Source organism: Rattus rattus, chromosome 5 (assembly GCF_011064425.1).
Source record: "Rattus rattus isolate New Zealand chromosome 5, Rrattus_CSIRO_v1, whole genome shotgun sequence".
Lineage (NCBI taxonomy): Eukaryota > Metazoa > Chordata > Mammalia > Rodentia > Muridae > Rattus > Rattus rattus.
The window spans coordinates 12,717,455-12,852,454 of NC_046158.1; the positions used below are offsets into that span (position 1 = coordinate 12,717,455).

The 135,000-nt window shown below is 47.3% G+C and overlaps 2 protein-coding genes and 2 long non-coding RNA genes across 4 annotated transcripts; 1 reads left to right on the forward strand and 3 right to left on the reverse strand.

Annotated features, from left to right (window-relative positions):
• Window positions 1-19,522: 19,522 nt before the first annotated feature.
• Pax8 (paired box 8) lies at window positions 19,523-75,256 on the forward strand. The gene is made up of 12 exons (XM_032903166.1): window positions 19,523-19,602; window positions 19,939-20,048; window positions 51,740-51,905; window positions 53,331-53,528; window positions 54,431-54,519; window positions 54,900-55,025; window positions 55,289-55,464; window positions 59,474-59,594; window positions 60,077-60,283; window positions 66,994-67,095; window positions 72,805-72,891; window positions 74,235-75,256. The coding sequence occupies exons 2-12, from the start codon at window positions 20,024-20,026 to the stop codon at window positions 74,309-74,311; spliced, it is 1,374 nt and encodes a 457-aa protein (XP_032759057.1). The 5' UTR covers window positions 19,523-19,602; window positions 19,939-20,023; the 3' UTR covers window positions 74,312-75,256.
• LOC116901337 lies at window positions 72,077-72,612 on the reverse strand. The gene is made up of 2 exons (XR_004387978.1): window positions 72,578-72,612; window positions 72,077-72,172 (listed from the first exon to the last, which is right to left on the reverse strand). It is a non-coding gene; the product is annotated as an uncharacterized LOC116901337 (long non-coding RNA).
• Window positions 75,257-82,529: 7,273 nt separating the features above from the next.
• Window positions 82,530-86,068, reverse strand: LOC116900105. The gene is made up of 2 exons (XR_004387918.1): window positions 86,012-86,068; window positions 82,530-82,781 (listed from the first exon to the last, which is right to left on the reverse strand). It is a non-coding gene; the product is annotated as an uncharacterized LOC116900105 (long non-coding RNA).
• Window positions 86,069-92,974: 6,906 nt separating this feature from the next.
• Psd4 (pleckstrin and Sec7 domain containing 4) lies at window positions 92,975-127,934 on the reverse strand. Its single transcript, XM_032903167.1, has 17 exons — window positions 127,716-127,934; window positions 105,158-106,183; window positions 103,683-103,811; window positions 103,353-103,455; window positions 102,585-102,945; window positions 99,696-99,863; window positions 99,181-99,261; window positions 98,943-99,055; window positions 98,696-98,754; window positions 98,458-98,547; window positions 97,368-97,411; window positions 96,940-97,100; window positions 95,844-95,914; window positions 95,451-95,614; window positions 94,904-95,048; window positions 94,533-94,676; window positions 92,975-93,326 (listed from the first exon to the last, which is right to left on the reverse strand). The coding sequence occupies exons 2-17, from the start codon at window positions 106,070-106,072 to the stop codon at window positions 93,069-93,071; spliced, it is 3,006 nt and encodes a 1,001-aa protein (XP_032759058.1). The 5' UTR covers window positions 106,073-106,183; window positions 127,716-127,934; the 3' UTR covers window positions 92,975-93,068.
• Window positions 127,935-135,000: the final 7,066 nt, after the last annotated feature.

The window sequence follows — 135,000 nt, forward strand, 5'->3', positions numbered from 1 at the left end:
GTTAGTTTGGTTTGTTGCAGTAAGATCTCACTCTTACTCCATAGTTCAGACCAGCCAGAGATTTGCAGGTATCATGCCTCAGCGTCAGGCCTAGCCCCCCACATATGTAATAGGTGACCAGCTTGGTCTTTATGCAGAGCCTCCCAACACCTGGAGCAGGGACTGTCCCTATATCTGTTGACTGCCTTTGGATTCCCTTCCTCTAACTGGGCTGCCTTGTCTGGCCTCAGTGGAAGAGGATGTGTCCAGCCTTGCAGAGAGTTGAGTGCCAGGGTAGGGGATACCTGGGGGGGATCTGTCCTCTCAGAGGAGAATGGGATTAGGGTATTGGGGGGACTGGGAGGAGGAAAGCAGTGATCAGGATGCAAAGTGAGTAATCAATAAATTAATGGGGAAAAATGTCCCAAGTGCTGGAATTATAATTGTAATAATATCAATTATTATAATCTTAACTGAAGAAACAAAGAGGGGCTGAGTTTCAGCTCAATGGTAGAAACATTATTTAACATACCATGACTCATTCCATACTTAGCGCCAGAAAGCATTTTAAAAATAAGAATTTTGTTTTGTTGTGGCAGTTCTCGTTCTAATTTCCTCTGCACTCCAGTTTCCACTAGAACGAAGCCCTCCCAGCCTCTGCTCTACAACAAAGTCTCTGTCCAATCTCCAATACACATGTGTTCTGATTAGTTTTGGGGGGAGTCATTGTGACTTGTTCGCTGAAACACTCACCATATCTGAGTACAGTAGCCCATACACAGGGGATCAGAAAACACCTGCTTTCTTGCCTTTAGACACCCAGTGCTGACCTTTAAGGACTGACATGATTGGGCTGGAGAGATGGCTCAGCGGTTAAGAGCACTGACTGCTCTTCCAGAGGTCCTGAGTTCAATTCCCAGCAACCACATGGTGGCTCACAACCATCTCTAATGGGGTCTGATGCCCTCTTCTGGCGTGTCTGAGGACATCATATACATATACATATTCATATGCATAAAATAAATAAATAAATCTTAAAAAAAAAAAGGACTGACATGATCATATGCTTCCCAGAGGGAAGCCAAGCACGTTCTTCAGGTAGCAGAACCGTGCTGAGCTGGAGTAGCTGGAACCCAACAGCGCCCTCCTAGCCAGTAGAGTCCCCATGGCAGCCCAGGGGCGCTGGGTGTGCTGGCTTGGCTAGGTGTCCCAGGATGTAGCAGAAAGATGTTCTATTAACCTCAGGGCTCTTTCTGATTCAGAGGCAGTAGAAAGAGAATAGTACCAGGCAAATGGAGGCCAGTGTCATGGAAGGATAAATACTTTTAATTAAAGGAAGGTGCCTAGAGACTCAGCACTGGGGAGAGAAAACTAGAGCAGGTCTACTGTATATTTGCTACTGGGCAGGAAAGAAGCCCTGTTCTTTCTGGCCTCAGTATTGTCCTCCCCTACCTTCAGGAATGTAGGAGGTAGCTTCTTGTACTAAAAAGGGATCATCATTGTCATAGGATCATATCATCACCACCATCACCACCACCACCACCAGCAGCAGCATTGAGCTTGCAGAGTGCTTACGCACAAGTCCTGTGTCATGTGCTTCATTTTCTTTAAGCCTTGCAACCCAGTACATGTCCTAAATTTTCCCCATCTCACAAGTGATGCAGGGTTGTGAGCAAGACAGACAAATAACATGATAAGGTACATTATAAATGGTGCAGCAGACTCTCCAAGACTGTCCAGCTTCAAAGTACAAGGTCATAGAACCCTTCCCATAGAGACAAATGCATCAAGAAGAGTAAAATATGCTTGGCGCAGAGCACCTTGGACAGCAGCAAACACACAGTGCTTACAGAGAGGCTGGAGAGTCCCTGTAAGAGCCTTGTGTTCCCTTGACAGTGACTCTGGATGGCAAAATCATAACAGACTAAAATCACCTGCTTGGCCCCAACCAACATCCAGGGTAATGGGCAGAGACACAGAAGCTGAAGCTCCTGTCTTGCCATTATGATGTCCCATCAATGTCCTTTTCTGTTTTCTGCAGTCTGGGTGCTGGGGCTTTAGAATAAAGTCTCTGAACTCACAGCAAATATACAGGATTCAAGCTGGCTGTAGTTGGCCTTTAAAAATCCTCAGTCCACCTATATCCCATTCCAGCACTCCCTACATACCAGTGAGGGAATAGCCTGATTTATCTGCCCAATAGAATCAACGTTGCTGTGACCAAGCTTTGTTCTATCTCACTGTGCTATCTCTGAGAGTCGTCCGCTATGGGAACAATAAGTTAAGTAGGATGGAGTTTCTTTACAGCCATTAAACAGCCCCACGGAGTGAAACAGGATGTGTAGCCCTGCAGAACCCCTTATGTCGAGGACAGAAGCAGACATGTTTTTGTGAAAGGCAACACTGTGTAATTCTCAGTCCATCTTAGCCCACCATTGGCGCCATCTACATTTTACAGAAGCTAAGGAAGGGAGGTGGCTGCCAGAGGACAAGCCTTCAAGTGCAAGAGTGAAATAAGCTTTTCCAGAAAGCCATGGTGCCTCTAAGTTTGGCCAAGGTTTCCCAGCTGTGGCTTCACATCCGTGCTTACTGTCATACAGAGGACAAGTTCCATCAAGGTAGTTTCTTTTTCAGAGCAGACGGTGACAATCAGAATGTCTCAGCTTGGTGACATCAGAGGAAAACTTTGACCTTCTAAAACTGCTGTGCCAATGTTGTTGAGAAAGGATCAATAAATGGCAAAGTGCTACCAAGATGCATAACAAATTGGTCCTGTCATTGTCCACTGCTTTCCACAGGGCCTCAAACCAGGGTGGACTTATGTCTTCCTTTTCCTGTCAATTTCCCCAGGATGGCAAAAAGTAAATGAAGAAAAGAGAGACAATATCCTCCCCAGGATCATCTGGATGACACCCACTTCTTGTCCAGGACCCTGTAAATCAGGGCTCCAAATGATCTAGTAGTACTGGAATGGGGTGTGGCTTGGCACAGGGGACCTGTGTGTTTAGCACAGTGACCTGACTGTGCAGGTTGTTCCAACCCAGCAGCGCTCCAGTGGTCACATGTCCCCTGGGCAGCAGATGCTATGACCTTTGCCCAGGGGTTTGGAGCCCTCAGTGGCTCCTAAGTGCCAAAGAGGAGGAGGGAGGTCTGGCTGTCCCCACTGTCACAGGAATACAGAGAAAGCTGTTCCCTGACTCTGCCCATGGCCCTGTGTCTTATCCTACCTGCATTCCACTCAGAAGATCCTCATCTCTAGTGAGAAAGGATATCAGAAAAGCAGGTAACATCCCCAGGTAAAAAGTGAGGGGCTTCTTAGTTTCTGCTTCTGCTACAAGTGCTGCCAAAATCCAGTGAGGTGTTGCCAGCTGGGACGCCAGCCCTGTGTTTGTCCTGCTAAATGCTGTGTAACTAGTGCCTAGCATCACAGCATCACAATGAGGTCATTGTTTCCCTGGCGGCTCACATTTGTTCCATGAAACACACACAAAGCATGTGTTTATTGAGAATTACCTCTGTCCCAGGCTCAGAAACAGACCAAACTGGCAAGAGCCTCCTGTGGTTATGAAACTGTGAGAACAGATAGAAAAATAAATAAGTAAACACATAAGTATGTGAACTCTGTGTGGATGGTGAGAAGAACGGTGACCAGGGCTAAGCATGGGGGAGCAGAGAGGTTAATGAGAGTGGGAACTAGGGAAGAATTCACAGATATAAAGGGATGAACATACTAGGCAGGGAGTGGACAACAGCACATTGATCTAAAGAGCAAGCCTGAAATGTTAGGGAAGCAGAGTCTAGGGTGTGAGAGCAGTCTTTCTTTACAGCATGTGGCAGGGAAGGGAGGAACAGGGAGGAAGACTGCGCCGTGGCAGTGACTTAGAGTGACATAGAAGCCACTCTAAAGGATGTTCCAGTTTTTCTAAGTGACCTAGGGAGCTACTGAATTGGAATGGAATAGAATAGAATCTCATGACTGCTATAGCATCCTTTACACACACAGGGAGTGTGTGGAATATATATGCACCATATGCATTACATATAGCATGACATTTTAACGTACATGCAGTAATGCTGTTATATATATACATATATATATATACATATATATATACATATATATATATATATATATGACAAATATGGCTCATTGGAGAGGCCCAATGACCTGAGTTCAGTCCTCAGAACCTACAACACTCGACAGAATGGGGGCAGAGACTAGAGAACTGGCGAGGAGCTGGCAGAGCTGGTAGCCTGGAGTACACAGTACAGTGACAGAAATGACAAGAGAGGCTTTGGGTCTCAGGTGTAAGGCCAGAGCCATTTACGAATAGTATTTGTCCTATGACTTCAAAATGTGTATGTACACACACACACACACACACACACACACACACACACACACACACGCACACACACATTCATTAACTAACCAATTATCTTACATTTTAATTGTGATCATTCGTGGATGTATGATGACACTTATTCCCCATGACATTTTGTCAGTCAAAAGCGTTGCTATAACTATGGGTTTCAAAGTTCTTTTACACCCACTTATCCATAAGAGCCAACCCAGTGGGATTAAAGATTTCCTAAGCAATTTTATTGACACTAAGAAAACAAAGTACCAGGGCACTGAGGGGTTTGTTTAAGGCACAGCTCTAGGAAAGATTCTTTTTACTTCTTTGTAAAGATGGAAACCCTAGGACTTTTTCAAGGTCCCAGAGCTCCGTGTCCAGCCTAGGCTCTTGACTCACAGGAAAGCTTTTGTAACAGTCTGTAATGGTTAACCTTGATTGTCAACTTGACGGGAATCACCTTGGAGACACACCTCTGTGACTGTGAGGCATTTCTTAGGGAGGTTTAACTGAGATAGGAAGTCGAGCTTGAATGTTGATGACCAGTATTTCATGAACTGAATAAAAAGGAAAGAGTGAGTGAAGTCCCAGCATTCCACTCTCTGCCTTCTGGCTGAAGGCACAGTATGACCAGTCACCTCCCCCTCCTATTGTCCATGCCTTCCCGTCATGATGGACTACACTTTCAAACCATGGAACAACAGAGCCTTTTACAATGGTCAGTGCTAGTTGTTAGCTTGACCAGAATCTAGAGCCACCTAGATGGGAGATGGGTTACTGGCCTGACTATGGGGGATTATCTCGGTCACATTAATTGATATAGAAGGACACACTTTTCAAGAGAGGGTCTCAATGTGTAGCCATGCTCGGCCTAGAGCTCTCTATTTGGGCCAGGCTGGCCTCGAACTCATAGAGACCTGCCTGCTTCTGCCTCCTTAATTACAAATGGTAGCATTCCCCTGGTGGGGATCATACACTATAGAATGGAGAAAATGAACTGAGCATAGCAAGCATGTTCTTCTCACTCCATGCTTCTTGATGGCAGATGTGATATGACCAGTTCCCTCAAGCTCTGCTTCTGACTCCCCCACATGATGGACGTAAACTGTGGTCACAATAAACCATAGCTTTCTCCATAGGTTGCTTTTGTCAGATATTCTGTCCCAGCAAAGCAAAAAAAAAAAAAAACTAGTACCCCACATCAAAGGCAGACACCCAGTATATGAATGCCCTGTCCCCGCTTTCTCTGTTGCTTAGGACTGGGGTGGAACCTGAACTCTAGAACCCTAACAAACTTAAGACTTGGCTCCTCTCTACCCTATCACTATCTCTATGGCCATTCGAGTTTTTGACCAGTTACCTCCCTTCTGGCTTTTCAGATCTGATGGTGTTCATGTAGAAGCCTCCCCTGAGCGTTGGAAGTTTTGGAGTAGAAAATGCTCCCCAAAGCTTTGACCCCGGTGGAGGACCTGGGAAAGCATCACAGAGCTAGCATTAACCTTTTGCCTCGTCACTGGAGGCTTGCAGCCTATTGCCATCTAGTCAATAATGAAATTTAGTTCAAATCTGACTGACTAGTCAGTGTTTCCCTCACCCCCATCTCCATCCATGATTCCTCTATCTGGGTCCTCTCTCACCCCAGGAATTTTGGGAATATGTATTTCCCCACCCACATGCAGCCTGCGTTCTCCACTCTCTCCAACACACTACCTCCAGAAAGATGTTGTTTTGGACTGAATTAGTTTATTGACATTTATACTGGGTTATTGAGATGATGGTTTCATGAATTTTTCCTTGAATATGGCATTTAGCAGGTACAAAGATGCAAATATATCTTCAGGCTTCCATTGCAAACTTGAAATGACTACTCAAGGGAAGCAAGATGGCTCCGCAGGTGAATGTGCTTACGGTTATGTCTGATGACCTGAGTTCAGCCCCCAGGACCCAGCCTGTAGTAGGGAAGGAGAAGACCATCTCTTACAAGCAAGCTGCCCTCTGGTCTTCAACCTGGAAAGGACAGCCTGCAGGAACATGTCCTAAAAATAGTTTGGTAAATTTGAGTTTTGATCCCACTTAAAAGCTTAATGTGTAGAACTGGTATTACCAGAAAACTCTGTGTTATGCCTTCAGGATCTGCATCTCTGTCTTCACATGCTCTCTCCCATGCCCCACATTTCCAGCAACAGGGAACCATGCATTCTTTTGGAATGACCAAGAAAAAATGCTGGCAGACTGCAGTTCATATGATGCCTTGAGTCCTTACTGACAAATTGGTATATGTTAGCACACATATACTCATGTAGAGATGGAAGTCATGAAGAGCATACACAGGTGTAGAGATGGAAGTCATGAAGAGCATGCACTCGTGTAGAGATGGAAGTCATGAAGAGCATACACATGTGTAGAGATGGAAGTCATGAAGAGCATACACTCGTGTGGAGATGGAAGTCATGAAGAGCATACACTTGTGTAGAGATGGAAGTCATGAAGAGCATACACATGTGTAGAGATGGAAGTCATGAAGAGCATACACTCGTGTAGAGATGGAAGTCATGAAGAGCATACACTCCTGTAGAGATGGAAGTCATGAAGAGCATGCACTCGTGTAGAGATGGAAGTCATGAAGAGCATACACAGGTGTAGAGATGGAAGTCATGAAGAGCATACACTCGTGTAGAGATGGAAGTCATGAAGAGCATACACTCGTGTGGAGATGGAAGTCATGAAGAGCATACACTCGTGTAGAGATGGAAGTCATGAAGAGCATACACTGGTGTAGAGATGGAAGTCATGAAGAGCATACACATGTGTAGAGATGGAAGTCATGAAGAGCATACACTGGTGTAGAGATGGAAGTCATGAAGAGCATACACTTGTGTAGAGATGGAAGTCATGAAGAGCATACACATGTGTAGAGATGGAAGTCATGAAGAGCATACACTCGTGTAGAGATGGAAGTCATGAAGAGCATACACTCGTGTAGAGATGGAAGTCATGAAGAGCATACACTCGTGTGGAGATGGAAGTCATGAAGAGCATACACTCGTGTAGAGATGGAAGTCATGAAGAGCATACACTTGTGTAGAGATGGAAGTCATGAAGAGCATACACAGGTGTAGAGATGGAAGTCATGAAGAGCATACACTCGTGTGGAGATGGAAGTCATGAAGAGCATACACTTGTGTAGAGATGGAAGTCATGAAGAGCATACACTTGTGTAGAGATGGAAGTCATGAAGAGTGATGGCAGTAGACACAGCATAGGTTGCAGCAACAGCCCAGTGTTAACATCTTCCCCCAGGAAGAACTTTCTAGAACCCAAATATATTTTCTCCTTTTCCTGCACTAAAATCCCTCTTCTCTTAGTACAAAGTCCAAACTCCTTAACATGCTTCCAGGGACCCATGACCTAGTTCTGTATACTTTCCAAGCATCCCCCAAATGTCACCACATATCGCATACAACCCACCATGCCATACATATTATTCATATCACACAGACACCTCATCATACCACACATGCCCTATGCATCCTCCACCACATACATACCACATACACACCCCCCTCACCCTTCACCATATTGCACACATGCCATCATTACCCCACACATGCACACATATTATTTATACTACCACATATGTTGTTGTAAAAATATAAAAATAAAAAAGTATCGGTGTCTTTTACCTCACTAGGTTCGCACCGCTGTGCCCCAAGATATCTGCTAGATATCTTGGCGGAAACACATCCCAGCCACACACTTTCCTACACTCAAACCCTCACATAAAAGAACACACAACACAATAATCTTAGATCCAATTGGTAAGATATAATTGCCCACTTAAACATACAAAGCCTGGTACCATCCATCCCTTAGGAACATTGATAACAACCTGTAAATACACAGAGCAGAATCTTAACATCACCTGCCATGGCTTCTCCCCTCTCTCCCTGTCTCTCTCTCCTTCCTCTCTTCTTTCCTCGTCTCCTCCTCTTCCTTCAAACTTCTCTCCCACCCATCCTTCCTTCTCCTCCAATGATACCCCTCCTTCTATCTTGTACCTGCCCCTCACCTGTACTTTACAAATTCAATGGCAAGGTTCTGGTGAAGTCACCTGATTCCTGAGTATGTGACTAGGAAGCTGTCTTTGGGGCAGTGGAATTAGCATCAAAATACAGATAACTTCAGGGCAAACCACAACATTTCCCCCTTTTTGTCCTGTTAAAAAGCTTTTTCACTTATATATAAATTGAGTACAATTATTACCATTCTACAATTTATAAAGCATATGATATACTCAACACCCAATCCATCACTATATCAGTTAGACAGAACATTTAGTTATTCATTCTAGCTTGAGAAAGGCTTAAAATCTATATTATATCTTGGCTAGCTTGTATACTATCTGATAACTATCCAATAAAATATGTATATTCAGAGTTATACAGCCTGATAGGCTATGAGACTATAATCAGTCTTCAACCCCATCAGAAATCTGAGAATGACCAAATATCTATACACAAAGGAAGCCTAACATGGCTTCTAGACCTGAGAGGTTGTAGAGACAAATCTCCACTATCACAGTCCCCTGTTAGCAACATGTGAGCTCAAGTCTTTAGCCTTCTGGCCCAAAATCAACTGACAGACTCTTGAAATGCAGATTTTTAAGGGCTGATCACCCTGTCTTGGCAGGGTTTATCAGTCAACTATTCTGCATAATTTGTCCTTTTCTGGACAGTATTAGTCTGCAGATAAAACAGGCCAGTGGCTGCCTAGCCACAAAGTATTGCCTCACCTGGATGTAGAGATGTTCAAATTCTTCGTTAAATCCACCAAAGGGGAACTGTTAAGAGCAAATATGTCTCAACAAAAGATAAATAACTTTAAATCTCAAATTTTGTGGATTTCTGACGTTTTTGAAAACCACCTATCTATATAAGACAATCTGGACTGTTGTCTTTATATCTTAATATCTTGAAAGTTCTCTCACAAAGTCAGTAATATGTTTGCTATTTGGCCCTTAACTCACATGTGTAATCAACTCAGAAGTTTGTAATGACAATAGAAGGACTGGCTTTAAACCTTGTACTTTTAAACTTTTAAAAAATAAATTCTGTATCAAAGCAAAGATATGATTTTAGCTTAGTTAACAAATAAGATTACGACTGTATAACTCAATCTACCTAATTCCTCCCTGTTAAATTATGACCATTTCTAAATTCCTCATAAAAACAACTTTAGAATAACCACTTTCAGCCCCCCAAAGTCCAGGGAATTTGGGCGAGGACTCCTCTATAACTTCTTCAAGCTGTACATGGGCGTTGAGATATCCTTGGGGGTAGGGGGGTAGGAAGAATGAAGCAAATGCTGTAGCCGATGTGTCCTGACTGGACCCAGCTGAAAGTCCTTGAGACCAGGATTCCAAGTAGGCACACTCTGTAAAATACAACTCTCAAGACAAAAGTTTAGAATCGAGATATCTTTGTGTTTGATTCTCCTGAATAAATTTTCAGGCAGTCCACCTCTATCAAATCTGATCAGTACAACTCTGTGAGGTTTCCAGAGCCTAATCACACTTTTTAAAAACACAAAGACAAAATCTTTCTCCCAAAATACTGTGTTCCTTAGTCTGTAAACAGAAAAGCTTGTATCTTGCACTCTCTCCCAGAGTAATAATATAACCATAATACTCAAAGTCACACCCATCATGAAGATTAAACAATTTTTAAAAAAGGAAGTAAGCTAAACAATGAGCCTGATAGGCTTTTGTACTCTGTGATATCAGGAAATGAACCCAAAATTCCTGTGGAGCCCACGTTAAGAGAATTTGAGCTTTCTGTTGTGGTAGATATCAAAAGTAACCACAAACCCTTGCTAGCCGGCATCAACGAGCCATATGGCCTTTAGCGGGGTAATTTATAAAACAAGCTAAACACCTTTTATCAATTCCAATATCAATAAGCAACACATTAAACCAGGACTTTTGCCCAAAATATCTCAATCTGTTAAGCTCTCTACCCGGAGCCACAGATTTTTATTTAACCTTAATAACTTCTATAATATATGCCTGCATTCACTCTCCCCGGTGTTACAGACATTTATCACAACTCTCTACTTGGAGTTAGTGACCAATTTTTCCCTAAGTTCCGAACCATAGATGAAAATCCCCAAATGATTCCACCATGTGATTCGGGTAATCTCTGTACTCTCCTTAAAACAAACTTAAACACCTTCTATCAATTCTAAAACCAACAAACAACTTAAAACTCAGGACTTTAGCCCAAAATATCTCAATCTGTTAAGCTCTCTACCCGGAGCCACAGATTTTTCTTTAACCTTAATAACTTCTACAATATATGTCTGCATTCACTCTCCCTTTTTTGTATGTTTAAGTAGGCAATTATATCTTACCAATTGGATCTAAGATTATTGTGTTGTGTGTTCTTTTTTGTGAGGGTTTGAGTGTAGGAAAGTGTGTGGCTGGGATGTGTTTCTGCCAAGATATCTAGCAGATATCTTGGGGCACAGCGGTGCGAACCTAGCGAGGTAAAAGACACCGATACTTTTTTATTTTTATATTTTTAAAACAACACACATACATTATTCACACCAAACATACACTCCATCATTCCACACATACCCTTCACACACCCCACTACTCACCCATTGCACATACCATACACCCATCACACATACTCCATTGTGTACACATCATATAAAGCCCCTAACCTCACCATACTACATATACATACACCATATCACATATATCTCATCTCACATACTCACAGATTACCACCACATACATACCACATATACCCCACTATATCACATGCTAACATACATACCCTACACTACATATTCCACTATACCCAACACACACTACCCCGCATACCCCACCACATGAACACACATACACATGCCCTATACCATTTGCCCAAGAACACCATTTACATATCTGTACACAAACACACAGAGAACATATACATATCACACAGATACAACACATTATGCACACTAAAGTACTTGCTTTTATTCTTTGATAGACCCATCCTGTACCACACACATCACACTAGACATACACCACATGGTATATTAGGCAGCTCTCAAACACCTGTAACCCTACCTCTTGTGGGACCCAACACTCTTCTGACCTCCACAGGCAGCTGTACAAATATCTGTGCGCGCACATGCACACGCACACACACACACACGCGCACACACTCCAAAAATCTTTTTTCCACATAACGTTTTTATTGATTCTCTGGAAGTTTCAAATCATACACCCCACTGCAATCCCTTTCCACTCTTTTCAAGTCTGTTTCCGCCTATGACCCACACCAAGAAGTGAAACATAAAAATAAGAACAAACAAACAAACAAGTCCACTTTGTGTTATCTAGATACTCTCTGGACCATGATCAAACTGTCAGTGTCCTTCTCCTTAAGACCTGAGCCCTTCCCTTTCCAAGCTCCATCAGAGCCATCAATTGTGGAGAGCTACTCTTCCGTATCTCTGTCGAACTTTTAGTTCTCTTGGTGGTTTCCTGTCTAGGCTGCTGCATTTTGGTGTGTGTGGGAGTCGGTGTGGCATGGGGTTTGGGATTGTCACTTCAGTGACATGTCCATGTCCCTCACTCTCAATTGTGCATCTGCAGTCATCGATATCACAGCAAAAGTAGCCTCCTTGTTCTTCACAGTCAGTGGGAGCATAGATCCTGGGCCTCCATATGGTTTCTGGTGACAGCACAGACCACAAGCATGGCCCCCTGCGGCTGCAATGGGATCATGGATCCAGACATGGCCCTCAGCAGCAGCATGAGCTCGGATGTCACCACGGCCTCAGGTGGCAGCACCGGCCACTCCTATCAACATAGCCCCCAGCCGCAGCAGAGCCTATGGACTTCAACATGGCTTTAGGCCGCAGGAGGCAAGCAGTCCCTGGCCTGGCTGCTGACTCTTCCATTATCCACCTAAGGCACCTCACTTTTTTTTTTTTTTCGGAGCTGGGGACTGAACCCAGGGCCTTGCACTTCCTAGGCAAGCACTCTACCACTGAGCTAAATCCCCAAACGGCACCTCACTTTTTAAAATAAAATAATAATCGTTAATTAAAAACAGAAAATAGTCTACTAGGTGCATTTGAATGAGTTCAAGTAGGTCAGTACAAAACCAAGCTGATCAAAACCAATGACTTTATGAAATTCATAGGCAAATGGATGGAACTGGAAAATATGATCCTGAGTGAGGTAACCCAATCACAGAAAAACACACATGGTATGCACTCATTGATAAGTGGCTATTAGCCCAAATGCTTGAATTACCCTAGATGCCTAGAACACATGAAACTCAAGACGGATGATCAAAATGCGAATGCTTCACTCCTTCTTTAAAAGGGGAACAAGAATACCCTTGGCAGGGAATAGGGAGGCAAAGATTAAAACAGACACAGAAGGAACACCCATTCAGAGCCTGCCCCACATGTGACCCATACATATATAGCCACCCAATTAGACAAGATGGATGAAGCAAAGAAGTGCAGACCGACAGGAACCGGATGTAGATCTCTCCTGAGAGACACACCCAGATTACAGCAAATACAGAGGCGAATGCCAGCAGCAAACCACTGAACTGAGAACGGGACCCCCGTTGAAGGAATCAGAGAAAGGACTGAAAGAGCTGAAGGGGCTTGAGACCCCATATGAACAACAATGCCAACCAACCAGAGCTTCCAGGGACTAAGCCACTACCTAAAGACTATACATGGACTGACCCTGGGCTCCAACTGCATACATAGCAATGAATAGCCTACTAAGAGCACCAGTGGAAGGGGAAGCCCTTGGTCCTGCCAAGACTGAAACCCCAGAGAACGTGATTGTTGGGGGGAGGGCAGTAATGGGGAGAGGATGGGAAGGGGAACACCCACATAGAAGGGGAGGGGGAGGGGCTAGGGGGATGTTGGCCTGGAAACCGGGAAAGGGAATAACATTCGAAATGTAAAAAAGAAATACTCAAGTTAATAAAGATGGAGAAAAAACCCAAACAAACAAAAAAACAAAAAACAACAACAAAAACAAACAAACAAACAAACAAACAAACAAAAAACCAAGCTGAAAGATTCCCCGTGGATATAAGGGTGGTACTGAGGTTAAAGAGGTACAGCATCTAGAACTGAGGAGCATTTTCTGGAAGTAAGCATTCTCCTCACTCAGCCCCAGCTGAGGAATATAACCTGGCTGCAGGCTCTACCTCCAATGTGGGCATGAGGGATGGAGATCAGAGCCCTGAGCCCTGCAGAAGCCCAGAGCATAGAGGGAAACAGCTCTCTCACACCGGGGCCATCTTTTCTCAGGGTTCTCCTCCTCCATCCCATTCTGGGCTGAGCCTGAAGAAAGTGATTTTTCTTGAAAAAGAAAGAAGGAAGGAAGGGAGGGAGGGAGGGAGGAGGAGGGAGGGAGGGAGAGAGGGAGAATGAGTTGACAAATCCGTGATGGGAATGTGACAAAGTAAACAGAAGTTACAAGGTCTGCAGGACACAGCATGAAAGCTCAGAGGAGGGGCATTTGGACCAAGAAGAGAAAATTCTCCTAAATCAGAAATGCCTAAAATCAGAAAGAGTTTCAAACGACATTTAGGAAAAGGCAGGTGGCTGACTGATTTTGAACAAATGTCTGTGATATCTCTGCTTTGTGAATGCTTCAAGTGTTCCGGTGGGAAGCAATCACAGCCCAGCCCACAACACTGGGCTCTTTCCATCCTTCCCCATGGCAGACTCTGACAGCACACAGAATATGCGCCTCATCGCCTCATCGCTAGGGGCAGAACCTCCTCCCACTGCCACTGGGTCCCTGAAACTAGCACCTACTATCTGCTTTGTTTTTTAGTTTAGCCCAAGAGCTTTCTTGGAGTCATGGCTACTATTCATGCCCTAATATTAACATGAAGTAGAGGAACCATACTGGACTGGGATTAGCTGTATCTGAGAGAGGACCAAGAACCAGCAACTGAGTGACCCAGAGCAAGGTCTATGCTCAAGGTGCTGCAGACCCTGACTTCACTGAGTATTGTAATAAATAAGTGGGGCCTCTATAGTGTGCTCAGCCGTGCTGGCATTTAGAAACACTTAGCAAGGAACAGGGGCCACAGCTGCCTTTATCAGAAGATTCCCTACTTCATTTTCTCAAGATCATGCTCCATCTACTCTAGTACAAAATCCACAAGTAGCAAGGGAAACCATCGGAAAGGAAAGAGGAAGACTAAGGTCTTACTTAACTCAGGGCAGATCCTCCAGGCACAGCGAAGGCAGTGGCTGTTGAAAAGAACCTAGGTCCACAGGGGAATAGATAGAGCAACTTAGCTTGTTCTGTTCAGAATGTGCCAGAAGTTTTTCAGAGGACAGGGTTGAGAGGTTGGGGACAAAAGTCAGGTTAGATGTCCCGAATATTCTTTATACTTTGAGCTCTTCCCACACCTCCACTCAATCCCCACCCACTAAGATTGATGGTACCGTCTCTCCTAGTAGCAGGAACCTCTGGCATTCCAGGCCCACGAGGATAGAGCCAGCCCTGAGCCTGGGTTTTTTCCTTGGCATGCCCCCAAGAGCAGCTGTCAGAAAGGTAGCCCCCTTGGTGACTTGGAATGGGTGGAAGGATTCCTGTGATCTGACTCCTGCCTTTCTAGGCTGGATCACAGGGTCCTGGCCAGGGGAGGGCATTCCTCTTTGCTGAGCTGCTTGCTCTCTCTGGCAGGGCTGTGTTCCCACCATGGGGTCTGACCTCACTCTAGCCACACCTTGGTGTCCAGAGACCTTCTTCCTAATGGGTGCTGGGAAGAGGGAGGAACCAGGCTGCAATGAGCAGGATTGCCAGCACCTAATACAAGGCCAGGGTCACTGAGCTTCTGTGGTCCTACCTGCAGGGTGCTCTTGGTCACCATAGCTTCTGTAGACTCAGTTCTCTCATTTTCAAAGCAGATTACAAAAAGTTTCTAACTCATCGTCTGTAATTTTACAACTATTGTTAGTAGAGGGCAACACGAGGTCCCTCTAGCTCTTGGATAACTCCTTTAGTCATTTCTCCTTTTCGGCTTCCAGTGAGGATTTTTCTTAGTCAGCCCCAGGAGCGTCAGGCTCCCCTCAAGCAGCTAAGGTAGATGCTGCCAAGGGGCTATAAAATGGGCAAAAGACCAGGGGATGTGTGCCAGGTCACATCTCCAACCTTCCCCAACTGGACGAATGCCACGGGTGGCTTTTTCCAAACTGCCTTTCCAGCCCGTGGTCCCTTCCTCTCACCTGCCAGGACCTGTATTTCTATTTCTGTTTTGAAAGCCTCAGGGAAGTGGACCAGAATAATTAATGATTGATTCTCAGGCACAGCCACCAGGAGGCCCCAGGGCAGGCTGCTGGCCACTTCCCCAAAGTGTGAGGACAGAGTAGAAATCCCAAGAAGTCATGGCAGGATTAGGCATGTTCCTTGGGGGAGATCCATGAGAAGATTCACATCTACTCTCTCCAGACTAAAGCCGTGAAGTCTGCAGACTGCCTCTGCTTCTGCTGGGATCTCTGCTTCCTTCTCTGTGGTGATCCCTCTCACGCCAGACCATCACCATCGACTGCTCGCACAAGTGCATGCTCACTGGCCTCTTTATCTTGAGGTTCTCACCCAGGAGGCTTTTGAAAAACCCATCATGCTTTGGGGGAAAGATTAAAGGAACCGATGTCTACTGAGAAATGCCACAGCAGTTTTAACTCTGCCCTTCTTGGGTGTATTGCCTCTGCCTTTGTTGTCTAATAATAATTAACTTTTGTACCTAGCTGGTTTTCAAAGGGCTTTCACATTTGTAAGTCTATTCATCCTCACAACAAAGTGCAAGGTAGGCCCACCCTTTCTCTCTACTTCAGTGCGTCTCACATCCCACAGAAGAGGAGAAACAGGCTCAGAGAGAAAGCATGCTCCCATTTTACACAGTCAGGTCTGGAACTCTCAGCTAACAAGAGCGGGGATCACTCTTGTTCCTAAAGAATGCATTCTGGAGCAGGAAGGCTCATTAAGTAGGAGGAGATAGGCTGTTAGCTGGGGAGCCTTGTGCCTTGCCTATTCTCCAGGAATACTGTGCAGGCAACCTTCCGAGCCTTCACATCAAAGGACCCTGAGGTTCCTGGCCTCCTCTACTGAGGTACTTGGGGCACCACTAAGAGTACGCTGGAGAAAGTACAAGGGGACATCACCTGAGCCAGCAGGCACCAGGACCCCACCCTTGTGATCAGACGCCCATACTTATGTAGTACTCAGCTGAAACCCTGGCTACTTATGAGGAAGCCCAAACCACTCAGCTCTAATCTGGTAATAAGACCAGCTCAACATGGTTTGCCAGGACAGGCCCAGTTTAGTGCTAAAAACCTCACAACCAGGAGAATTCAGAAAGTTCTTTCCATTACTATCAGAGCCATGATGCCAAAAGACCATTTTTGAAAGTTCCCCAGATCAATGTTCCATTAAAGTCCCAGAATATTATGTAAACTCAAAAAGTTACCAACTGTTGCATAGGACTGTCACGTTTACCTGGAATGAATGGATGGTTGAGCTAAGGAAATATTTATTTCAGAAAACACTGAAACATGGTGGCTGGATTTCTCAAATTTTAGAAGTCAATCAGCATTATTTAATTTTGCACTTTAATACTGGCAATAGATTAAATTTTCTTGGGAAAACAGAATATAAAACTTGTGACTGAAGAAAAATAGGGAAAAACATAGGGGGAAAAAAAAAGCCCAGTGGTAAATACGGTTAATTCCAGCACTCAGGAGGCAGAGGAAGGTGGATCTCTGAGTTCAAGGCCACCCTGGTCTACAGAGTGAGTTCCAGGACATCCAGAGATACACAGAGAAATCCTGTATCAACCCCCTCCCCCCAAAAAATAACCCAAATCAAAAACTTGTAACTGGGTTTAAACTACAGGGTGCTGTTTGATAACCTTGGGGGAAAAGCTTTATGTGCACCAAGTTGAAGAATAGGTGGGGTGTGGGTGTGGGTGGGGGTGGGGTGGAGTGTAGGTGGGGTGTAGGTGATGGTGGGGTGGGCAGTATTGGTATTTTAAAAGGAACTCTTTAATTTCTTACTGAACTGAGTCAATATGTAAATATAATTTGAAATTTTAACTAAAGTTAAGAGACGGTTGAGACTTAAAAGCTTGAAGAAGAGGTTTTAGTAAACACCTGTCTTTCAAACTTCTTTTCCAGAAGAGGAGGCTGCCCCCAGAGAGGCTGCATTTAGGTACCTGGATACTGTTTAATGACATTTCTGCTTCTGTTGCAGGAAACCAGGAAGTGCAGAGGGACCAGGGTCTGATTTCCAGTTGTAATTATAAAACAAGGCATGGTGTTCTTCCTACTGGTTGGTTCTAGAAGATCAACCCTGCTCAGTGTCCTCCTGGCTCTCTGTGTCACCTGCAGCCTGAAGCAGGGTGCCCCGGAGGCAAGCGCACCAGCTCTTCCTTGATAAGCAGCTACGTGCAGGTGCACATCACACTCGCCCACTAGAATATCGTAGCAACTTGCTGTTGGTCTAGTATCGAAGCAAGTAAGACTATCTTGTTGGTCAGTAAAAGCAAGTATTGGCCAAAATAGATTTATTAGCTTTCGTGGTTATTAGACCCTTGGCTTAGTAGAAACTTCGGAGGTTTTCCAAACTGTATAGGTAAGACATTACTTAAACAGCCTATGGGGTCTTTAGGTCCTATACCAGAAGCCGCTTCTGCCTGCCACACTTGAATCTTCTCTCCCCAGAGGATATTATGGTAGAGTTAGGGGATCTGGGCCCTGCCAAAGTACAGAGCAGTCTTAAATAACAAGCATTTAAACAATGGTACACTAGGTGCTTTCGTTTAGAGCCCTTTCATGATGTGGAGGACATTTACAGATTCTCTCTCTCTCTCTCTCTCTCTCTCTCTCTCTCTCTCTCTCTCTCTCTCTCTCTCTCTCTCTCCTCCCACAGAATGTCTACATTTCTCCTAAATTGAGATATGAGAAAGGACCGGTGGGTAGTGAAATAACTTTTTTTTTTAATTAAAAATGTTGTGAGTCTTCATACACAGGTGTGCATGCATTTCCCTGAGCAGCTCAGTGTCCTCTGCCCCTGCACTGGCTTCCGCCTCACTCCAGCTCTTTGTTCTGTCCCTCAAGGCAGAACAGTCCCTCCTGCCCAACAGGGCTGTCCTCCCAGCGGTAATCGGAAATCCAGAGAGCTAGTCTGAGGTTGCTGGTGGAGAAAGGGGGCATGCCTCACTGGCCTGCACTTCTCCAGGCCATCTGCTCCCACACACTCACAGTGTCCCCTTGTACAGTGATCTGGGATCAAAGAGGACAACTAGAAAGATAGCCGTGACAGCCATGGCCACCCTTACTACTTCCCGAAGGGTGCCTTCTACATCACAGAAGCCATTGGTTCCTGTCTCCTTGCCCCAGCTCAGCCCAAACTACCCTTTCCTAAGGCATAGGATGAGGTGAACGCTAAGCTGTAATGGCTTCCTTTAAACTCTTCTCCCGAGGTCCTCATTGCAAAGAATGAAAAAGAGAACTGAGCTGGTCAGTGCCTGTGCATGTTTGAGAAGAACCTATGGCCTTAGTAGTAGCCAACCGGTTTCCTTAACCAATTCCTGGCTAAGCCGCTATGGCCCAGAGAAAGTGGTTTAGTGTTGATCTGATCTAGAGAGGTGACATCAGCAAGTAAAGACACCTTGCTGCAGCCTCATCCGCAGACTTCTATTGAAAGACCCAGGCCCTCAGAACAAAGTTCTCACTCAGAAAAGGCCCCTTTCCCAGAAGCAGGGGAAGAGAAGGGTTGCAGGGTGTCGTAGAGTGACCTTGAGCTCACTCTGGTGGTCAGTGACCCTCAAAGTTTCCAGAGAACCACTTCCTCGGACCCAGGCTTTCATCTTCCACTCCCCCAGGATTTCCTGGCCTGCCGAGTTAGGACTCTGTGGCCGCCCTCTCTTCCCGCCTCTGGAAACAGAAGCTCCAGCGAATGTTTCTAACTCCTGAGTCCACTCAGCCATGTCCCCCTTGCAAAATCCTCCCCTTCCCTCACCCCCCTGCACCCAGCCAGCCAATCCGCGGCCTGAGAGCCTCACCAGACACATCTCCCAGGGCCTCGGCGGGATAAAACTGGCTGGCGATGCCAGGTGGATGGGAGCAAACTTCAGAAGAAGAAACGCCTGGGCCCTGGGCACCCTCGGGGGCAGACCCAGGCAGAAAGGGCCTGAGGCCAGCCGGCTAGGTATGTCGCCTACGGGCTAGAAGGGAGCTGGTTGGGAAACAGCTGGCCTGTGAGAAAGGAGATGGTCCTAAGAAGACTAGCAGCCTTTTTCTTCTCAAGTTAAGTGGTATGAGGCAGGATCTATGGTGGGACAGGGTACTTGAGATTGGGGCTTCCTCAGCACACTCCTAACCATGGATCCTGTTAACATTTGCTAGGCCAGGCTGAGGTTGACCTCACTTCACCCCAAAATCCCCTACTCTTGACACTCAGTGGGAGTCAAGAGACCTGACTTGGGGAGGGGATGCGGGTTTGGGGCCTCGATTCTCATGCCCTTTGCCCTGGGTCTATATGCAGGGCAGCGGCGTGGCAGCTGGAGCTGCCAGGACCTGCGTAAGAGAGCTGCGAGTGTTCCGCAGCTGTGAGCGACTCCCCAGCGGCGATGCCTCACAACTCGATCAGATCCGGTAAGGACAGCGGAGGGGCCAGGACCCGGGAGTCCTCTCGCCGCCGTGTGATGCTGTGCTGTGTGCGCTAGGGTGGGTAGGGTGAGAGAGCTCCCGCTGTAGGCTGGCAGGACCCACCTGTGTGGGGACATAGTTGGGGGCGCCTCGGGCCTGGCTCTCCACTAGGGACTGCCTCGCTACTCTCCTGTTCTTGGGTCCCCCTCTGTCTGACTGAGCTGTCCTTCTCTGGCCTTGGCTTCTGAGAACTACAGGAAGCAGTAAGGAGTTATTTGTGGGGTCACAAGGGTTGTCCTTTTGCACCCCACAACCATCTTGCACAGCCTATTAGGGTGGACATCTTGTATGCTTATAGGCCTCAGGCCAAGTAGATTGCTGCGACCTCTAACCCCTGGTCTCTGGATACTCATAGTTCTTCCCAGGACTCCCCTAGAGCTCTATACGTCTCTACCCAAGGGAAAAGGAGTCTGGGGTCTGTGGATCTGGGAGTCTGGGAACTGTGGCGCACTAGATTCTTTCCTACCTGGCTTGAGCCAGGCGGGGAGCCAGGCTCAGGGCTTCCACTGGCGCAGACTACGCCGGCCGCCAAAAGATCCCCATTTTCCTCCCCACCTGCGCCCCAGCCCTGGGCCTTCAGAGCTCCCGAGCTTTCTGCAGCTGTGCCCGATCTGCCCATTCGCGGCCTGGGTCGGGGTGTACGGAGGTGAGGGAGAGAGGACTCCTAGGGTCCAGGCTGGAGAGTGCGGCGGACGCCCGCCACCCAGTCGCACGGTCAGGAAGGACAGCGGGCGGAGGCGCGCCTCGGCCTGCGGTGATGGATGGAGCCAGGTCAGGCGCGAGGAAAGCGATTTATAGGGCCAGGGCGCATCGCGATCGATTTGGGCCGGCCGAGTGAGAGGAAATCAATATTTCAGATGAATTCTCTGCGAATATGAAGTCGCGCTTAGCAAACGGGACATTTGTTATAATAAGGAGGGTCGGATCCCGCGCGCCACTCGGCTGAGATCTCTATTTAGCCGCCAGGGTCGGACCGTGAGGCGCAGTCTCCGTCTGGAGGGCCCGCACCGCGCTGGAAGGGATACGGCACGGAAAGGTTTCCTAACCCTTTTGCTGCAAAGCAGTGGGGAATTCAGCAGGACGCTCACTCCCCACGAAAGTGGGACTCCAGAGGTCTTAGCTGCCCTGGCTGACTTGGGGCAGCTTCAGGGACTGCGGCATGGAGACGTCCCAGCTCTTCCCTGGCGCCACTAATGAAGTTGCCTGGTACTTCTGACCTGGCAACCCTTAGCGCACCCTGTGCCACTTTCTAAGGGCAGGGCAAAATTTAAGCCCTTAGTCTTTAGTCAAACTAGCGAATGCATCGCTCCCAGCCCCCGGAGCGGGTGGTTTTTCAGGCCTAGAGAGGTCTTGGCTCTGGATGCTGTTAACTTCCCTAGCTAGGCTTTTGGCGTTTTGGGTAACTGCTTTGACCTCCTCCTGACGAGATTGGGGACTCATAGACCTTACAATCACAAGGATGAGCGAGACTCTTCTCAAATGCTACTTAAGAAAAAAGGGTGTCAGAATTTCTCCTGATTGGCTTGTTTTCGTTCTAAAAACACTCTTTAGAATAATCGAAAATAAAAGACTAAAGGTACAATGTACTTAGATTCTTAACCAACAACTGCCCGGTTGCCGAAAGAAAGGCACCTTTCCTCCTAGCTCAGGTGAGATCACCCTTGGGGTTGAGTGGCTCCTTGGCTGTCTCCTGCCCTGCCAGGTAGTTTTCTGTCTGAGGAAGCTGAAGAAGACCCTTCTCCCTCCTCCAAACAAAAGAAGAAATAAAACTGCGAAGGAGGAGAAGAGGGACTTTCTTCATCCATACAGTATGATTTTAAAAAGGATCAAAATACCTAAAGGAATCCCAGTAGTCCAAATCTGTCCCGCATTTCTCCGCGCTGAGCTGGAGATGCTCTGGCTTTCTGATCATTTATTTGATGCCCTGCCGGTATTTAGAGAGGAATTCATAGCTAGCTCCTCTTGTTTTTTTGTTTTGAAAAGCCGGTTCTTTGGGTTCAGCAGCTGGTCTACAAGTCCGTTGGCATCAATTTTTGTACTGATGCCACAGGAAGTCTGCGGGTTTAAGTAGAGCACACACCAGAGTGCAAGCGTCCTCTCTGGTTTTCAAGAGAGCCAGGCCAGGATCCCCTGGTACAGCCATGACAGCTGCCCCAGCAAAAGTTCCCTTTGCACTGGCGCCTAGGCGGAGGCGGCTCACCCTTCGTCACCCTCCGCTCATCCCAGGCTAGTCTAGTCTAGTAGAAAGGTTTAACATCTCTACAGCTTTATTCTCAAGGATGGTCCATGCTTTGTGTGAATTATTTTGACATCTGTAGGTCTGCGTCTGTAAATCCGCAGGATTTTTTGTTGTTGTTGTTGTTGTTGCACGGGGGAGGGATGGGATGGGGAGGGGGGACAAACTTTTCTAAAAAGCGGAAGTTAAAAAAATATTTTGAAAGATGAGTGAGAAATGATCGGCGCCTCTTATATATTAAAATGTAATACTGTTTCTCTGACGAAGAGAGTCTGGCAAAAAAAAAAAAAAAAAAGAAAAAAGAAAAAAAAAGCAAGCAGATTGTCGTTAATAGTAACATTGAAAAACTTGCGGAGAACCTGTCCCTCGTCCTTCCTGAAAACCTGTCCTTTTAGAGGCAGGTGAGAAGATCAAAGAACCGCATCTGAGTTGCCTGCCACCAAACTCCTAAAACCTCCTAAGAAAGAAGGGAAAATTCAACTGGAAAAGATCTATTTCTGTCCAGGTTTCTTGTCCGGCTTGGGCGGGGCGCGGCGGGGTGGGGGTTCTTGGGAGGTGAACCGGTGTCCAGGAACATAAAGAGGTATTGGGGCCCCTCAATTCATCTTTGTTTCAGGGCAGTCTATCTCCCCACCCTCTGCAAGTTAATTAGGAGATAATTTAGTTGCCTTGTGAATTAGTTTTAAGATAAGTATCTTTTCAAGCGTTGTCACTTTAATTGCCCCGCTGATTGATAAGAAGTAATTATTTCTAATTGACACTTTTTTGATGTCTATTGGAAGCATTTATTTGAAACCTTTTTGGAATAAAAGGAAAGTTAATTAATTTTATCAATCTACACCCAAAAGGACTTTGCCATTTTTTTTTTCCTGAACAGGACAAAGGAAATAAATGAAACAAAATAAAAATCAATACCATGGAATTTTAATTATTAAGAATTATTTTGGTTCAAAAGAGATCATTTATTACTATAGCGAATCAAAACATTTTATGACAGCTCCAAATCTCCAACTTCAACGAGTGCGACTATCAAGGGCATACATTTTCAATGAATATATTTATTTGCCCTTTGTATATCTTCTTCACTTTGGATCAGGTTCCCTCTGCTTTGTAGTTGTGGGGTGTTTTGTTTTTGTTTCGTAAAATCAATGAAACTTGGAACGCTCTGAACTGATAAAGTCAGTGGTTTTTGCTGTTGTTTTGCTGCTGCTGCTGCTGTATGGTTGACTAGCAGTCACCCTTGCTCTCTGGAATTGTTGATGGAGCTGGGTGTAAAGTGAAACGTTACTTATAGGTGGGTGACGTGCTGTCTCATACCTAAACCTTGGAGTAAACAGTTGACCTTCATAACATTTTACTGTGGGAGAGAAAAAGGCAGAAAGGGATAAAGAAAAGGAAACGAAAGTGAAAAGAAAAGGGGAGGAAGGAAGGGGCTGGGGATAGAAGTACTACAGCTGCCCAGGAAGGAAGGGGATGGGGATAGAAGTACTACAGCTACCAGGAAGGAAGGGGATGGGGATAGAAGTACTACAGCTGCCCAGGAAGGAAGGGGCTGGGGATAGAAGTACTACAGCTGCCCAGGAAGGAAGGGGCTGGGGATAGAAGTACTACAGCTACCAGGAAGGAAGGGGATGGGGATAGAAGTACTACAGCTACCAGGAAGGAAGGGGATGGGGATAGAAGTGCCACATTTACCTGGGAAAGAAGGCAGCCCGATGGGGGGGTGGATCTTTGAGTTAAAAAAATTGAAATTCTAATTTCAGAACACATTCTTTTGAACATCAAATCTCTAGGTCAGCCCTGAATCATCCCTTAACACCAGCCCAAGTTCTCCCTATTTCTATGCTTAAAAAGAAGCAAACTCTTGGGCAGTCAACTGGTTAGAATATAAGGCATTTAGCTATCAAAGTTTTCATTTGAAAAAAAAAACTATGAAAATAAATCAATAAAATACACATTGATTTCTAGGAAAATACAAAAAGATTGGGTGCTGTTTTTATTTTTGTTTTTAAAGCCCCAGCTGTTGGCCTATGCATGTCTTATGGGGACACTTGTGACTGATTGACATAAGAAGATTTTCCTGAATTAACTCAACACATTTTCCCTCTGTCCCCCAACACACACACACACACACACACACACACACACACACACACACACACACGCACAATTGTGCACGCTCATGACAGGTTAATTTCAGCCAGTATCTTTTTCAATAATTTATATGAAAAATCAAATCTTGTCTCCTTTTAATTCTGTTTCTCCAAGATTATGTTGAGCTGCAAGAATGAGGAAATGTCTCAAATGAAAATGAAATCTAAGACGTACAAACAGCAGATAATATCACATACCAACCCCAGTACTAGCGAAACGGGAAAAATATATAAATAATGCACAAAAAAAATCAGCAAGGGAGAGTTTAGTAATGGAAAATTCCCCCGCAATTAAATGAAACAGTAATTTATGGAGATATGCCTGAATGAATTAGCATTTATTAATTGGCTTTCGTAAAAACAATGTGTGTGTGCGCTCACACATGCCCACACGTAGGATAGTGTAGAAATTATAGATTCCCTGCAGGAAAAGTTGCTCAAATGTTCATATCAAATTCTGTCCTTATCACATTCTCTCTTTTGTGTGTGCGGAAAAATTCCAGTCCTTTTGCTGGCAAGTCTCACCTGCGCATAGAGCACTTACAGTGCATAGAACACACAGGGAGAGCTTGGAGTAAGGGAACCCTTGTAGCTTCTAGAACAAGCTTGCTTCCCTCTTTCTATTAGTGCATTTCTAAACATGAAACCAAGTGTAGTTGGCTTCACTTTGCTTAGGTGACCTGCCTACAGTTGTAGGCAGGGGTAGGGTAGCTAACCAAGGTAGAGAAGGCTGCGTTGTGTTTCTGACCCCTGCCCAGAATGCCTGAGCATCCATCCTCCCTGGCTCTCAGGCAGGAGCTACAGTTTGTGTTGTGAGGAGCTTGCCAGAGTTGGCTGGTGCTTGGATGTGTTTGCTTTCTCTCATGAGGTACTCTGGCTTCACTCTGGGCTGAGCGTTTGAAAGCTACTCTATCAGTCCAAGGAGGGCTGGGGTTCTCAGCTGAGCTCTGAGGCTTTGAGTTCTGAGAATCTGAGAATAAGAGAGCCAAAAGAAAGGAAACATAGGAAACATACACGAGAGAGAGAGAGAGAGAGAGAGAGAGAGAGAGAGAGAGAGAGAGAGAGAGAGAGAGAGAGTTTAAAAGGAAGAAGCAAGGAATGAAGTCCCCATTCAAGGTTGATACACTGGTCCAAGCTTGCCCTCCTGAGCTTCTCTTTCCTTCAGAGGTAAAACTTCAGGGTCTAAAGCATGTACCCCACATACCCACATACCATGAATGTTTCTTTCTGGAGTCAGGTGGCAATGCCTTACTTAACCCAGGTTCCTTTGGGAGAAGGGAGTCAAAAGCATATAAAACTGTTCAAAGGCTGTTTCTAAGGCAATGCTACATGGGTCATTTTGAGGTGAAAAGTACAAAGACCAGTTGTCAGGGGATTCTGGGCTCTGGAAAGCTGAGCCAATCCCATCTCACCCAGCCCACTAGAGCAAACCTGGACTACCTGAAGCCAAGCGTGTGGGATGAGGCTTTAAACCTTTTTATATTTTTATTTTTTTTAAATCTGCACTAAGTTTAAAGTACACCTGTGAGGAGAGATGATTATTTTCTCATGTCCACAGTCAGGCTGGCAGGCCTTCTCAAATGTCCAAAAGCTGTTCAGTTCACTCCCATGGCCTCATGGGTACTTGAAAACCAAATGTTTATTTTACAGGGGCCAGAAAACAAAATTTTTTCATGGCAAGATATTTGGGTAAGCCCTTCGTTCACATCACTGAGCATGACTTTGCCTTGACTGAAGATCTTTTCCTGGGAATGGGGTCTGGGTGGAAACCAGCAAGCATCTTTGTGCAAAGATAATGGTAGAGAAGTTGAGGTCCCTTGTGAACTCTTAGGTCCCTTTTCTGAGATAATTTCTCAGGATCCTATTCCACAGTCCCAAATGCCATGTAAGATGCCAAGTATGCCCAGGCTCTGCACAGACACCCTTGCCTCCTTGCCCTCCCTATTCTAGCAATGCTGCTTGCAGGGCCAAAGACGGAGAACCAGACCCAAGAACCAAGCTCACCCTGGCACTGCCAGGAACCTGAGATTCTCATCTCTGGGGGCTGTTACAGGTGCAGTACTGGACTTCCAGCAGGAATATCCATCACCTTAGTGAACTCTCAGGACTTTTCCTAGCAGGCTCTGCCTGGCTGTTTCTATAGAAAGGAAAGGAACTCATAGCCAAAGAGGCAGACAGACCTCAACCTCTCCACCCCGAATCTAGCTCATTGGAACTCAGAGGCACTAAACGGATGGTCCACACCTGCAAACTTGATAGAAACTCAGTCAGAAGGCTGCGTGAGAAGGCTGTAGTGTCTGTACCAGCACAGTGTCTTTGCTGGCAGGGACTGCTAGAGCGTTCACTCTCTCAGCTTGTTCTCCTCATGGACATCTCCCAGTCTCTAGTAATTAAATAAACTGTGTTTGTCTGTAGCATGGTTATCTGTCTTTCTATCTGTGAAGAGAGGCGAGTGTTTTATTTCTCTTGAAAGTTGCTGTAGGGAGAAGGAGGTGTCAAACATTAGCCAATACAAATGGAAGGGACTTTAAAAAAAAACATTTTCCCTAAACTATCACCACACCTCCATCTGCACCAGAAGAAGTGCCATCCTTTGGCACCTTAGAAAGTTCAAAGCCCACAGGAAAGTCAATTCCCTCCCTTAGGATCTCAAAACCACATTTAGTCTGAATTCTTGGGTTTATTTCAGGAATGGCAAGCAAGTATATGGAATAGAAATAACTTTGGTGTATCCAGGAAGGCTTCCCTATTTTGCAAGGGGCCAGTACTGGGTACCCAATCTCCTGGTCATGTAGCCAGGGGTGGTGGAGGTGCTGGGATGCTGGATTCCAGGCTGTTGGGTGCCCGGACGCTGGGTTCCAGGACGCTGGGTTCCAGGATGCTGGACTCCAGGATGCTGGGTTCCAGGACGCTGGGTTCCAGGATGCTGGGCTGCAGGACGCTGAGATGCTGGGCACCCGCACACTTTCTCGAAGTTTAGTTAAGCTTCTACAGCTTTCTCGGGGGGATTAAAGCCAGAGCTCAGTTCCTTTGCAGCCTCTATGGAGATTCCCTTATAAGTCAGCTCAAAATGGGGTCCATTTCAATGTCCTCACTTAGCTCTTGAGCTGGAGGCATTTCTGTGATGGTTTGATCTAAGCAGAGAAACTGAAAGAAAGCGTGCCCCTCCATCTTTAGCGCCTGCCCTTCCTCCCTCTTTCCCATCTCCTCTCACTCCCCTCTAGTTCTTTCTGTCTTCAGCCACAGTGGCACAGGTTTTCTCTTTTTCACTTGTTTTTCTAAGTGGCCTTGGAGTGACCTGGTAGTTAGTGCTAATTACTCTTCTGGGACATATTGTCACTGTCAGAACAGGGCAGGAGAGAGATCTGGCTGAATGACGCATCTAAGAAGGAAATGGCCTAATCTGCTGTCATCCCGTGAACTGTGTGTTTGCACACGCCCGAAGCCTCTGTTTGTGTTGTAATGTTTATTCTTTGGTGTCTCCAATATCTGAGGGAGACCAGCAGAACTCTTATTCCTGGGATAAGCTCAGACGCAGAGAGGTGTCAGGAGGATGAGGGACTTCAGAAATGACCGTGAAGCCAGTGTCCTGTCCTAGTCTCCAAAGACTCTCTTCTGCAAGCAACAGGAGGGGCCAGGCCCTGGAGGCTTTGTTCTTGACCTGGGGCCTTGCTGTTCTTTGTCTGTGTGACCTTAGGCAAGTGGGTTGTCTCTTTGGGATTGATTATTTTATCTGTATGAAACTGTGGGATACTCCAAGATTTCTAGAAAACAGTGTAAATAAAACTAGTGTTCAAATAAACATAAATTTATATATATTTTCAAAAGAAATTATTATCCTCACTACGGCATATAGTGGCTACTCGAGATTTCTTCCCTCCCTCCCTCCCTCCCTCCCTTTCTTCCTTCCTTCCTTCCTTCCTTCCTTCCTTCCTTCCTTCCTTCCTTCCTTTCTCTCTTCCTCTCTTCCTCTCTTTATCTCTTCCTCTCTTCCTCTCTTTATCTCTTCCTCTTTCTCTCTTTCTCTCTTCTTCTCTTCCTCTCTTTCTCTCTTTCTTCCTCTCTTTCTCTCTTCCTCTTTCTCTCTTTCTTTCTACTTTATGTTTTAAAGGGACTTATGTAGCCCAGGCAGCAGAGGCTAGCATGAACTTCTCTACCTCTTGCCTCTGCTTCCTGAATGTTTAGATTATAACAATGAACCACCACTATTGAATTATAAGGTGTTGGGAATCAAACCCGAGGATTCCTGCATGCCAGGCAAACACTCTAAAAATGGGACTGTATCGTTAGCCCTAGTCAAAAAAGAAACAGCAAAAACAAAATAAACCAACAACAACAACAACAACAACTCTTCCATATTGTGGTTGCCAGGGAACAGAGTGTCCAGGACACAATTCCAGATATCCTACTGTCTCAGCAGATGATCCACAGCTGAAACTTTGTTCTTTTGTAGATTTAGGAGGGGCCTTTTCATAGTCCATGTAGACAGAGCTCATCTCACAGCTGCTGAGATAAGTAAAGGAAAACTCACTAGGGTCCCCACAGCCGATGTGAACTGTTGCACTGCCTTAGCTAGAAAGCCATTTCACAGGACAGCCCAGCGGTAGCTGGGGCACTAAGCCTCTAATAGAATGAAGTCTGTGGACTTTAGGTTAGGGTCCAGAACATGCAAGGACAGTGGTTCTCCACCTGTGGGTCCCAGCCCCTTTGACAAACCTTTATCTGTAAGAATGTTTGCATCACAACTCATAACAGAAAAATTAGAATTATGAAGCAGCAGTGAAAGCAATTTTATGGTTGGGGCCACCACAGCATGAGGGACTGTTACGAAGGGCCTCATTAGGAAGGCTGAGAACCACTGCTGTAAGACCTAATGAGTCTGCCAGAGAGCCCCTGTGGGTTTGCAGTGGCACTGTGTACACAGCTAAGACAGGACATGCAAACAGTTGCCTTAGAAATTCATTTCTAACTCAGATCCATACCACTTAGTTTTCAGCGATTAAACATCTCCAGTTTTCTGATTTCTTCTCTTTTCTCCCCATCTCTCTCTCTCTCCACTTCTGTCTTCTATGTCCTTGTTTTGCGCAATAATAACCCAGTTCGAGCCTGATGACAAACCCTGGTTGACATTTAAGCCGTGGTAACAGAGCACTAACCGAAGACTTGAGCTCAGTTTTGGTCCTTCATCCTGATGCTGACTTGGTTCTTGAGAAACCTCAAAATGGAGGTAGCAGTTGTGAGTGACCTCTCCATATTCACAGACTCCTCTTGTGATGAGCGTCTGATTTTGACTCTGAGGTGGAAGCAAGGGGAAGAAAAAAACAGTGCTAGAGTCAATCTAGAAAGCAGCTGGAATCCGAGAAGCAGCAGTTTACTTCAGCTTAACTAGCCTACATGAAGCACCACCTACCATACTTAGGGCACCGTGCCAGGGGCGGTAGCATTTGTGGCCAGAACAAAAAAAAAAGGTGAATGTCTGGGCTTTTATCATGAAGAGATTAGAGGTACCTATCTAGGCCAGGGAAATGGATTCTTGTGAATACCTTTAAAGGGAACAGACTCCGAGTACCAGAACTGGGAATGAACAGACAGAACAGTTCAGGGGCAGGACAGACAGGTCAGTTGGGAGCACCAGGAAGCTGAGGTTATTTACCTTGAACCGCTACTAGAGAGAAACCACGTCATCATGGCTGACATAAAAGCCTCCTGTGGCCATCTGTGGTCTGGCGGATCCTAAAAGTATTCTGCTCCAGAAAGGTATCCCGAAAGCCTGGGTAGGATCAGCAATCTCCAGGGAAGACGACATTGGAGTTTCATCTCCATATGAACTCAAAATGAGGTAGAATTATAGGTGCCAGTGTCGTGGACAGATGTGCACTTCTGCAGAGCTGAAATGCTAGGCTCTATCAGATGGAAGGGATCCTTTGCCTGGACATACCAGAGGCCCAGCCAGCACGTCAGCACTGGCCCAGCCACGCTGTTTGGTTTCACCTCTCTATTAATTGTTCTCTATCATGTAGTGTAGACACAGTTGTCTCAGCCTCTCGCCATTTGCAGAGTACTTTTGTTCTGTGTTTGTCAATCTGCCCCACGTAGACATCATCTACCTTGAGCTGCTTTAGAAGGCTGGCCTGCTTTGAAGCTCTTCTGACTGTCTATACTGTGCGAGTTAAGGAGCTGTTGATTTTGTCAGCTGTTGGGACTCACTGGTCCTGCTTCGGAGGGTCAGGGTCATGTGTGTGAAGCACTTGCTGCCTGCAAAGGAGCCATCCTCATCAGACTCCCTTCCTCCTATAAAACTTTCCACTATTTTCCCTCTTCCTCATTTCCTCAAGAACTCTCACTGCTGCGACTATGGCAGCTTGTGGTCCACGTTGCATAGTGGTATTTATCTTTATGACTCCTATATTCTAGGCTTGAGCTACCTGAGGGTCTGTCAGATACTCAAACACAAACTCCAAGAACTGCATAGTATTTAATTATGCTAAATAGCCCAACTGGCCCCGGAAGTGATCAGGTCAAGGAGAGTCAAAGATGAGGCCCTGTCATCACACTGTACTGACAGAGACTGGGGGTTTACACACCTGGATCCAGGTCCTACAGTCCTTCTGTCAAACCAAGGACCTCTTTTTAAAGACCACACCTCTCTCAGTGATTTTGTGGTACACCCCAAAGTGTGGGGAGGGTAGATTAAGAAGCTCTAAGATGAGATGTGTGTGTGTGTGTGTGTGTGTGTGTGTGTGTGTGAGAGAGAGAGAGAGAGAGAGAGAGAGAGAGAGAGAGAGAGAGAGAGAGAGAGAGAGAGAATGTCTTCGGTTGGTCTTTTTCTGAGTAAGCAGGGTTTAGAAAGGGAAGAAAGGGCCTCCTTCACAGGCTGAAGTCCACTGAGAGCTGCTGAGACACACCTAGATGCGCACACACACACACACACACACACACACACACACACACACACACACACACACACACACACACACAGAGCTGGAACTAGAGAGAACTATAAAGGTTCACGAGCCTCTTTCTTGTGGGCAAGGACATGGTCAGTTCTGAGAATGAATGAGTGGCTTCCTGAATTTTGTAGTCTGGATGCCTGGCCATTTTCAGTTTAGTCTTCCATATATATGTCAGTTATAAGCTTGCATGCACTATATACCATAAACACACTGGGAATAAGACTTTCAATGCTTAGAAATTGTTGTAGAACTAGAGGTGATAAATGGCAAAGAGAAGCACCTCTTTCTCAGAGACCCCTAGAGACTCAGGTATGAAATTACAGGTGTGGCTGGTTATGTCCTGGTTGAATACACAGTTACAAGGAAGTGATAATAGATCAAGTAGGGACGTAGAATCCAAGCTTCCAGGGTCTCTGCTCTTGATTGTGGGGTGATTTCTGAATAGGGTAACAGCCCATACCACCTTGGTTTCAGATCTGAATAAGGGAATATGGTGTATCCAGCCATGCCCTGCTTCCCTGACCTTATGAAATTAAAGCACATGGATCATCATGGAGGTTCAGTAGACACTCTTGAGTTCAGCATTGCTCTTGTGATCTGAGGTTCAGGGACAGGTGAGCATTCGCTAGTAGCAGCATCTAATAACACTGGGTCCCTGGACTTCATGGTGGATCTTCCTTGATTTGGACAGTTACTAGTGGCAATTATAAGGACGTATTCTTCACAGAATCCAGCTTTTTGTACCATGAGGACACATTGAGGGCACATTGTTCAGGCAGGATCCTTTGCTCAGAAGACACTGTCAGCCCTACCATTTTGCTCTGCTTCAGAATTTTGGAGCATCTCTTCTCCTCGGGGCCTTCGGCATCTGTCCCAAGCCCAGTACACAGCTTACACAGGTGTCTATTGGCCAAAACCTGAAGGGAACAGGGAGAGTTCACAAAACACATGAATATATGAGACCATGTTTGTTGCAACGTCCACAAGAACTGTGTTTACGGTTATTGCGAACAATATGGTTTACTCAGTGAGCAAATAGTTACCACTTTCAAAAGTCTGTGACTCTCAAACAACATTCCCTTGCAGGTGAGCAGAGTTCCTCATTTATACAGCAAAGCCTGAAGTACTTGTAAGAAACAGTGCATTTATAGACAAAATACCTTCATGTCGAAGATGTAAGCTTTTCTACTTACAAACTTCTACGTCTGCTCTTTGGGATCCATAACATAGGATCTGATTCAGTGGTCCCATTAAACTCACTGCTCCAAGGTGTTTGTGCAGAGCAATCTGACCATTCTGGTCTAATACATACCTGTCAGAGAGGCTGGTATTGGTGTGAAGGGAAACTCTGATGTCCACACAGACGTTACGCTTCTCTAGTTACATGAAATATTGGGACCCACGTGCCTCTATCCTTCAGAGGGCATCTCTGGGACTTGATTTACCTTTTCCTAGCAATGCCTGTTCTTTACAGATACGTGATAGTTCGTGATACAGATTCGTGTATGTTGGACACTGAGGCACCCAGGTGCTTTGAAACGGTGTGGTGGCGAGTGGAGCGGGGCCTCCCATGGCTCAGATTCCCGGGCTTGCACCCACTCATCTATCATTGCATCTGTGCAAACTGCTGTGCTCTCATTTTCTCAGCTCCCCTGCTAAATGCCTGTCTTAGCTTTCTTTCCCTGTGATAAAATATCCTGAAAGCAACTTTAAGGAGAAAGGGGTTGTTTGCCTCATGGCTCTATTACAGGGAAATCAAGGTGGCCAGTACTTGATGCTGTAAGTCATATGACACTCACAGTCAAGAACAAAGAACAATGCATTAATGCACGTCTGTTGGTATTCAGCCTACATTCTCCACTCATATGATCCAGAATCCAGGCAATGGTGCCACTCATATTGGGTGGGTGCTCCCACCTCAATTAATGTAATTAAGATTCCCAAATCCTTTCACAAAGACAAGGCCAAACTGCTTTAGACAATTCCTTATTGAAGTTCTCTTCCCCAATGATTCTAGATTGTGTCAAGTTGACAATTCAAAATGATCATCGAAATTCTTTAGGCCAGGATGCCTCTCCTTGGGATTTCCTCTGAAGGTCTTGCTATCCCTGAAGATACCCTTCTAGAAATCCATAGATATGGTTTCTTTCGCTACCTTCTGGGATGTACACACATCTCTGGGAAGGCTCCTAGTCCTAGCCCACCATTTTCCCATGGTAACCTCTTCCCAGCTCCATTTCTCTGCCAGTTCTTATAAAAGCTATACCTCTTCCTTCTCCACCTCTGAGTCCTTTCCCCCTCTGCATTGCGGGGTCACTTGGTTGCCTAGGGCAAGCTGTGCAAATCCATCAGCATCACCTGTTGGTATTTAATCCCATTGCCTTTACCTGATTTTATATTCCCTGGCTAAGCAAGTCCTAGGTTTTAATTCTAAATTATTTTAAGCTGGATTAGCATTAACTAGTCAGTTAAATAAGTAAATACTTACTAAGCCCTTTAGTGTGGTAGGCAATGAAGTTGGGTTTAGTGGCCCTTGCCGGGTCAGGACTAAGATATGGGGAATAGCAGCAAGAGCACCAGGCCTCATATTTTCCAGAGTTCAGCAACTTGGTCCCTGAAGATGAAGCCGTGAGGGCAGAGCATCTGAGGGCCACCTCAGGCAATATTCTCAAGCCTGGATACCTCTGCCATTATGCTGACATTCCAGAGGCAGAAAAGCAAAGTGGACTTTCACCTATAGCCAAAGAGGCTTGGGTCCGGACCTGAGGCAAAATGCTGAACAAGGAGGGAGGGGTGGAGCTGTGACTTGGTGTAGCTGAGGGAGGGCTAAAGGTGAAGTCTCACTAAGTAGCCCAAGCAGCAGTGGGGGATTCTAGAATGTGTGCCCTTGTGAAAGAGCTAGCAGTGGGAAGAAGAAAGATGGATGAGGTCCTGTGTGGCTGGGGGGACTTAACAAAGCCTGAGCAGTCGTTCTAGGCCACCTTCACAGAGCCTGCTTACAGAGCATTTGCCTGACCTGATCCCAAAGCCTCAGTCCTGTCCGGTTGACTTTGCTGTTTCTGCGTTTGCCACTTTTCATGTACTTCTTCTTCTTCTCTCTCGCTAGAGTCTTTAGGATTTTGTGACGTTTTTATTAAGGCAATAGCTGTGGCAATAAGTTTTGATAGCTAGATTCCTCACATTATTGAAACATTTTGATTTCTCTCCTTTCCTGGCCCTGTTCCAAAGAAACTTAGCCTGGTGATTTTCCAAAATAATTTCGAATTCTTGCTTGGGCTTCCTTTTAATCCAATCATTAACAGTTTTCTGTTTAAGTCAACTGCTGTGTGGGATCCGAGAGAACTCTCCAACACTACTTCTGCATGCACACCCATGTTTCAGCAAGCTAGTCATTGTTTATAAAACACACACATGGACATTCCCACCGTGGACCTTTGCCCACTCGGTGCCAGACTGGTCACCATCTCTCCTCCCACAACCCTGCTCAAGCAAGGTATCTGACTCTCTCAGATACCCTCAAACTTTAGTGACCATCTATCTTACTTCCCATTTCGTCTGCTCTCTTCCACACTTCAGCACTCAGACATCCCCACCCCTGTCCCCTGTTACTAACATTTTTTAGCTTTTATTTGTGGTGTCCTCTCTCTGAGCTAGATAAAAGTTAAAATTCTTCAAATTTTCAATTTCCCAGCACATTGTACAGAATCCTCTGAGGAGTGAGGCTTGGGAATGTTTGTGTGGGTCACTTCCACTTAATTCTCCAATAACATGTTTTATTGTTTTAGTAACTGACTGAAGTTTTTCCAACGTGAAGCATACCTGAATCTTTCCACATGATTATGATGCAATCACATCTCGATTTTCTTTATAATAAATGACAACCAGGACACTGGAGAAACAAGGAATGTTGCCTTCTAGAGAACCTGTGGCAGCTATCAAAGATGGCGCTGCCCTACTGGCAAGCCTCCTCAGTCCTGGGGAGGTCAAATGCTGGGTAACCAGGTTGCACCCCAAATCCAACTACAAGTTGCAAACATGGTCAGCTCATGGGTAGTTCTGAAGCAGGGACCAGACTAGTGGACACAAGTTGCTTGGCAAGATGGCTGGTTAGGTTAAAGACAAACACTTCTCTGAGGATAGAAGATTTCTAGATTCTTACAGGCTAAGACTAAAACAACCTCCAGTTGATACCCAGCACAGAGATGTGTATCATGTGTATCATGAATTTTCCAATTCAAGGAAGCTGCCTCCTCCTCCTCTTCCTTCCTTCCCTTCTCCCCCTTCCCATATCGTCTCCTTCCCCCTCCTCCCTTCTTTCCTCCTCCCATTCCGTCTTCCTTTCCATCTCCCTTTCCTTCCTCCTCATCTTCCTTTTCCTCTCCTCCCTTTCTCAACCTCTTTTCTTCAATTCTTCTCATCCTCTTCCTCAGCAATGAAGAAATAACTAACACATTCCCAGGTATAACAGTGAGGCATGATGGGACCACTGGAGATGGAGTCCAAGAGCAGTAATTAGTTCACAGTGGCCCATCCATGCTTGTCTCAGGAAAGTGGGCTAGCGTTTCAAGAATGGATTGGTTATATGACGGCTGTTACAAACGAAGAGTATTCCAGGAGTTTGGCAACTTCTACGTGTACCCTGGCAGGGATGCATGCTGGAGCTTTGCTGGACCCTAATAATCTTTTGTGAAAAAAAGAGATCCCATCACAAGATGGAAGGATTTAGAAGGAAGAAGAGAGTGCTGGCTTGACAGGGAGACAATGTTGGCAGGGGATATGGGTGTCATGTTTAAAGGAGTTTTTCCCCAAGAGTCTTGCTTGAACCTGCCTTATACTGGGAGATCCTTTAGAGGTACAAGACAGGTAAACATCTCAGAAGAGTCTCGCAGAGTCTTCCCATCTGATGTATAGTTCAAAACCCACTGAAGAGGCTGGACAGTTGGCTCAGCAGTGGAGAGAACTAGCTTCTAGAGGACACAGGTTCCATTCCTAACACCTGCACGGTGGCTCACAACCGTCTGTAACTTCAGTTTCAAGACATATGACACCCTCTTCTGGCCTCTGTAGGCACCAGGCACACACATGGCGCACAGAAATACATTCAGGCAAAGCACATCTATAATCCCAGCACTCATGATGCTGAGGCAAGAGGAGTTCACTGGGCCTGGATCACATAGCAAGACACACATACACCTATACATTCACAGACAAAACAAGAACAAAACAATTAACCCCTAGTAATTTGTGTATTAATTTTCTAGGGCTTTGGTGACAAAATACACAGGCAAGATGTCACCGACATCATACATTTCTCAAAGTTCTAGAGGCCAGAAGTTTTGGAGCTAGGAAGTCAGGGTTTCCTCCTAGCTTCCAGTGTGTGGGCAATCTCTGCCACCCCTTGGCTCATGCAGCACAACTTCAGTCTCCACATGGTCTTCCTGTCTGCCTACTCCTTTGTCCTAAATTATTCTTTTGTCCAGATCATGGATATATTAGATTAGTGCACATCCCAATGCCTCATTTTAACCTCATCTACAAAGATTCTGTTTCCAAATAGAATCACGCTGTGAAACATTGAGGGCTAGGACCTCAACATATGGATTTGATGAGTAAGACACATTTTAGCTCTTAACAAAATAGGCATCATGTGTCAGGGACTTGCTAAGCACCCTTCCGTAACCCCAACTTTACCTACACCTGATTAGAACCCTTGTGACACCAAGCACAGACATCCAGGTTGGAGACTGACAGAGTAGGGTAAATCAACACCTGTCATCCAAAATCTTTTCTGTTGTCCTACAGTGGAATGGATATTACCCTGATGCCCAGCACAGAATTTCATATGACGGTACAAATTTAAACTAAAAACGATCAAAATGGTAATCAAACAAGGTGATTGGGGAAGACACTATCTTTCAGAGCACCCCTTGGTTCTGAGTCATTCCACCCAAAGTCTACTGTCTCTTCCTCATCTCTACTGAAACAGGCTTCCAGCAACAGAAAATGAACAGGTCAGAGAACATAAACTCTGCCCTGGCTCGGCAAGGGGGAGTCTGGACATTGTCATCTCTTCTTGGCTGTCAGCTGTACTCTTGGAGTGTCCTGCATGTTCCCTTCCACAGAATTCTGGTCACAGCAGTCTACTCCATCACCACGAGGGTTACACAGGAGCCCTTGTAGTCCTCCATGTACTGACTTCATCTTACGACAGCCTCAGGACCACTGTGCTGTGTGCTGTGGAGGGGCTCAACCTTTTTATTCTTCTGGGGAGCTTTCTGACCTCAGCCCAGAGTCCAAGGATAGCCCTGGAGTATCAGGCCTCTGTGACTATATGCTCTGCAAAACCCTAGGCACAGATTCTTGCTCACAGGTCCTGCAGACAACGTCATGCTTCCTCATTTCCAGCACTCAGGGTTTCCTCTGAAACTTCAGCCTGGAAGTCGTTTCTGTTCCCCTCTGTCGCCTCCCACTTTCTTCTGCAGCCTTGAGTCAGGCCTCAGAGCAAATAATTCGAAATGGTACCAGCTTGCGAGTTAGTAGCTGCAATGGTTGTGGAAACCACAGATGGGAAATTTTGTTGAAGATTTTGCTTGGTGTATTGTACTTAGAAAGGCAGATCTTTATGCGTTCCTACCTGTGCAGCACAAAGTGGCCACACCTCCTTCTGTCCTGCCTTGAGAAATCCAACTCCAATCTTTTCTCTCTCTCTCTCCACCCCCTCTCATATACATAGTCTCCAATTGTGTCCCTGATTCTTATTCTAGCCAAAGACTACCCTTTCCCCCCTCTCTAAGCTTGTCAATCGCATCTTATCTTAGTTAAGATCTGAAAAACAAACCTAGAGCTGCAGAGAAACAGGTGGTTTCGTTAAAAGGGCGAAAGCATGTCTTTTTTCCTGCCTACTTTGTAAGTGCATTCTATTTAAGACTCCTTACTTACCTGGCCTCTGAGTCCTTGCAGTTACCCCAATTTTCTCTCTTGTCCCCCCACCTCCTGATGTCCTCTCCCTCTCCACTCTCATGACTGTCTGTCTCTACTAGAGGTTCTACTAGACACATCTCTATTTCCCTTCTCACCCATCTCAAAGGGATTTTTTTAAATGTGTGTTTATTAAACTCAGATATATAACCTTGTAGTGGAGCTACAGAACCTAGTGTTCTAGCAAGACATGGTGATTGAACTTGGATTGTTTACTATGCACTATTCCTCCACAGAGATGCTCCCTCTCTCACACACAGACACACACACACAGCACACACACACAGATACACACAGAGAAACACACACACAGAACACACACACACAGAACACACACGGACACATACACACACACCACACACAGATACACACACAGATACACACACAGACACACACACACAGAGACACATACACACACAGACACCACACACACCACACAGACACACACACCACACAGACACAGACACACACACAGAGACATACACACAACACACACAACACACACAAAGACACACACAGACACATACACACATGCACACACAAACACACACAGAGACACACACACAGACACACCACACACACACAGACACACACACAGACACACCCACAGACACACACACACACACACACACACACACACACACACACAGACACAGAGACACACACAGACACACACACACAGAGACACACAGACACACACACAGACACAGACACACACACAGAGAGACACAGACACACACACAGAGACACACACACAGACAAACACACACATGCACACAGAGAGAGACACACACACACACACACACACACATACACAGAGAGAGACACACATACATACACAGACACACAGACACACATACACAGACACACACACACACACACACCACACACACAGACACAGACACACACCACACACACACACACTGACACACACACACACACACCACACACACACACCACCTGTGGATATTCTACAGGACTCCTTGGGGAAAGGAAGGTGATGGCATACAACCCGTAGTGAATGGATCAAAAAGCCTTAAGGTTTGGTAACATAGTAAAAGTTATTAATGCGTGTGTTTCTCAAGGGCAAAGCCTATCATCTATTCAGAAGCCATGACATTATCTCCCAGAATTGAATATTGTTTTAATATCAATCTATTTTCTTAACAAAAAAACAAAACAAAACAACCAACCAACCAAAGAGCGATAGCCTCTGAACTGGGGGGAATGTGGGGTGATGTGGGAAAGAGGTAGAAGCCAAAATTTATACTCAGCAGATGTCTTCACCTGCAGGAAGACAGACCTCTGACTGTCTGGTGTGGGTATTTCTACCACCCTCAGGCAGTTTTACAGCAGGAGTCCACAGGCCCAAAGACGCTCGGGGGAGGAGCCAGAAGAAAGGCCTCTAGCACACCTTCCAGGACCTGGAGAGGTTAGCAGTTGCAAGTTTATGTTTAATCAACTAATTAATAGTTTGTGTTCTATTTTACAGAGTGGCTAGAAACTCTAAGAAATCACCAGAAGCTCTTTTCAAGGATCCAAGATCAGGGGCATTCTGCTAACATCTTCTCTTTAAGCTGTACAGGTGAAAAGCACCAGGCTTCCTTCTCAAGGGCGTTCAGTGAGCGCTGAGGTGGGAAGGACTCTGCTCTCCAGGAAGGAGCCTATACAGTCAGAGGAGCTGAGCTGCCTCTGAGGTCTTGGTGCCCAGGAAGAAACCTGCATTCAGGTTCAGATGGAGGCCTCGGGACAGGCAAGGCTGGCAGTGAGAGAAAGTTTCTGAACCTTGCTCCTAGTAGGCCTCTTTCCTTAGGTCTGTGGAAGCCAGGGTGCAAGGTGCAGATCAGAAACACTCAGAGCCCAGCCACAGAGGGCCTCCACATCTTTAGGAAGGAGAAGCACCACCAAATCTCAGCCATATGGAGAAAGTTGCCTGTCTACTGCTTAGCATACTTATAGAATATATAGTGCATAAGCTAGCCGAAAACAGTCCCTCGAAATCTTTGAGAGAGCCTCCAAGTTCCTGCTACCTAGGAAAAACTAGGGCATAGTAACTTTCAAGTTCAACACAGCCCGTGTGACCCAGGTGCTTGTGCACTCTGATCTCCGTGTTTTGGAAACCTACAGATTGGCCTTAGGAAATAACCTGATGTCGAGATCATCAGTGCCCTCCCCAGACGGTTATTGACGTCTACAGCAGCTTCATCCTTGAAAATACAGACGTCGAGGAGGTCCCTTTTTGGGAGGGAGGTGACAGGGTTAATCTAAGGGCTGAGGGAGGCAGAGAGAAAAGGCCTTGAAAGAACAGTGAAGCCAACCAGATTAATAGAAGAAGGGGGGGTACACCATTAGGAAGACAAAGAGAAAATCATGCTGGAGCAATAGAAAGGGAAATCTAATATCAACTAGGGAAAAATAAATGGAGATTAGGGCAAACAAATTAGCTTTAATGGGTTCAATGCTAATACAAGAATAACAGCAGAGCTGTGAATGCCTTTGAGGGACGACAGGATAAAGAACCTGGGCAGTCATGCAGGCAGTGGGAGATTATGCAGGGGGGTGGCTAAAGGGGCCAGGGGAGGGGGAGAGAGAGGAGGCAGAGGAGAGACACAGGAGAGGACAGGGCAGAGAAGGCCTGCTCCTTCCATAGGAGGGGGGAGGGCCCTAGCGAGTAACACCACACCGGGTAGAAATAAGGCAAAGCGACTGAAGAAGACAGAGGACGGGGGATGGACCTACAGCTGGACAGGCAGAAGGTACAAGCAGACTGGAAGAAAGCAGAGAAAACTGAACCCGTATGGAAGAGTAGGGGACAGAAAAGAATTGCATTTTTTTTCCAGTAAGGAAAAAAAAAATCAAATAGTGAAGACGTAGACACTGATCCTCCAACAAATGGAAATCTGGGAAGAATTTAAAGTGGGTCTGGGAAGTGCACGCACTTGATAGGTGGTGTCACTCTGAGGTAGGGTCTGACTAAATGTGGAGACCACCTTGCTGCCAGGGTCGGCAGAGGTCACATAGTGCAGAGTATTTGTTTATGCGTCACATGGAGAGTCCCCAGCTTGAGGGGCAGTTCTGGCCCCATTGTAACACGCAGCCTTGGGCGAATTACTTACAATCTCTACTCCTCACTCCGACGTATGTAAATGGAGGCGATGCGCTTTCTACCTCAGGGGCTGCGAATTTAATGGAAAGATGCACTACACTGTTCTGCCTGGCTCAGAAAGGAGTGTGTTTCTTGATGCTGCCTGCAGCCATTGTTTCTAAGCAATAACTACCTCAGGAAAGGGGTGAACATGGAGCACAGCCCACCTCCCTTCTTCCTTCTTTCCTCTTTCAAAGGTCAATTTTGGTTCATGTTCAGTCAGCACCCTTTTATCCACCATTTGTCTCCCGCTTCTGCATTTATGTCACCTCCCTCCATACCAGAGTACCAGAGATGAAATGGTAGTACTAATCCTTCTCAGCCACACCACCCTCTGGGCTAATCCAAGCAAAGGCATCTTCCCCTGCCTTCCAGGTGAAGCCTTATAATCCCACAGGGAGATACTTTTTGATCTGGCTGAGCTTCAGACCATAGGAGACCCAGAATTGCTGCTGGTTCTCCCAACTGCCTCAAAGCTTGTGGAGAGGCAGAGTCGGCCAGATCAGAGGAAGGCATCCGAAAGAATTCCCAGGAGTCAATGAGTAACCACCCAGTCATGCACTTCAGGGGGAAAGGAGCACTGTGGTTATTCTTGACCCCCACAGCATCCAGAACCAAGCTTCTCTCATCACTAAGGATTGTAAAATGCTAACATCAGAAAAGAGCCCAGGCAGGAGGCCCAGTGTTGCAGGAGGATTTGATACTTGCTGAGACGTAAAAAATTAAATTGAAACCATTTCAGGAAAAACCATCCATGAAACCATAACCCCAGAGGATGGTTATCAACACGGATGCAGCAGTGGTAAGCCCCAGCAGAGGGCTACTGAGCCCAGGTTCCATGAAGTTCCATAGGTGCCTCATGCCAACAACATACCTACACATAGGGGAGTGAAGGTCACAATTTAGAGGTCAGTACAGGTTTTCCGGCCTCTGTCCTATACAGCTTCAGAGAATGAAAATTAATGAACACTTGAACCTTACCCAGGAATCATTGCCGAAACACACGCAGGTAAGCTGCTTCTCCATGGGAGTGTCTGTGGTGGGTTGCTAAATGGGCCAAATGGTAGGAGCAGAAGGCTGGAGGACTTCCTTCTTGCTCCAAGTGGTCACTGGAGTCAGTAGCCTCAGTGGCTCTAGATTCTAGCTCTTGTAGAGCCCAGCTCACATGCCTCCCAGCAACATCCGGGCAAAGCCTTCAGTCGAATTGCTCCTGTTTCCCTATAACTGCCTTCAAGCACCTAGATTCTTGTGGTATCAGGTCTTCCCTTTGCTTCCTCCTGCCTAGAGGCAGTGGCTGCTTCCTGTGATCGCCTATCTGTTCTTCAAGATGGGCGGACCTGAAGTGTTTCAGATTTCAGACCTTCCTTCTTGAGGATGAGACCAAGTCTCCTCATGTCATCGTTGCATTCATCTGTTTCTCATTTTCCTTACGGCGTTCCTTACAATCCTGAAGGCCATTTTCTGTAAGATTTCCATGTACTTGTGATCTTAGACCCGTCAGAGAAGTCAGGTCAGAAACATTTAACTTGTTGGTACTAAAGAAGTTTATGTTTTTGAAAACATTTCACATTTTAGGAATTTGAATTAGGGACGACCAACCCAGATCTCAGTGAGTCTTGAGTTCTTCCTTTATGCTTTTATATTCCTTGACACCCAAGAAATTTTGTTTAAACCCAGCTGCTGAAATTGCTAGGAACAGGTTTCCATCTTCTGACCAAACTACCAGAAGAATTCCGAGGAAACAAGGTTCTAGGATTGGATCAATTAAGTCATGGGTTCTTGAAGGTAGAGTTCTTGAAGGCTTCTAGGCAGTGAGGTGCAGGAAGCAGTTTCTCTTCTTTTTTTACTTACTGAGCTATGAAAAACACAAAGTAGCACTGCCCACACAGTCATGGGTCAAAAATTTCTCCTCTAGCAGGTGTCTGAGTTCTCAGGAAAGGCAACTTCTACTACTAGTCCTGTCTTCCTAGACTGAGCTGGTACTCATGGGTCTTCTCCTCAACAGAACTGTAAGCCTCCCAAGCTCAGAGGCTGTGTAGTCACCCCAGCATTCTTCATGAAACCTTTGCGACCAGAGTTAGAAGTAAAAGGCTCCATAACCAGGAATTTTAACGCCCACACTGAAGATAATTTCCTCCTTGGTGAAAAACTCTAACAGTAAAATATCACTTCTTTTTCCATAAGCTCCTCAAAACATGCAGCCTCATTCATCCATAAAGCTGTCTCCTCACAAAGGTATGAACCTCAGAAGGGTTCATCTGCCTAGTGTGACCATCGGAGTCTTGGGTAAGCACCAGAAGAAAGGCCATTGCATCCATTCTGTGCATCTTTCAGAAGCAATGAAAACCTCTCTTTTCCTGAGCTGTTATATGTGGATCTCCTTCTTCAAATACCTACATCTAAGAATCTGTGGAAAACAGAATTCTCTTGAAGGCAAAATATATGTAGTGTTCTCTTGACCTCCTCCGGCTTGCTTTCCTCCCTCTTAGTCTTTGTCCTTTCTGCCTTTCCTCACTCACTTTTTCTTTTTAATCCTTCCATTTTCATTCTTCTTTCCTTCCAATAATTAAATTAATTAAATAATAATTAAATTAAATAAGCATGATTTAGTATCGCAGTGTGCCAAGCATTACTTTGGATGCTAGGGTTTCAGTAAATAACAGCAACAACAACAGCAACAACCCCTCAAGAAAAAGTGTATGCAGCATGACACACTCAAAGTTGGACAATTATTGTTGCTAAATGTGGTATTGGAGCTCTGGCCTCGACTTCTTCAGGAGAAAGAACCAGAGGGAGCAGGCAAGAAAAAACAAAAAACAAACAAACAAAAAAAACTTGGAGGACTTCCTGTAAGAGGTTAACTCTTAAGCTATAAGTGAAATGAAAATAAAGTAATGGTACTCTAGGCATGGATAAGGACCCAAGGCAGGACTTAGGTACTATGACACAAATGGTAAGCCATATGTGTACTAAAGTAGTGATTTTAAGGAACAGATGGTGGGCAATGAGTCAGGAGAGAAAGGTCATGGTGAGTCTTGTCTGAGAGATTTAGACACTTGGATTACAGTGAATGAAAGGATGCCGGGACTTTCTTTACACATTCCTGAACACGGGAGTGGTACATCAGACACGGGTGTGGAGGGTGTGGATGTATTATTTCCAACTGCAGAACAAAAAGCTACACGGGGGAAGTTAGAGGGAGCTTAAAGGGTTCAGGAAAACTACTCCTACCTGTCTAGATTCTGTCACCTTGTTCTTCTTGAACTGATTCCATTTCTCTTATTGTTCTGTCATTATTCTTTAATTCTATGTCAGTTGTCTCCTTATAGAGATCGTAAGTATTAAACATGCATTTGTGTGTTGATTTGTGGAAGGTAGAACTCCTCCTAGACTATCACTAGAATAAAAGCTCCAGGAAGGTGAAGATCAATTTTATGTATTCATTTCTGCTAAAGTGTTTGGTCATAGTGCACAAGAAAATGTTGAATACATGGGTTTTTAAATGTTGAAGACAGCTAGAAGATATTGGTATAAATACTTAGAGATAGAAATGATGTATGGTCTGCTGAATACTCTATATAGGGGAACACAAGATGCTAAAAAGCTAATTCATATAGAATATATTTATTTAATGTGCTACATAATTTAACTGAAAATGAAACAAATATTTTTGACCTCACATGGCTTCAATCTGGTAACAGGCAAAAGTAACTTTTCATTTATATAATTACGCAAAGAGATTGGGATCAACCCAGACACCCTTCTCCTCACTTGTATTTTCTATGAATTTCCCTCATTTTCAAACAAATTTCTCAAAAAACAGCCATACTTGATGCTGTATTTTGATGAATACTATGTAATAAATGTAAAGAATGCTAGGAAACCATCTAAACAGAGGCTCAGCCTAGTCTGTAAATAAAAACAAAGCTCCTTATGGCCAGAGGCTCCATGCTAAACCACAGAGTGAACAGAAGTAAATTAGACAAAGAGGAAGACAAAAGTTCTAAGTGGAGAAAACAACGGTGCAAAGGCCCAAAGGCAATGTGTGCGCCAACAGTGGTGGAAGACCCGTGAAGGAGAATGTGGTAGAGAACGGTGTGTGGTGAAGCTAAAGGGGCATGCTCTATAAATTCACAGGGCTGCTGCTGCTATCAGCCAAGATGGCTTGGGGAGTATGATTTATTATTTAAAAGATTTCCTATAGGACATTGAACCTACAAGGGGAGGGGAGGCTCCTCTTACTCATGAGGCTATGGAAGATAGGAAGCTGGAGGAACTGTAAGAATGGACTGCCCAGTGGAGGTGTGTGAGGAAGACAGCACTGGGGCGTGAGCGAGCATGGAGGAGACAGACACAGTGCAACAGAAAATGGGGAAGTACCCCACTAGAGAGAAGCGGAGGCCTAGGCTGCTCATGCAAGGAAGCCGCTTCAAGGGGGAGAATATGGCTCCCTCTACCTGCACATCACTAAGCAAGCGTTTGAGCACATGAGGATTAAGAGATGGCTGAGCCATGAACGGGAAGGGAGGGGAAAGGAGACACAGGAAAAGCAAGCAGGATTACTTCTTAGGGCACTTGGGTTGAAAGCAATAGGAAGAAAAGAGTTTCACAGCTGAGGAAAGAATTTTCGGGTAGGAGCTGGAAAGAAAGCATAGATGAATTTCATTTCATTTTATACTCGGAGTATGGGCTTCGTAGAAAGTGAGTGGTAAAAATTGATTTTTGAAATAGGACAATAAATGATAGAGTCAGTTTCAAGAACATTCGAAACATTAGCAGTCTACGAGAAATGAATGAGAAAGGTACACAGTCACCTTACTCAGACACTGCCTCTTCTCTAGCTTCCCTGAGTAGGACAAGTGGTAGGAACAAAACACCAAAGATCATGGAGAGGTGGGATGCACGATGCTGCTCTCCAGCAGGGCAGCTCAGGATTTGATGTGCACTTACCCTCACAGATTGATCTGCAATACAGATGTGAGACAGTGGCATTCCATGGTCCTAGAACACTTTATAGTTTGAGACAAAGTCCTTGGACTTTAATTCTATAAAGGTATAAAGTCAAGATGGAGATGTTGTGAGGTTGTGGAGGCAGACCTGGAAGCTGGTGTCCCAGGGAAGGGTAACGCCAGGATGAGAACATCTAGGACAAGTTAGCATTAGCAAGGCTTATTCTTCCCAGGAGGGAGGTAGAAAGCATGACTTGAAGGGTACCCCAGGCAATCGCTGCACTGCTAATTCTACTTTGCTAAGGGTTGCCCACTCTTGGAACAAAACCCAAAAACTCCACAGATATTAAGATTCAGTTTTGTTTTTGTTTTTAGAGCACAGGGCAGCACAGTACACTGAGCTATTGTTATTTGGGGCTGAGCTTTAAGGAATCATGAAGACCGGAAGAAGAAAAAAAAGTGGAATGGGATGTGAGGGTCCCACAATAGGGACTCTGAGTCAGGTGCTAAGACTTGGCCTCTCCCCTTGAGAATACATAAAGAAACCAAATAGATAGTGTTGTTGGTTAGAGTCAGTGACATGATAGTGGTGCAGAAGATTGTCGGGGAGCAGGAAAGGTGTGCTTCTGTCTTAAGCGTTTGTGTGATGAGAGTTTTAGGTGATGTGTCCGTTCTATTCTTCCATCCTTACTTCTAAGAGCCTTCTGAGTGGAGAAGAAATTACCAAACAGTATCTTTGGGTCTCCCACAGTGATCATTTTCCTCAAAGGATGCTTCTAGACAGCAAACATCACTTAAAGCTTTACAGACCTGCAAATTCATTTAAGTCCCCAAGTCCTCCCTGCCCTGTCAAACTTGCCTTTTCCCATTTGAAGATACCATACTCAAGAACTTCCTTCTATCCGGCCAGGCTTCCTCCTACATCGCCACCTCTCCCCACCCACAGCTCTCTAGACAAACAAAAGCCCTTTGCTTATGAAGCTTCAAACCCCTTCCTGATTTACACTTCCCCCAACCCTACCTCTGGACCAACCATGGAGCTCCTACTGATCACTGGCTTCCGGCCTTAAGGCCCACCTGCCCATAAAGTACAAAGCAGCATGGGAACAGTGGGCATCGGTGCCTCACCGAGGGCAGGAAGGAAGCCTGCACCCACCTCTGGGCGTTTGGTGGTGAATCACCTAGAGAAGTCCACTCCTCCACACCGGACACAGAAAACACAAAAGCCCTTCCATCACAGAACTCAGTTTAGCCCATAGAGGCCACCCTCATATGCAGCCAGCTGGCCCTTCCCTGTCTTCCTTTCATTCATGATCTATAGAGGCAGTAAATAACATTCAACGTGGTCAAGACTTTATGCAAGGAACTTTTTTACTTCCTATTGCTACTAATTCACTCATTCATTCTTCTATTCATTCATTCATTGCAGTCATTCCTTCAATTTCTCTCTGACTGCCTGTGTGCGTCTACAAGGGACTTCTACCTTAACACAAAGATTTTCAATTAATCTGGGCTGTGTCTCCCGAAAAGGGTTTGAACATTCATTTCTTATTCCAGGGTAGATACCCAGGGCTTTGTGCTTGAATCACTATTAGTGTTTTGTTAATAGTGAATAGTGGAATTGAAACGAAGCCATTAAATACACATAGTAAGTATAATTCTTGAAAAATGATTGGAGAAGGAAAGACTATTATCTTGTTCGTTTGTTTTGTTAACCGTTGCTCAACACCCAGCCTAACCCAGTGGTTCCAAAGTCTCAGCACTCAATCTAGAAGTGTCTTCGAAACACACTTTAAAAAAAGCTTTTGTTAATCCTTTGAGAATTTTCTACACATATTTTGATCATATTCATACCATTCCCCCAACTCTCCACAGATCATCCTCCACCTCCCTATCCACACAAATCCCCCAACCTTGTGTGTGGGGGGCCACATACATACACACATTAATCCATGGAGTCAAATTTGTGTTGGCCCAGTACTTCTGGGAGTGGAAGCAGATGTACAAGTTAAAGAACTAGTTTTTCCTTTCCTACCAGCAATCTAAATAACAGTAGCCCTCAGCTGCATGTTCTCTTTCTGTCTTCCATGATGGGCTCTTGTCTGGCATGAGCTTATGCAGGTCTTGTGCATGCTGTCACGGTCCTTGTGAGCTTGTGTGTCCCCCTGTGTGTGCTGCCTCCCAAGCACTGTTCCTTGAGTTTACCCCCCAGCGCTGGCTTTTCACACTTCCTTTTCTGTGCAGATCTCTGAGCCTTGAGGGGAAGAGGTGACATTCATGTTCCATTTAGGGCTGAGCATTCTAAAGCCACTTCCTGTCTTCACAGTGAGCAGTTGTGGGCCTCTGACAAACATAAATTCTTGATTCCACCCTACATTAACTGATCTAAAAACTTAGGGTATCGTGCTAAAATAGGTTTTAATTCAATAAACTCTACAATTGACTCTGGTGTGTATTTCAGTTTGAGAACTCCTACCCCAGGCTTAGGGCCAAGTCAGAGTTACCATGGCATTACATTATAATCAACCACATTATTGCTACAATAAAAAAAATTCATATTTATATCAAGACTTCCAGCTAATGAGATGTTTCTCACTTCATCCCAACATTGCTGTTACTATAGTCAGTAGCAATCAATATATGAACAATGCTGTCCAACTCCATGTCGTGCCTACAGTTAGAAACCACCAAATCTATTCAAATGATATGGCTAAAACACAGAACCAAGGCAGAGATATGACCCAAGCTCTTCCCCAATAAAATAGTGGCTTAGAGAAGTCAAAGTTCAGGGGCTTCTCTAAGGTCTTCTCTTTGGAAAGTGAGCTTCAGTAGGGTTCTGAGAATGTGGATTTCCAAGATGCTGAGTCAGACTCTAGGATAATTTAGGACCCTAGTTTGTACTGTCTCTATTGGAGAATCACATGAGTACATTGTGCTTTTCTGTTTTGTTTTGTTTTCAGGCAAAACGTTCAATTTGTGCCACCTCTATAACTAGCACACACACTCAATCTGACTTCCAGATACAACTATCTGTATTCTTTGCACAAAGATCTATTCTCCTTGCAGCAAAGGTTCTGGAAAATAGGGACAAAGTAGTCCTGCCTAAAGTCTGGTACATTTGGATAGCTGTCTGATGTGCTCTGGTGTTCAGAGTCTAGATCCCAAAGAGTCAAAAGGCAACAATGAGAAAAGTGGGAGGTAATTTTTCCACAAAGGGCAGCGTGGTCAGTGAGGGATAAGAGGAACGAGTTCAAGAGCAAGTAAGAGCCACATTATTCTTCGCCTGTGCTGGACTGAAAGTCCCTGAGACATCATCTAACTTGTGGAAAAGCATTCATCAGGACAGGTGGTCTAGAACAGGACAGGCAGAAGCTGTCCTGGAAGATGGACCATCCTGTCCTTCATACTTGGTGCATAGCCAGTAGGTTTTTCCTCCTAACTTATTGCCCAGGACAGAGGCTTGCTTGTTTGTTTGTTTTAAGGAAAATGATCTGTTCTGTTGAAGAAAGACATCTTGGGCCCCTGAGGAGAAATTGGGAGGTGGTTCTGAATGTGCTAAGTCATTGGTAATAATGGGCACAGTGTGCCCAGCGAAGCCACTTCCCACCCTTGCCCATAAATATTGTTACCTGGTCACTCTGGCCTGTTATCAACTTTCCCTTCTTATTGGCTGGTTCTCTACAACTCCCTCCCTCTGTACAATACTGGCTGCTATGCAGAAAGCTTCAGGATGGTCCTAAGTGTTTGCGCTCAGACCATTCTGCTTCCCATCAACACCTAGAGTTCTTATACTTCCCCACCCTAAGCTAGATCGCCAGATTCAGTTTTTGGTGTGAAGAGATGCTAGTCATGCCTAGGCAATGACACTGTCGTCATAAGGTTGCAGGATCATCTCCAGCCAGCAATCAAGGGCCCACAAAGAAGCATCAACGATTGGATCCCTAACGATTGTTTGGATCATGGCTGCTCCTCACATAAGCTGGGTTATTTGAGTGAAGCCACAGAAATGCTCTTTATGGTCTTCTCTTTGGAAAGTGTATATCTCAGTCCTGAAATTAACCCACCGTGGATCTCAGAGTTGAAAGCAGTGCAGTCTAAGAGAAATCCTCCCTTCTTAACCTCAAGACCTTTGCGTGCACTATTCTCACGGTTCAAACAGGATCCCCTTTCTCTCATCCAGCACTTCTTTGCCTTGAGTCCCAGCTTGCACTTTTAAAAGAACCCTTCTGTGCTTCTTTGACCGGGGCGGGTCTACTGATTCAATAATTACCTCTCTAAGCATGAGATTCCAGAAAGGATCATGTGGGATGCTAATTAGCTGGTTTAGGCTTCTACTGTGATAAGCCCTGTGAGGTGGGTGCAAGTATGCAGGTGGCTTTATTCACCTTGGGGCTTCAGGGAAAGCACCTGACACATACTAGGTACTCAGCAGGCATGGGTCTGACTAGATAAGTATGGTCAGAATGAAGTACAGAACCAGTCCAGAGGGTCAAGTCAGGAAAGCAGCTGAAGGCTTGACTTGCCAGGCACCGCACCACTCTGACCCTCAGCCTGGCACAGTCGTACAAAACTCATGGATGTCTCCTACTGAATTCTCAGCTTTCTAATCTGTCAAAAAGAGACAAGAACTTGGGGTTGCTTAGGCAAGACAGCAGCAGACAGGGCTCAGTCCACTCTCACCTACCTCAACCAGAGGCTCTCTCCTTTGCTTCTTTGGTGTTTGTGTTTTAAAATATGGTTCTGTGGTTTAAGAGGAGCAAGACAGATGGAAAGACCACCCATCTCATCCTGTACCTCCATGTCAATGAAAAGAAAAGGAAGTCCAGGGAGAAGGGAGATATTTTTTCCTGTGTCACTCAGCTTGGTATAAGCTTAAGAACACCTTGAATTCTCCATTCCTACATGTCTGCATATGGAGGGAAATGGAGAAAGAAGGGCATTAATGATAACGTGGTGTAAATGCTCCTGCATGGGCTCTCAGAGAGCCATGTGCCTCTTTTGAACACTCACATGACAGACAGGCTCAACAATTTATGACATTTGTGCCAGCCTCCCCAAAGGGTGTGTTTCTGAGTACTACGGGGTGCAAGTGAGGGACCCCTGAAGGACTAGACCATAGAGTGATAAAACATGCTCTCACACCTAGTCATGCTCAAGGTTAATTCTCACCTGACATTTATCTCCTGGTTCTGACCATTGTCCTTAACAATACTGTCTTTTTAGGCCACGGAGGGCTGAATCAGTTAGGAGGGGCTTTTGTGAATGGCAGGCCTCTGCCAGAAGTTGTCCGGCAACGCATTGTGGACTTGGCCCACCAGGGAGTGAGACCCTGTGATATCTCTCGCCAGCTTCGTGTCAGCCATGGCTGTGTAAGCAAGATCCTTGGCAGGTAAGCACGAAATTCACCACACACCACTTTCCCTGCAAGGCTTGTCTTCTGTGGTCAATCTCATAGCTGCGGACCCATGCACCATCTGATTTTGTGTTTTTCAAGCCCAAACTTTCAGAATATCTGTTACAAGAAGCAATGAAAGTGTTTGATGAAATCCATAGCCCTACTGAGTCAGCCTCTCAGCTAGTCCTGTGGCTCTTGTAGGATGACCAGGACGTATGAAACTCAGAAACATGGAGAACCATCAATGTGTAAGACTCAATGTGGTGGTTCACAGCCCTGGCTGTGCCAGGAAACTCTAAACATTAAATCAGGTCAGGATCTAGGCTCCAGCACAGACCAATGAAAGCGAGTGGACTCAAACTTATGTGTGTCATTGGTCTCAACCTCACTGAAGTGATTCTGATTATCTCTGTCGGTGAGAGCTGAGAACTGCAGGACATAGGTTCAGAAGGACAAGGAACACCAACGCCTCTGACATGTCCACCAGAAATACTATTTAAGTAGAGAGTTTTGGAATTCTGGAGTTCCATGTCTTGTCCACCTTACTCCCCAACCCACCACACAGACCTATATGGGTCTTAATTTTAAGGGAAATTAAGGGGCTGGTCTGTAAGGAACCATGAAGAGCCCTGGCTCTCTCTCTGAAATTGCTAGAGGGAAAGTGGCCTTTTCTTAGGGCCAGGGAAGGAGTATTGTTAAGATGATTGTAGAGTCCCAGAGAGAAGAGCTTTGAAGGGCAAGGACAATGGCTTTTTAAAAGACCCAGGCTTTGTTTTATTCGTTTAGAAGAGACCAGAGGAGACTAAGAAGACCAGAGTCTTGATTAAGCCACCCATCCATTAGCCAGTCAGTTGTGGGGGCAGACTCTGAAGGAAGGAGTTCATGTTTAGGGGTTGACTCACATCAGGGATTCTAAGTGAGGCTGGACTTCAGACGCAGCTTAAATTGAACCAGGGAACTTGGAAGAAAACCAGAGAGCGAAGGTGAAGGAGATGGCTCAGGTTTGGACCAGGCAGAGGGGAGCCAGCAGGACAGCAGCTGGCTTTCCTGAGTAGGGCCAGGGGAACAAAGGAGAGAATCAGGGAGTCAGTCATGCTAAGAGAAGATAGACGGGGAAATAGCCACTGCAGGCCTATGGCTTTCAGCATCAATCCTGCAACATCCTTTCTACAAGGGAGCTCTTGGTGTGCTCTCTGATGCAAATACAGCGAGCTGGCCTTTGGAAACAGCATAAATCTACCCAATTAAGCGAATTGTTGGAGAGAAATCCAGTGTTAGGCTGAGCAGGAGTCAGGGAGGAGCATGTCTTAGTTCCACACCTCTCAGGAGACTCAGAGGGGACAGAGGCTCTGGCCAGGTCCATGTTCAAAGGCCCCACCTGCTTATTGGGTAATTTTGGGGGGTTCTCTATTGGAGTAGGTACTACGAGACTGGCAGCATCCGGCCTGGAGTGATAGGGGGCTCCAAGCCCAAGGTGGCCACCCCCAAGGTGGTGGAGAAGATAGGGGACTACAAGCGGCAGAACCCTACCATGTTTGCTTGGGAGATCCGGGACCGGCTCTTGGCAGAAGGCGTTTGTGACAATGACACTGTGCCCAGTGTCAGCTCCATCAACAGGTGAGAGGCAGCAGTTTCTGGCACCTCCTGGGTCCTAGGATTCTGGAAGAACCATGGAGGTCCTGGCCTGGGTGGAGGATTACTATGTGAATGAAGCTTTCCTTTGAACAGTCAGGAAGGACTCCTTGGCCTGGCACATGCCCCTCCTTTCAGCCTTCTTCTCGCTCCTGCTGTGGTACCTCCCTCTGTCTCCATGCTATGCTGTGCTTCCTCAAACACCACATCCTCTTTTGTTCTGAAAAAGAAGTCCCTCGATCCTTTCCTGGCCCTCATTGACTACTTGGTCATGTGTTCACTTCTGCTTTTCATCAGACATTTGCTCACTCATTCATCACACGCCATTCATTCATTTACTCTGTGTTAGTTCCCAGAGCACAGAATCCCTCTTGTAGAGTTCAGTCTAATGGTAACACCGACATAGAGTACCCACAAAGACAGGGCGAAATGCGGCTACTGATCCTGCTGGGGCTAGGAGCCTGATAGCAGTGGGGTAGCCTAGAGTAACTTGTTTTTAGGGAAATCATGAAAACTTTTTTAAGTAAGAAGCAGAGGCGAGGAATTAACTAGATGAAGACGGATATCAGAGAGCTCTGACATAGCACATGAAGGCCCTGTGGTTAATGAGGGCTGAACACAGAGACGAAAGAGTCCTTTGAGATGTATATATATGTATATATATGTATATAATATATATATGTATATATATATATATCATGTTTCTAGTCATGACATGGGGCATGAGGAAGCTGGTATGAGAATGGGGTGAGGTCAGTTTGACTGTGAACTCAGTGAGTTCACACGTTTAAGACCTCTAAGTGGGCTGTCATGAAGGTGAGTGAACCGGGACAACCACCGCTCCTGTTTCATCCCCTCTCCCTAATAGTCCTTCTGCTTCCTCACAGAATCATCCGGACCAAAGTGCAGCAGCCATTCAACCTCCCCATGGACAGCTGCGTGGCCACCAAATCTCTGAGCCCAGGACACACACTGAGTGAGTGTTTAGGGATTTGGCTGTCCCCATACCTTCGAATGTAGACCCAATCTCCACAGCCACACATACATAGACACAGCCACACACAGACACAGCCACACGAGAACATCCAAATGCTCATTTGCCTGTACATGGACTAAGTTATTGGCCCGAGGCAAAGTCTAGTTCAGTGCTCATGGGATACTCACAGGACCACGGTGAAATCGATACAAGTCAGACAGACGTCATTCTAGGAAGCCTTCCCACCAGCAGGCCCTTGAAGGCTGTGGCTCTCCAGGGCCTCTGTCCACAGCACAACCTGCTGCTTTCCTTCCATGGTGGTAGTAGTGGCTATGTGGAGTGTCACCCCTATTTCTGACCCTCTCCTTATTCCTTTGCAGTCCCCAGCTCAGCTGTCACACCCCCAGAGTCACCCCAGTCGGATTCCTTGGGCTCTACCTACTCTATCAACGGGCTCCTAGGAATTGCTCAGCCTGGCAGTGACAACAAGAGAAAGATGGATGATAGTGAGTGCTCAGGGGACCTGTGGGTGGCATGAGATGCAGGAGAGCCCTTTGCTCAAGCTTTGATAGGAAGGCAAACCTCCCCTTCGATGGCCCTGGCTTAGTAGGGCTCTGAGACTCCCTTCCACAGGAGCATGCGCCCTTTCCCTTAGCTTGTCCTGTCCCAACTTCTTCAGCCCTTCTGCTCCTCTGCTTTGGAGCACTTTGGCCTGGTGGCTTGGTTGAGGAATCTCTGAAAGCTTTTTTCCGTCTGGGGGGGGCACTAGGTGACCAGGACAGTTGTCGACTGAGCATCGATTCCCAGAGCAGCAGTAGTGGTCCTCGAAAGCATCTTCGTACGGACACCTTCGGGCAGCACCACCTCGAGCCGCTCGAGTGCCCGTTTGAGCGGCAGCATTACCCGGAGGCCTATGCCTCCCCCAGCCACACCAAAGGCGAGCAGGTAAGAAGCTGGGGTGCAGGACATGGGCAGGATATGTGAGCGCCAGAGCAAAGCATGTCCTCTAGCCATCAAAACAGCTTCGAATGGCTCCCATAGCCTCCGAGCACCCCTTGATGCAGTGTCCAGCTGCGGGCGCGCCTTACCAGAAACCTTGATACCTCCCTCTTCTCACAACCCACGTCTGAACTCCGAGCCTAGTTTGCTTTCAGGGCCATCCTTTTGCCTTTGGTGTCTTTCTCCAACAATAGAATGGGACTCACAATTGTAGTTAAAGCCCAAACCCTCCTTATGATGACCTCAACATCACTGCTAGCCCTTCGCATAGTCTAGGATTCTGTGTGACTCATGTGCTCGAGCACACCAGCTTTGTTCACACCTCTCTGCCCTCGTACATCATGTGCCCTCCTTGTAGAATGCCTTTCTTCTCACTACCCTGCCTGGAAAAATACCAGCAGGCTGTGACTCAGGTCAGTCACCCTCTCCATGAATGTGACCCTGCCCCTCATCTATGAATCACTCCCTGGGGACCCTGTCATCCTGTCTCACACATGATTTCTATTGACTTCTCCCAGTGTTTCCTAATAATCCAGTGGGGGTGGGGGTAGGGTAAAGATAACAGACTTAGGGACAGGGTGGCCTCTTGAAACACTCCCCCATCTCTAGAATTTTATTACTATTATCACCTATTACATTATTATTATTATTATTATTATTATTAATTATTACTTTTTGTAGTGATGGCAATGAAACCTAGGTTTTACACACACTAGTCAGGCATTGTCCCTTTAGGAATATTCTAAGCCCAGTGTTTGAATAGCTATCCAACAAAGATATATTAAACAAATGAACCAATGAATCAGTGAAGAAATCAAGAATGACAAGACACAACCTACAGGAAGATTTCCTTTCCAGACCTTAGGAGAGGAGAAGTAGGTTACAATGGAATGGCTTCTGTAAAAAGCAGACATAGATATGAACATTCTCAGACCGAGGTTGACAAGTATCCCAAAATGCAAACCACCACTGAGAGACATTTGCTATTATTTGTCAATGGTTCCGATGTCTGTCTCTTTCATCTCATCTAGTCAGACAGCCCAGGAAACTCTTTGGGGTATGACTGAACCACCGTTGTTCTCGGCTTGAGGCAAGTCTATAAGTACACCTTAAAGCCCTGAGGGAGACAACGATGATGATGCTAGCTAGCAGTTGAAACACTGCCAGCAAATGGCTGGGGTGCTAGCCCTGTGCCAACCCCCACAGCTGGGTAGGCAATATGCGTCAGTGATTTTTATCAGCTTTGGCTATGACAGCTGTGAATGGTGTAGACAAGGTTGGCTATTAGCAGACCCAGGGAGAGGGCCTGGGCACACTTCTGATAGAGCATGGTTCCAGAAAGCAAGTGTTGAGCCTGCAGGAGGCTTATTCTACAGTGGTAAGCGTGCAAAATGCAATATGCATATACTAGCTATCCTTAGAGAATAATGGATCCTTTCTGTGGAGACCCTGGGCATCTGCTGGGTCCCACAGCCATTTACTGGCTTCATCCATAAGTCCTCCAAAGGACCTTGTTTGTTAGAGAGAGCCCCTGTGCTGTGCTGCAAGATATGCGTGGAGAATCTTAGGGTGAGAGACTTTAGAACTGTAGGAGACTTGGTGGCCATAAAGCTTTCAATTTGTATGAGGATAACTCAGGGACTGGAGCACGGAGGACTTGGGAATAGATGTTGCACAGTTTATGGCTGCCAGCCCTAGTTTCATTCATACAGATCATTCTGCTCTTGCCTATTTTTGACATGGTGATCCCATGGATGTGTTTTTGGGGCATGCAGATCCATACATGGTTTCTGTGTGTAGCCTTAGCTGTCCTGACACTCCCTCTGTAGACCTGGCTGGTCTAGAACTCACAGAAATCCATCTGCCTCTGCCTCCCGGTGCTGAGATTAAAGGAGTGGCCCAGGACATTTTTATATAAAGACTAAATGAAGCCAGAGTATTTGAAAATCATTAAGCTTCTCTAACCCTCAGCCTAGAGGAGTAACCTGTCCCCAGCTATTCCTTCCTTCCCCCATTCAGTCTTCAGGATGGGTTGTGAGTGGCAGAGAACCCTTGCCTGAACCTTGCTCTTCCTCATACTGTGCCTGATTGTGCCGCCCCAAAGGAACATGTCCTCCCGCACAGAAGGCTTGGGAGGCAAGATAAAACAGACATTTATACATGTCCTAGCATGGAGAATCAGCAAGGGTGAGAGAGACCTCATGTCTCATTGCAGGGTCACCCCCAGGCGATGTTAGGAATCTGTGTACCCTTCCTCTATATTGTAAACCCACCACCACCAGGATCAACAGAATGAGAGGGAATGTTATAAAGACAGACCAAGAATGTGGTAGTTACTAACTCTTCCTGTAGTAACAATACACCTATTATTACTTCTAGCTGAACATCTGTGTTTGCTGAGTGTTCTGTACCAAACAACAATTTATTTAAAATCACAGTTAATATTTAATCTGTCCTGTGCAGTAGATTCTAGGACTCCTATTCTTAAAGGTAGGGGAAGAAAATCAAGGCTCAGAGCTCAAATAAATCACGGCTTCCTGCAGATTGTTGTAGAATCAAAACCCTAAGTGTTCTGAGGCATTATGCTCGCCTGTCCCCAATTCATGTTTAAGCCCAGAAAAAAAAAAATCCAGCAGTCATCGTTGGCATGTTAAAGACACTGACCACAACACCACCTGGTTCTCTAACTTTTTCTTTGGGCTGAGTTTAGAACAGAAACTTGATTTTTAGTATGCATTTTGCTGTCAAATCAACACATTCACAAGGCATTTCAAACTTTCCTTACATTCTATAGAAATTAGGTATTTTGTTCAATTTCACTAGAGTCTAGCTCTGAGCAACTCCACCCCGCCTCTAAGTAGGCTCCCTCAGAAGAATGGAACCAGAGTGCCATTTAGTCAGTAATTGCTGTATGGGCTGATGGTGCCCTGGTGGCCTCTAGAATTGACTGCAGCTTCCAAAAGTGCCCTGCATGCAACCAGAAAGCATTGTGACTCCATTGTGACTCCTTGGAGAACTGAGCTCAGTGGAAATCACTGAAAACAATTGTCTTCAGTGGAGCTGTTGTGTAACCATGGCCCAGGTTCCTATCTTGCCCAACAGTTCACGTAGTACTTTGTGAAATGCATGGCCTGTGTGTAGGGAGTGGGTACGCTACCTTTCCTTGGCAGAAAATTCATGCAGATAGCCTAACAAATTATTTTCTCAAGGAGTGCCTTAGGCCATAACCAGGCTCACACCAGGGAACACCAGTAGGAGTTGGAATGACTGCTAGTACTGAGCATAACCCCAAGTGCTTGATAGAATTTTTGAAACAAAATGAATCCTATGTATCTTTCAAGGTGAAACAAAATGTTTCTATGTACATGGGTAATGTCAATGTGACACAGCCTTCCAGGGTTGTATCAGTGGGTTATTCAATAAGAGTGGGAGCGGTACAGCTAGAAGGTGAGCTCTCTAAAAGTTTAAGAAGCGATCACTATACTCAGCGTGGGGCACCAGAGCCTGCATCCTTGTGTCACTTCACAGGAGAAAGGGTGGCTTCCTCTAGCTTTGCACTTGCATTCCCTAAGTGGGGGAATCAAGTATTAGAGTAAAAGACTGAGCAGCCTCTCCTGCACCAATTCCAACCCTGGGCAATGCTATGTGAAGAACTGGGAAGGAGGCCAGCACCCTGTCAGAACATGGCCCTCTGATGGCCAGTCCAGCACACACACAACAGTGGGCCTTGAATTTTGGAACTTGGAAGGAAGAGCCCTAAGCCAGGTTCTGGGAAAGTTCTGGGAATTTGAGTGGGAGAGCATGCCATTTCGAGCTAAGAGAAAGCAAGTAGAAGGCACAATGAGCCAACGAGCCTTTCCTAGGAAGACTAGCATCGCCCACTGCAGAGAGACGCAGGAGGGTCAGCAGGCAGCCAGGTTTGCTCTACCCCTGTTCACTTCCCTTTGTTTTCCAGGGGCTATACCCACTGCCCTTACTCAACAGTACCCTGGATGACGGAAAGGCCACCCTGACACCTTCCAATACACCTCTGGGACGCAACCTCTCAACTCACCAGACCTACCCTGTGGTGGCAGGTAGGATGCCCAGAGGCTCCTGAACCATCTGGACTCTACTCTGAGGATCAGCATGGGCATGGGGCAGGGGAAGGCAGAGGCGTCTGGCTGGCAGGAGGAAGGTGTTTGGGGTACTGTCCTGGAAAGGAGAAGTGGGCTATGTTGACTGGGCCTCAAAGTGGAGGAAAGGGGTGGTGCCTTCAGTCTTTGGCCCCCTGGATCTTCCCAATCCTTCTAACAGGGAGAGGCTGAGCACACATAGACTTCAGTCTCTCATCCATTTACACTGGCAGCAGGCACATTAGGGAGGTAGAGCCTGCAGCTCCCCCATCTCATTCCATCCAAGGCACTCTGTAGCCATGGCTCTCCATCCTAGACTCCTCCTATAGCAGCCAGGCCTACCTCTTCCCATACCCTCGCCCCATCTCATGACTTGGTTTGTGCATGTTCCCACCCCATCATCTCACACCCCTCTCTCCTTGTTGTCTCCCTCCCTCCGGCAGATCCTCATTCACCCTACGCCATAAAGCAGGAAACCCCAGAGCTCTCCAGTTCTAGCTCCACCCCTTCCTCTTTATCTAGCTCCGCCTTTTTGGATCTGCAGCAAGTCGGCTCTGGGGGCCCAGCAGGTGCCTCGGTCCCACCCTTCAATGCCTTTTCCCATGCTGCCTCCGTGTACGGGCAGTTCACGGGCCAGGCCCTCCTCTCAGGTATGACAGGGAGGTCCCGGGCTCTGTAGCTGTCGTGGGGTGGGAGGGAGGTCCTCGAGGCCATCTCAAAGTCCTCTGGTCTGAGGCTAATCTCATCCTTGGGCTAAACTAGCCCATCACCACCCTGTTCTCCAATTTATCAAGCACATGGGTCTCTCCCCATAGGAGAAGTCAGAGTCAGAAATAGCCACTTTGGGGGTGCCAGCAAATGGGATTCATCACTCCAAAACCCTGTGGGAGAATAGGGACCCATACTAAAAGCCAAAGTGCTGTAAAGTCTGAACTTTTTGGATAGTTCAGAATGAAACAAAGATAAAATGTGGAGGGGAAAGGGCTCTTCAGCCAATTTCTGAACTAACTTCCTGGAAAGGAATTTTGAGTCACCATCTGTGGCTATCTTCACGCCCAGGAGAGCGGCAACACCATTAAAGGGCACGGAGCATCTCTCCTTGCTTTAACCTTGGTGACTGCACAGCTTCATAACTGGAGGTGGTTCAGTGCTTGTTGTGGGGCTTAAAGCCTGAGGAGGTTAGGGACATCTGGAGCAAACGCCTTGTATCCTGAGAAGGAAACAGCACAAGAAAAGGAGGGCCTAAGTACAGCCTCCAGAACCGAGCAAGGACTGACCTCACATGTGTCTAATCCCAATTGCATCTTCCAAGCAGAACATTATCCCAACCAGTCAGGACCCAAGCCATGTCTGAAGGAGTCAAGGTTTGGCTTGGGCACAGGCAGAGACACTTCAAAGTCTTCAGACATCTGACTGATTATTAACAGGGATCCTGGGATGGAGTTGGGGGTGTCCCAGAACCAAGAAGGGAAGTGATTAGTTTCCAGTTGAGCCTTGGAAGTCTCCTGTGTGAGAGAGCTGTCTCCATTGAATATGGACAGTGAGTGACAGAGAGCACACCTCCCTGTCTCCTACTCCCTGGCCCCATCACCTTGAGATGTTAAAACAGAGACACAGGGAGACTCGGTACAGAGACAACCCAGGTTGGACAGTCCAAGCAATCTGGATCGGCTGTTTTCCAATATTCAAGACCTCTCTTGCAACTTAAAATGAAAGCTTTCAGCGTGCCAGGTGTCTCAACCAGAGCAGCATAGTGGCTCCAACTGAGGCCACAGGCTTGAGAAACTCATCAGTGTGACTTTGCCTCCCACTGGATCAGAGGTCCCAAAAGTCCTGTGACATAGACCCAGGCATACTTTTTTATAAGTGGCAGCATTTTCTGTCTTTTCCCTTTTCTGGTCCTCCATGCATCCTTGTCATGGACATGGGCAGAGAGGCAGTGGTTAAGCATATGCAGAACGGAAAGAAGGGTTCGCTTGGAGTTGGAAATGTCAAGAGGGTGAAGTCAGCAGATGTGGGCCATTTGTTTTGAGCCAAGTGATGAAAATGCACAAACCTGCGTGAGCAGAGAGATGTCAGCCAGAGACTATGGGCTGGGCAGTGGAGAGGGAAAGAGGTGGCTTGTGTCAGCGGTGGGAGTATGCAGGCTGCGTAGCAGGGCACACTTGGCTGTCTCATGAGCATGGGAGGCTGGGAAGCGCTAAGAACCCTAAGAAGAACACAGAGTGACCAGGCTTGTGGGATCTGGGAGTCCATGTGTTCAAGAACAAGAAGCAAGTTAAGACCATAGTTTGGAGAGCCAAGCCCTGATCACTTGGCTGAGCCCTCATGGGGTTGAGAGAGTGTAGTAGAATGGGGGAATTCTAGAAATGGAATGAGCGTAAGAACCTGGTAACTGTGACTGCCCATCAGGGAATGAGAGGAACTGGAGAGCTAGAGAAGGAAGCAGAGAGAAAATCACTCCTGTGTTTTGCTGCAGTAAGAGAGGCTAGAAGGAGAGTCAGGAACTCGCCATCCGAAATCAGCCCAGCTCAGTCCTCCATGGGTTTTCCTAGTCTCTCCTCTGTTCCACTTTGCCTAAGAACCCTGTCACCTGCTGGAATTTTACCTGCTCCACAGACTTTCTCCCTGAAGGATCCTCTTAGCCTGTAGATTCTGTGAGTGTCATTTCCAGGGTGACCACCTCTGAGATCAGCTTTTTTTCTGGTCAGTCAAGAAAGGCCCAACATTAGGACTTAGGAAATAATGAGACTTACTTACAGTTCTGTTAGTCTCCTTTAGAACACTGCTACACACACACACACACACACACACACACACACACACACACACACACACACTGTGGATTCCAACCCACTGGCCATAACAGTGACATCAAGGACACCCTTGTCCTTGCTGTTGTAAGACTGACTAGAGCTCAGCTGATGAGAAGGTTCCAGTTAGCCTTTCATCATCAAGGAGCCCAGCATCCTCCTCCATTCTTTTGTACAAAATATATTTAGTCTTGCCAAAGAGATTTCTGGGTTGCCATAAATTCTCCCTGCTATCAGAACAAGATAAGGCATTGAAAAGGGGTTACACAGAGGGCAGACATCAAAGAGGAGAAATAAAATAGTCTCAAATTGCCTCCACCCTCTGGATTCCTTCCCCTACCTAATGGCTTTCTGTTCCTGCTCTCTGCCTCTAATTAGAATATTTACCAAGAGTTCTGGAGCCCAAGGATTTTCCTAGGGAACCCCGCTTTGTAGGCAGCCAACCTATGCGGTATCTGTGTCTACATTTTTTAAAAGAAGCTCTCGTTGGAAGTCTACTGGGATGCGGAGAGATGGAATTAGACAGCAAGGATAAGTTGAGGAGCCTTAGAGAGTGGGTTAGAGGGTGTGTGACCAGAGGGGACATCTCAGGCTGGTATTGTCTGTCCTTGTTTCCCGGATTGTTCAAGATTCTTTTTTGTTGTTGTTTGGTTTTGGTTTTGAGACAGGGTCTCATTATGTAGCTCAGGCTGTCCTCGAACCCACAGAGATCTGCTTGTCCCTGCTTCCTGAGTGCTAGGATTAAATATGTGAGCCATCATGCTTGTCATGGTTTAAGGTTCTTCACTCCAAAAGATTTTCTTTTTCCAATGCTGGCTGTAAGTCCAAACCACACAAGTGCTCTGCTACTCAGCTACATTTCCACACTACAAATTATCTTCCTTAAGAAATTAAAGCAGAGGGGCTGGAAGGATGGCTCAGCGGTTAAAAGCACTGGCTGCTCTTCTAGAGGTCCTGAGTTCAATTCTTAATGACCACTGGTGGCTCACAACTCTCTATGACTAGTACCATGGGATCTGATTCCTTCTTATGGTGTGAGGGTACACATGCAGACAAATCTCCCATATACATAAGACTCACAAGTAAATTCATATTTTTAATTAAAGAAATGAAAGAGTTTCGTGGAGCTGTTAAGATAGTCTATGAAGGCACAGTTTAGATAGGGTGGTGTCTTGGAAAAAAATTATTTTGTCTTTCCAGGAGTTTTATTAGGGGAAGTCTTCAGGGCTTTGTTCGGGCTATTGATTCAGAAATCTTTCTCGCTGAGAGAAAATTAGGTAGCTGAAGAGAAGTGAAGATTAACATTCCTGAACAGAGGGACCAGTGAACTCTTTTGCAAGAGCTATTGGGTAAGGACCCACCGAGAGAGATCATGGGTTAAACTGTGATCTGAGGTATGTGTCCAAGAACTCTGGACAGGAGACAGTCTACATGGAGAAGCTATAGGTTCAGGTGACAGGAGGTAACTAGGAGGGCAGGGGGGATGGGGCCACAGGCTGCCAGTGCCAGGAAGGCTCCTGGAACAACAGACTGGCATTGGCAAATAGATGTCCAGAGGAAAACTTATTGTGATCCGTGGGCAGCATGAACCCGGCCTCAAAATCATCCACACAGTGTGCAAAAGAAAACCACTAGCCAGGGAGTAAGGTGAGCCTAAGTCCTAGGCTTCCTCTGAAATCTGTTCTTGTGTGGCAGACAGGAGGACTATAATTTGGAGAAAGTAAGTAATCTGTTCATAGTTTTGCATGGATGTAGTATTCAGTCTGTTCTCCCTCCCTCTCCCCTTCCACCCCTCTTTGTCTCCCCCTCCTCTTCCTCTCTCCCTTGCTCCTCCCTCCTCTAGCTCTTTTTCCTCTCTTTCTCTCTCCCTTTCTTCCTTCTCCCTTCTTTCTTGCTCCCTCCTTCCCTCCCTCCCTCCGCCTAATAAGAAAGAAGAAAGACAAAAGCATGAAGCCTGGGTCAGTCACCCTCTCCCATTTCTTTCCCCCGTGTCAGCCAGCTGCCTGTCACCCTGCTCCTCTTCCTTCACTGACCCCAATCCTCCTTCCCACTCCCTGTCTCCAGCTTGCCCAGGTGCTTCCTACAGGGAGAGCTGAGGGGACAGCAGTGATCACATTTCTGACTCCTTTACAGGAAACTCAAAGGCTGTTTAGGGTAAATCTTCTGTGTGCTCCTCATTCTAAATATGTCAAATCCTGCCCCAGCTTTTGTAAATCAGCATCTCTTGCCCTTCCTTTGTTCATCTGATGCCCTTATGTCAGAGGACTGCCTGTTTAGTTCAGGGCCAGCCGGAGCTAGATACTCAATAAAGATGGATCAATTTGAGACAGGTGTTCAGGTGTCTAAAAATCCTAAAGCTATTTTAAATAATGAACACTAGCAGCTTATTTCTGACAGGATGATTTTTCTGTAAGAACTTCACTGAGACATTTCTAGAGGGTGTCCATTGCACCAGTTAGTGTCCACCTGGGCCATGAGGCAACAGGTTGAATTATGCTGATAACCTCAGAGTTGTAGAACTAGTGTATGTAAGGCCACACCTCCCCTGCCCCTTTGCGTGTAAACAGGCTTAGGACCAGAGTGGCTGGTCTAAGGGTAGACAGAGTCATAAAAGCAGGGTGGGTACCTGTAGCTGTCTGATTCCTAGATGGTTCCCTCTGGGGAAAGGGACAAATTTGAATGCACAGGCATTTGCTGGGTTGGCCCTAAAGCCTGTCTAAGTATAAGATTCATTAATCTCTCTCCTCTCCCCTCCCCTCTCCCTCTCCCTCCCTCCCTCCCTCTCCCTCTCCCTCTCCCTCCCCCCTCTCCGTCTCCCCTCCCTCCCCCCTCCCTTTCCCTTTCTCCCCTCCCCCTCCGCCTCCCCTTCCCTCCACCTTCATCTCCCTCTTCCTCCCCCTCTCCGTCTCCCCCCTCCGTCTCCCCTCCCTCTTCCTCTCCCCCTCCCTTTCCCTTTCTCTCCCTCTCCCCCTCCCCCTCCCCCTCCCCCTCCCTCTCCATCTCCCTCTCCCTCTACCAAGTGCTCAGGTGCCTAGTCCTTACTCACAGGTAAGGAAGAATTAGTCACTGTGGAGCTGACAGTCCCTAGGGTTTCAAGGTGTGCTCCTTCCTGAATGTTATCATTAACTAGGTAGCCCTTCAGGCGGTTTAGGTATGAAGGATCTAGGAGGGCATGGGGGAAGAGACAATCTGTGATACTGAGAAGATATGTCTGGTGAGTTGTTTGACAGAGGCTCACAGGCAGCCCAAAAAAGGTGACAGAAAGCATTGGGGTCAAATGCCTAGTATCCAACACAGTGGTTTCTCTACTGGGAGTGATTTTATCCCCTGCCTCCTTCATACTGGGACATATAGCACTGTCTGGAGATACTTTGGGTTGTCACATTAGGTGGGAACTTGTACTGAAATCTGTTGGGTAGTGACCAGGGATTCTGTTCAGTACCGTGCAACGCACAGGACAGCTAGACAACACATACTTTACCAGCCAATAATGTCAATGGAATTCTACAAATATCACTAAAAACTAGATTGCCCAAATAATTCATTATTCACATTGAAACATTTTAGGAGTGGGATGGCCATTGGTAAGAAATATTCTGAGTCAGTGGATATCACATGGACGGACCTCGGAAAACCAGGATATATAGATTCTGGTCTGAACCCAGAGAACAGGGTAACAGGGAGGCAAGCAGTCCTTTGACTGTTTCTGGTTATTGGGCAAAGGTGGATGGGGTCAGCTGGTCATGTGGGGTCCCCCAAAAGGAGAGTTTTTACTCCTTGATGTGAAGGAAGGACAGATCCAACAAGATGGGGTTCCACAGGAATATCTTGGTGTCACTAGGCATGACAAACATCACAGATAAGCAGAGATTGATCAGGGATGAAACATAGTGAAATGGATTTTTTTTTTGTTTTGTTTTTTTTTGAAATGGATTTTTAAAGACATATAATTGACAAAAAATGCCACTATGACCATTTGTTAATGTTAGCAATTACTCAGTGATCTTTCTTTTACATCACGAATAGCCAACATGTTCCATGTACCTTGCTATTCTGATCAATTATAAACACCCGGAAGTCCAGGCCAACCAGTGGGAGCTTCCTCGGTGGTTGATTATCAATGTCTGCCACACATCCCCAAAGGATTTCTATCTCTTATTTCACAAGGCCTGGTTTCTCCACTCCTTTGAAAGCTGAGTGGAAGTGATCCATGGCCTCTGATGTATTTATTTAGTCCACTGGTGCCAAACACTATACTGGGCAGGGAGATAAAGACCAAGAAGACACCACCCCTGGCACCCAGCACCTTGACATTTTCGTGGAGCAATAGAACAATATTTGTGAAAATAAAGCTACTAGGGAATGGGGGACAGAGAAGGATGGCAGCGCCAGAGCCCTTGCTTGGTGAGCCTCTACCCTCCAGAGGAAATGAGAGGGAAGAGGGAGGAGGTCTGGACCATGGCTGAGGAGACATGGAATGAGCCTCAGGAGGTGGGGTGGTAAGAACAGGAGCTACCAACCAATGACTCTTTGGTGTCTTTTCCCAGGGCGAGAGATGGTGGGGCCCACGCTGCCTGGATACCCACCCCACATCCCCACCAGTGGACAGGGCAGCTATGCCTCTTCCGCTATTGCAGGCATGGTGGCAGGTAAGGGTTGAGGGACTGGGCATAAGAACTGCAAAAGGGAAGGGAGAGCTGGAGAAATAGAGAGACAATGAGTGACAAAAGACAGGCTGTGTCCCACTCGTAGGCATCCCAGAGGACACTGAAGGGTGGCTCAATGCGGTATCTTCATAGAAACACCTAGAGAGAACCTCCAGTACCATCTTGACTCCTTGACTCAGCATAGCATTCTGCTTTCCAGATCTCCCGCACAGACAGACCTATGCTCACACCCAAGCACCCCTAACTGTCTCCTCACTGCATTCAAGTGGAAGAGTGTGCAGCCAACACTAAGATAAGCATGAGCCCTGGTCTCTTGGAGTTTAAGTCAAATCAGATATATTTCAGTTTACCTCTTCAGTAAAATCTGAATTCGAATGATGATGATGATGGTGATGATAATGGTGAAGGTGATGATGGTGGTAACAGACATGATGATGATGATGATGATGATGATGATGATGATGATGATGAAGTACGTCAGCCATGAGTGGGGCTCAGATTCTAACTGGCCTGTGGATACCACAGACTATGAACCAATAGCCCTTCTTCACACTCATTTGGAATGTCCTGTACAGCCCATTTGATGTCTGTCTGCCAGTCATGATCTACTGATGTTCCAGGATGCCAGCTGGACAAATGGGTAGAGTAATGACAGCTCTCTGGGAAAGTGCCAGTCTTTAGAAGCCATGTAGAAAGCTCTGGGATGGCTGGGTAGTTACAGTGGAACCATTTCCACAGCCCATTTCCACAGGGGTAAAAGTGGAACCATTTCCACAGGGGTAAAAGGGCCACAAGCTAGGGCACTGAACTCAGGCCATGTGTTGGTGACTCCCTAACACCAACTGTCTACCAACCTTCCTGGCTTCACAAAGCCTGCTTCACCCCAGCAGGGGTTAATCTTTGCCAGTCCCCCACCCACTCTGAGCACCCTGTGCACAGGCAGGTGGGCTGAGTTCTCTTAGGCAGAGAGAGGGGAGGGAGCAAGGAGAGGAGGCTGTGCTCCCTGGGAACCTGCTGAGCTGGCACTTGTTGCTGCCCGGTTACCGTGGCGATGTGCTTAATGCAGCGTTGAAAATACAGAATACTGACTCCTCTCTCCCTCCTGGCCTGGACTCCCTCTCTCCCTCCCTACCTCCCTCTTGTGGAGCGTGAAATGAGATTGGTCAAGATAAAAAAGGAAAAGATTCGGTTATTTTTTTGAGTGTGGATAATGGGGTCTCTCAATCAAAATCCTAGGCTCCTGTCTGCTCCCCACCTCCTTCCTCCAAGCCCTCCACTTTCCCTGCTGCCTGCTTAGAGGAGAAGGAGGCAACACAAGGCACAATGATGACTTCTCTCTTAATTATGAATGATTCTTGGGGGCAGGCTCAGCGCAAGGGGTTCCTGGGGCCAGAGTGTGACCAGAACAAAGCCAGAAGGCAGGGGAAGGGTGGTATCCAGGAAGACCTCACTTAGAGCGGACGCTGTGAAGTACTCTCTCACACAATAGCATACAGTGTGTACACACGCATTCACTCACTCACAACGCCCGCCACATCGATTGCAAGTAAATCGCAAAAGGAAAGGGTCTCACCATACTGGGGGTGGGGTTCCAGCAAGCTGTGTACATGCTAGTTTCAGGAATTGCAATGCCATTAAAATGAATCAGCTGGTTCTTGAGAGCACTCTTGTACAAATGGATTCTGAAAGAATGTCTTTTGCGGAAAAATAACATCATATCCATCTCTTACCACCACCTTAATGTTTCAGTTGACTGGACCGGGATTCTTTCCATTAAAGTCAGTTAACTCATTAAGCACCCACTGCATCCATGTAAGGTGACTAATAAGGGCTTCAAATAAGGCCTGTCAGCTGCATTACTCAGTCAGTTTTGTAAAGGAATAAACACAGTAATTTATTATCCTTTCTGAATACCTGGCTATTTGTGTGCATAACTTTATTTCCCTTGGTCCTTAGAATACATCTTGGAGGCTGGTAGGACCTAAGTTTTATAGCTAGGAAACCAAGGTTTACAAGAGCCGAATGGTGTGTTGAGGCATGAAACTAAGTGACTAAGTTTTTCAAACACAAATTTATAGATTTGGCGTCTGTGCCTCTTTCCATTTTCCCTCACTGTATCCCATCCTACCATAAATAAAGATGCAAGCTATGGCCTGACTGTACAGTTAGTGGTTTTCATATCAGTTATAAAACAGAGTGGGCAGATTAGATGGTTCGATTCATCTGGATATCTCTTCCTGCTTTCTTCTATGCTCTGCTTTCTCTTTCCATTCCACTATCTTCCTTTTTATTTACCCATCTGCTTACTCTTCTTCTTTTTTTTTTTTTTTTTTTTTTTTTTTCAGAGCTGGGGACCCGAACCCAGGGCCTTGCGCTTCTAGGCAAGCCCTCTACCACTGAGCTAAATCCCCAACCCCACTGCTTACTCTTCTTCATTTATCATTATATATACACATATATCATTCTATCCATCTTTCCATCCATCTGTCCGTCTGTCCATCCATCCATCATGTGTGTCTCTTCCTTCTTCCACTGTTCCCCGTTTCTGGCCATCCCCCATCCATTCTCTCATTATTAATATTTCTATTATCCACATCCTATCCAACCTTGAGCCCTACTGTATGAGCACTTTGTCAGTTAACAAATACTAGTGGATATCTACTGGGCCTACAGAAATGCACAGAGTGCATCTCTCTAATTGTGGTGCTGGATGGGCCGTGGACAGACAAGTCAATGGACGAGTATGCATGGTGTCATGGTTAGAGAAGTAGGCAAAGACAATAAATGTGGTGATGTAATGGGGAGCCACAGGGAGAGGAGATTACTGTTTCAGATTGAAAACACAGGAAGCCTTTCTGAGGAGATTTTCAAATGGTCAGTCATGTGATAAACTGAGACCGACCGTCCCTAGCTCCAAAGAAGGCCAGTGCAAAGGCCCGGGGGCAGGAAAAGCTAATTTAGTGTGACAGGATAGGGAAAGACGTGAACACTGCAGAAGGGGAGGAGGGAGGGAGGGAGTACCAGGGACAGGTTTTAGAACACTCCTCAGATCCTTGGGGAAATAGATCATAGACGCAGAGACAAGTCAGGGGACCACTGCTGGTGTCTTTTGTAAGGGACAACAGTTGCTTTAGCTAGGAACGTCGTTGCCCTAAAGGATGAGGGAGGCACTCAGTGTGTTTAGTGATGAGTGGGACAGAACTTGCCAGCAAGTTCACTACAGAGATAAGAAGGAGAGATGGTGTCTGCAGAGCGAGCTTGGGAGCCCCGTGTGTGTGTGTGTGTGTGTGTGTGTGTGGACACTCGGAAAGCAAGAGCTAGAGGCCATAGCATTGAGGTGGTTAAGTCCTGAGCTTCATCTCCCAGCGGCTGCTCCAAACATCATTTGGAGTTTTGACAGAGAGGGCTCGGACGAGAGTGAGTAGCGAAAGCAGGCAAGCTGCAAGGCAGTCTGGGTGACTGAGTACCACAGATCCTGAAGGGAGTGAGGGACAGAGGGCAAGGTTGTTGCTATTGAAGCAAATCCTTGGAATGATCAGATTCAGATCTAAGGATGTGAGCGCCTAGATCATGGCCTGATTGTAACAGAATGCAAAAGCACAGGCAGAAAAGGAGGCGGCAAGCGGCATCCGGTATAAGAACAAAGGAAACTGGCCTTTCCTAGGCACAATGGCATTTCATTATCTGTGGCTATACACAGGTTAACAGATCTGGTGGCAGACAGATGCCACACTGCAAGGTGTACTGTCTACCCAGATGGTGCCTCTCTCTCTTGGCATCCTAGCAACTGAGGCAAAGAAGTACGTTCAATAAATGAATGGGGGGGTGTTGGGGATTTAGCTCAGTGGTAGAGCGCTTGCCTAGTAAGCACAAGGCCTTGGGTTCCATCCTCAGCTCCGGGGCGGGGGGGAGGGGGACAAATAAATGAATGGCGGGTGACTATAGGCATACATTTTTTGCAGCCTACTTTTAATAAGGGTTCAACCTCTCCTCCAGCCCACCACCCACCAGAGGTAGTAGAAGAGAAAAGTTATTAGGATGTGGGGGAGTGGACCTGTTCAGCAATAGTCCTTTGGAGTGAGCTTGATCTTCTTTGGTGGCAGTTCAGTCCCGTAGCAAACACCAAGTATGATTCAGAGGCTGCAGAGCAGTCCTCCAGGCAGGCAGACACCAGGCACAAACCAGGCACGGACTGGCAGCTACAGTCTAGTCCTTTCAGCAAACAGACATCAGGCAGCTGTAGTTAAATCCTGAAGAAACTGTCAGCCTCACCAATGGGTCTGAGGCAAGGCTATGGAGGCCCCAGACACATTGAGAGCTCATGAAGCTCCCCTACCTCAGGCTTCCATTCCTTATATACACATGACTACTCCTCCACAATGAGGAAGCACTGCTCGCCCAGCCCAGGCTCTAAGTTTGTGTGGCTGAGCTGAGCATCCACTGAACTTTTTTTTTTTTGTACCTGTTTCAGGAATAAAAAGAAACCAACATTTATTGATACTGCTTTTATCAAGAGCATGATTCTAAGCATTTACTATTCCCTATCTCATTTAATCTTCACCAAAATCCCATGAGATACAGACAAGAGTTTGCCCTGTATAATAGGCAAAGGAACTAAGGCATGGGAGAAAGACACACACACACACACACATACACACACACATACACACACACACACACACACACATGCACGCACACGCATGAGAGAGAGAGAGAGAGAGAGAGAGAGAGAGAGAGAGAGAGAGAGAGAGAGAGAGAGAGAGAGAGCGCCAAGTCCAGAGCTGAGGAGTTTTAAATCTTCATTCCGGAGTCTGAAGGAAGGAGATAAGAAGTCACGTAAAAAGCCAGGGCATTTAGCTCACAATCACAGATGAGTTCTGAGAGACTAAACATTTTTGAATATAAAGTCTAGAATCTGACTGGGTTTGTAAATGAAGTCATCTGGCAAATGCTCGAAGGAATCACCTGGAATTTAGGATCAAGAGTTCTAACATCAAGTTCATGCTCCATCGCCGGTCTGCAGTGCACGCGCAGATGAGCTTCTTCCTCAGTCACGGGGCTGGTTGGGAGAGACGGAAAAGGCAGAGCTTTGTAAGCTTCAAACCAAATGATAGGTGGAGTAGTCAGCTCACCCGCTTGCTGTTGTGGAAGGGAATTCTTCAGTAAAGTCTTTGGTTCTTTTGGGAAAGCCAAAGATTAGCTCACAGAGAAAGGAGCCCAACATGCATCATATGAATTCATGGGCTGAGTCTGCCTAAAGCAAGAGCTCAGCTTTCCGAGGGTTGGCCCCCTCCTTCACCACCAGCCCCTCTTCCTGTCATGGGCTCCTCTGGAAAGTCTCATCTGTAGAAAGTACAAGCAGCCGAGACAGTGCGATTGGAATCTGGCTCAATGTCTATAGTTTTGGCAGTTTCCACACTACCTCAGATTTCAACTTGTGTGAGTTTCTGGAGCCTCACTTTACCTGGAAAATGGAGATTATGATGTCTGCCTCTGGGGGCGCTCTTGGGGACTGCAGTATACAAAGGAGCTGCTCAAAGTGACCCAAACTGTGGGACCTCCTGAGCTTCACTGTCCAGTGCCACTCATTCTTGGACTCAGTCTTGTCAGTCCCACAGATCTGTCTCCCTGTCCCAATCCCTGTACAGTTGTCATGAACCTCACAGTTCTCTTGCCTGTGTGCTCCAACAGGAAGTGAATATTCTGGCAATGCCTACAGCCACACCCCGTACTCCTCCTACAGTGAGGCCTGGCGCTTCCCCAACTCCAGCCTGCTGAGTAAGTTCCTGGGGTTGTCCAGGGGAGGATTGGGGGAGGGGAACGAAGCCAGGCCAAAAGAGCTGGGAGGCCCCAGGTTGGAAGGTATGTCTAGAGAGATGGCAGTTGTCACAGAAGAAATCAGCAGCAGATCACAGTAGCTGGTAGGTTTAGGGGAGAGAACAGAAGGTCAAACCTTCTACCTCTTTTATATCTGTCCTTTCCACAGCATGTCTATTCAAATTTCATTTTGTGTAAAATTTGGGAATCAGGCCTTGAAGGTCAAGGGTTGAGAAGGGCTAAGCTACATTCAAGCCAAGGCCAGGAGGCTTACAGCCTCCTGCCAGGAGACACCATTCAGGAGCAGACTGTTAGCTACTCTCCTTCCTGGGAACTGAGGCCAAGGTGACATCTTGCTCATTGGTTATCTAAACAGGTTGAAGACAGTCATGAGTCACCACAAAGGCTTTCTTCCACCCATTTCCTTATATTTGACTTGAGAAATGAATAATATTCAGGATTTATATCTGAAAAGTGAGTTTCAGTGAGTTTTGAGGCTACCTTTTCACCCCTGGGTCCCTCAACTGTCTGGGGAAGATTTTGAGGAAAATAAGAGCACAATGGAATTCTTTTAGAGCCTTCCTGAGTGGTGGCCCCATTAGACCCTTGTCAAGTGGTGGCCCCTTGTCAGAGCAAGTCTGAACCAGAGAGAAGCAGTGGAGTGGTCTCAAAGATGTCCAGTTTTACAGACATCCATTTCCTAAAACCCCTTCCCTCCTTCTCACATCTTACAGTCCCGGAAATGACCGGCAGGGGACTTACCCATGCTCTGTTAGCCAGACACGTTCAATTCCAAGACAGATGTGTTCAAGTCCACATTTAGCCAGAAAGGGCAAAGACAGTGGTGCTGATGGTACTAAGAGGACCTTCGTGTGGAGCTTGGTGGGAGTCCCTCAAGTCCAGAACCCCTCTGGCCCACCAGGAGTACAATTCTTTTGTGTGTTTGGAAGAGCGTGCTCTGACCTGCCATCATTTAGGCGAGGCCAGAGAGCACCTGAGTCACTCATTGCGCTCAGTTTTGGAGGTTCTGGGTGTAGCTGCTCTCTGTGGCCTAAAGTGAGAGTGTTAAAGGTCACAGCAGTCGTGAGAAGTAGGGGAAAGAAGCCATCATTTTTCTGGCTAGAAACTCAAAGGTGAGGCCAGAGAAGGAGGAAAGGCTAGAGAGGAGTTAATCTTTGATGATCAGATAGGCGGGGGGATAAATGATTAACACTTGCTGTCTTAAAGGTCAGCAGATGTAGAGGAATGCCATGGTACAACTTTCCCTCTGACCAGCAATGCTGTTGTTGTTTTAATGTGTCCAGGTTCCCCATATTATTACAGCTCTACAACAAGGCCAAGCGCACCGCCCACCTCTGCCACGGCCTTTGACCATCTGTAGTTGTCATGGGGACAGTGGGAACAACCAGGCAACAGGAGGACTTGGCCTGAGACGGGCCCCAGAGAGTCACACAAAGGAATCTTTATTTATTACATGAAAAATAACCACAATTCCAGCATTGCCGCTCACTCCCTGTGTGGTCAATTAAATGAACCATGAAAGTCAGGATGACCTTGGGGAAGGCCAAACTGTCCTCCAAGAGTCATTGTGAGTGACAGGAGTTCCAGGAACCAAGAACCATCCATTTCAAAAGAGTCACGGAGGAGAAATGGACCAAGGCTGGTACCCATCAAGGGAAAGAAACAGGATTTGCAAAGAACTTAGAGGGTGTACATGGCCACCTGTGTGGTCTTCATCACTACAACTCCAGCAATTATGGACAGTAAGCAAATCCTTCTGGCCTAGAGTCATGGCCTAGGGCCAAGGCTCTACTTATCAGTTATCCTAGGAGTTACCACCTCTACCACCTGATGGGCACTTCTCTGGGGATTCAGCTGACCTTCCACTTCCAGTTGTTATGAGCCTACAAACACCCCCTAGCCTCTCAACTAGTGGGCTACCCTTTGGCAGCAATGAACCTGTCCCCTGGAAAATTCAGTGAGCACAGGAAGACACAACAGATGGGACTGGCCATGTCCTCTTCTCAGCAGCCCTGCCACCTCAAGTGTGCTTTCTGCAGCTCCAGCCCTCACGAGTCACTGAAGAGACCCCGAGGCCAGCAACAAGATTCCCTCTCTGGCTCCCCAGCTCTTCCTCCACACACAACCTTACTGTAAATACCGTAAATGAAGCTCTGTTTCGGTCAAGCTTCCCTCTGTCCATCCCCCAGACCTTGGCTTCTAAAATGTCTCCCTACTATGTTGGGCTTTTCTCCTTGATTTTTTTTTTTTAAAAGACAACCCATCATTACCATATGACTCAATAAACCATTACTCTTGGTCTCAGGTTTTATCTTGGGGATGGACTTCCTCTAAGCACAGAACCAAGTGACTAACAACTCACTTTAAATAGATTAGAAGGGACATTTTAGATGTCTTGGCTTAGCATTCTCTTCTTGCTCTTAATAGATGTCGGTGCTGGGTAAATCAAGTTTTGAGTTGATCCACTAAGTAGATGCCAGCATAAAGCAATCATGTCACAGGACCATGCCAGTCATACACTCTTCATAAGCGGTTGGCTTAAGTGAAAGCCAGAGTATCAGGAGCGAGTTGAAGAAGTTCCCCATATAACTACAAGTGGCCCCCACATAAACAGCAGCTTTGAGCTTCATAGTGCTGAAGAAGCAGGCAAGGAGATGAACTTCTCTTCTGTGTCAGGCAGTGTGGGGGCATCTAGGAAAACAAGTGCAGATTAGCCCGATTTTACATAGGAGAAAACCCACTTAGAAAAACATGGGATGGCCCAAGGTGTCTTGGGATCAATGAGGTCTCTTATTCTGAATCCAGCACATTCAGACAGTACCACTGCACCCTCTGTAGGAGTATGGGAGATTCTAGGTACAAGGAGGGATTGGGCAGGGAGCTTGCTGCCAAGGCTTTCTTCTCTTTTGCTCTCCACAGGGGTCTGTTCCCCCATTTGGGAGAAGAGCTATCTGGCATCTATGTGAACCCTTCCTTCCGTGCTGGACCCAGATGGTCCAGCATGTCTGGGAAGAGAGCAGGATAGAGTTCGGTGGAAGGGAGGCTATGTCATCCCAACTGGGGACTCCATGGTTGGAAGGACAGAAATAGCTAAAGTTGTTATTTCTTCAGGTCTAGCCCAAAGGAGGCTTCAAGAACATTCAAGAGGCAAGGATGGGATGAGCCCAATTGTGTCATGAGGGGAAAGTTCCCATGAAGAAATCTTGCCCCCGTTTGTTCATGGGGATATGGAGTGAAGTTCATTTTCAAGAACAGGGATGTCTTCTATCCGTAAGCTTGGAAGTAGGAGTCAAAGCCTATTACAACTGAGGCTTTCCATGGCTCCAACTCACTGGATTCATGGGTTCCCTAACGTCATCCACAACTGATACTCACTTTGAGGTTCCTGGTGTTCCTAGGAGCCTACACAGCCATCATTGCATTTCAGAAGACACTATATACCCCTGGCATTCACTCTCAGGTCTCAAATGATGGAGGGATCTGATGTATATGTTTGATGCAAAACTTAACTTCCCTTTTTTTGAGCTCAGCTAGTCACTGTAGGCAACTCAGCTGAGAGTAGATGCTGGGAGACTGTGTAGTGTGAGCCGACATTAGCAAGTATTCTCCAGGACCGTCAGACACTCTACCCAAGGCCAAACTAGAGTTCCTCTTAGGGAAAGAGCGAGTATTCAAAGTACCTCAACACTAAGGTGGTTCTGGGAAAGGTCTGCTTGTGGTCCATACATGGACCCAAAGAAGGAATGATGGGAAGAGGCTGCTGCGGCTGAGCTAAAATGCTGTGTCCACCTAGGGGTGGAGCGAGGGCAACTGCAAGTTGAGAGGACTAGTTTACTCTTCAAGGGGAGTTGGGGGCCCTGGTTTCTGTGGAAACATTTCCCTATGTTAGCAGGAATACTTGATGAGGTGTTTGCCTGAGAGATCACCAAAGCACTGAGAAGCTACCTCACTCTTCTCTTCCACTGCATCTGAGACAACCATTTTCACTAGTCTTGTAAAGAGGCCTCCGCTTTACAGACAGAAGTTCCTGTCCATTACCCAACTCTATCCCCTGCCCCCGCCCAGTCCTCCCTGCTTCCTGGTACCTTCTAGCAGGGTGCCAGGTCACCAGGGGCTTGCAGCAAGCCCAAGATAGTCAAACTGGCAATGAATACATTTCTTATTGGAGGAAGAATAGGGGGCCCCAGGCATAGGGGCACAGCTGCCATAGACTGCTATATTCCCCCAAACTCCAAGTTAGGAAGGTGGTTGGGGAAGAGAAGCTTAGATTTGCTTCTCCAAGGCAAGCCTTTGGGCTGTGTGTAAGCCCACATTCCCCACCTTCCCTAGGCTGTAAGCTCCCTTCCCACACATTCCCTAGGCTGGGTGCAAGCCCCTTTCCCCCACATTCCCTAGGCTATGTGCAAGCCCCCTTTTACCACTCCCTATTCCCACCTGCCCTCATCTTTCTGATGTCTTATTTGGCCCAGATATATCTTCACTTAGTTTACAATGTAATTACTCTTGTAATTCCCTTGGGAGTAGGCACAGGAAGGACTAAAAATCTCTGTGGGTGTCTACCAGTCTACCATTGGTGTGGTTGTGTGTCTCCACACATAGGCTGGGCTTGTCAGTGGAGGCAGTGGACATTGCTTCTGCTCTTCCTTGATCTCAGACCCTGTTTGAACCTCAGGACTTAAGGTAACCCCCACATACACAGCAGCCTGCTCTCTTAGGGTAACCCCCACATACACAGCAGCCTGCTCTCTTTGCTGTGCATACAAAGCACATTCACATCATCTACTCTTTCTCCATTCAAATCCTGGTCCCATGCTGCACTTAGGGAAATTGAGGCCAAGAGCTGTTTTAACAAGATCATCATGTAATTCGATAAGAGCATGAATAACCCCCTACTAGAGGCCTAATTTCACTCTGCTTTAAGGCTGTAGGAGTCCCGGCATGACAGTGCTTCTGAGAGGCCTCATATGCCCTTCTCATGGACAGGTTACAGGGTTGGTTACAGCAACTTGGCAGTAGGTCTGGATGAAAGGACCGAGTAGCAGTAGAAGGCGCTATGGAATCTGCAGAGCCATGGTTGCACCAGGCTGGCCTCTGGTTCCTTTCTGCCCTTGGCCTCAGGTTCTCCCAGCTACCTTCCCTTTAGAACCAGAAAGTGTTCCCTCTATGGGGGAGCTGACTACTCCTTCATAATTACCTTTGAGGCATCTCTGCGATTCTGGGGAAAGGCCCCTCCTTCCCAGAATGCCTCCTGCCTTTTCTCTTTTTCTCTCCCTTTTCTACCAGTCTCTTCTTGTTCTGTCTCTTCCCTGAGTTCCAGTGTTGAGCCAGTCTTTTTCTCTTTGTGAAGGACTTGGCATCTTAAGGGGTGTGGCTTCGTGTTTGAAAAGGGCTTGCCAGTCCTATATAGGCTCAGGAAATGCCAGGAGGCCTCTTCTCCATCCCCTCCCCCAGCCCTTCGCCTTTCAAACCCTCTCTAGAGCATCCTGTCCCCATTGCTTTGCATTCTGGGGTCCTCTGCAACACAGCCTCTGGGATGGGCACTACCTTGATGGCAGGCTCTGGTTCTTGGGCTCTGGGCATGTGCCACCCATTAACCTCATCACAACAATCCCTCCTCATAAATAGAGTCCAGGCGTCCGGTCTTCCCCAGAGGAGGTGGGCAGCATAGGTCTCCCCTTCCTCTGGGCAACCTCCTTCTCTTGAGCCACCAGGTCATGAAGTGGCTTTGGGAGATTTGGGGTGCAGGATTCAGACCCCCAGGGAGGAGGCGCAGTGGAGGAGGAGCAGTAGCTTCTCCACATCTGTGCCCTGTGGCAGTGGGCCAGGCCGGGGAGTGAAGCGCTGCCTGCGGCTCTCCCAGGGAAATGTGATTTCCCTTGAGTGAAGCGGACTGTGCAGCGTGGAAATTGGCTCTTTTCTGAGCGAGCAACCGCTGTTGCTGTGAAGTCGGGCGGGCTCTGCCCACAGGAGGCCGAGCTGGCCCCCGGAGTGAGCCAGGAGCAGCCATGTGCTGAGAATTCATTAGGGATAAATCAAACAGTAACAGCATGAAGCCAACACCCTCCCCCATCATGCCTCCCTCCCACCCTCTCCCCTCTCAGAGACCCTGCTCCCTCCTTTTCTTCCTCTACCATGGGCCAGGAGACCCTTCCCCAGTTAAGACACTGTCCTCCCTCCCCACACCAGGGTGCCCACAGCTAGCACATCCCCCTCACAAGCAGGGCACCTCCCCCAGCCATCGCTCTCCCCACTAGTCCAGGGACCCTGATTCCCTTGCCAAGGATACCCTTCCCACAACCCCGCCCTTTTCAAATCCTCCCCGGGGCATCTTAGACCCCTTACCTCCTCGCTTCAGAACCAAAGTCTACCCCACCCCCACCTGCTACTAAAACTCTAGCAACTGTTCTTAAATGAGAAAGTTGTTTATTTAGAAATACAGCACTGTTGTGTTTGTCTTCTATTTACTTACTTTGCCAATAGAGGCCAAGATCATAAACACGTGGGACAGCCTCAGGTCTCACTAGGAGCACAGACAGGAAGCTCACATCCCAGACTGCGGTCTCTTTCCACTTCCGAGGTGACTTTGCCCCACCTCTTTCAGCTCCCATCCCAACTGTATTCCTGGGGGCCAGAGCGGAGGTCCCTGGCTGTGGGCAGCATTAGTCCCTCTGACACTTGTGCCCCTAGGGAAGTAAGAGTACCCAGAAAACTTGCTGCCAGAGGGAAGAAGTTGTCTTTCAAAAGAATGGGTTTGATCGGAAAAGAAACCTGGTTCTCACCAAGGCAGCACAGAACCAGGAAAGGAACAGAGGTGGGGGCGGGCGAGAATGTAGGTCTGGCCTTCTAGCTCTGGAAAAGTAAGAAGGACACAGAGGTGCTCACTGTGACAGCCAGACAGTTTCTTTCATGCTTGCCTCTGGCTGATACGGTGTCTGTCCTGTATATCATTTCTGGGTGTCATGAGGAGAACCTGTTAGCTATTGTTTTAAGAGGCCCTGGCTCCTCACCTACTTTCTCCTGGTCAGAGGATATTGCTGTGAGCTGGGGAAAGGAGCACAGAGCCATGGTTGGCTCTGTCCCCTCTGCCTGGCACCCTTTCTCAGTTTCTTGACTGAACTCTGTGACTTGAAATTCTCCTTGAACTTTTGATGGGATTGCTGTGAAGTTGGTAAACTCTGAAGGGTCTGACCTAATCTTCTTCAGTAAGAGCATCTTCTAAATCCTCAGATACTCTCCTATCAAGTAAACGAACACCCTATTTCTATATCTGGGTGTTTGTTTTCTTTTCATCTTTCTTTCCCCTTTTCTTTTTTTAACTTTTTGAGGCAGAGTCTCTGACCTTGAGCTTGTTGTGTGGTCTTGGGTGGCCTTGACTCTTCATCTTTCTCTCCCCCCTCTGATTCCACGTGTGGTGACCTAGAACCTAGATATCCATATTTGGGATGTGTCTCCCCTCTGATTCCACGTGTGGTGACATACCTAGATATCCATATTTGGGATGTGTCTTTGGTTGGGGTACCTAGATATCCATATTTGGGATGTGTCTTTGGTTGGGGCAGCTTCTTTTGCCCCACCCACCCAGATCTGGACTCTGGTCCAGTTTGTTTAATACCATCCAGACTTCTAAAGGAGCTTGGGTGGGGCAGAAGCTGGGAGACATTTGGGTTCTGTTTCCACTCTTACAGCTTCTCAGTCCATTCATTCCGAAGTCTTCCTTGAAACACCTGCTATGGAGACATTCCCTATGTGTTTGGCAAACACATAAGAAAAAAAGCAAGATACACTGAATAGGAATCATTACGCACACACACACACACACACACACACACACACACACACACACACACACACACACACACACACACACCCCAAGACCAAAAATCTTAGTGCTTAGAAATGGGATTTTACGAATCCCTATTGCTAAACAGGAAAGGAATGAGAATCCCAAGAGAACACACATAGATTAGGGAGTGGCTGACACTCTCCCAAGCTGCTCTCTCAGCCTCTAGCAAGGCTCCTTTCTGCAGCTGGCCACCATGTGCACTGCTGGCAACCTGTCGTCTGTGATTCAGAGAGGAATCGGGGGTCATCAGGCAAGGAAGATTCAACTTGCCAATGCCAAGTTAAGACTGTAGCTTGGTGGAAGAATGCTTGCATACCAAACATGACTTCCTGAGCTTAGTCCTCCATATCAGAATAATAATGTCACTGTCCTTTCTGAAACGTTCACCTGGCCATTCTAACGATCCTTTTGGTCTTGTCCTGATTCTACCTTATGGCCAGGTCTGTCCCCTGAACCCTGCACCTCCCAGATTTCCTTCTTTTTTCTTGTGCCTGGATAGGGAAGTGGGAAGGAGACAGTCACAGACTGCAAACAAAATACAATACAGATGGATGTCCATTCCCGCATGTCTTTCCTGGTACAGTGTCCCCCACCTTTCCTGGCCATACACCTACTCAACTGGAGAGGATGCTGAGAGATTAAGGGAGCGGGTGGGGAGTGGGAGATGACAAGCCCAGCGGGGGAGACAAGGTGTGCATGGTGGGGACATGGAGTGCAGTGAGGTTTGGGCTCCTGCAGATGGAGACCGTGACAGGCCTCGAACATAGACAGCCCTGCCTCCGTGATCCTCTGCCCCTTTTACGTGTTTCATCAGGGCTCCACAGGAGAATGGAGCAAGGTTACTTAAGGGCTGGAACACAAAGATGTGGAGAGGTACAGCCCCCAGATGCCCTGGGTGAGAGAGCAAAGGAGCCAGAGGAGGGGAGCAGGTGCCTTCTCTCAGCAGCCAGCCGGGGAGGGGCTAAGAGGGATGAGGGTGGCCAGACCCGGCCAAGGCTTAGGACCCATCTGAGCATGTCGCCTGCTAAAGAGGAGTAGAGGCGGGGGAGGGGAGGGTGGGGAGGTGAATAAATAATAGGAAATAAAACTTCATGAAGCAGAAAATAAAAGGCAGATTATACAGATGTGGCAATTTGAAGGATCATTGCCTCTGTCCTCTTTTTAACTGCTGCATCTGGAGTTTTGAAGGAGCTTATCCTCTCCCTCCCTTTGTCAGGTCCCCGCCTGGCTGGAGGCCCCCACAGGGCCAAGGCAGTGTGGGGACAGGCATCTTAAACACCTCTGCTTGTAGCATTCCTAGGAAATGTGTAGCCACATTGAGCATGCTAGGCTAGGGCAGTGTACTAGGTGGGTTGTCTAGGGATGAAGCTCTGGGCTAGGCATGGGTGTAGCCTTGTCTGGGAATGAAAAGTAGCATTGGTGAGTTCGATATGGACAAGGATCAGGTAGGTTATGGCAAATATGGGGACAGGTGGGGTCACCAGGTCAAACCTGGATGACCAGAAGCAGCCTGAGAATTTGTGGTCAGTGTAAGGACCTTAAGCAAAGAGGGTGTTTGGGGTATTGAGGCAGAGTCTCTGCTGTTTCTTCTCTCTTTTCATTTAAATTCATTTGTTAAGCCTTAATTTGACACTGTGCCAGGTGCTATATAAACAGACATGGTCCCTGCCCTTAAGGAATTTTCAAACTAAAACACACACAGACACAGACACACACACACAGACACACACACACACACACACGCGTGCTTCATTTTATTTTAAATATTAATGTATTCCTCATCTTGTTCTGAGGAGAATTTGAGACAACTCACAGGAAATGCATGTAATGATTTAGTTAGAGGTAAATATTTAAGAAAAAAAAGCACTGAGACTTTAGAAAAATCTATGGTGGGTGGGAAAGAGTGTCCTGGGTGGTAGGAAAGCTGGTGTGGGCCGGTGCCTGGGGCTTCCGGCTGTGGGATGAGACTGTGACTGCTCTAACACACCTGCTGTCGGTGCACTGGTTCTTGCTGTGACTGCTCTAACACACTTGGCTGTCGGTGCACTGGTTCTTGCTGTGACTGCTCTAACACACCTGGCTGTCGGTGCACTGGTTCTTGCTGTGACTGCTCTAAGACACTTGGCTGTCGGTGCACTGGTTCTTGCTGTGACTGCTCTAACACACTTGGCTGTCGGTGCACTGGTTCTTGCTGTGACTGCTCTAAGACACTTGGCTGTCGGTGCAATGGTTCTTGCTGTGACTGCTCTAACACACTTGGCTGTCGGTGCACTGGTTCTTACTGTGACTGCTCTAACACACTTAGCTGTCAGTGCACTGGTTCTTGCTGTGACTGCTCTAACACACTTGGCTGTTGGTGCTGGTTCTTGCTGTGACTGCTCTAAGACACTTGGCTGTCGGTGCACTAGTTCTTGCTGTGACTGCTCTAACACACTTGGCTGTCGGTGCACTAGTTCTTGCTGTGACTGCTCTAACACACTTAGCTGTCAGTGCACTGGTTCTTGCTGTGACTGCTCTAACACACTTGGCTGTCGGTACACTGGTTCTTGCTGTGACTGCTCTAACACACTTGGCTGTTGGTGCTGGTTCTTGCTGTGACTGCTCTAAGACACTTGGCTGTCGGTGCACTGGTTCTGGCTGTGACTGCTCTAACACACTTGGCTGTCGGTGCACTGGTTCTGGCTGTGACTGCTCTAACACACTTGGCTGTCGGTGCACTGGTTCTTGCTCTGACTGCTCTAACACACTTGGCTGTTGGTGCTGGTTCTTGCTGTGACTGCTCTAACACACTTGGCTGTCAGCACTGGTTCTTGCTGTGTCTGCTCTAACACTACTTCGTCTGTCGGTGCACTGGTTCTTGCTGTGACTGCTCTAACACACTTGGCTGTCGGTGCACTGGTTCTTGCTGTGACTGCTCTAACACACTTGGCTGTCGGTGCACTGGTTCTGGCTGTGACTGCTCTAACACACTTAGCTGTCAGTGCACTGGTTCTTGCTGTGACTGCTCTAACACACTTAGCTGTCAGTGCACTGGTTCTTGCTGTGACTGCTCTAAAACACTTGGCTGTCGGTGCACTGGTTCTTGCTATGACTGCTCTAACACACTTGGCTGTCGGTGCACTGGTTCTTGCTGTGACTGCTCTAACACACTTGGCTGTCGGTGCACTGGTTCTGGCTGTGACTGCTCTAACACACTTGGCTGTTGGCGCTGGTTCTTGCTGTGACTGCTCTAAGACACTTGGCTGTTGGTGCACTAGTTCTTGCTGTGACTGCTCTAACACACTTGGCTGTCGGTGCACTAGTTCTTGCTGTGACTGCTCTAACACACTTAGCTGTCAGTGCACTGGTTCTTGCTGTGACTGCTCTAAGACACTTGGCTGTCGGTGCACTGGTTCTTGCTGTGACTGCTCTAACACACTTGGCTGTCGGTGCACTGGTTCTTGCTGTGACTGCTCTAACACACTTGGCTGTCGGTGCACTGGTTCTTGCTGTGACTGCTCTAACACACTTGGCTGTCGGTGCACTGGTTCTTGCTGTGACTGCTCTAACACACTTGGCTGTCGGTGCACTGGTTCTGGCTGTGACTGCTCTAACACACTTAGCTGTCAGTGCACTGGTTCTTGCTGTGACTGCTCTAACACACTTAGGTCTGTCGGTGCACTTGGCTGTCTGCACTGCTGCTGACTGCTCTAACACACTTGGCTGTCGGTGCACTGGTTCTTGCTGTGACTGCTCTAACACACTTGGCTGTCGGTGCACTGGTTCTGGCTGTGACTGCTCTAACACACTTGGCTGTTGGCGCTGGTTCTTGCTGTGACTGCTCTAAGACACTTGGCTGTTGGTGCACTAGTTCTTGCTGTGACTGCTCTAACACACTTGGCTGTCGGTGCACTGGTTCTTGCTGTGACTGCTCTAACACACTTAGCTGTCAGTGCACTGGTTCTTGCTGTGACTGCTCTAAGACACTTGGCTGTCGGTGCACTGGTTCTTGCTGTGACTGCTCTAACACACTTGGCTGTCAGTGCACTGGTTCTTGCTGTGACTGCTCTAACACACTTGGCTGTCGGTGCACTGGTTCTTGCTGTCACTGCTCTAACACACTTGGCTGTCGGTGCACTGGTTCTTGCTGTGACTGCTCTAACACACTTGGCTGTCAGCACTGGTTCTTGCTGTGACTGCTCTAACACACTTGGCTGTTGGTGCACTGGTTCTTGCTGTGACTGCTCTAAAACACTTAGCTGTCAGTGCACTGGTTCTTGCTGTGACTGCTCTAACACACTTGGCTGTCAGTGCACTGGTTCTTGCTGTGACTGCTCTAACACACTTGGCTGTCGGTGCACTGGTTCTTGCTGTGACTGCTCTAAAACACTTGGCTGTCGGTGCACTGGTTCTTGCTGTGACTGCTCTAACACACTTAGCTGTCGGTGCACTGGTTCTTGCTGTGACTGCTCTAAAACACTTGGCTGTCGGTGCACTGGTTCTTGCTGTGACTGCTCTAACACACTTGGCTGTCGGTGCTGGTTCTTGCTGTGACTGCTCTAACACACTTGGCTGTCGGTGCACTGGTTCTTGCTGTAACTGCTCTAACACACTTGGCTGTTGGTGCACTGGTTCTGGCTGTGACTGCTCTAACACACTTCGCTGTTTGTGCTGGTTCTTGCTCTGACTGCTCTAACACACTTGGCTGTCGGTGCACTGGTTCTTGCTGTGACTGCTCTAACACACTTGGCTGTCGGTGCACTGTTCTTGCTGTGACTGCTCTCACACACTGAGCTGTCAGTGCACTGGTTCTTGCTGTGACTGCTCTAACACACTTGGCTGTCGGTGCACTGGTTCTTGCTGTGACTGCTCTAACACACTTGGCTGTTGGTGCTGGTTCTTGCTGTGACTGCTCTAAGACACTTGGCTGTCGGTGCACTGGTTCTTGCTGTGGCTGCTCTAACAGACTTGGCTGTCGGTGCACTGGTTCTTGCTGTGACTGCTCTAACACACTTGGCTGTCGGTGCACTGGTTCTTGCTGTGACTGCTCTAACACACTTGGCTGTCGGTGCACTGGTTCTTGCTGTGACTGCTCTAACACACTTGGCTGTCGGTGCACTGGTTCTGGCTGTGACTGCTCTAACACACTTGGCTGTTGGTGCACTGGTTCTTGCTGTGACTGCTCTAACAGACTTGGCTGTCGGTGCACTGGTTCTTGCTGTGACTGCTCTAACAGACTTGGCTGTCAGTGCACTGGTTCTTGCTCTGACTGCTCTAACACACTTGGTTATCGGTGCACTGGTTCTGGCTGTGACTGCTCTAACTGCTCTAAGACACTTGGCTGTCGGTGCACTGGTTCTTGCTGTGACTGCTCTAACACACTTGGCTGTCGGTGCACTGGTTCTTGCTGTGACTGCTCTAACACACTTGGCTGTCGGTGCACTGGTTCTTGCTGTGACTGCTCTAAGACACTTGGCTGTCGGTGCACTGGTTCTTGCTGTGACTGCTCTAAGACACTTGGCTGTCGGTGCACTGGTTCTTGCTGTGACTGCTCTAAGACACTTGGCTGTCGGTGCACTGGTTCTTGCTGTGACTGCTCTAACACACTTGGCTGTCGGTGCACTGGTTCTTGCTGTGACTGCTCTAACACACTTGGCTGTCGGTGCACTGGTTCTTGCTGTGACTGCTCTAACACACTTGGCTGTCAGTGCACTGGTTCTTGCTCTGACTGCTCTAACACACTTGGTTATCGGTGCACTGGTTCTGGCTGTGACTGCTCTAACACACTTGGCTGTCGGTGCACTGGTTCTTGCTGTGACTGCTCTAACACACTTGGCTGTTGGTGCTGGTTCTTGCTGTGACTGCTCTAACACACTTGGCTGTCAGTGCACTGGTTCTGGCTGTGACTGCTCTAACACACTTGGTTGTCGGTGCACTGGTTCTTGTTGTGACTGTTCTAACACACTTGGCTGTCAGCGCTGGTTCTGGCTGTGACTGCTCTAACACACTTGGCTGTGTTGCTGGTTCTTGCTGTGACTGCTCTAACACACTTGGCTGTCGGTGCACTGGTTCTTGCTGTGACTGCTCTAAGACACTTGGCTGTCGGTGCACTGGTTCTTGCTGTGACTGCTCTAAGACACTTGGCTGTCGGTGCACTGGTTCTGGCTGTGACTGCTCTAACACACTTGGCTGTCGGTGCACTGGTTCTGGCTGTGACTGCTCTAACACACTTGGCTGTTGGTGCTGGTTCTTGCTGTGACTGCTCTAACACACTTGGCTGTGGGTGCACTGGTTCTGGCTGTGACTGCTCTAAGACACTTGGCTGTCAGTGCACTGGTTCTTGCTGTCACTGCTCTAACACACTTGGCTGTCGGTGCACTGGTTCTTGCTGTGACTGCTCTAACACACTTGGCTGTCAGCACTGGTTCTTCCTGTCACTGCTCTAGGACACTTGGCTGTCGGTGCACTGGTTCTGGCTGTGACTGCTCTAAGACACTTGGCTGTCGGTGCACTGGTTCTTGCTGTGACTGCTCTAACACACTTGCCTGTTAGTGCTGGTTTTTGGGAGCACTATTCTGATAGCACCTGGGACTCTGAGGGCAATATAAAAGAAAACTAAGTGTAGAGGGATCCCTCAAAGATTCAGCAGCCAAAGCAGGCCCAATTTCCCCAGGACTGCCTAGGGCAGCATCCACCGGGGCAACCAAGATGGACACTGCCTGGTTCCGCCCAGCGGCAGGCTAGAGAGTGGGACATCTTGAGCAGAGGCCTCCATGCTCTTTCTCCTGTGCTTCACCACCTTGATATTATTCTCATGAGTTTTGGAGCCCATAAGAGACAGACAAGGTCAGGGTCTCAAGGGAATGCTGGCAGATGAAATCAAGGTTTCAAGCTAGCTCTGACCCAGGGTGAGGGAGATAGGAAGGAACAGGGTTAGGACAATGTGAGGCCCATTCTGCAGACTCCTAGTGAGGGGGAAATCTCTTTCCTGCCCACCCTGCATTAAGTCCCAGAGGGAAACAGTGAGATCAGAGAGGCCAAGAGCCTGGTAAAACTTGTCAATGTCCCAAGGGATTGTGTTTCAAAGTAGGGAGAGAATTATCTCAGAATAATACCCAGTATTGGGAGTCGAAGGAAAATTGTGGGGAGATGACACTAAGTCAGTGAGTGGCACATGTAGAGTATTTTACACTTCAAGAATGATGCACTAAATAGGCAGGTCATGCAGTCAGAACTCCAGGTCTGAAATTCAGACAGAAAGTCTGGGCTAATGGCTGTCTGGAAACACTCTTCCTTCAGACAGAAAGTCTGGGCTAATGGCTGTCTGGAAACACTCTTCCTTGGAGGACCTCAGCAGATGCATGCACCTGGGGAGAGAGCTGGGTTTAGAGGACAGGAAGAAGGACAGCACAATCAAAGAGAGAAAAGCACCATGCAAGGAAGAAGCCCTGAGGGGGTGCTATCCTGCCTTCAAAGGTAATGCACCCAGGATATCAGACACAGGAGCAAGGCCCTAGTAGTTCTTGCCCTTGAAAACCCCTTGGAGCAGAGAGATTGAGCAGGTTTGGGGACACCCAAAGGAGATGAGGGGGGGAGGTAAAGAAAGGGAATAATTTCATTTTAGAGTAACTATGGGAGACTCTAGGACAGCTTCATGGGAGGAGTTGCTCCATGTCGGTTGCTGCTGGCTTTGCCTCATCATGCATTCCTCCTAAGGTGTCCTTTCAATGTTCAGACATCCTCAGCATCTGCCTGGCCCCGGACCCTGGCTTTTGGATGATCCTGGCCTCACTAACGCCACTTCCTAAGGTGGAATTGGTTTAGACGATTGACTCAGGTATGAAACCATGGACAGGCTCATGAATTTGATACGGAATCTTCCTAGGAGATAAGTCTTACCTATTCGATTTGCCCTAATCCATGGGATCTCTGGGGGGGGGGGGCTCCTTGTACCCTGAGGGTTGCTCCTGTCTTCTACATCAGAATAGGGGAGCCACAGTCGAATAAGAGAAAAACTTCATCTGTGTTCCAGACATGGATACAGAACTCCCAGTTGCTGATAAAGCCTATCTGAGCCAATATCCATTACCTAGAACCTCTGGGCAGGAGAGTCAAGTGCAGAGGCCTATTTCCAAACAAGATGGCTGAAGACAGACTTAAGGTGAAGCCAGAGAAGGTGTGGAGGGTTCCTAGGGTGATGCTAACAGTTAATTCCGTCCAGGCATTGTCTGAGGTGTTTACACGCCTAGTTCCACTGCCCTCTGTGAAGTAGGTAGTGCTATTATCCCTGTTTTGTGGATACAAACAGAGATGTAATGAGGCAGAGTAACTGCCCCATGGCCATAAAAAACAAACCAGTGCAGGCCACACAGATCATGACTCTGCAGGGTCAAAGGCTTCCGATGTGAGCTTGGAGGAAGGCTGAGAAGACAATGCATTTGACGACTGGAGGCCATCCATGGTCTTCAGTGAGTGTTTCAGAGAGGGCTGGAGAGGGAGGGAAGAAAGGAAGAGGCAGGTAGAAATAGGGTACGGAAGAAGCAGGTGGTAAGGCCCAGTCATCCGGGGCATTCATCAGACAGCTGGAAAAACAATGTCAGCCACAAAAAGCCAGAGTCCAGGGAAGGCTTTGATCTCCTTTTTATCCTCCAGGAAGACAGTGGGATGGATAGAAATTCAGCCCACTGAAGGAGAGCAAGAGGTCCATGCTAGCCTTGAAATCACAGCATGGGGGCGAGGTCCTTTCTTCAGAGGAGGTGAGCCAGTTAGGTGGTGAGGCAGCCAGAAGAGCTGGAGGAAAAGGTGTCAGAAAGCCACCGCAGACAGGTCATGGGGAAGATCAGCCTGGAGTGCACCGAAACACTAGGCTGTTTCAAGGCTGTAGGCCTTTAGGTCTTATGTTTTTATTAATTTATTTATATACTTGTGTTTGTCTTTATATTTTACCCCTTTCTTTTACATCTTAAACGTTCTGAAATAATTTAGGCATGGACCACAGTGAGGTCCTATTCACTGGCCTCACTATTCATCTCGTCTTTGTTTTGTTTGAGACAAATGAAGCCCAGGGTGGCATGGAACTATGTAGTCCAGAAACTTAGTATGCAGCTGACCTGGAACTCATGGCAATTTTCCTGCATCAGCCTCCCAAATGCTGGGACTGGGGGCATGAGCCACCACAGCTGGCTTATCCCTCTGAAAGGAGGCTAGGTGATCCTCTACTTTTACACTGCACTGCACAAAGGCACACTTCTTGGTTATATTCAAGATCCATTTGTGCCCCCTGACCCTTAGCCCTTTTATTGTGACCTTGCACCTGCTTTCAACTCCCACACAGTCCCCCATCTCTAGTTGTACAAGGTACTGAGCCCCTAAAAGGAGATGATCCAAGTCACAGGCCACAATGGTCTTTAAGTCTTCTGTGGTGCTTGACCACAAATAAATTCTCCTTATAGAAAGCCACCCCAGCAAAGGCCCAAGAAGCCAGGAAGAGGTTTCCATCAGGTATCACCTTGTATATAGTAGTACCAGGACCCCAGGGACTGCATTCCCTTAGAAGGGAGGCTACAGTCCAACGTGACCGTCTTACAGGAGCGGCAATCATCACTAGGAGCCGCTGCCTATCCCCTTCTTCCTGGACAAGGGCCCACACAGTGCATAGGTGGGAAGTAGACCTGCCCATTCCTGGGATTATGGGCGGGCTCACTCAGCTTTCACTGTTCCTGCAAATTAGGTGCAGCCTGTGGGGAGCTCTTGGCTCTATCTATAAAGCTGCAGAAAGTCTTCCTTTTTAAATGCAGAAAGATACCAGCCTCTCAAGCCTTTTCCTGGGTTAGGTTTGTCCAATTGTGGGAGCCATGGCTTGAGCACTGTAAGTTTGAAGACATAGGAGATTCTAGTTAATGTGATGGCCGCAAACTAAGCTCCTCAATAAGCAGGGCTCTTGAGGTAAGCATGTGATGGCCAATGATTGGGAGGTGCTCGTTTGCCCTCCAGTGGCCACACGGTAGAACTGCAGCCTCACGATCACATCTCTGACTCAGCTCACTCTCCAGGTAGACAATGCCCAGGGTGGACTGCCAGGCATCATTGACCTGGTGAAGGCAGGCAGCCAGTCTCCCAGCTACAAAGGCATCCCGGTGAAATGGAAGTTCTACATGGGCAAAGAGCCACAGACCTTTAACTTTTCTTCTGGTATTAGACATTAGGATAAGTGTTTAAAGAGGTCAAAAAACCCAGTCACGCCCACTTAGCTTATAAGCACCAGCCCTGGCCATGTTATATCTACACATGCCAAGTTTTCTCCCCAATACAATCAGACAAGTTTGACTCTTGTGAGGCTGTTAATTTCTGCTAAATCTCGGTTTAGCATATATATGTTTCAAATGTGTATTCATATCCACCTGACAGGTCTGTGGCTTAGATCTCTGGTTGTGAGGTGGGAGTAGGAATAAATGCTTCCCCAGAAAGATAAAGCATGTCTTAACACTGACAGCTGGGAAACAGTGGGCAAGATTCCCAATTCATGAGCCATGAGCTCAGGGACATTTTGTTCATTTCCAATCCTCTAATACTGGCCATGTAAGGAGTTCCACAACATCCATGAAATGAAAACTATAGCAAGTGGATGGAAAAAAATGCTTCTGAGCTTAAATAGTTTGTAAGTACACTGGGGTACACACATGGACATACAGGACACACACACACACATACACACACACACACACACACACTATCACAAGGGGGCAAAGGAAGATACAGCCTGACACACTGTAGGTGGCCAAGGCTACCTGACTGACTCCCCCTTACACACACACACACACACACACACACACACACACACACACACACACACACACACAAACATACTATCACAAGGGGGCAAAGGAAGATACAGCCTGACACACTGTAGGTGGCCAAGGCTACCTGACTGACTCCCCCTTACACACACACACACACACACACACACACACACACACACACACACGCACGCATGCACGCACGCACGTTTCTTTGGTAGGTTCTATTTATTGCACACCCATTGGGTGCAAGGGCCAGCCCCAGGCCCTGGTCAAAGAGTTCCCTGGCGCTAAGAACCAGCTCCACTTTGTGGAGCTCTAAGGGCTTAGAGTTGCTACAAGCATTATTGAAGGGAGGATGTGTGACCCAGCAGGAAGCAGGAGAGGCAACGTGTCAGCTAAAGGGTGAGCAGCAGAGGCTCCCAGTTGGCCAGAAGCCTCTTTGCACACATGGCTGAACAGAGACAATGTGGCTGCTCCCCCAAGCCAGCCTCCTCCTCACAGGCACAGCCCTAAGTCCCTGAGTCTCCAGAGCCTCCCCTAGAGAAAGGCATACCTGGGAAGAAGCCAAAAAAGAAGTACAAGGGGATTTCCCAAGGCAGGGCAGCAAAGGTCTGGGAGCTGCCCTGCGAATGAGAAATAGGTCCTGACATCCCTCAGGAATGCAGTGTTGAGGGGTATTGAGGGTGGAGGTGGGGTGGGGGTGGCTACAGAAGGCAGTGAGAACTCAGGCCTCCAATCTCTACTTCCACTGTCAGGCAGACTCCCAAGGAGAACTGTCACCATGTTCACCCCCTCTCCCTCCACAGTGGTCTACCCTAGAAATGCTACCCTTATTACTCTCAGGAAACAAAGACTCCTTGTTCCAAGTGTTCTCCACAGACCTCTAGAGGCCATCCCCCCACTCCTATTAACCCTGGCCCAGGCCACAGCTCTGCTCTGCTGATTAACAATTAGGCATGCAGCCCTCTTATGTTTGCAGGATAAAGCAGCCAGAAGACCAGAAGCTCGGGGCCCCACGGTATCCCTGAGCCCTGAACCTGCCAGGAGTCTGGTAGAAGGTTGTGCTCTACTGGGCTAGAGTAACCCTGCTTCCTAGGTCACAAGATGCTGCTTAGGAATTTCCAAGAGGTCCTGTTCTATGCTTTGGGGACCAACTCCTGCCAGGTCCCCTAACTCCCGAAGTAAGATTGTTCCCAGTGAGCAGTCTTGGTTAGACTGCCTCAGGCTACCTCAGAAACCCAGGCCCCGAGTCTTAGAGGAGAGAGGACTGCCTCACTCAACCTCAGTCTTGAATGGTTGGGGTTAGGGTGATGGGGGAACTCCCAGGGGGGACAGTGAGCAAGTGTGGCAAGATTAAGGCAGAGCCTTAATCTCTGAAGAGCCAGGAATGGGGACACAGTACAGAGGCACAGATGCCTCATCCTTCACCATGGTCCTGGCACATAAGGCTGCATCTCAGGTCTACCCCGCAGTCAGCATCTGAGGGGGCGACAGCGTCACAGCTGATTGCGGTTCCTCTTGGGAATGATCTTCCGGTAGGTTCTGCGCTCTGAGATGTTACGTTTCACCTTGGCTGTGGTGGGGGCCTCATCCTGGTGCAGGGATGGGCTTGAGTGGGACTTCTTCAGGCTGGGCCTGGGCTCCTGAGAACTATCAGCTTCCTTCCCAAGCTGATCTTCCCACAAAGCCAGGTCTTTCAGAGGGAAGTGTAGGCGGGCCACCAGCAGCTGCACGTACGTCTCATATCGAGTTTTCTGCAACACATACGTAATCACACCATTTTAGCACAGCCCCGACTCCCGAAGGGCAGCTCACAGCTGTTTGAAGCCATGGTGGTAGAGGGATGCCCTAATAGTTCTTAAGCATCTCTATGGAATGAGCCTCCGGGGGTCAACCACTCTTCTGAAAAACTGGTATCTGTGGAACATGATGCTGACAACCGCCATCTGTGTGATACTCCTAAGGTCTCTGAGACTACATCTGCCCATCTAGAAAACCGTCCCCAGTTCACAGCCCCACTGGGCCCTGTCCTGGAAGTTAGCTGGATGTGAATTAGCATGCTTCAAAAAGGGTGAATTAATTGGTCAGTGGACAAAGGGTCCAGCTGGGTTGCGATAGGGACAAGCTGGGTCCTTACGTTACCCAAAGACCTCTGGGAAGTGGGCAATTGTCATCGTGAAGACAGCCAATAACCCACAGGCTGACCAGAGACTCTGAAAGCTAGGGAGAGCTGGGCTGCAGAAGTGCCAGGTAAACCCACTGATGTCCCTTCCTGGTCCCTGGCCTCCACATGCTGTGGGATTCACTCCATTCCTCCATTGTCCCTTGACAAGCCTTCCTTCCTGGTGGCTCTCTGTCCTGATCAGTGCCTTTAATGCTTCTGAAGCTGGTAGTTGGATTAGGCTCCCAGAGTGTGCGCTGATACAAGGCCATGGCAGAACTGAAGGGTGGGGGTGGGGCGGGGAGACTAGAATTAATAAAATCAACCGCAGTTGAGACCATGTGTGAAGACACGTGACAGACAAACCATGCTTCAGCTTTCTCATCTATACGATGAGAATTATAGACTCTCATTACCTATCCCAGAATTGTTAAGTGAGATATTCCTTGCAGGCCAAAAAAAAAAAGCATTAGGTAGTAGTATTAGGAAGGATAATATAGTTTATAGTGTATTCATCGTAGGAAAAGCTAAGTATACTTCTAAAAGGACGAAGTATCCTCTACGTGTTCTTGGGATGAAAGGCAAAGGGTCTTTAGTGCTCACAGACTACACTCCTGTGTTTGCCACTGCATGCAGATGTGTCCCTAAGCCAGGCTTCCTGGGTTTAAAACAGAGGCATCCAGGAGAGGGCGGCAGAGGAGCCAGCCAACAGGCTCTAGCCAGGGCAGGCATCCAGGAGAGGGCGGCAGAGGAGCCAGCCAACAGGCTCTAGCCAGGGCAGGCAGAGCAGGCTGCTCACCTCGTGCTCCAGATACTCCTTCCGTAAGCGGTACTCCTCCAACTCGCGGCTGCGGCCCCTTCGCTCTGGCAGGTTCCTCTGCAAATCCAACAGGTCATCTGAGGCAGCATCCAGGCAGTTCTCGTGGGATCGATGCTGCTCCTCCTGGAAGAAAGGTGAAGGAGAAGCTGATCCTAATCTTCCGCCCCTCGCTGTTCCCTGACTCTTTCAAACTTCTGATCCAGGTTCTACGCAGCCTCTCCCAACCACCATCTGATCATGGGGTGCAGAGTACACCCTTCCCCGCCCCCAGTCTTAGTGCTCCGTTACTTAGGATGCCCGAATCCACCTCTGTCCTCCCTGCACCCCTGGCTAGTTAGGAGAGGCAGTACCAGGGAGCTCTGCGCTGGGCCCATGGGCAGAATGGGCCTCACGAATCTGCGCTGGGAGCCCACTGCAGCTGGAAAGGGAGGTGCTGAGTGTGTGGCAGCCGCCAGGTTGATTCGTGCAATCCAGGAAGCCATTTCTTTGGCCGTGCTGCAGGCAAAGGAAATCATGTGTCCCCAGGGGTGCAGTCCTATCATCTGCCCTCCCTTCGCCTCACACCTCTGTTCCCTAAGGAAACCAAGCTGCTTAACATTAATTGGGGGGGGGCACTGAATTTATCTTAAAGAGGAAAATGTAGGGTGGCAAATGAACATATATCAAATGTCAAAAACAGTCGTTGGTAGCATTCTAGAATCTTCTGTTAATAAACAAGGAAGAGGGTAGTGCATTAACCAAGGGGCTGGGAGGAGTCACTGCGTCCCTCTCCTCCCCCCACTGCCCCGGCACCCCGTACCACTCCAACCCCATCACTTCTCCCAGCACAGTTTTCCTGGTCAGGGCTGGGCCACAGACATTGAGCCTTGCCACTTTTCTCCCACTCTAGCGACTCACGGTGCCTGGAAGAGGTAGAGACGCCAGTCTGCAGTCCGAAGCTGGAAGACATGTGGCTTCTTGGTGTAGTGGGTGGCTGGGCTGGCTAGCGAGTGGTGCACTCCTACAGGCTCATCCATCATATGTCCAACCAAACTCTCCCCGTCCAGCCACTGGCCCTCTCCCTGCCACCAGACACAGGGGCTCAGCGAAGATGTTATCAGCTGCCCATCTATCCCAAAGTACTGGACCTCTCCTTGATGACCCGGGTGGCTGGGTTCTAAATGGCATCAGCAGTTGGCATGCTGCCAGAGTCAGCCTTAAGCTCCCACAGCCTCGGCGGGCTCCCAAGATACCGTCCCCAATCCCCAGTCCTGGGAAGTCAGTGATCTGTGCTGCTGACTCCCTTCCTACCTTGAGGAAGTAGAGGACCATCCCTCTCAGTAAGGTGTGAAACATCTTCCAGCCTCGCTTGCCCCATGGTGCTGTCCCGAGGAGAGACACACACACACACATTAAAAAAAAAAAAAAAAAAAGGTGGGTGCTGATACCACATCCAGACATACTCAGTTCAAGTATGCACCCCTCCCACCACCTCACAAGGAGACACATGAGCGTGTAGAGCGAACCACCACAAGCAAACATGTACAACCAAAACAGACAGAGCAAGTCTCCATGTACAGAGACAAAACCAGAGAAAGAGAACTTTTGCCATAAAAACAGATGCTCTACTGACTTGTAGACAGATGGCCATGCACACCAGCTCTCCCCGGTCCTAGGTGCACATACTTAGGTGCAAATAACTGTACGCAGTCCCATTCTTGCACAGTATGATATGTTTGCCCACTGAGGGAGCACACGGGGAGTCCCCTGAGCATCAGTCTCCCTTTCTTTCTCTTCCTAATGTCCTGGTCCTTGGCCAGAGGGAGGCCTGACTTCCTGTGGTCATCCCTGGGTGTCCCACTTAGCCACCATAGAGTTTCCTTTGTAATTCTAGCTTAGTTTACAGGGATGAGTGCTCTGGTCAGGCAGCGGCCCTGGGAATGAGCCTTAAATATCAACTCTGGCAGATGTCATCCCTGCCGTTCCTTTTGCACATGGTATATTCTGAGTGGATTCTGCAATGCTCTTTGCTCTTTAAGGCATGTGCTCTGACAGTGCAAAAATTCAAACCCTCTTACCTTACATGGTTCCATTCAAGTGCCATCATTTGTCAGAACTTGCCCCCATAGCCAGTCCTCAGAAGCAACTCCCAAAAGCCTTTCTCTCTTCCTGCCCCCATAGTCCCCTTCTACCTTTGACCGAGACACTAGTGTGTTTGTCTAGGTTTTGTCTCACCACAGGGGTGCTGGGGTCTGGGGATAACCAGACCTATTTTATACAGCACTCAGGATGGTAATCCAGAAAAGAAACACAGGTCGCTCATTCTTTTATGTATAGGACAGTATAGGACAGGGTCCCCGCGTAGAGCTCTCCCTACACACTTCTGTCCCCAGCAGCAGACACTTACTCTTCTTGCCATCAGCATCATGATGCATCTTCCGTGCCAGGATACCCTGCTTATAGGTGGGCATCGTGGGGTCCTGAGCCAACTGCAGGAAGGGGCTGCTTATCTTGCCAGCTGAGGGAGAGGGCTGGTCTTTCTCAGGTCTGGCTGCATCTTCTTCATCTCTGGATGGCAGGGGATCAGGGTAGGGATGCTGGTAGGACAAGTACCCTCTGCTTCTTGAGGCACTAGACCCACCCCTTACCAGTTCTGGTTTCACCAGTATTGCCCAAGTTCTTCTGCCCTTCCCCAAACTGGTCCAGTCCCCTGCCTCAGGCACCACCTACTCATAGAAGAACTATGTAGACCCCTCAATCTCACCAGTTCTCAGGTGGGCAACAATGGGTGACAGGGATGGGGAAAGAAGGGGAAGGAAGGGAACTCTCACTTACACAGCCCACTCAAGCTTCTCACTTCGGATAGACCAGTAGAGAGCCTGGAACAGAAGCATATAGATTAGGAGGCAGTCTAGTCACTCAAGTGGTTGATACACATCTACAGGCATATGTACCACCCTTTCCCTCTACCCCATCATAGATGTCCTTCTCCCAAGTAGGTAAGCATTCATGATCCATTTATCCACTTCTCCATTTTTCCATTTCTCCACCCATCCATCCCTGTGCTGGACACTAGAGATACAAGATAGCGAAGTAGCCAAGGTTCTGCTCTGCAGAAGCCTAGTAAATTCAAATCTAGCCTTTTGAGAGAGAGCATGAGTTACCCACTGTTCTGTCCAGGTTTATCTGACAAAGGAGCATTGCTGAACAACACGCCCAATGGTAAATGAATGAATGAATGCTGGGGTAGAACTCTGAAGTAATGTCATAGATGTAGTATCATGGATGCATCTTGCTTGCTTTTGGAACGCCTGGTGTTCCTGGCAGGATAGTTGGGGTACAGGAAACATTCAAGAGACGATCACCAAGTAGATGAAAAGAACCAGTGATCCCATTGCTTATGAAGTGTGTGGGGGCCAGACACAGTGCATGGCCCTTGATGGCTTTCATTTCATCTTGATAATGACATAGTGAGGTGATCATTTTCTCCAGAAACAACCGGAATTGACCCAGGGATAGGCTGCTGAAGACTAGAATTCAAACCAGGAGCATTCAGCTCCCAAACCTGAGATGGGGATTTCCCATACATGGAACTCTGTGTCTCATACATTCAATTCCAGGACAGGACAATACAAGGACACTAGCACTTGTCAGACTTCAAAGGGTTAAACCCTCCTGAGAATGTAATGAAACATTTTCAAATGCATAGAGTATGGTTCTATAGGTACAAGGGTATCAATTTGTACAGACAACAACCCCTGAGATACTACTGATACCACCAGACAGAGACACACAGGCAAACCTCATATTCACAAAGACTTTTCATCCAAGCTGTGTCTAAGCTCTAATTCCCACCTTGGAACTAAAGTTCTAGGCTATAGACAGAGAGAAGAGAGAGGGCCCTAGCCTTGTAAGGAAGCCATACCTTCAGCAGCTCTTTGGGGAAGTTTCCACCATCCTGCAGTCCATTCAGGTTGGTTACAAATTCCTGACAGCTCATGCTCTTTCCAATGTTCTGTGGCCATGGAGAAGTGGGACAGTGTGAATATCCCATCCTTATGTATTCCCAGCCTCTGGTCCTCTCCTCCTGCCTCATGCCACAACCCCCTCCCCCATCCTCCAGACCCCTGCTTCTGTTCTTTGGCTGCTTCCCCACTCCTTACCTGTCCATGTAAGTCTGTGTTAAGGAGCATAATTGCACAGGTCAAGGTGTGTACAGAATCTGCCCCAGAGAGAGGCAAGTAAAGCTCAGTGAAATCTGGACCACACCAGGGGTGAACCCCTCCCCCCATTTCTCTGTAGCCCCAATAGACTCTGGCATCGGTTGCTCAAAGAATCCTGAGGAAACACATGCTGTTTCCATGCCAACCCCAGGTCCTTCCCCAGCCCTACTCCACCCTCCCTCCATACCTACTGAGGGGAAGGCTCCAGGATTGCAGTAATGGAAGCGTTTGGAAAATTGGTAGAGAATTCGTTCCCGCTCCTGAGTCTCTCCACTGAGCACCAGGGCCTGGAGGAAACCACTGCCCAAGAAGGCCAGGATTGAGCAGAGGCACATTCTCCGGGAACTTGGGACCATTGCCCCCACAGCTGTTGCTAACCACCCCACACACCCAACTGCTGCCTCCTCAGATGTAGAAGGCCTTACCGGAGGGCTCGGTCCAGGCTCTGACCTTCGAACTGGAAGAAGGACAAGTAGGCCTCGGCTACAGCCCTGCTGAAGTCATTGCTGCAGAGGGCAATGGAGAAAAAGATGGTGCCAAGGATCAGACTGAATTGTGGGTACAGAGGGGCCCCAGGGTGGCAAGAGCCGAAGAAGAGAAAAGTATGACCAGGCTAGGTGCCAGATCGCAAGATGGCAGCCAGTGTCTAGCCTGCCCCTGCTTCTTGGTTCAGTGTTATCTGTGAGAAGCCAAGTAGAGTCTGGGGTGGGCAAGGGTAGGGAAGTGAGTTAAGGTAGTTAAAGTGAGACTGAGAACAAGCAGGGCTAGCCAAGAATGGGGTGGGGAGATGGGATGGGATGGGGAGGAACCAGGACAGAGATAAGGGGACAAGTAGTAATCAGGCTGGAGGGAAACTAGGGATATGGTCAGGGAAAGAGCAAGAGTGAGTGACCAGCAGAGGTCGCCCATGGGGTACTCCCTCTGTATTGCCTTCCCTTACTTCTTGCGAAGGTGTGCAGCCACTTCGGACTTCCGAAAACCATTGAGTTGATAGAGGCGCAAGGCTAGGTTCCAAGCCCCCTCGTCATTTCTGATGCTATTAGCCAACTTCTCTCTAGATGGTGATGGCCTCCGGCCTTCCTCTGGGGGTATGGGGCTCTCGGGAGGCCTAGAAAAGTCCATTTGTGTCCTTAGACTCACACTTGTGGTTAGACATACATATCAAGTGTCCTCCAAGGCCACAGGATGAAGTGGCCAGAGTTCAGGGTTAGAACTATGACCCTTGGGATCTGGAGGAGCTGAACCCATGTCCTCAGCTTGGAGATACAGGGTCAGAGACAGCCTGGCCTGGCCTGGCCGGGACCAGGAGATCTCAGAGAAGACTTAGAGAAACAAGAGCTACAGGAGTGGAGCCAAGCTGGTGCCACTCTCCCCAGACACTTCAAGCTGATCTCACTGGCGGTGGCAGGAGGAGCCAAGCTGGTGCCACTCTCCCCAGATACTTCAAGCTGATCTCACTGGCGGTGGCAGGAGGAGCCTTTGAGGACCTCAGTGCTGTGCTGCCCACCCTGATTAGGTAATGCGCTGGCCAGTCTTACACCAACTCAGCACAAGTCATTTGACAGGAGGGGATCTTAATTGAGAAAAATGTCTCCATAAGAATCCAGCTGTAGAGAATTTTCTTTATTAGTGATCGATGGGGAGGGCCCAGCCCAGGCTGAGTGGTGCCGTCCTTGGGCTAGTGGTCCTGCATTCTACAAGGAGGTTGAGCAGGGAAGCAAGTTGGTTATCATGGTTTCTGCATCAGCTCTCCTCTCTAGGTTCCTGCTCAGTTTGAGTTGCTGCCCTGACTTCCTTTGATAATGAATAGTGCTGTGGAAATGTAAGCTGAATGATTAGCTATTTCTCCGTGGTTGTTCCTTTCAACCCCATGTTTCTTGGGTCATGATGTTTCATTACAGGACTAGAAACCCTATCTAATACAGGTAGGATTGTTTCTCTCATCTGCAATTTTCCTCGCATGCCTCTATGCCCCAGCCTGAGTCCCAAACCCAACTCTTAGTTAGAGCCACATATGATGTAAGTGTGAGAGTCGGGTTAAGAACAGGGAGCAAGGCTGGCTTTAGGAGTGGCAAGAACTGGGGGAATCAGAGGGAGTTTCTGATTTACCCCTTCCTTGGCTTAACAGCTCTCACCATAAGCCTGGCTGGTGACCCAGGCAAGCTACACCACGGGGAACACCTAAAAGTAAGATTCTCAATCCCAGCCCTACCTGACTCCTGTTCTCCTTACAACCAATGTCGGGTATCCATTCCCTAAGTTACCAGCTAGAACAGGTGTAGAACAGGGAGGCTAAGTTGAGAAACAGCCACTGAGAAATAGCTAATCATTGGAATTCAATCAACAGCCGCCTTCATCCCAACAAGTGGGCCAGTAAGTCGGTGCATCGCTGGCGACCCCTGTTTCCTAAGCCTCTTCCACATCCCATCCCTCAATGGGGCAATCTGTAGAGACCACAAGGGAAAGCACTAATGATGGGGAAAGGTAAGTCCACTGGGCCACTGATGCTGGAGAGATAAAACGGTCAGGTGCTCTTCACATGTAAAGAGGATCTAAATATGATAAAGGGAGTCCTAAAATCTGATTTAACAAAATGATTCAGTCGATAGTGTTGTTGTTAAAATTATGTCCAGCCTGTTTGGAAACTGTATACTGTTAATCAGTGAATCATATGTTATATGTGTTATAACTCTATAAAGCTATATTTAAAGAATGATTTCATGCACTTACTATGAAAAGCCAAGTATAAATGAGAGAGGCAAAGGAAATAAAAATTTGTGCATACTGTTAAATATAGAATTAAATGTTTTACTTATACTACATCTGGTGTCATTTACTCAGGGAAAGTCCAAGTTAGACCTTTCATTTTCTCTGAAGGGTTTGTCACTTTAGGTGAATTGGCTTGCTTTGGCCTGGGGTTGGATTTGTTTTCATCTTTGATACAATGAACTTCCCTTTTCAGATTTCAAGTCTTCTATGGTTTCCTAGCCTTTGAGAGCTCTGGGGCAACTAAGTTCCCTGATTCATGAAGAGGATGGCTCTTTGATGTGTGACACCAACTAACATTCTATTGCTACCACCTAAGGATCCTGGAAATGAGAACAAGGTTTACCCTGTAGTTGCCACGCTATTAGGTCCATGGTTTAACCCCAACTGGCTCCAGTTAGTCTCTTTAATATGACTTCTATTTAGTCATCCAGGAAAAAAAAACCAAAACGCTTTCCTCACTGATAGTCAGAAGGGCTGAAAGCCTTGAGGTAGTATACTGGGACAGGGAGTCACCTCAAAAGGTTTCCTTGTGGACTTGTTCCTACCTGTGGCTGCAGCTCTGAGGTTATACAGGTCCCTGGTTATGGGCTCCAAGATATAGTACCCCAGTCCCAGTCGAGTCTCTCCCTGTTGAGATCCCAGGCAGCACCCAGGCCTAGGCACTTCAGTGAATTTCTCCCACTGACTTCAAGTTCAAAAACAATCTGTGATTTCTACTCATTAGCTTCTACCTGCAATCTTCCAAGCCTTCACAGGGCTCCAGTCAGTCCCCCAAACTTCTTCTGGTCTTCCTCTCCTGGTGTCTAGCTGGGGACATTAATGATTCTGCTTCTGTAGATTTAAGTCTTGACTCTCTATAACTTCCTGTTCTTTATGTTTTTAAACATTTCAGTCTTCTGAAACTATATATATATAACTATATATATAATGTATAAATATGGATATATAACATATCCATATAACATGGTCATAGGGATCGAAAAAAGCACTAGCACATTAAATTCAATGTCCATTTCTCATGCTCCGCCCAAAGCAGGGAGCCAGCCGTACTGAGACTCACCCTTCTGCAGAAGCCAAGTGAACATGGTGCTGGGTGACTGAAGCATCTTCACTTCTGGATGTATCTTCACACTCTGCCTCCTGCATCAGGCTTGGGAATTCCTCTGTCTCATCTTTCTTCAGGGAACTCAATTCTGATTTATCCTTCTCCAGGAGCGAAGGGTGTGAGGTATCTTGTGGCCACTTGGGGCTATGGAGCTGAACCTGTGGACTGCTCTCCTGAGAAGACACAGGACTGGGCCGGGGTCCAGAGCCTCTGCCCCCAGATTCTGGGCAGCTAGGCTCCAGTAAAGATGCTTGGCTCCCCCAGGGGGCCAAGGTGCAGAGCATGGGCTCCTGGAAACAGCCAGCATCCCTCTCACCTGCAGGAGAGCAGGAATGAGCATGCTCAGGGCAGAGTCAGGAAAGCAGCTGTCTCCTGCCTCCAGACCTCCTCCCTCAGGTACCTGCCTTGCACCAGGCAGGATATCCTGTCCTGCAGCAGACACTGATCTCTCCTTGTCTGTCTGGTAGCAGTGTCCTGGACTCTAGTTCCCCAGACAGGTCAGGTCTCAGGACCTGCTGAGCCAGTAAGAAAGGCTGTGTCTTGTACATAGCTCTTCATTCTATAAGCATTGGGAAGCTCATTTTATATATGAAGACACAGAAGAATTAATCCTAAGCACCTCTGGCTCTAACACAGTACAATGAATCCAACAAGAACCTTTGCTTCACTCCGAATCCTCCCCCCAGCCTCTTCAGTTTCCTAGGTCCCTACACTGGATCTCACCTCCGTCCTGGGAGATAAGAGGCTTCTGGGGCCTGGAAGGATCCTGCAGGTCCTCAAGTAAGGGTGGGGCCAGGTCAGAAAGGCTTTGGGGTGTCTGTGAGCCCTGGAGACAAGAGCAATGAACAAAGAAGAGTGGAAGGAGCTGAAGCGAATGGAAGTCCTTCCCTCCTAGGAGTCTTTCCTCCCAGACCCCATGGACAATAGTCTGGATCCTCAGTTCAGAAGAACAACAGTATATGGAAGAAGCGCTATAGCCTAGGAGCCTCAGAAATCCGTGGGTTCATGGTTCTTCACAGACGGAGAAGTTAGGTGCAGGGGAAAGAGACTCACCCAAGGCTGTACAGGATGTGTTGTGGCAGGTCTAAGGTCAGATCCAAAGTTATCTGATTCCTGGATCAATTCATGGTCTACAGAGGGTGCTTCAGGTGAGCCAGGGCCAACATCATCTTCCCAAGAAGTCTGAAATAAGAGACCCTTGAGCTGCCCGCGAAGTCATCCCAGGCTCCTTCCCACTCCCCATAAAACCCTTCCTTCTCACAAGTTGCTCAGGGCCACACATGGGGCTGCTCCCAACCCGGACGGACTGTGTTATAGGAAGGAAAGAGTCCCAGGCTTCCCCTGAGGAGGTCCTAGACAGGCATCTCCAAAGAGCAGACGGCAGTGCTCTGACCACCATTGTTTTTTAGGAGTGGAGAGATTAGAAGGTTACAGCCTTCTGTCATTTGAGTTCTTCTTATCTCTAAAGCAGAGAATTTCTGGGAAAACTGTCCCCCTGCCTGTCTCACATAACTTGTGACAAACCCTGATTGATATCAAGGCTCCTATGTCATTGTTCTAACAAGGGCCTGATCTACTGACCCTGTACAACAGGAAAATGAAGGATCCTGAGCTAAAAGAAACAAGATATTGAAATCTCTCAAAAGAGTGGACAGGACTCCTAAAATAGACAGCTCTCTGGTGTGACAAAGGTCAGCTTAGGTTACTCTGTGACATTTGGGGATGCCTAGGAGGTAGGAGAGAAGATCCCAGAGTCTCTTGGAATACCGTGAAGGGAGAGGTTGCTTGTTCTCCAAGCCAGTCTATCTAGCTCCTTGGAGCTGGTGACAGAGAGATTACTGGCCTCACTTGCATCTGAGTTCTAAATGACATTATTGTACTGATAAAATGTCCCATTATTCTGAAGTCTATATTAATCAATCTTTGTGTGTGAGAGTATATATGTGTATGTGTGTATCAGTGTATGCATGTGTGAAAATATATGTTTATCTGTGTGTGTAATTATATATGTGTATCTGTGTGTGAGAGTATGTATGTGTCTGTGTGTGTGCCTGTATATATGTTCATGCCTCCCTCCCTCTCTCTCTCTCTCTCTGCGTGTGTGTGTGTGTGTGTGTGCTTTTACGTGAGCGTGTGGAACATGTAGAAGACAGAGGTTATGGCCTCCTCTGTTGCTCTCCCCCTTTCTTTCAGGTGGAGCATCTCGTACTAAACCTGGGGCTTGCTACTTTGGCTAGCCTGGATGGCCATTGAGCTCCTGGGATCCCCGGCTCCACTCTCTTATCTGCAGTGTTGGGTTTCAGGCTGTACATTGACAAACCCAGCTTTTATTTGGGTTCTAGGGATTCAAACCCAGGTCCCCAAGCTGGCGCACACACACACACACACACACACACAGGTCAGTTTGCTGTTCTATTAGCTCAGATCTCCCAAAACGCTACGTTCTAAACAGTGTCCTGTGCCTCCTGAGGAGGCCCTCCCTGTCATGTCCCCACACAGCCCTCGGCTGGCTTCCTCAGCTAACTTACCTCACCCACCTGATCAGGAGGTACTGTGGGAGCTCCTTCAGTGGATCCTAAGGCCAAGCAGGGGTGCATCTTATAGGAAGGCACAGGGAATGGAGGGGTGGAGCACCCACTATGGTCAGCAGTGTTGCTCCCCAAATCCAGATCATTTTCTTGCCTCCAGAGCCCTGTGCCTTCTTGGAGAGGAGAATCCAGGGTTTGAGGCCTATGAGGCCAGGTCTTCATATCTAGGTGGGAATTCGGGTAGCCCCAGGAAAAGCATTCTCCTTCAGTGCTGGTGTCTGAGCAAGGGCTTTCCAGGAAGAGGGGATTATCAAAGAAGATGCTGTCCTCCTCAGCACCCCACTCAGGGGAGGAGCCTGGCATTTTCTTCTTTGGCCAGGTCTGGTTCTCTTCCTCAGACCCACTGCTGTCATCCCCAGAGTCTTCATCCTCCTTGGGCCGACTGGGTTTCAGGCCCACATCACCAAGGAAGTCCTTAGAGGGCGGTGGGATACAGCATCTGAGTCCTGCTTTGAGTCCCTCTGTTTTCTCTAGCTCCTCCTCCAGGTCCAGGACACACATCTGGGCCTGCAGGATGCCAGCCCAGAATACCACCTGGGTGGATGAGCTCCGGTTCTGCTGTGGACTCCCCAGAGAGCTGTTGTCCTCTAGTGACCTCCGTGATGCTGGGGCCTGGCTGGCCTCCCCATGCACCAGGCAGTTTCCCAGGTGACTGGGCTCCACATCAGATTTACCATGATGAGCATCAGGCCTGGCAGATTCAGGGGGGTCAAATGGCCAAGTATGTTCCTGGCAAGGTTCAGAAGGGCCCGGATGGCCACGTATTTCACTTGGATATGCTTCTGGATGGGGCTGTAGGTTGTCTTCCAAGCAAATATTGAGAAATTCCATGGGTCTGAGGTGGTCCCCCATCATCCACAGAGTGACAGTTGAGCAGAAGCCCTTGGTAGCACCTGTTTTCACAATCCCATTTCATGAATTATTAGGTCCACAAGCCAAGGTAGGAACTGGAAATCCACATCTAGCCTGTAAATGCACAAAGTGAGTGCATAGGAGATGGACCATAATCCACTCAAGACCTATGTCCAAAGTGCTAGACACATTCAGAACCCACACCTGGGACATCTACTAAGGGACATTGCTACCCTGTGAGTCCTGCTATGAGGAAGGGTGTAGCACACATGTCATGTGGCCTTACAACCTCAAATTGGCATCAGAATGCACTTGTTCCAAAGACACCCAGCAGTTGGCCGAAGGGTTCCAATGTGGCTCAGCATAAAAAGAATGCATGGGTATCAGGCCTTTCTCTTGGGATTAAGAGAATGGAGAGACAGAAGTAGGTGTAGCAGGAACAGCTAGAGTACCTAAGGGCACATGAGAGCAGCAGAACTGGGAAGACATATAAGCCAGAGTGTGAAGACTCAGACACAGCCTATAGAGGCAAGGAGAAAGGAACAAGCTCACGGGAGCAGCAGGCACCAGGAGAGCAAGGCCACAGCCTGCCTCCTCCCTCAGAGTATGGGTCCTGTTTGCAGGCCTGCACAGTTCACAAGGCCAGCTCATTAAGTGGCTTCCTTATGTGCTATGCACAGTGGTGCAATGTAAGGCAGAAGCCCTACAATGTTCCCCACTCCCTCGGCCTTGTGAAGGACAAGCTCTAGCCCTCTGCTCCACCAAGGAGCATAGTGCTTGTTTCATGAAGTGGAAAGTCTTGACTTCCAGAGAGGGCGAGACCAGAAAGAAAGCAGTAGCCATGTGTACCCGAGGCTTCGAATGCGAAGAAACTTTCTGGTAAATCATTCCCTGTGGTAGTGGAGGTGGGCCCTCCTCAGATGCAGCCAAGGAACATGTAGGGATATTGCTGAGAAGCAGGACTCTCCACCATCTGTGTGAAACACAAGCTTACAGGGCTGCCAGAATGGCCCTGATTCCTCTTAGTGACTGGCTTGTTTTAATCTACTGGATGTTGACATTCAGGATGAACCCTGTTTCCCTCTTGTGCCAGCCCCAGGAAGTACAGAGGTACAAGGATGTATGACATACATGCCTTTCCAGCATTAAACACACCCAGGTTCCATCAAATATTTCCTTACGTCTCACTTTCTTCTACTATAATTTTGTCTTGAAGACTGTAGGCGTGCCTGAAAGTTCCAGACACAGTGGGGACAGCGCGTGTGAACATGTGAGCTGAGCTCCCAATCCACAGCTCTAGTTGAATCTCATACAGACAAGAATGACAGATCCACCTATGCCCAAGTAGCTCCTCTTCACTAGCACACACACATCCTGGCACTGGAAGACGACTGTGCACTTCTTGCCTTTCTGTCACACAGACAAGGAAACCAGAGCCCAAGCCTTAAGGACTCAGAGCTGGAAAGAGAAGCCCAGGTCTGACTTTAGACCCCCTACCTTTTAATGCACAACTTCTGCAGCCTTCTCTGCTGAGGGAACTTCCCCTGTGCTGCAGGGGATGCTGCTCAGCTGGTCTCCCTTAGCACCCCCCCTCTTTGGAGCCTCTCCCAGGACCCAGACTTCACACTGGGTTCCTATTCTCTGGGCAGGTGGTAAAGTGGGTGAGATGGCTGTACCTGAAAGCCACAGGGGGCTCAGTTCCTCCATGCCAAGCAGTAGAAAGTATGGGGTGAATAAATGACCAAAGGGCTTGGGGTCACCCCTCCTCACCACTGAGAGCTGAATAGATATGCCAAGGTTGGATGGCATTTATGGACTATTTAAGGTCACCTAAAAGACATAGCTTTTGCCTGTGAGTGTCAGAGAGAAATGGGGTGGGGCTAATCTTCTAAGTCTCCTTCTAAAAGACCCTGAGAAGTAGAGTCCCTATGTGGGTTTTTTCTTTTTACTTTGTTCTGACACCATGTCCCATACTTTATTACAAACCTGGAGTTCCTCGATGACAAGAAAGCTCTGAATTTTTAGTACCTGGGAAAGGCTTCTGACCAGGCTTCAAGTCCCTCTATTATTCAGAGGGACTCATCCCCTCCCAAAGGTAGATTTCAGAAAAGCAGAGGCATTTTCTATACTTAACCACAGCTCTGAGTCAGATGGACTGAAATTGGTCTTGCCTGTCAGTCTTCTCCAGGAACTGTAGACCGTCCTTCAATCTCTCAGCATATCTCCAGGCCCAGATAGTTAGAGAACTAACAGCCTCCAGCTTGGCACTAAAACCTATCCTAGGGGAGGAGGTCATTGGAGCCTGGGCCATGAACTGAATGGCTTTGCTCTGCCATGTGCTTCCACCATGATGTGATGTCTTGCCACAAACCAAAACGGTGCGGCCATCCATCCATGAGCTAGAACCTTCACAACTGTGACCCAAAACAGTCTTCTCTTTATAGGTGTTTTTCTCAAATATCTGTCACAGTGACAGGAACCAATATGAGATACACTCTTATGTTAACAACTTCCCTGAATTATGATCACTCTTGGATCTGCCTGGCAGAAAGGATCAAGTGCACCTAAGATCACCATGGAGGAACCATGTTAAGGCCTCCTCAAGTAAACAGACTAAAGGGCACAGTGACTAACTAGGGAGTGTGGTACACACTGAAGCTTGAGGGAAGGATGGACAGAAGCTATCTGCTTATAGCTGCTGGAGGAGGCGGCAATGCAGCCCCACCCTCCCTCTCTTACCAGACCCCAAGACAGAGCTTCATACTCCCCTCCTCTTCCCAGCTAAACCCATATCCCTGTGTACCTGCCTGGCTCCTTTCCTGTGTGTAATCCCTCCTCTTGTCCCCCCCGACCCCCAGACATCACATCACATCTTAATGTGTCTCAGCCTCTAAATCCCATCTAAGCATGTAGCCAGAATGATTCACATACTCTCATTACAGAATTTGTTTGACAGGACACGTGTGATCTTAGAAATAGGAATGGGCACCAAAGCCTAGAAGGAATCCCATGTGTCTCTTTTCAAGTAGGTACTTATACATACATGCATACATATATATACACACATGCATACATATATACATGCATGCATGCATAATACATACATGCATACATGTATACATATAGATAGACAGACATGCATACATATATGCATAAATATATACATATATTCATACATGTATGTATGCATACACACAGACATGCATACATACATGCATATATACATACATGCATACATACACACAGACAGACAGACATGTAGGTATACATGCATACAGACATACATACATGCATGCAAGTACATAAAACAGCAATGGTGGAATATATTTGGGGCTACCATGGACACCATTGAATATTAGGTTTTATAGAGTTTGCTATCCTAGAAGAAAGACAGTGTTCCTCACTGGAATTTTTCAAAGATAGAGAGTGGGGAGGGGAGGATGAGAGAAACTATAATTTTCTAGAGATCAAAGAGGAGAGGGCAGATCCCTGAGGTCTTATATCTGAAAGACCTAGGGAGAGAAGGGTCTAGGGGGCCAAGAGAAATTGAGGAAAAGGGATGGGGGTGGGGTGGGAGGTGGGGGGAAGAAAACTCAAACCTGCTGATTGGTTGGTATGCGGTTTGACTGGACCAAGATTCTTTTAAAACAATTAAAGTCAACCTGACTGCATTCCACATTTGGTGTTCAGCTCTCAGTGTTTGCTCAGAAGACTCTTGTTGCCTGAAGTCAGCATGGGGAATTCTTGCTTCTCCTTCAATTCAAATTCTTGGGCTCCTGTTCACCATGGAGTCTCTCAGGACTGGGGTAGGGGCTTGTGTTCTCTTCTGTCCTACCCATAAATGCCTTGGAATGGTATCATTATCCTTTAGTTCAAGTGGATCAAAAAGTTTAAGACTGGTTTTGATCTGAGACGTTCAGGATCTTTCTAGGAGATCCCTGAGGTTCTAGAGCCTAAAGGTGAGCTTCAGTTCCTAGAGGCCAGGATATGCGGAGGAGGTGTGAACATACATGATGGGGTAGCTAAATTTAGTGGATAAGCATGTAGGAGAGCTGGACACATAGATAATAGAGTATTTGTCTGTCATGTGCAAGGGCCTGGTTAATACCCTATATATATTGTTTCCAAAAGAATGAAAAACAAAACAAAAAACAAAACAGAACTCCAGCACTCCCACTATCTGTGACATGCTTGAAACACCCTACTAATTTATCAGAAGTTCAAATTTAACTGGGTCTTCTGTATTTTATTTGGCAACCTAACGCCATGGGAGTGGGTACAGAATGATATCCAGGCCCTGCGAATAGGTTACTTACTTATCCAACTGTACAGTTCTTCAAGTACCCCATAGGTGAGGCAAACAAAAGCACCCACTTGTCTCTAGCGAAAAAACTAAGGTTTGCAGGGTTTTCTAGCTCAGCCAACAGGTGAGAGAGCTGGGGTGTAAGGCTTCCCTAGACAGACTCTCATCTCCCACCCACATGTCAGCATGAGCCTGAAAGGATGGGTTGGGTGGCCATGCATTCAGGAGGTCATCGGAAGGGTTTAGTCCTTTCGATGGCCATCACAGCTGCCCTAGCAGGGTGAGTATCGAGACCAGCCTTTTTACCCATGGATGAAGATGAAAAAGGCACCTCTTAGACAGAAGCAGGCTAGGAACAAGAGAGCAGAGCATATGCACACCTTAAGCATGCATCTAGAATTTTCTCCCCACCGCCTTAGTTCAGTGAAATCGCCTCCACCACGTCTCACATGGGTGAGCTTATTGTGTTTGTGTGAGGATAACTGGGGGAATCAGTTCTCTCCTTCCACCTTGCGGATTCCAGGGATAGAGATCTGCTCTTTGGCCTTGAAGGAATTCTCATCTTGGTTTCCGAACAAAAGCTTCAAGGAATGGGTTCAGCAAGACTATGTCTCACCAGATGGGTTCTACTGCCTTCAAAACAAAGTAGCCCTCCATTTTTTCAGAGTTCTGTGGTGCTCAGGAAGTTTAAGGACACAGTCTGGGTGAGACGGAATGTCTTTGCAAACCAAGAAAAAGATCTAGTGTTCTAGTGTTCTAGAACATACAGGGGGAGGAGTGACCAGGCAGGTAGGAAAGAGAGCAGCACCATCTTCCTGTGCACCCTCTGTCCCAGTCTTGGGCTCTGCGAGTCAGGTAATTTTCTTCTCTCTCTCTCTCTCTCTCTCTCTCTCTCTCTCTCTCTCTCTCTCTCTCTCTCTCTGTTTCTTATGTATACGAGTGCTCTGTCTTCACATTAACCCAGAAGAAGGCATTGGATCCCATTACAACTGGTTGTGAGCCATCATGTGGTTGCTGGGAATTGAACTCAGGACCTCTCTCCAGCCATTTCAGGCAATTTCACCAGGAGGACATTTTTTAGGGAGAATGTTTCAGGGCTCAGCTGCATATCTAGCTGGTGGAGAGGAGTGACACAGGGACCAGGAGGTCAGTCCCTCTTACCCTACCCTAGAGCATCAAGAATGCGTTTTCTTTTAGTTTTCACTACAAGGTCGTTAAATGTATATACTGGCCTCAAATTCACCACCCTAGCTGGCCTCAACCCTAGCTGGCCTCACCACTCTAGCTGGCCTCAAACTCACGGGAGACACTAATGCCTCTGCCTCTGCTATGCCAGAGTTACAGAAGTGCTCTGACATGCCTGGTTTATATGGTGTTGGGGATTAAACCCAGGGCTTTGTGCATGCTAGGCAAAGACTTCCAACTGAGCAACATCCCTAGTCCAGCACTGCTTTTGGTCTTGCAGGGCAGAGGGAGCAAGAGGATACCTGGATTTGCTTTTTACTCTTGACTTAAAGATCCAGCTTTGTATTCTAGCTTAAGAATGTGCAACTGAGTACAGAGACAAACTGTACTGGGGAGGAAGGTAATAGCCTGGACCAGGGTGACAGTGAAGAATGATGATGGGGGAGTTCACAGGTTATATTCACATTTTAACTCTACAATTGACTAGCTCCAAGACAAAGGGGAATGTCACCAGGTCCCTCAGCTGTAGAATAAAGAACGCCACTCAGCAGGTTTGCAATACAATGGGAACTGGTCTGAGCACAGATTCTGGGACTGGTTCTTGGGAGGTGCTCAAGAAATTGTCTTGTCTTCTCAGCCTAATTCTGTGATTGTGCCATTCACACAGAGAAGCAAAAGTAAATAACACACACACATGTGCTCTCTCTCTCTCTCTCTCTCTCTCTCTCTCTCTCACACACACGCATACACACACACACACACACGCACACACACACACACACACACTTCCTTGTCAGGTTCATCCAGATCCACATACTGTCAGCCCTCAGCCCTGTGTCTGGAACATCCAATGCACCACATACTCCAGTTTAAATTTCCAGATTAAGCGAAGCAGCTGGCTTCCTTCCTTTCAGCCTATAAGAGCCCTGAGCCTTCCAGAGGCATGGGAGGTGAGCGGCTTTGTCCCTGTGTAGCCCAGGTGGCAGCAGTGTCCCCAGGGGAAGGAGCCACAACAAATGGAGTTTCTTGGCATGGAGGGGCAGGACTGGTACCTCTACCTCAGCTTGGGCCCAGAGCAGTGTGAGAACTGACTAAGGGAGGCCCCATCTCCGGCTCCCAAGAGAGCTTTCATGCAAAAATGTAGGGGGTAGGCCCCATAGCCCATGCTGAAAAACAGCTGAGGCTCAAAAAAGAGAGCAAAAGAGTGACAGGGGTGGGAAGAGGGAGCTGACTTAAATCAAGGCTGGGGAACAGCTGTGGCCTGGAAAGGCAAAGGACCCCTAAGAGCTCAGGCCAAGCCTCTCCTTCCTCATACCCCAGCATCTGGGCAATGATCCATATACCAGTAGTTCCAATCGATGGATAGCTGGAGGGGTGCTGTGAGGCTCCACTGTCCTAGAGAGCTGGGGACATGCCTACTTGGAGTCTATATTTTCAAGGTAGGCTAAGGTCTAAGAGTTCTGGTGTTGATGGGTTGACTTTCTTAGCCCCTTTAGTAGAAGAATGACTCTAACTGTGGAATTTTAGGCCCTGAAATATGAAAGCAGGAACTGAGGACCAGTTTCGAGGGACAATAGGCCTTACAGTGTCTCACAGAGGGACACTTTTGGGAGTGACATAGTTCCTCTTACACATCAGGAAAACAGACCTAAGTCAATGGCTAAACAAGTTGAAGGCTGTTTCCTGCTTCTAACGCTAGTCTTTTGGGTGGGACCTGAGTATAGTGTGGGGCAGGGAGCACCTTAAGGCCTGAAGCCCTGACTCCATTTTGTCAGAGGCCACACCCAGTGCTGATCCAGCACCCTCCTGGGACTCCAGGGTCTACAGTCAGGGCAAGCTGAAACCACAACCACGACAGTCATGTGGACTCCGGCGGGTTGCCTTGGCCCTTCACCTTATATCTTACAGAGTTCTAGAGGCCCTAGTGAAAGGAGGGGGATGCAGACATCAGAGATAGAGTTAGATAGAGTTAGAAGTTGGCAGTGTAGAGGAAAGGTAGGGGGCGGCAAGGATCTAGCGAGGTTAGGCTCATGTCAGGTACACAGGCAGCTATCAAGCCCAGAAACCTGTCTCCATCTGGTGTACCAGTCCCTAGCCCAGGCCATGAGGGACCATAAAAACTCTATTTTATTATCCCCTAACCCAGATTCCCCACCCCCGCCCCCACCCCGTAAGCCCACTTAGCTCACCTTCAGGCTCTCCTGATCCGTTCCCCCTGCCCCAGGAACTTACTGCTGCATGGTTCCCCCGCCTGCAAATGTGGCGACTGAAGCTTCCGACTTCCGCTCCCCTCACCACCGTGACACATAACCCTCCCGCTCCCCAGGGCTCCCTAGCCCTCAGAGTAAGTAGCTCAGTACCTCACACTTCCTGCCCACAAAACAAGGGCCTCCACTTCTGGCTCCAGCGTCTCCCAGGGCCCCCAAACGCTATTTATGTGCCTGCTCCTTGAAAACCACTACCCTGGAGCACCTCCCCAGAAAGAACCTGCCACAGATTGTCCTCCCCACAACACCAGGGCCTGAGAGAAAGGGGAAGGACAGGAGGCCTGGGCTGTGAACGGCTCCGCCTCATTCCTCCCTGAGGGTTTACCCCAGGTTCTGCCTCTGCCTCAGCTTAGTTGTGTGGTTCCCCCACCCCCACCCCACGGGTTAGCAGTGGGAGACAGAAGGGCCTCAAGTCAAGCATTTTTTTACATAGAGCATTTCAATTTTTATATGGTTATGATAATGACACCTAGAATATTATCTTAGAGTTACCAAAGGGTTCCTTAGCCAATTCTCACTCTGACTTTATAAAGCATGACTGCTTCAGTCATTGTACAGTTCCAGCTGCTGCTTCAGGTTGCACACATGGGACGCTGCAAGGCTAGATCCAAGCCAAGCCGTTAGAACGCATGAGCTGATCAATGTCTATTCCCAACAGCTGAGTTCTACACAAGTCCCTGGGACGGGCTGCCATGCTTAGGAGTATGATACAGAGCCAGGGACGCCACACCTCGGGTAAACAATCCATATCTTCAGTCCTTAGCTCCACCATTTTTTCTGCTGAGGATCCTGTCCTACCAGGCCACCCCAGCCACAGCTCTCACATACCCATTACCTTCCCTGGGCTCTCTTTCCAGGCCTGCCCACACAGTGGTGCTGTCAAGGCCTCAGCCATGGGCCTTCTTTCTGCACAAGGCCTGCATTGAAAGGGCATGGCTGTTGGTCAGCCTCCTCCGGCTGTCCTTTTACAGATGGAAGGAGTCCATGAGAGGGTTTACCCAGCCAGAATCAAGAACTCCTCTGGGTGTGGAGTCTTGAGAATTCTGTTCTGGGCCCGTTTTGCCCCAGGCACATTGCAGCTCCATACAGCCCAAGACTAGGTTTAGGGTGGTTAGTGTGCTGATAGCAGAGGGTGGGGCAGAGGGTAGGGCTTAGATGCTTGAGTCCTCCTTCCCGTCCAGAGAGCTTCTGATGCAGGGTTGGGGTGGGGAAGGGAAAGAGAGGTGGGGCTAGGCAGGGGTTCTGCCCAGGAGCCACACAAGAGGAGGATGAGCAGCCTGCTTTAGGCCTAGACCTGCAGGCTGCTGCTAAGGTAGGACTTAGAGAATGAAAGTTTGTCAGCTTCAGGTAACTTTCATGTATATATCAGATGGCCCTGGCAGGCTCAAACCACCTACTTTGTAAGATTCGCAAGTGGAGTGCACAGCTTAATCTCACAAACACCTCCAGTTCAACATATCCTGGCTGATCTTTTTCAGTCCTTGAATTCAGGAGTATTCAGAACTTTACAACTCTCCGCACAGTTGAGTAAACCTGAAAGTGAAATATATCAATCACCTAGAAGCAAACCTCTTCTCAGGCTCTAGACTTGCCTCTGACCTGCAGCGCTCCAGCCAGTGTTTCTGTCCTCACTACAAGTTGCTGGTCAGCCAGGAATAAAACGTGCTGCTGGTTCACATGGAGTTGCCAATCTAGAGACAGAAAATAAGCAGGCACGCTGGCTAACCAGCATCTGCCCATAAAATGTCTAGACTGCTGGGAGGAAGGGGTGGAGAAACCAGGGAGGGGGCAGGGTGAGCTCACTCACTGCCTCCTGCCTCAGAGGTCAGGGACACCCTGCTCAGAGATATAGTCTATCTATATGGATTGGGCCCAGTGGGGAAGAACCCTGTAGGTGCAGGTCTAATTCCTTCTCTAGAATGGGAAATGTCTTATGTCAGTGGGCCTGGCACTGGAAGAAGTCCAGGATCTGTAGAGGCAGGACCTACCAGAGTGGACTGGGTTCTCCAACTGTGGACCAAGGTGTATTTGAAGTTGGGAGTTGAGGGCCAAATAAGTATTTGCTTATGAGTTTATTTTAGTATCATTTGTCTACTAAGTGAAGAACAACCATCAGGGGCTACCTAAGAGGAAAACCCCCGTTAGGTGGCTTTGGAGATGGAGTAGGGGACCAGATAAGGGAGGACACTGTCTTGGACAAGGTTGATAATGGCATGGGAACAACTGAGAAGCCTGGCTGCTTACAGATGGGAGATATGAAGGTAGGAGGGAAGTCAAGGGTAGCTTCCAGACCTCAGCAAATGCCAGCAATGGCATTTTCGGACATGGAAAAACCCCAGGCAGGGAAGCTCCTGGGAGATCAGGAGTTTGAGTTTATAAGTATTGGGTTTAGCTATCTGTGGAATTCAGGCAGGCAACTGAACACATGCCTGGAGTTTAGGGGCTGGTGTGGCCCCAGAGCGGTATCTGAACCAGGCATGGTGGGGCCCACCAGGATGGGAGGAGAGGGCTCTGTAAAGCAGACTATCGAAAGGTAAGAGAAACAGAAGACAGCTGGAGAGAGGAGGTTGCTTCTGAAGGAGGAAGTGGTTGACTGTTCTGAGGCTTGTTGGATTGTCAAGAGCAATAAAAAGGAAAGTGAGCCTTCATCAAACATGGCCACTGAGAGTTTACAGACAGGTGACATTGAGAGGGGACAGTTGAAGCAGATGGCCATAGTATAAGAGACTGGAGGTGAGCAGGGTTGTCTTATTGACTGGGGGCTCCGCCTCCTTCTCAGTGGCCCTTAGCACTCTTAGATCCCTGAAGCTGGTTGGATGCTACCTAGGCAGTCTGCTGCCTCCTTCCTTGGTCCCAGGTTCAACTCATCTATGGATCAACAGCCTTCCCTGTGACCATGAAGTACATTCATTTGATGGCAGAGTGCCTGACCTAAACTGTCCCTCCTCCATTTGACTGATTGTTCATCTCTTTCCTAATCACTTCGGAACAAAGGGAAATCTATATCTCCCTCACCTTCGAGGCCATGGGTCATGAAGGACTTCCCTGACTGCTGGAGTCCTCAGTCTGCACGCTTGTCTTGTAACTTTTATCTCCTGATATTATATGATATCATATATCATATCCTGATATTATATGGGTGGAGGATCCCTTGGTGGAGGCCAAAAAGGCCTCCAGCTGGAGGGACATTATGGCCCCTGGTCCCAGAGTCTCAAGTAGTGAGCTCTACTTCCATCATCCTTCTCCCCCAACTCATGGAGTCTCTCAAGTCCATCATCTTCTCCAAGAACCCAAACACATCCTGACCATGGGGCCTGCAGCCCACACAGCCCACAAAGCCCAAGGCATGTAGCATTGACGGAGTCTTCCGAGCCCCTGAGATAAGCTACTTCCTGTTTGTCCGCAAAGGAAGCCCTTCAGCACAGGTGGTTGCAGTGAGCTCCTCTTAAATGTGGAGCCCCTCATGAGGCCCAGAGGGAGGAGAGGGAAACCCTGACTTATTGCCACATTCTTTCCTGAGCCCCCTATGCACAGACTTTTGCAGAATTCACCAGACTTTCCTAAGGCACTGGCCCTTTCCCCGGAGAGCCCATGGATGAAGTATGATTGTCCCCATGCTCCAGGCAGTTGAGGAGACTGGGGATCAGAGTAGTTACTGATAATCAATAACACTGCAGAGCCCAGCAAGTACCCATCCTCTGTCTTGCTGCCATCTATATGCTATGGAAATAGGCATTGCAGTACTGAGGTAGAGGGCAGGCCTCCTCTCCAAGCCAGTGGGTCTCCCATGTTGTAACCAATCTTAATCTCAAAACTAAGGCTGGCTGGCCTGAAACGCTGAACGTCTGGGCAAGTAGCAGACAGAGTGACAACCAGCACTTTCCTTTAGAGAAGCCTTGATATAAGGCAGCTATGTGATCTAACTGCAGGCAGAGTCATGTTCCTCACCACCAATGTGAGCTCTGCAAGCATGAGTCCTCAGAAAGGACAGAAAGGAGGACACCAGCCTTCCCAGATCTCTGTCTGGTCAGGAAGTGGGTTCCCAGGGATCAGAGCAAGGAGCTGGAGGAGGGTGGGCCAAGTCTTCAATTGCTAATACCCAGCAAGGGCTAAAGGCACTACCACCAGCTTGCTTGTGGCTTAGATTGGGGCCAGGGGTGGGGGTGGGGCATCTCTCAGAGTCAGGACAAAGGATGGGGTAAGAATCCACAGGTGATGTCAACCTCCAACACATCCACTGGTATCCGTGCACCGTCAGCTTCCTGACTTCTTCAGGAAGTGATTGTGAAAGGGGGTGTGGATGGCAGGGCCACAATCCCAGCTACTCAAGAGGCTGAGAGGAAGATGGACAGTTTAAGACACACTTGGGCTATGAAGCAAGTTCAAGGCCAGCTTGAGCAACTTAGTGAAGTATTATCTCAAAAAACATGAGTAGACTGTGTATGTCTCAGCAGCAGAGCGCTTACCCAGCCTGCCGTTCAGTCCCTTGCAAGAGGTCCAAAAGCGGGTGCCTCAGCGCCTTACTCCAGGTCAGGTGACCCAAGGAAGCAGTCCTATCCCTGTCTGGTCAAACCAAAGACCCTTTGTATCTGTGGACAGGTGATCCTGGGCAGAGCACCCAAGCCAGGGTGCCCAGACTTTCCTTTGCCCCTCATGAAAGTTCATTCTTTCTTTCCCCCAAGGGTCCCTTCCCTGTCTGCCCTCAACTCACAGCTAGGAGATTTTAGGATGAGCACTTTTCCCACAGGTACTTGTCATGGGTCTGTCCCTCTCATGTGGTCAGTGAGTGGTCTCCACAGTTGTCTACCCTCCCTCACTGAAGGCACCCACTGAACATCTATCTGCTTGGAGCACACTAGCTCACCATTACTTATAAGAGCAAAAGTGTTCACATCCTCTACCTTGATTAGTGGAACCTAGGCAAGTATTACTGATCTTGTTTTAAAAAACCATTTAAGCAGAGAGATGCTCAAAGTCTATTACTGAATAGGAAACCTGTTTGTGTGCCAGGGAGCTACTCACTTGGTAAAAGGCTTGCCTGCCGTACAAATGTGAAGACATGAGCTCAACCCCCAGCACCCACATAAAAAAGCTGCACCGTATGACACCTGCTTATGGTTCCAGTGCCGGGGGCTGGGGTGGGGGGTCAGACACAGGGGATCGTGAGGCCTCATGGGTGGCCACCCTAGCCTAACTGGGGAGTCTCAGCTCCCAGTGAGAGAATCATTCCCCCATAACAGTGCATGGTTCCCGAGGAGTGGCACTTGAGGCTGACATGTACCTATCACCTCCCCCCGCCCCCACCCCCACATACGAAGGGAAGAAAACTGTTTCTATATTTAGAATGAGAATTTTCTGAAACTTTTTTAGGTAAACATCACAACATTGAGACTTTCTCCTCATTGAAATTTTTGTAAGACTTTAACTCCTTTATGCTTGCTTAGAATACATTCAATTTGAGACATAAATCTGTGTGTGCATGCACACACACAGACACACATACTTGGTTTTTCAGGACAGGGTCTCTCTGCATACTCCTGGCTAGCCTCAAACTTGGAGTCTCTTTGAATCTGCCCCCCAAGAGCTGGAATTACAGGTGTGCGCCAACCACTGCTCAGTTTATAAATGTGTATTATATTTATCACTAACAAATTTAGTTTGTTCGATTAAATAATGATGTTGTTTGGTTGAATAATATCTCTACTCACTTTAAATATTCCAAGATTCTTTAATGGCCTCTGTCTGTGGTTGGCAGGGGTGGAGAATTATGGTGGGGTTGGAGGGAGCTTCAGAACGTCTTTATGAGCTTGGGCATCTTGTTTTACTTTGCTTTGTTTGGTGATAGGGATCAAACCTAGGATCTGCTACTGAACTGCAGTCCCATTATTATCCTTGATTCTTACCTGTAACCATGTTGAAAATGGCTGCTTCCCTGGGACCCCAGAGTTGCTGTATAAATTACTTGAAGGTAAAGACATTCTAAGATTCTATGCATAAAAACAGAGCTCTCTCAGACAGAACTTGCTTTACATGACAGAATGCAGCAACCTCCAGAAAATGAGGCAGCTGCAAATGCCTTCTTTGTAAAGAGTCTACTCCTGGAAGGCAACACAGGAAATAAACTTCAGTCAATCCCTTCCCTGGGACAGTTTTATGGCCCTGAGGTCAGCAAGGCCATCTTACCTCTACAGCCTCACGAGCTTTCTTTCATTCATTCTCTTCACATCTATCTTTCTCCCCAAAAGAAACTTACATATTCTTTCTATGGAAGAAGCCTCTTCCTGCCCCTCTTTTTCTCTAAGTTAGGCATATAGACTTTTAATGTAACCATTCAAAACTCCAGCTATTCCTGTTACTCTGTGTATGCATTTTGTCTATTTTATTTTCATCTCTGAGTCACTAAGAAGGTAGAGGAAACAGTTTTATCCTCTAGTGCACAGGGTTGGGAGGAAGTTTTCAGCTCCAAGATTACCTCTCTGTGAACACACAAATTCAAGCTTTGTTTCAGTGGGTATGTAATATACATGCTGAGCTTCTTACTAGTTAAGCATTTGTGTAACTATGCATTAGGAAAATTACAACTGCTACAGCAAGCCTGTAGTCTCACAGATGGTATTACTCAAGATGCTCAAAATACATTCAAAGAAAACTATTAAAGAAAGATATTATAGATGAAAAGCTCTCATGCCAAAAGTCCTGACAAGGGCACACCACTGAGCAGTCACTACCACAGGCTCTGAGTATTTCTGGCAAGTTGAAGAATGTCTTCTTCACAGTGCCCATTCCTTCTGGTCAGCCATTGATCATTGATTGGAAAGCTATTGGTGTATAGAGTTAGTAGCAAAACATGGTATCATAAAAAGAGGACAGGAGTACTTTGACAAGGTAAAGGAAAAAGAAAATCGGAGGCATTTCCTGGGTAACCAGAAAGATCACCATACTGAGAGACCATACTTAACATTGCCTGTACTAGAGCTCTCTAGTACTGAACACAGACCTAAGCTACTCCAGCCATGTCATCCTTAGGGTTGGCACTTCCCTGCATGAAAAGTGCTTGGGGATCCCAGCTCCTACCTGGGGGAGCTGAACCACCACACTGGTCTCCTTAAACCGTTTGCCCAAGCATGTTCTGCATCCTCCAAGGCAGGCAGGAAGGTATGGTTCCTTAGGCCTTGTCTATAACCCCACTCTCTACTGGTGCTCAAATTCTAGAGTGGCAGAGTCCATTAAAAATGTACTATATCTCGTCAGTTGGTTCAGCCTGTCCATCCAGTTCTTATATAGCTGCCTCAGGGCTCTTGTTCTGGCCAGGCCTCTCAAGGCCTTCACTCTGTTCTTCCGGGTGATCTCACCCTCACATGTTCCCCTCCCAGCCACTCACTGAAGAGTTGTCAAGCCCTCTCCAGCCCAGAGATGAACTTTCCACAGGACTTCATACCTAGCCTGTTAATGTGCTAAGAGTGCCTTCCCCACCCTCGCCTTGGAGCCTGCCCCTCCCAGGTCCTATCTATCAAACAGTCCCACAGTTACTGCTTTTCTTGTGAGCAGTCTTGATACCAGTCTGGGCCTTTTCCTCTTGTGCTTGGAGGGCTCAGTGCTACTGTATTCATACTGGTTTGATTTGAGAGCTGCAGCTGTTCCTGGACTCTCAGATATATCATGTCCTCAGCCCAAAATTTCCCACCACTGTGACATCATCCTACCCTGGAAATCTCCACTGACTGGACACTTTCCAGTCAACATCTCCCCCAAACCATCTATGTTATGGGACCCCCCACCATCCTCTTGGTCAGCCCCATTTCCTCTGCCCATTCTCACATGACCCTCTCTTCCCTTCAGGGTTTTTTAACACAATACCCCCACTCACCTTTCTAGACTAATCCACTACTGATTGTTAGAATATTTCCCAAACTCTAGCTATATTGCTATTAGAAAAGGCAAGCTAAATGTACACTACTAGCAATCTAATTAAAGAGAAGAAGAGGAGGAGAAAGAAGAATTGTCTTAGTGAGTAAGAAAAAAGACAGGGCCGGCAATATGGCTCAGTGGGTGAAGTGCCAACCACCAAGCCTGAGGACTTTTGGCACCCAAGGTATACACACTCTCCAATAAAGGATTTTTAAAGAAAAAATATAATAGTGTAATTTGTGTGGTTCATGCATACATAATTCAACATCACGTAGTTTCCTCAGATATGTCCAGCACCAAGGATAAACCCATCCTAAACGCATCAGGGTGGTCACTTCTCACAGGTTGGTGTAGGGGAGGTAACAGACCTGAGACAAAATACTCCTTATAATTTAATAACAAAAAGAGCAATATTTGACTTAAAGCACAGGCCAAATACTGTAGATTCTGTCCAGAAGGGTCATGCAATAAAGACCCAGTCCTCAGCACAGAACGCTCCTCAGCAGTGCCTTTAAGAGGTAGGAACTATTGAGAGGATGTAGGCTGTTGGAGGTGTCTCAAAAAGAACAGTTAGACCCACTGCTTCCTTTCTCTCTCTGCTTCATTTGATACATATTCCTGTCATTATCTGTGTCATCACAGGCCCAAAACAACTGGCCGACTGACCACAGCTGAAAACTGCAAGGTGAGCCCACAGAAACGGTTTCTATTCACAAGTTGATAATCTCTCAGTATTTTGTTATGAAAATAGAAAGCTAACAAACACACCAAAGATATGAAGAGAAAGATGGGCAGCCTAAAACATATGGGAAACAGATAAAATGATTCATCAGAAAACAATACCTATTAAAATCACAATGTAACAACATTTTGAAGTCAACAAGGCAGGGGAGTTGATGCTACCCTGGGTTGCTGGGAGTCCTGGGAAATCATCACTTTTATAAGTAAAAGTTATGCTGTATCGCTGGAGAGTGACTGGCAGCATCAGTAGTCTAACACACACATAACTCGTCTATGTTTCTCCTACTGCTGAAACAGGTCTCAAAAGACAGATTAGGTGCAGGTACACCTAATGCATTATGGTCTCTTCTAGCAAACAAGGGAAAATAACCTGTAACCCATGGGACTGACTTGATAAACATGGTCTACTCATCCAACAAGACATTCAACATTTGTCAAGAAATGGTAAAATCTTGAAGATTAATTGTTGAGAGTGACTGCTAAGTTTACAAAAAGGTACATGGGTTTGAGTATTATTTTTACTAGTTGGAAAAGGAAAAGGAAAAAAAGGGAGGTGTGCATGGGTATGCATGTGTGCTTGTTTACAAGTAGTATATGTGTCCTTAAAAAATGGCCTTTGAGAGCTGGAGAGATGGCTCAGAGGTTAAGGACACTGACTGCTCTTCCAGAGGTCCTGAGTTCAATGCCCAGCAACCACATGGTGGCTCACAACCATCTGTAAAGAGATCTGATCCCCTCTTCTGGTGTGTCTGAAGACAGTGACAACGTACTCACAGGAACAAAATAAATAAACCTTTCAGAAGAAAAAAAAAAGAAATGGCCTTTGAGAATGTAGTCGTGGGTTGGGGATTTAGCTCAGTGGTAGAGCGCTTGCCTAGCAAGTGCAAGGCCCTGGGTTCGGTCCCCAGGTCCAAAAAAAAGAAAAAAAAAGAAAAGAAAAAAAAAGAGAGAATGTAGTCGTGTTTATAGTTCAAAGAAACTTTAGCCCCCAACCCCCATGCTGTTCTTCACTACATTTCTATCCTCCATGAGAAGGCTTTGTGTCTCCTGAGCTGACAGCCTCTGTTGATCATTTACACTCAGAGCACAAGGCCGCTTTACCCAGAACTTCCCGAATCTCTCTTCTCCCTCTAGAGGTTTCTTCATCTTTCTTGGGGATAAAAGGAGACTGAAGTCTCTATTAAGGGATAAGGATGTGCCTCAGTTGGTAGAGTGACCAGCAGCATATAAAACTGGTCATGGTGGCATATGCTTAGACACCCAGCACTTAAAAAGTCCAGGTAGGGAGATCAGGAGTTTAAGACCAGTTTGAGGCTAACCTGGGCACTTGGGCCCTGTCTCCACAAACAAACAAACAAACAAACAAACAAACAAACAGTAAACAAATAACGTATTTAACATGTGCAAAGCCCTGATGTCTTCTTTCTCTTTCTTAGGTTTTAGAGACAGAGTCTCTTCATGTAGCTCAGGCCTGCTTCTGCCTCCTGGGAGTATTCTCATAATAATAAATAACTATAAAGTTCACATCGTCATGCAACTCCCATGCCCTGCAGTTTTTATTGCCACCTCCTGGATTCAAGTTCCAAGATGACTCTCTCCTTGCTGTACTGCTGGGGGCACCTGCCTTCCTACTCTCACATTCATTCCATTATTTCGTGTGAAAATCAAAGTTCATCGCAGTGCCAATTACTGTGATCTGAAGGTGTCCCCTACCCTTTGTGAGTTGGGAACTTAATCCTCAGTCCAATGTAACTTTGAACCTTCAGTAGTGATTGGGTCACAAGGGTTCTCATTCTCATGAATAAATTAATAGCTTAATAAACATCACAAGATTAACTCTGTCATGAAGGCCACTCTGACTCGCTTCCTCATCCAGCTTTGTGATGCCTTTCTCCTGTTAAGATGCAGTAAAAAGACCCCGTCAGATACCAGTCACACAATCTTAGATTTTTTAGCCTCCAGAATCATGTTCTAAGGGAAACATCTATTTTAAACAAAATAAAGAATCCAATCTCAGCTATTTCGTTTCAGACTAGAGTAGAGGAGGTGCTGGGAACAGGACTGGTATTGAAAGGACTTATGGGAATGGGCTGACAGCTGAGGGGCTCTCAATTCACAGGGAGTGGAAATGGAAGTTGGGCATGAGGCTGGGCCTCTCTCTAGCCAAGACTGAACAGAATCTGACTAGCTGGTCCTGTGCCTATGTCCACTCTATCTTTCCACAGCCCAGTACCAATACCTATAGGAATGAACCACAGACACCACTACTTCATGAAGGAATCTTTCTAAGTGCCAGCTCTACTTCTATAAAAGCTGGGGCAACAACAGAATTCTGTGATAGAACCTCAGTAGTGTGGACCTGAGGCTGGGTCTCTACCACAACATGACAGTTAAAGCGGATGCTTGAAAAGCTCTACCACCTGATGGCAAAGTCTGACCCTTCCTTACTGGCCATGCAAGCGCAGCAACTTTCTTCCTCTCTCCAGGCCCTGGCTTCCCAGAGGATAGCAACAGCACAAACCTCAGAGCACTGCTGGGGATTAACTATGCTACTACTACACATAAGAGGCTAAGGGGGTGAAATATATATCCTTGCCCAGTAACACAGTTACTCTGCTCTTCAGTTAGGTGTTTTGTTTTGTTTTTGTCAAATCCTGATTAGTTTCAGAATAAAAAAGATCATTAGGAATTTCCCAGAAGGCAACAGTTTTCCTGCCATCCTCAAATCCCAAGGTTGCTCCTTTAGTTCTCTTTGTGTGGGCCGACAACACATGGGTTGGGTACTAAGCGTAGGAGTCCTCTCTCCAGATGACAAAGCTCTCAGATCTTACTCTGTCAGCTTGATGAGACTGAAAACCACCAACGAACACACTTCTGAGTTTGCCTATGAGGGTCACTCTAGAAAAATTTGTTTATATTTCATGTGTACTGGTGTTTTGCTGCATGCGTGTCTGTGTAAAGATGTTGGATCACCTGAAACTGGAGTTAGAGACAGATGTAAGCTGCCATGTAGATCTGAGAATTGAACATGGGACATGGGTCCTCTGGTGGAGAAGTCAGTGCTCTTAACTGCTGAGCAATCTCTCCAACTCCTTTTAAATGTTTTTGTTGGTTTGCTTGTTTTGTTTGTTTGTTGTGTTTTGTTTTGGACAGTGGGTTTCCTCTGTGTAGCCCTGGCTTCCTGGAACTTACTCCATAGATCAGGCTGGTCTCGAACTCACAGAGATCCTGATTCTGCCTCTCAAATGCTAGGGTTAAAGGCATGGGCCGTCATAGCCGGGACTAGGAAAATTTAAATGAAGGATGCTGACAGGATTCCTGTGTGCTGGCTAGCATGCATCTCTCCCTGCTCAATGACCACAGACAGTGCTAGCCGCTGCCCTTGGCTCCTGCCACCATGCCCTTCTCACTGTAATGGGCCATATCTTCGGACAGTGAGCCAAAATGACCTTTTGCTTATCCCATTTTTGTCAGGCATTTTGTGACACCGAGAACAAAGCACCAGCATTTACCCTGCTTAGTGGGACTGCCACGCCTGGCCTTCCTAAAGGTGCTGTCTGCTTCTCTGCTCTGGTTCCTGTCGGCCTCGTGTGACCTGCCACAGCTACTCCAGCCTTCTGTTCCCCCAACATGTTCAATGAATCACATCTTGCTCATCTCTATTCTACTCTCTATTCCCCTGGTGGGAATCTTCTTCCCCTGGGCAGTAACATGGCTATGTCCTATCCTCATAAGCCTCTGCCCAAGTCAAACCCTTTCTATCCAGCTGTCCTGACCTCTCTGCTGAACATAGGAGTCTGAGGCAGGACCAAGAGTTCAAGGCTAGCCTGTGTAACACAGCACATAACAGGACTCTCATAAACAAACAGCTCATTTATTTTCACAGATGAAAATAGCATCCACAAAGAAAAGAGCTGCCTTGTTTACTAATGGGTTTTAAACCTGGAAAGTACAGAAAGCTGGGCAAATATTTGTTAAATGAGTGAGCAAATGGACAACAGGCCATGTCTCCTAGGAAGACAGAGCCCTATCTTAGATCTAAACAACCCCAAAAGAAATGTTCTTGGGACTTCAGGGAGGGTGACCTAGACATACTCATTCATTCAGTGCTCCCTGAGGGCTCCTCCCCACCTCATTCATGCAGTGCTCTAAGGCCTTAGAAGTAAGTTTGTAACTCCCCATCACTGTTCTGTGGAGACTTGTAGGCCTTGAAGATGGTAGCACTTCCCCACCTTACTTAGGATGTCTGCTGCATCCTCTCTAGCCAAGGGACAGTTTCTCTCATTTTCCTGTCACATCTCTCCTCATCCCGAGATAAGGCAAGAGAGTTCATAAAGCCTAAGTGTGCGGCAGCAGCTGCTGCTGCTTAGTGAGTATCCATTGAATAAAGGAGGGAAGGAATCTTCCCAAGACCCTACAGGAACAGAAAAGGCTATGCTGGGAAGACGATACTCACTTCCTGTTCACTAACCTTGACCTTGAGGTGTTTCTCTGCAGAGGAACCATAGAAATCCAATTAGATGCTAATTACATCCAATCACCTTAGGGCTTGGGGAAGGGGCTGGGCTAATGAGGTTTGCGGGCAAGTGAGAATGGAGATATTCAGCACTTGACTTTGATGCTGGCCTCACCACCTAGACATACAGGTTGTGAACTGAAGACTGGTGGACGCATATATTAGGGGAACAAAAGCCGGCCTATATCCTGGAAAAACCCAGCATAATTCGCACCCCGGTTCCATTGTCATTCTACTGAAAGGACAAGTAAGGCTGAATCCTAAGTCTCGAAAGGAACCAGAAAGAAAGGTGACTTATCAGCTGAATGGATTATGTTTACCTTCCCAAGAATGTCTGCTGTTTTCTGGACAGACATAACAAGAAGAGCTCAGGAGAAGGGCCAGTGCCAACCATGTGGGAAAGAGCTGCAGTTCTCCAAGATATCAGCACCCTCCTGGGGCCAGCCCTTAAGCTCCCAGTAAACATGTGTCATCAGGGAGGAGCACCTCAGACGTCATCACAGTCATCAGAGAACATCTTTAAAGGCTCCTGCTTTACTGAGGGCTCCAGCAGTCGAAGAAACCCCATACCAGGATTGATCAGTGGGGCTCAACTAAACTTTATCTCGTCAGTTAGGCCTTATTCTTGGGGTCCCTGCTAGCTATCGAGCCTCCTACAACTTCTCCCCTACTCAGACCCCTAGTCCTGGACGTTCTGGCCCCAGTGGGCTCTCCTCAGGTGCTCACCTGCTAGTCTTGACCGGTGCACGGCGCAGCCACAGTGGAGACACCTTCAGGAGGACGTCAGATCGAATTCTTGCCACTGCAGCCGAGCCCTTCACATGTGCCTGTCTCCACGTCCCGCTGGGCTCCGGCAGCCCGGGCGCCCCTTTGGCTCCGGGCCCAGGAGCCGGCCGGAGCCGCGAGGGCTGCGGGGAGGCGCAGCGCGGAACCGGGTTTCCGGGAGGGCGGCGATCGGAGGTTTGGGGCGGGACAGGCTAGAGCGAAGCCGTCCGACTGGTCTGACCAGGGGGCTGGGCTGGGCGGCGGGCTTGGGCCGGACTCAACCCGCTCACAGAGCCGCGCTCCTCCACCCCATTTAGTTGATTTTGTCAAGCACATATACCAGAAACTGGCCAGATCCGCACAAGCTGCCCCAAATGGGATAATAATTAAGCATCCCCACAAATCCATTATTTCTTACTCATTTAGTAGATACAGGCAAAGAATGCATTATTGGAGCTCAGAGCTTCATCCGTGTTGCAACTGTTGACCCACTGTGATTGGGGACATGCTGGCAAACAGCTGCGACTGGAAATGCAAAGACATTTTCCCAAACTTAATCTTAGACATGGACTGACATTTTGCAAGAAGTTCTGTATTTTCAATAGCTCTCTCTCTCTCTCTGGCGCCATCCAGAGTGTATTCCCATCACTCTAGATAGGACATAGAGTGGAAATTTGAATGAAGTGTTTTCTGTGTATCCGGTCACATTTTAGCTGCCCTAGAAACTTACAGTTTGGAAAAACTAATTGCCTGAAACACGGTTGACAAATTGTGCTTTAAGCAACAACCACAGGTAATATGTGTGGTGCGCTGGGTTCCAGGTTATAAAGTATGTGTGTTAACACATTATCTTCACAAGCTTCAAGATAGGAAGTGGGTAAGTGACCACAAAATAAGCACATAACACACACACACACACACACACACACACACACACACACAGAGAGAGAGAGAGAGAGAGAGAGAGAGAGAGAGAGAGAGAGAGAGAGAGGGACCAAAGGCATGCTCCTGCCAGATGCTTTGCTGTTTTGAGACATGCTGATGCAAAGGTATAAATTGTGAAGGGCTCTGAACTAATTCTTGTGTATCTCCTGTGAGCATGGCCTCTATGAGATGGGAGAAGGAACCACACACATCAAAAGCTGCAGCCCACCTGGCAGATTAGCATGCTGAGTGTGTGTGTAGGGCTGCTGGAGGTGGGAATTTCTCTAAGAGTGGAAAATTCTAACCAAGGAGGGAGCTCCCTAAGTGGGAGTGCATGGGCCTATAGACTCTTCTCAAGTCCCTGAGACTCCTGAATGCACATGGGGCTGGTTTACAAGTAACTCAAAGAAAACAGCCCTAAGCCTTGGAACCTGGTTTGAGTCTCGGCAGTTCAGACAGTCCTATAAAAAACACCTTGGGGCTTCACATTGAAATTCCACAGTAGTCACACCTAGAGGACCAAGATATGCTTCTAATAGAGGAAAATAACAGAATTCAGAGCATCTGAGTCATTCACAATGTCGAAGAAACAGAAACATCTGGATTACAATCAAAGAGAAAATAGCCAACAGCCAGTTAGCAAAACCACACACAGCAAAGCTGTTGGATTTAAAGGTGAAGGAGTAAAAGTCAAAACTGTGGTCAATATCATCAAGCCCCAGTGAGTGGAAAGGATACGGTGGGCAAAGAGAAATGGGGTTGTAGCCAAATAGCTGTTCAGCAAAGCACTGCATGGAGTCCAAGTAAATGTGTCCCATGATGATGCTCTTCCTCTCATTTCAACCGCGCCCACCCCAGGCTTTCTTTTTTTTTTTTTTTGTTTTGTTTTCTTTTTTCTGGGGCTGGGGACCGAACCCAGGACCTTGCGCTTCCTAGGCAGGCGCTCTACCACTGAGCCAAATCCCCAACCCCTCACCCCAGGCTTTCGATAGCCCTAAGATGAATACATCCTACGACTTGGGTTTCTCTGCTATATCATACTCCTTCGTGTTCTAGTAGCACATGATCTGCAGCACACACTCTCAATTAGTCATCTTTCCTGCTGATAGAGTACCTGAGATAAACCACTTACTTATAAGGAGGAAAACAAGAGATTTTGAGTCATGGTTGCTGAGTTTACTAAGGTCCATGGTCATTTGGTCCTGCTTGGCCCTGTGACATGGAGGGGAAGGTCCTGTGTCAGAGTAGGGAATGGCTGTTAGGGAGGTTGTTCACAGCATGGTAGCCAGGCAACACCAGAGAGACAGGAGGGGAACAATATCCTAACCTCTACAAAAGCATAGTCCTAATGACCTAACTTCCTACTGTCCTACCTCCTAAAATGTTCACCGCCTTTCAATGGCACTAAAGGCTGAGGACCAAGCCTGGACCATATGTGCCTTTAGGGACATTTACGATCTAAGGAAGAACATACATTGTCATAGACAGCTGAGGCTCAGGGACTCTATTCAGCAATATTGCTGTGCTGCTGCTGTAATGAATGGTTTTCTATGAAATTATGACAGGAATATAGACTGGGAAGAATATAGACTGGAGCCATTTCATGGTTGCCCACTTAACACAGAGGGAAGAGTAACACAGCCTGCTCTCATTAGAAGCCATCATATGGGAAGATGCTGAAATGACATAACGGCATCTTTAAGATGCTAAAAAACATTCTGGGGCTGGAGATACAGTTCAGTGACTTCAGCTTGGCTTTTAACACCTATGACTGGTGGTTCACAATGTAAGGCTCGAAATGAGTCTTCACTACCAGGAGACCCCCAGCAAAGTGAGACACGAGAATGGAGTTTGATGCAAACGCAAGAGGTTTATTTTCTGGCATATCAGGGTTGACCTTCAATCAGCCCCTCAGGGCAAGTGACTGGAAGGCAACCCGAATGGCTGTAACAGGCAGATTTTATACTTTTTAGGGGTACAGGTTACATTTTAAACTTATTGGCTAAGCATATTGATCTTTGAATCTATTGGCTAGCAAGCATATGACATGCATTTGAACTCTATCTGGGACCAGAGGGTCAGGTGACTATCAGTCAGTACATTCTGTGGTTTTTCAAGAATGTCCCTGCTCCTCTTGAGAACTGTGGGTGGAGAATGGAACTTAGCCTAGCCTTGACCCAGGCGGGAAGCTGGTACTTGGCCTAATTTTGACCTGAGGTGGTGGGTGTCAAGTTGGTGAAAGCCCTTAGGGTTCTTCACAAGAATTCCATAATGGACCTCTTTCTACCAGGCCAAGCCTCTAATAGCTTACACTTCAGTAAGAACTAGGGTCCTTCAACAACTTCCTGTAACTCTGACTCTGTGGGATCTGACATCCTCTTTGGCCTCCTTAAACACCTGCACACATGTGGTATATACACAGGAAGACACATATGCACACATACAGATACACAAACATATCAAATAATAAGCTGTAATCTTGTTGTTCTCTACCCACTAAGTCTTCTTAAATAAAAAACAAGAAGACAAAGTCTGAAAAAAGTAAATACATTATTCAAATAAATTATATTATAATTAAAAATATTTAAATTTATTATAACAAATAAATAATGCAATACACACACATGTGATCCCAGAGGCTTGGAGGCAGAGGCAGAAGGATTGAAAATCTAGTAGTGAGATACTCTCTTAAAAATTTTTTTTGAATTTAAAAAAACGAGGACAAGATTGAAATAAAAGATGAGTGGCTAAGAGGAACACAGTGAAATACTTAATACACTGGTGCAAATTCAAATCAACAATGAGACACTACTTCTTGTTAAATTGAACTGTTTAGCATAAAGCTGTCCTTGCATTTCCTAAATTGGGCTGAAAGGATTTCTCTATATGGGGCAAATCACAGCCTAACTTAAATGCAAATGGCCTCACTCTTGTAAGGTTATTAACCAATTGAAGGACACCATCTAATTGCTCAGACAAAATGGATGCCGGACAGAACCACTCCTTGGTCTCCCTAGTCACTTAGATTTTTCTCTGTGTCATCCCTTTTGGTTGGCTATAGATGGTTAAGTTATTTCTCCATTAATAAAATGAGCCAGTTCAAGCCAGATTGAATTATGTATACATGAAGGTTTTTGGGGAAGCTGCTCTCAGGTCCCAAGAAGAGACCAGAGAAGTCGCCATGGGGGAAGGAGATAGTGGGGAGGAAGAGAAAGAGAGAAAGAACTCTTGCAGAAGAGGGGAGAAAGGGGTGGAGAGACTAAAGTGTCTGGTTATATGGAAGAGTCTGAGGGGAAAGAGCCCTGGGCTGGGGTAGTAGGGTAGAAGGTGGCATATGCTAGGTAGGGACTGAGGGATGTTGGAGGCCAGGTCTGCTTTGGTAAGTAAAATATGCCTCTCAGTTGTTTGTTCTGGGGCCTGAAACCCAAAAATAAATATAACCCACTGAAGTGAATGAGGCAGTCAAATAGTTTTTGGATGCTGGGATCTCACACCCAACTAGAATTGTAATTTTCAAGCTCTGTTCTGGAACACACAGTCCTGTGTTTGTAGGGCCAAAGGTGCCCTGAGGTCCCTTTGGTCCTTTGAGTGGGATGGGGAGAGACGCTTCTTCTCAGAATACGACAACAGAAGATGAAAATTCAGGGCTAAGAGCTAGAGACCCAGAGAGAACAGTCCCCACGAGGTCACAGAGCCACAGGGTAAGGCCATCCTGGGGAACACAGTCTCGAGGGGTAGTGAGGTGTTGGGGTTATGCACTGTATCAAGTAACTGCCTTAAATTGGCTTGATTGGTGAATAAGAAAGTCTAGAAGGGAGTGGGGACAGATTTTTCCTGGGGAGTCTGGAAAAAAAAACACTTTGCCTCGTCTGAGTTGAGAACTGAGCTAAATTGGAAGTGTCGCCCCAAGACTCTTTTTTAGACGAGTGCCCTCAGGGGGGAATTTCCTGAACTTCTTTTCTTGCCTCCTTGTGATCAAGACCGTAAAGCCCATGGTTCCTCTATTCAACTTCATAAATAAGAATCTCAATTCTTGGGTTGGGGATTTAGCTCAGTGGTAGAGTGCTTGCCTAGCAAGCACAAGGCCCTGGGTTCGGTCCCCAGCTCCGAAAAAAAGAAAAAAAAGAAAAAAAAAAAGAATCTCAATTCTTTTGTACAGTCTTCTCATATGTTTCTTTCTTTTTTTTCTTTCCATACTTTTCTAAGATAACTGGGTTTGATATAAAACATTTTGAGATTTGCTTCTGTGGATTAGATATTTTAAAAACAAAACTACAAAAATCTGCACTGATTTAATATCAGCCATAGTAACATTGTTTACACTATATGCCAAAAATTAAAGTTCCAAGTTGTTAGGTATCCCACAAACCTTATGACCCTCAAACATATGGAAACACAAGGTGAAGAATAAAACTCTGTAGGCACTGCGTCATAACCCAGGCAGAGACAGACCGATCTCTGTGAGTTTGAGGAGACCCTTGGTACAAAGTGAGTTTCAGGACTGCTAGGTTTTTACACAGAAAAATCCTGTCTCAAAAAACCAAACCAAATCAAACCAAACCAGTCAATAACCAAGCAGTCAACCAACCCAAACCAAAAAGCCTCCAGGGTTTGACCTTATGGTTTATTCTTCTTACGTATTTAAGCATAGTAAAACTTTTGAAAAAAGTTTGCACATGACAGTTATAATAATACAGTATTAGGCAAAGCACCTGTGACCTTTACAGTAAGAATGAATTCTATTGGCTGATAAACCAGTGCTAGGATATAGGATCTGTGACAAGCATAAAGATGGATTCTATTAGTGGAAGATGCAAAGCACACAGGGCCTTGTGATGGTTTGTATGTGCTTGGCCCAGGGAGTGGCCAAGCCTTCTAATAAGAAGGTGTTGGTTGCCCTGTTGGAGTGGGTGTGTCACTGTGGGTGTGGGCTTTAATACCCTCATCCTAGCTGCCTGGAAGCCAGTGTTCTGCTAGCAGCCTTCAGATGAAGATGTAGAACTCTCAGCTCCTCCTGTACCATGCCTACCTGGATGCTGCCATATTTCCGCTTTGATGATACTAGACTGAACCTCTGAACCTGTAAGCCAGCCCCAGTTAAATGTTGTTCTTATAAGAATTGTGTTGGTCATGGTGTCTGTTAGTAAAATCCTAACTAAGACAGTTCTCTATCTAAGACATTCCTCTCTCTCTCCTCTCTCTCTCTCTCTCTCTCTCTCTCTCTCTCTCTCTCTCTCTCTCTCTCCCTCCCTCCCTCCCTTCCCCCCTCTCTCCCCCCTTTCTTCTTCCTTCCTTTATTTAAAGAATTATTTATTTTTTGTATATGAGTACACTGTAGCTGTCAGACACACCAGAAGAGGATATTGGATTCCATTACATGGTGGTTGTGAGCCACCTTGTGGTTGCTGGGAATTGAACTCAAGACCTCTGGAGGAGCAGTCAGTGCTGAGCCATTTCTCTAGCCTGACAGGTCTCTTTCATAGGAATGAGTTTTAGCCACTGTTGACAAGGCCCAGGATTAGGGCCTAAGCAATTCTCAGGATATTGGGAGTATTCAGGTGGAGGTTGGCTCCTAATAGAATAGCTAAAGATGACCAGGTTTTTTTTAACCACTTACTTCAGCATTCCCAGCCATTTATTTTCTTCTCTTTTTTCTTTCCTTTTTCTTTTATTTTATGTATTTACATTTCAAATGTTATCCCCTTCCCTGGTTCCCCACTCTCTCAAGCCCCCTGCCCCTGCTTCTATGAGGATGCTCTCCCTCCCATAACCCGCTCCCAACTCAAAATTCTGGCATTCTCCTGCACTGGGGAAACCAGCCTTCACAGGACCAAGGGCTTCTCCTCTTATGCCAAACAGTACCATCCTCTGCTACAAATGTGGCTGGAGCCATGGGTCCCTGTGAGCCGTGGGTCCCTCTGTGTATACTCTTTTTTTTTGGTTCTTTTTTTCGGAGCTGGGGACTGAACCCAGGGCCTTGTGCTTCCTAGGCAAGCGCTCTACCACTGAGCTAAATCCCCAACCTCCCTCTGTGTATACTCTTTGGTTGGTGGTTTAGTCCCCCAGAGCTCTGGGGGTCTGGTTGGTTGATATTGTTGTTGTTCTTATGGGATTGCAAGTTTATTTCCTCTGTTGAAGAAAATAGCACCCCGCTCAAGCTGACTCCCTGTGATTGGCAATCCTGGTTTCTCCAAAGCCTTTGCTAAGCTATATCTCCTATACCCAGCGTTTTAGCCAGCCTTATGATTGAGACAGCAGGAAAGTATCAAATCTCTCTTTAAAGTAGTCTCAGTTTGCAATCCATGTAGGGTCCAACTTACAA

Excerpts from the sequence above, each read along its gene's own strand:
- Pax8 (XM_032903166.1), top strand. The coding sequence starts at position 20,024 with ATGCCTCACAACTCGATCAGATCCG. Across the intron at positions 53,529-54,430 it reads AGTGTCAGCTCCATCAACAG|AATCATCCGGACCAAAGTGC; the intron begins GTGAGAGGCAGC and ends GCTTCCTCACAG. Across the intron at positions 59,595-60,076 it reads GACCTACCCTGTGGTGGCAG|ATCCTCATTCACCCTACGCC; the intron begins GTAGGATGCCCA and ends TCCCTCCGGCAG.
- Psd4 (XM_032903167.1), bottom strand. The coding sequence starts at position 106,072 with ATGATGGGGGACCACCTCAGACCCATGGAATTTCTCAATATTTGCTTG. Across the intron at positions 103,456-103,682 it reads CACATCCTGTACAGCCTTGG|GGCTCACAGACACCCCAAAG; the intron begins GTGAGTCTCTTT and ends TCTTGTCTCCAG. Across the intron at positions 98,755-98,942 it reads TGGAGCCTTCCCCTCAGTAG|ATTCTGTACACACCTTGACC; the intron begins GTATGGAGGGAG and ends TCTCTGGGGCAG.